The 111,328-nt window shown below is 43.5% G+C and overlaps 2 protein-coding genes, 1 long non-coding RNA gene and 2 pseudogenes across 8 annotated transcripts; 4 read left to right on the top strand and 1 right to left on the bottom strand.

The window, feature by feature from the left end:
* Positions 1-23,556: 23,556 nt before the first annotated feature.
* On the top strand, positions 23,557-38,580 carry LOC147826816 (meiosis-specific kinetochore protein pseudogene; annotated as a pseudogene).
* Positions 38,581-39,337: 757 nt separating this feature from the next.
* On the top strand, positions 39,338-42,424 carry LOC110344057 (proteasome assembly chaperone 2 pseudogene; annotated as a pseudogene).
* A 3,321-nt stretch (positions 42,425-45,745) lies between these two features.
* LOC147826815 (uncharacterized) lies at positions 45,746-56,548 on the top strand. The gene is made up of 3 exons (XR_015453500.1): positions 45,746-45,923; positions 47,360-47,590; positions 56,286-56,548. It is a non-coding gene; the product is annotated as an uncharacterized LOC147826815 (long non-coding RNA).
* Positions 56,549-56,944: 396 nt separating this feature from the next.
* Positions 56,945-81,343, top strand: Plat (plasminogen activator, tissue type). The gene is made up of 14 exons (XM_004855287.3): positions 56,945-57,621; positions 67,674-67,762; positions 68,584-68,626; positions 70,700-70,837; positions 71,139-71,249; positions 71,462-71,636; positions 72,263-72,354; positions 73,994-74,168; positions 74,775-74,860; positions 76,021-76,216; positions 76,329-76,465; positions 76,614-76,754; positions 78,157-78,323; positions 80,491-81,343. The coding sequence occupies exons 2-14, from the start codon at positions 67,694-67,696 to the stop codon at positions 80,647-80,649; spliced, it is 1,689 nt and encodes a 562-aa protein (XP_004855344.1). The 5' UTR covers positions 56,945-57,621; positions 67,674-67,693; the 3' UTR covers positions 80,650-81,343.
* Ap3m2 (adaptor related protein complex 3 subunit mu 2) lies at positions 69,814-104,454 on the bottom strand. Of its 6 annotated transcripts, none has more exons than XM_004855286.3 (10): positions 104,345-104,454; positions 102,527-102,869; positions 98,849-99,020; positions 95,067-95,204; positions 91,855-91,940; positions 91,467-91,600; positions 90,020-90,227; positions 89,588-89,732; positions 72,511-72,580; positions 69,814-69,883 (listed from the first exon to the last, which is right to left on the bottom strand). In XM_004855286.3, the coding sequence occupies exons 2-10, from the start codon at positions 102,797-102,799 to the stop codon at positions 69,829-69,831; spliced, it is 1,281 nt and encodes a 426-aa protein (XP_004855343.2). In that variant the 5' UTR covers positions 102,800-102,869; positions 104,345-104,454; the 3' UTR covers positions 69,814-69,828. The 6 variants fall into 6 exon arrangements, 3 of the variants coding, with proteins under 3 accessions (XP_004855343.2, XP_087073513.1, XP_004855341.1); XM_087217387.1 differs by lacking the exon at positions 104,345-104,454 and adding an exon at positions 103,772-103,959; XR_205687.4 differs by lacking the exons at positions 69,814-69,883; positions 72,511-72,580 and adding exons at positions 86,191-87,636; positions 88,129-88,448 and having other exon boundaries at positions 104,345-104,432.
* Between the last annotated feature and the right edge of the window lie 6,874 nt (positions 104,455-111,328).

Raw genomic sequence — 111,328 nt, 5'->3', positions numbered from 1 at the left:
GGCCTGATACTGTTAAGCTGTTCCCCTGTTAACCACAAGTAACTATTTGTCTCCAGAATAGCTTTGATCTGATGGGGAGTCAGTCCTGTCCTGTTCTAGTCTCTGTCCTAAAGTTAACTTTGCAGCTTCCTCTATTAGCATACCTATAGCTGCTACAAGGCAGGGTAGCCATCCAGCAGGCACTCCATCTAATTTTTTGAAAAGTATGCCATTGGGTGGGGTTCTTGTTCTAGCCTTTCTGTCAAGACCCCCAAAGCACTTCTTCTCTTTTCTGATACATAGATGAAGAAAGGTTTTCTTAAATGTGGTATTCTTAGTGCTGGAGCCTGAGTAAAGGCATGTTTTATTTTCCTAAAGACATTATCAGTCCCTTTGGTCCATTCCAGGGGCACAGACTCAGGGTCTTTTACAGCCTCATATAAAGGCTTTGCCATTAGTCCAAAATTAGGTAGTCAAAACCTACAAAAGCCAGCCATTCCCGGGAAATATAAAGCTGTTGTTTGGTAGTGGGAGGCCCAAGATCACACTTAGCCTGGTTCCAGTCCCTAGGCAGCTATTGTTCCCCAGGTGTAAGAACATATCCCAGATATTGAACTTTTTGGAGGGATATCTGAGCCTTTTCCTTGGCGACTTTATACCACTTCTTAGCAAGAAAGTTGAAAGTTTGTATAGTGTTATAGTTGGATAATTCCCAAGTTGGGCTGCAAACTAGAATATCATCTACATACTGTAGGATAGTTCCTCATTTAAGCTCTAGGTTCCTTAAGTCTTTCTCCCATGCCCAAACAAAAAGGTGAGGACTGTCACTAAACCCCTGTGGAGAACTGTTGAAATATATGGGTGTTTTTCTCTTGAAATGCGATTTTCCCATCTAAAGTCAAACAGAAACTGGGAGTCTGGAAGTAGGGGGATGGAAAAATGTGTCTTTTAAATCTAAGACTGGTAACCAATTTAGTGCCCACTGAAATTTGGGAGAAAATTGTACATGGATCTGCCACTAGAGGGTGGTTTGAGATGACAGCCTCCTTAATGAAGTGGAGGTCTTGTAATATCTGATGTTCTCCTGAGGGCTTTACTATAGGGAGAATGAGAGTATTGCAAGCAGACTGACAAGGCTGCAGAAGGTCATATTTGAGAAACTCATCTATTAGAAGCTGGAGGCCTTTACATGCCTCTTTTTTGATTAGATACTGCATTTAGTTAGAAAACCAGCTGGGGTCTTTTAATCTTATAACTACTGGCATTGCTGAATTTGCTCCACCAGGTATCCCATTATACCAATGGTGGTAAACCTATAACACCCGTGTCACAGTGGGCTGTTAGTATCACTGAAAGCTCTAAAAGGTTCACCATCACTGCATTGTACCATACAGGAGGATCCACCTGTTGGCTAATTTTATCAGGAGACCTAAGTGTAGTCCCAAAAGGTAAAATCCATTTTGGCCTCAGCCAGAATTTAAGAATTGCCTCCAATTTTGCTAGTAAATATCTTTGTAGCAAGGGAGTAGAACATTGTGGGACAATTAGAAACTCATGGTTAAACATTTGGCCTTCAAAGTGACACATCAGAGGAGGAGTAAAGAATCTCCAACTAGAGGTCCCCTCAAACCCAAGTATGGCCATAGACCTAGAGGAGGGGTTTCCAGAGAAGAAAGTCAAAAACTGAATGAAATAATTGAATTGGCTCATCCATGACATCCAGTGTTACCCAGGGTTCTTCACAGGAGATGGTGATGTCCTTGGACAGGGGCATTGTAGGTTCCCTTGGGCCTCTTCAAAGAGGAAAACTAGGGTTTGGCTGGCCTAGCCCCTCTCTGGGAGTGCCATGTGTCAGGCATATTGGCGGCTTCACATTCAGAGCATGGCCCAGGAGGAGGCTTGGTGCAATCTCATGCCCAGAGTCCAGTCTTCTTGTACTTGAAACAGGAACTCTTTCCTCAGTTGTCCTTGGGTTTTTCCCTTAGACAACCTAGGTAAGTTTGAAGCATTGCCAACTGTGACAGCTATAATCACAGCCTTTCTCTTTTAATCCCCTTCTAGGTCCCAATAGTTGAACACAGAAAAGGCTGTGTCCAGCAATTGGGCCATAGCTGTCTGTGATCTCATCTACAGTTTTTGTAATTTACTCCAAATATCTGGGGCTGATTGACAAATGAAGTAATGTCCCACTAGTGCTTCTCTCTTCCTGGAAGATGGATCTATATTAGTATATTTATGAAAGACTTCTACTAACCAGTTATGGAAGACAGCTGGATTCTCCTCTCCATCCTGTATGACTGCTCATCTTATCATAATTGACAGATTTTTTAAATGCACCTTTTCACCCCCATGGTAAGAGCAGCTAGCATATCAGACGTCATTCTTTTTTTTTTTCAGATATCATTTTTTAGTCCCTTGCTAGTATTATAGTTCCAGTTTTGTTCTGTTGAAGGGTGGTTTCCTTCACTTTTTGAAGCATATTGCTCATTTGCAAAGTCCCTAGCCTCTTGTAGGATTCTTTCTTTCATCTGTGGTATAGCAAGTGGCCAAGATGAATTGGACGTCTCCCCATGTTAAGTCAAAAGCAAGGATCAGCAGGGGATTTAGCTCAGTGGTTCCAGTGCCAGCCTCGAAAGCGCACGGTCCCAAGTTCAATCCCTGGTACCAAAAGCAAGGATCAAAGTTTGAAACCCACCTGCAAACTTACTAGGGTCCTCTTGATATGGAAAAGTTTTAGATAACTTAATAGATTGAATATTAAGGTAGTTGTAGAAGCAAAATAAGTAATGTGTTCTTTTAAGATTTGCTTTTCCCGTAACTCCTTGTTTAAGGTGAGGATTATCTGACTAACCCATAACTTCATTAACCTGACAAAGTTACCATGCCAGGGTGAATTTACAATGTATATGGCCTACCTTGTGCCTGTGACTTGTAAATAGGAACTGGAATTGTATTTACATATCAAAGACCACTAGGGATGAGATAATGGCTAAAAAGGATATAAAAAGGGAAATGCTGAACAAAGGGGGAGGGGGCGCGGATACTGACCATACTGGTTTCTGGCTTTCCCACCCACTCGAGAGAAGAAATTTTATTATTTTATCCAAATTCTGTGTCTCTGTGTATTTCTTTCCGAGATTTCTGCAACACTCTGACAGTTGGCCTCCTTGCTCTTTGCACTATGGCTGCAACTGAAAAAGAGACCTGAACTTGAGTATTCCTCTCTACTACTAGGACCTCTCTTATGGACAGGATAATTGGTGAATTGGAGGAGTAAAAATCAACACTTTAGGTTCAATCTGTGGGGCTTAAAGCTATCGTGGGTCCCCAGTGGGACTTAAGGCTACCTGAGGAGCATGATGAGGGGGCTGAAGGATGCTGAGTTCCTCTGGGACACTGGGCTCTGATAGAGTTCCTGTAACACTTGGAGGAGGTGGGTCTAATTTACTGACCTGGGTTAAAGAGGCCTCCCAGTGAGATTATTTTCATCAAATGGATCAGAGACCCAAACCCCCTGAGAGACACGTGGGGGTCCCAGGATAGAATCCTCCAGAGAATCTTTGTCTTCCTTAGGGGCCACTCTAAATATCATAGTTTCTGGGCTGAACATAAGGGATTTCACTCCACCTACTATGTTTTAAGCAGAAATACTGCAGCTGAAAAAGAGTCTCATAATTTAAAATCCCATCCCATACCCATCTCTCTCCATTTTCTAATTCATATTCAACCCAAATTGTATTGCAATAGTAGATAAGCTGTTCCTGTTTTAAATTGTCAAGATCAATTGACAATTTTCCCATTGATCAAGGATACTGCCTAGTCGCAAAGTTGATGGAATCTATGTGGCAAGGTCCAAGACGTTTCCCATGACTCGTCTTGGGGCCAAGAGAGAGGGTGCACTAGATCTTGGCTCCTTACAATTGATGGAGACCACCCTGAACAAGCTGCAAATTTATAAACTGGCTTCTCATGTTAAAAGACTGTGTCTGTCTACTAGCCCACATGCCTTGTCTGAAGAGCCACAGGTGGTATATAGGAAAGGAACAACTCCCCATGCCACTACTTATAGCAAAGGTCTCACTGATCCATGATGCTGTGATATCTTGGATGGCAAGACAATAGTGCAACCAAGGGCAGCATGACTCATTCATAAAACTTCTGTAACGGCAGAAATTAATCTATGGGGAAAATTCCCATTAATCTATGAGCTGTTCATACTAGAATGTCTCATTCCCTTGTTGCTAGGACCCTGCTTGCATCAGTGCTCTCCACTCCACTGTTTCCCTGAACACCTCTGGCCCCTTCAAGAAGCTGTGTGTTCAGTAAATAGTGACAAGCTTCAGGAGATAGTGTCTTAGCCTGATAAGGGCTCTGACCATCCTGGGACCCCCATTTATGCAGATCTTGTCTTGTCTTTTGTTATTCTGCCACCATACCCTTGGCCTGATTAGAGTCCAATATAGGATGGCATCCTGTACAGAAAGAGGAGACCCAATGTGAACCCCACAAAGCATCCCTTGTGAGACTTAAGCATTTACTAGCCAAATGTCTCTGAAACTAGAGTGACACTGGCATCTTCCATAGAAGCAAGCAAACATGATGGATTTTTCCCTATTGGGGACCATTAACTTATTAGGGAGAAGGGGATGGAACCAGTTGATGGCCCTTCCTAGTCCTGTGAAACTCCCACAAGGTCAGGCTGGAGTCCCATTCCCCCCTCCCTGTGCCACTCCCAGACTCCCTTAGCCACAGTTGAGCCACTTGATGGCTCTGCCTAAGCAGGGTGGAGCTATTGAGAAACAATATCTTTTGCATTTACCCTGACAGTAAACATTTTGGTACTTTGTTTAAGGCAGTAGAAATGGAAACTTTTTTTTTTTAAGAAGCCTTAAAAACTTTTGAAACTAAGGATGGCTCTGCTTTTGTATACTCACATTCACTTTAGTTACTCATTTGTTCTGCTCAAGATGTGAGGCATATGTTTCTAAATTACCTGCACTTTGTTAGAAGAAACAAGAAAGGGATCCAGCCTCAAACCAATATCAGCAAACTACTTCAGGAAATGAGTTTTAGGCTGGCTTTAGGTCCCAGAGGGAATTGAGTCAGCTAGAGCCAGCTGGCTGCCAAAGGTAGAAGCATAGAAGTGGGGTTTAACCACTTACCAGTCCAATTATTTAAATACAGGATGACCAAAATTGGATTTTTCCATTAATTTTTTCTTTTTTCTTTTTTGTCGGTACCGGGGATCGAACTCTGGTCCTTGTGCTTTCGAGGCAGGAGGCGGAACCACTGAGCTAAATCCCCAGCCCCCATTAATTTTTATAAGATAATATAACAAGAAATATAAAAATAACAACTTTATCAAATGTATTCAAAGCGACTGGGTGAAATGACACCTGCTCTAGTGACACTCGGGATAGTTAGTACCTAAACAAACTGCTTCCCCGAGTACAGACAAGGTTTCTCTTCCTGCTCGGGAAGACACTGTACTTGTTTAAATGCGGTGGTACCTCGGTTCACAAACATTTTTGTTTGCAAACATTTTGTCTCCCAAACAAGTGCTTAGCAAAATTTGCTTTGTTTGCAAACTCTGCATTGGAATGACAAACACGACTGTGGGCCTTCCTTCCTACACAAACACAAACCCGGATATCTTTTCCAAAATCGTGGAACAAATTAAATTTGTGAACCAAGGTACCACAGTAATTCAAGAGAAAAGAGGAAGGAAGCCTGCAAGTTCTCCGCAATCAGAGGCTTAGCTCCTATCTACAAGGGTGAGGTTTCATAAGGACAATTTGTAAAAAGAAAGGAAACACGCACGGTAAACAAAATAGTAGCAGTTGACCCAAAACAGCATCTAGCCACGTGGCAAGGCAGCATGGTGCTTGGACTAAAATGGACCAGGCTCATAGGTTATATGCATTGTAAATATGGTCTGTTGAAGGACTACTTTTCATTTAACAATGTCATTTAAAGCTCTAAACTTTGGGCCGGGGGTTTAGCTCAGTGGTTCCACGGCCTGCCTTGCAAGCGCAAGGACCCGAGTTTGATCTCCGCTACCAAAAAAAAATTAAGTTCTAAATTTTGATGGAATCTCATTTATCAATTTTTTTCTTTTATACACCATGTTTTTTGTATCCTAGGAAGTTCTTGCCTACCCTAAATTCATAAACATTTTCCCTTATAATTTCTTCGTAAAGTTTTATACTTTTAGGCTTTCATATTTAGGTTCATAGATCCTTTCAAGTTATTTTTATGTATGGAAATAAAGGGTTGAGGTTAATTTTTTATATATGGATACCAGGTGTTCTAGTTCCATTTGCTGAAAACACTATCTTTTCCTCTGATCTTGAATTGAGTTTATGTTCTATAAAATGTTAATGTTAAGTAATCTTTCAAAACTCAGTGGACCATATATGGGTGGTTCTATTTCTATACGTTTTTCCTTACACCAACACTGCCTTGATTACTGTAGCTTTAGAAGAAGCCTTAAAATTAGGTACTAAACGTCTTCCAACACTGTTTTTTTTTTTTTTTTTTTTTTTTTTGCTTTTCTAGGTCCTTTGTATTCCTACATAACTTTTAAATTTCAATATCCAATTCTTCACTTATAGCAAGTATACATAGACCTGAATATATATACCTTGTGTTTTCTTTTTTTTTTTTTTCAGTACCGGGGATCAAACTCGGGACCTTGTGCTTGCGCTTGTGAGGCAGGCGCTGGAACCACTGAGCTAAATCCCTGGCCCAACCTTGTGTTTTCTAATCCTGCTAAATTCAAACACAAGTTCTCAGAGCTCCTGGAGATTTCTTAGTATTTTCTCTGTAGATGATCATTTCATCTACATATAAATATTTTGCTTCTACCTTGCCAATCCTATTCTAATTGTGTCATTTTATTGCCAGACTATTTTGGTTTGGGCCTATGTTTCAAAGTTTAATAGACAGACGAAGAGTAAGCATATCTGCCCTTGTTCCCCACCTTAAGGAAAAAGCATTGTATCTTCTCCATTCATATAAGGCATTCTTTTTTTGTTTTTGTTTTTTTGTTTTTTTTGTTTTTTTGGTACCGGGGATCGAAATTGGGTCCTTGAGCTTGAGATGCAGGCAGGCGGTGGAACCACTGAGCTAAATCCCCAGCTCCATATAATGCATTCTTGCTGGAAGTATGGAGTACATGTCTTTAATCTGTTGAGAAGCTTCTGTTCTACTTCTAGTCTCCTGATAGCTTTTACCATGAACAGCTGTGCAATTTAGTCTGATATTTTTTCTCCAACTAGTGACAGGATCATATGGCTTTTTCCTTTCCTCTATTAAAATGATGACTTTTGGGGGTGGACCTTCCAATGCTGAACCAACACTGCCATCCCTATAATAAAACCACTTTCTACATACTGCCAGATCTGACTTCTAATAGTTTTTTTTTGTTAAACAAATTTCTATCTATGTTCATAATTTTTTCTTCTATTATCTTTATCCAGTTTTAGGGTTAGCACAATGTTGATTTCCTAAAATGAGGGGAGAAGTGTTCCTTCTTTTTTCTGTATTAAATGTTTGTTATAATTTATCAGTTAAAATGTATATGAGCCTGTTGTTGTCATATAGGTAGGTTTTCAAGCTAGGAATATACTTTCTTTAATAGGTGCTATTCAAATTTTATATTTCCTTCAGAGTTAGTTTCATTAATTTGTCTTTCAAGGTTCTTCTTAGAAGTTGTCAAATTTATTTCAAAACAGATTTTTGACATATGCTTTCTACATCCTTTTAAATTCTGTAAAATCTGTGCTAATGTCTCCTAGATCTTGATATTGTAATTTTTAAAATGTATAATTCATATTGTGTAATAGGAAGAAAAGGTCTAAAGGAGCAGGGGAAGTGGGAGGGGTAGGGGAAGGGAAAGAAGGGAAAAGAAAAAATATGAGAAAAGGAAAAAAATGGAAACAAAGTCTTTGTAAATAGGGAAAGGTGGAGGAGGTGTAGGGAGGGCAGGGGAAGGGGAAAAAAATAAGAACCAAGATACTCATGTAATGGTACAAGATCCCAATGATGAATGTAACTGTATTTTATACCTAAAATGTACCAATAAACTTAATGGGGGAAAAATAAATAAATAAATAAAATGGACCAGGCTCATTTCCATAAAGGGTAGCAAAAATACTCTGCAGACAACAGGGCATATCACTCGCAGAGTAAGTGCAGGTGAGAAAAATAAAGGAAAGGGGAGGTAAACTTAGGTCTATTGCAGCTGAAAAGAACCCATAAAGGCCAAACATTCCCTTTCCTCCTCCCACAGCATGGGAAAAGCAGCAGAGTTTTTAGTGCACCATGAGAACAGGTCCCTGAATTCTGGCCTAGGGGAGAGAGACAGGGAAAGAAAAAGAAAAATCCTTTGGGACACTTAATAAAGAAACAAAAAAATGTGCCCAAAGGGCCTCATCTGGTCTCCTGGCTGGCTAAGTCAAATAGTTACTGGGTTTTGGAGTGCTAGAATCTCCTTTGGGAGTTAGTTTCTAGGTAATTTCTGTCTCGAACAAAAAATTGAAGCAAACAAGCAAAACAGTGGTGAAGTTTCACATTTATTTGAGGTAAGAAAAATTAAACAGGTAGGTAAAATTTTAAATGAAGGTTAAGAGAGAAACTGGCTTTGCAGGGGAGTTGGGCTGAGTGAAATGGGAGGAAAAACAAAAATAGGAATATAGATTTTTAAAATAAAATTAAAGATAAAAGTTACACCCTAGAGCAGTGGTGGCAAACCTATGGCATGTGTGCTGAAGCAGGCTGTTTGTATCACTGAAAGCTCTAAAAGGTTTGCCATCACTGCCCTAGAGTGTAGGGTGGGCTAACATGAGGCAGCACATTAGCAAGCTCTTTATGTCACCCTGTCTCCTTTTTATTCATTCCACACATTGTGAATTCTCACAAGAAGTCCACATTCAGGGCTTTTGGAACTGTCCTGTGCATGTGTCCTGGGATTTTGTAATTAACAGGTCACATTTACTCCCTCAGCTGGCTTTGCCATTCCTTACCTTCTGCTTCACCGCCACCCCCATCCAGAGCTTGAGCCCAGTGACCTGCACACCTCCTACTAGGTCCCACCTCTTAAAAGTTTACCACTTCCAGATTCACCAGGCCAGGACCAAGGTTTTTCCAGACAGACCTTTGGGGGACATTTAAGATTCAAACTACAATATCTATTCCCAAGTAGACCCTGAGACAAAAGATGAGGCACTCAGTCTAAACGTGTTCATTTTTGTTTATTCATGTTTGTTCCTATCGAGGTTTTTTCCCCCTCTCTCACCATTTCCAGATCTCACACAACTTCTAACCTGAAGGTCTCTCTACGGCCTATCAACTTAGCTTTTAATATGTGAAACTTCTGTAAAAGTGGACTTTCCAATGGGAGGTTGCAGGAGATGGGAATTCATTGCCCAAAAATATGTCTCTTTAGCCTAAGGATTATTTTGAGAAACTGTGACCAAAATAGAAGCTCTGAAAATAAAGTAGAAGTTATCTTTTGTAAGGGAAATTTGCTTCATAAAGGAAATGTTCTTTTTGTAAGTGTTTTTCCTCTCTGTACCAGGAAGAGGATGACTAAATCACAAAAGACTGTTACCAATGGGGAAAGCATGTTCTTAAATCTACGCAACACAACTTATTCATGTTTACTATGCTTTCCTTGGTCACCTCCCCACAACTGCCCCCTTCCTTTTGTGTCAACTGGAGATGGTATCTCAGCCTAAATTCTAAACTACCTCTTCTCTCCACGTTTCCCATGTACCAGATGACAGTACACGTGTTGGGGCCGGGGATTTAGTTCAGTGGTTCCCTTGCCTGCCTCACAAGCTCAAGGTCCTGAGTTTGATCCCTGGTACCAAAAAAAAAGAAAGAAAAAGAAAAACAGTACACATGTTAATACATTCTGCAGTAATCTTTTGTTACAAAAAATTCATAAAGGGGCCGGGGATATAGCTCAGTTGGTGCTTTGCCTGCCTTGCAAGCACAAGGTTCTGCGTTCTATCCCCAGGTACTAGAAAAGAAAAACCTCATAAAGTATAGAGGGAAAAATACATTTCCTTCACTACACTCCTCTTTACCCTAGCACATATTTTCTAAGAATAGGATTTTCTTTTACATAACCACAATTCAATTATTAAAACCTGAGGACTTATAGTTGATAGAAAAATGTTACCTAATTCACAGTCCACATTTAGATTTTGTTGTACTGATAGTATCATTTATGGTTTTTTTTTTATTAGTCCAGTATCCAATTCAGGATAATGTATTGATTGCATTTATTTAACCATCATATCTCTTACTCTTTAATCTATGAAAACTCTTCTTTGTAAATGCTGTAAAAGGGGTTGCTTTGCCGGGGATTTAGCTCAGTGGTACTCCCACCAGCCACGCAAGTGCAAAATCCTGAGTTCAATCCGCGGTACAAAAAAAAAAATTATTGAGGATCCCAAAGGGGCTGCTTTGTCTTTCTTGACCTCTTGTTGATGAAGAAAATTAGCCTTTTGACACTAATTTCCCCAATTTATTATTTGTTCTCTGATATTGCCTTGGTTGTTTTCTCTTCTTTTTTTGCCATGCAAAAGTTTTAAACATTTATGATAACCAACTTTTATGGTTTCTACACTTTAATCCTGATTAGACAAGCCTTCTCTACTACAAAATAACAAATAAATTTCACTTAAGTTTTATCTTTGTACTTTTGTAGTTTCTTAATTCTTTTTCTTTCTTTTTTTTTTTTTTGGTACCTGGGATTGAACTCAGGAACTTGCACTTACTTGCAAGGCTGGTGACGGCACCACTGAGCTAAATCCCCAGCCTGTAGTTTCTTTTTTTCAGGTGTAATGAATGATTCATTTGGTATTTCTTTTTGTATAAAGAATGAGGAAAGGGTTCAGAACTATTACCCTACCCTTCAAGGAACTAGCTTATTGTTCTAGCCGTTTATTTAAAAATCCATCTTATTTCTTACTGCACTGAAATGTCACCATTACTATAAACTTCATTCTTACTTGTTTTAGATCTATATCTGAATTTCACTTTGTTTAATTCATCTTTTTTTTTTTCTCCAGGAAAACTACTTTAGTTGTTATAGCTTCATATTATGTTTTCCCACTCGGAAGAGGATACGTGATCTCGTTTAACCCTCAAAATAATTCAGGGAGAAAACTCTTTGTCCCATGATTGCAGGAGGAAATGGGAGACAAGTGCAACAGTGTGTCTCTGGCTGCAGGGACTGTAGTAGCTGAGCTGGCTCCGCACCAGCCCCTTCACTTCTCTCTAAGCCCTTTTTGAATGCGGCTTTCCAGTGGAGATTTGTAGGTTTCTCTGTGTTACCACGATCCAGAAGGGCTATGAGAACAATGGCGGGGCTTGCATTCATTGCTCTTAGATGGGCTCAGTTGCTAGAACTATTCCAGCTCTATGTGGTAGATACTCATGAAAAGCTGCATTATCCAATTTTTATAAAGTGAAGCCTATTCAGATGGGCCAGAGAAAGGAAGGAAGTCTTCACAAAAGGAAGGAAGTCTTCAAAAAAGTCCTAATAAGCAGAGTTCTTTTGCGGTTGTAAAATTTGCTCCTTTATTTATCTGTTTTGTGATTCAAATTAGGATTCGAATTGGGTCACTTAAAAAGACATGCCCAGGAAAAAAAAAAAAAAAAAAAAAAAGACATGCCCAGCCAGGAATGGTGGCACATGCCTGTAATTCTGGCACTTGGGAGGCTGAGGCAGGAGGATAGCCATGAGTTCAAGGCCAGCCTGAACTACACAGCGAGACCCTATTTAAGAAAAAAAAAAAAGGCATGCCCAACTGATTAGAGTCCAGTTGGATTGTGACAACTGTGTCTGAAAACCAGAGGTGTGTGAGAAAGGAACAATGGGATTGGACTCGAAGGTAAAGAACAAATCTGTCTTCCCTCTTTGCCCGCATTGGCACTGACAGCTGCCTAGTAAAAACTACCTGACAAGCAATGGTCTGCACACTCTAAGAAACCAATTCATCTGTCTTAGATGGGAAATTTGAAATTGCCTGCAGAAGAATTCAAAGACCACAACAGCTGTTTCCATTGGTCCTTGTCACTGTGAGCCTGTGATTTCTGCAGCAAGATCAGGAAGGTATTACTGCACTTCAGTGTTTCCTGATGCTGCAGAGCTAAGACTGAGCACATATCACTCCTTGCCCGATCTCATTGGACCTTTATGTATATGAAGGTTTTATATATAAGATCATTGCATCTTTAGAGATGTTACAGTATACACACCCTTCCCATTTTAATACTTTCAAAATGCAAAACAGTGTATCTCAAGGGACAGGAGTTCTGAGCAATAGAGAAACATACAACACAGAAAGCAAAAAGTTCTACAAAGGCACTCATAGAAATTAATGCTTGTAGGGCTGGGGATTTAGCTCAGTGGTTTTGGTGCCTGCCTCACAAGAGCAAGTTCCTGAGTTCGATCCCCAGTACAAAAAAAAAAAAAAAAAAAGAAATTAATGTTTCTGTAATTTTTTTTTTTACCTAGTGCTATATCTTGAAAATATATGTGTATCAATCCTTATTCTTTCTTTTTTTTTTTTTTTTTGGTACGGGGGATTGAACTCGGGTCCTTGCGCTTGCAAGGCAGGCGGTGGAACCACAGAGCTAAATCCCCAGCCCCAATCCTTATTCTTTCTAACAGCAGGCTCATATTCCATTGGATGGATGTACCATTCCTTTTTTTTTATTCATTAAGTTTATTGGTATATTTTAGGTATATATTATGATCACATTCATCGTTGGGAATTTGTACCTGTACATGATATATCTTGGTTCTTATTTTTTCCCCATTTCCCTTTTCTCCCTTCCACCCCCTCCACCTCTGCCTATTTACCAAAGCTTTGTTTCCATTTTTTTCCTTCTTTTTTGTATTTTTTTCTATCCCTTCTTTCCTTTCCCCCACCCCCCTTCCTACTCCCCCTTCCCCTTTGGACATTTTCTTCCTATTTCACATTATCTATTATACCTTTTGTTCCTCATTTACACTTGCAGTTTCTCACATTAGAGAAACTATTCTGTATTTACACATGTGTCCTATTTATTTCACTTTAGAGTATGGCCTCAATGTCCATCCATGTAGCTATAAATGTCTCTAGTTTATCATTTTTTATGGCTAAATAGTACTCCATTTTATAAAAAAAATTAACCACATCACCAGTTGATGGGCATTTGGGCTGTTTCCAAGATTTAGCTATTACAAACTATGCTGCTATAAACCATTTCTTTTTCTTTCTTTTTTTTTTTTTTGGTACAGGGGATTGAACTTGGGACCTTCCCCTTGAGAGGCAGGCAGCGGAACCACTGAGCTAAATCCCTGGCCCTATAAACGATTTCTTAATTAACCACTTCCCTGTTGATTGTTTCCAACTTTGGCAATTACAACAATTTCACAGTAAACATCCTTGTATTCTTATCTTTGCACACATGCCAAGAATCTCATTGAAATTCCTGGATGTAGACTAGCTTGTTCAAAAAGTATGCAAATATAAATATTTGCAATAGCTATTGCCAAATTACTATTCAAATTGTTTGTTTATGTTTTATTTATTTTTTCCAGATAAGAGCATCTGGGACTATTAAATTAAAAGCTGGCTTGATCCTTGATTTTATTGTGATCAAAGTGAGATGAAGCTATGAGCTCTGTGTTAGTCACCTTTGCGTTACAGTAATAAAATATCTAACATAATCTTAGAAGAGAAATTTTATTTTAGGTCATGTTTTGGTGCCAGCCCATGATCAGTTGGCTTTGGGCCTGTGGAGAGGCAATGCATGGCTATTTGCCTCATGGCTGGGAAGTAAGAGAAAAAGAGGAAGACATTGGGGTCAGATGATCCCCTTCAAGGCCACATCTCAGTTTCTGAAGACCTCCCACTGGGCCCCACCTCTGCAAGTTCCCACTACCTCCCAATAGTGCTAAGCCAGGGACTAAGCCTTTAACACGTGGACCCTTGGGTGACATTCCAGATGCAAACGATAGCGAGCTCCTAAAGACAGACTATTGCTCTTCTTTTATTTGGTTATGAAATGCAGGCCAAAGATGTCCAGATAAACCCACACTGCTCTCTACCTGCTCATGAGTTATAACTGCTTCTTCAGGCCCAAGTCACAAGGCTGCCTGGTTGCAGCTGACAGAGGGTCAGGAACTGCCCCTGAGCCTCTGTGGACATGCTCAGTATACAGACTGGAGGTGGTAGATGCCCTAATGTATTTTGTTGCTTTCATCAGAAGTTGTTGGCCCCTGATGCCATCTGATCACAGCCCTCTTACTTCTTTGGTGTATTGAGGGGAGGGCAGAGAGGTATTACTACCATGTAAAGAATAATAAAAAGTATGATTTTTTTTTTGGTACCAGGGATTGAACTCAGGACCTTCAGCTTGCGAGGCAGGTGGCAGCACCACTGAGCTAAATCCCCAGCCCTAAAGAAGTACGATTTTTGAGCAAAGTGCCTAAAATCCCCTTAAGCAGAACCCTCAGTGTAATCACACCAGCATTGCAGATGTGCCATCTGTCTATGGAAGGTCACATTAAGTCCTGGCATAGCTGGCCCAGGAACAAGAATGAATCGCAGCATCTATACCAACTGGGTTCCACTCAGAGGGGAAGAGATCATTTGTCCAAGATTTTTCCCGAGAGATTATGATCTCTGGACTAGTCTGTGAGGGAACCAATATCTGAGTCCAGATCTTTCTGTCCAATCTTATTGATTGAAAGCCTATCCCAGGAAGAGGACAATCTATTTAATACACAGTGTTGGGATTGCTGTGAGATAAAATGTAGAGCAAGGACACGTAAACAACAGACAGCTGAGGAATAAGGACTGAGAAACCAGACAGAGCAAGGATGGCTTTGTCAAAATATCAGAAAACCAATAGATAAAGGTCACCCCCCCAAGAAATACCTCAGACATGTGCAAACCAGAAGTACACGACCATGGTCTGTGTCCAACTTCATTTCCATTGTGGTTTTGACACCCTCCTCACCTTATGCTTTGGGCACCATGACACTTCCTCTAGAAACCTTGGGTGGTCAAAAACTCCCCTCCAAACAGATGGGCTGAGTCAGACAGCCCACTGAGCTTTGACTCCTGTCAATCACCACCTATAGATCTTCCCATAACCCAGGACTTTTTAGAGACCCAGTACCAGTCCCTATCACTATAAGCTCTTCTTACTGGCCTGCTCCCACTGTGGAGTCTACCTTCACCTCTTTCACTTATTCTTGTTACTCCTTTTTAAGTAAATCTTGTTACTTCTTTTGAGAGTCTTGCTCAATTCTTTTTTCAGAATACTAAGAACCTGGAAACAACTCCCTTGAGACGCCCCAATCAGATAACAACTGGACACTCACATGGAAAAGAATGAAGTTGAGCCTCTACTTCACACTACATATAAAAATTAACTAACAGTTAATCAAAGATGTAAATGTAAGTTAAAACTATACAACTCTTAGAAAAAAACCTGGGAGGAAAGCTTCAGTCTTAGATTTGTCTGTGATTTCTTAGGTACCAAAAACAGACAACAAAAGAAGATGTAATTAAATTGGAGAATATCAAAATTTTAAACTCTGTGTATCACAAAATATAATCAACACAGTAAAAAGGGAAGTATTCATATCCAGAATATATAAGGAACTCTTACAATTCAACAATAACCAACCACTCAAGTCAGGAATGGTAGCACTCTGGGAAGGCTGAGGCAGAAGGATCACAAATTTGAGCTCAGCCTGAGCAAAAAGATATTTCTCAAAAAAAGATATATAGGGCCAGGGATTTAGCTCAGTGGTTTCTCTGCCTGCTGGGCAAGCACAAGGACCTGAGTTCGATCCCTGGTACCAAAAAAAAAAAAAATATATATATATATATATATATATATATATATATATAAATGACTAAAAAAGCACATGAAAAAAGATTCACATCACTAATTATTAGGAAAATACAAATCAAAACTATAACGACATACAGCTGAGGGTCTTAGCAGGTTGCCCAGGCCAGCCTCTAACTTATGATCCCCTATTTCAGCCTCCCAAGTACCTGCGATTAGGATGTTGTTAGTGTTTCCATCTTAAGTGTCCTCAAAGGTTCATGTGTTAAAGGCTTACAATGCAGTGTGGTGCTCTTGGGAAGAGGGGAAACCATCAGGAACTGAAGTCTAGTGGGAAGCCTTCAGGTCATCGGGGTTTGCCCTTAAAGGGAACAGTGGGAACCCTTCCCATTCTTTCTCTTTCTGTTTCCTGGCTATGAGGTGAGAGAGTTTGCTCAGTCACGTGCTTCTACCATGATGTGCTACTCAGCACAGGCCCAAAGCAGCAGGATCAGTTGATCTGGAGTGAAATTCCTGAGACCATGAGCCAAAAAAAAGAAAACAAAAACTTTGTTATAGTAACGCAATGCTGAATAACACAGAAAATAAATATCAAGAGTGGGGTAGTTGTGTTACCTGTGATGATATGGAATTGGTTCGGAAGAAGGAGCTGGTTTCAGGATGAGTATAGAAAAGTTTGGAGGAGTGGACTAGAAACAGTTTAGCATTCTGTAAGCAGAGCTTAATAGGCAATTCTGGTGGGAACTCAGAAGACCAGAATGCTGATAGAAATGCAGATTGTAAGGACTCTACCAATGAGGTCTCAGATGCAAACAAGGATTCTATTGGCAACTGGAGTAGAGGCCATCCTTGTATAATGGCAAAGGATTTGGATGCACTTTGTGCCTGCTCTGAGCCTTTGTGGAAGGCTGAGCTTAAAGGTGATGGACTACTTTATCTGGCTGAAGAAATTTTAAGGCAGCACAGTATTTAGGCAGCACCATGGGGATTACTAGGTGATTTTAACTAAATTTACAATGAGATTCAAAAGCAAAGAACTGAGTGAAAAAAATTTGAAAAGTTCACAGGTTTGGAGAGAAAAGGAGCACATGTAAAAGGGATAATTGCTAAGGTGACAAGCACAACCAAAAAGTAACCACGTGGGCCAGGGATTTAGCTCAGTGGTTCCATCGCTTGCCTTGCAAGCGCAAGGACCCGAGTTCAATCCCTGGTGCAAAAAAAAAAAAGTAACCACATGCCAGATGCAGTGGTGCACACTTATAATCCCAGCTACTTAGGAGACTGAGGCAGGAGGCTTGAAGATTTAAAGCCAGCCTGGGTAACATAGTGAAACTCCCTCTCATAATAAAAAAATAAAAAGGATTGGGGATGTAGTTCAGTGGTAGAGCACTCCAGGATTCAACCTGCACTCCTGGACAAAAAAAAAAAAAAGAGGAAAAAAAGAAAAAGGAGGAGGAGGAGGGGAAGGGGGAGGGGGACGGAAGGGGAGGGGGACGGAAGGGGAGGGGGGATGGGGAAGGGGAGGGGGGAGGGGGGAGGGGGAAGCCAACTGCTTGCACCAGGACTATAGAAAAGATGCCTGGAGGGCATCTCAGGAATCAGCAAGACTTCACCCAAGGCAGCCCCAAAGCTGTAATAGTACAAATTTGTTTCAAAGACCTTCCAACAGCAGTCTTTTGAGAATAGAGTCCCAGAACATACTACAAGTTCAGGATTACCAAACCCAGCAAGGTGCTCAGCGGCCACTGCAGCTGCAATTCAAACAGGATAATGTGTATCTTCTGCTGGCAACAGACCTTAGCATTGTCCACATAGTGCTGGATTTGCAGGCATGAAAAATGTCTTGGAGTCAGAGAGGCTTCCACTGAGATTTCAAAAGAAAGCCTGGGGCCAGGCAATGTGTTGCAGTCAGAGTTTCTGTAAACAGAGCAGTGCATGAAGCTATGAGGGTGAAATCAGAGCAGTGGAGATCCCAGAAAGTCAGAGATGTCAGAAACATGAAACACCTGCCAAGGGAAGCTGTATGCCTCATGAAAACCTGCCCACAAGACCAGCCATGTGTGCTGCAACCAGCAAAGCCATGGGGCAGGCTGCCTGAGCTCTTGGCAGCCCGCATCCTGCTGCAGTATGCCCCAAAGGCATGGAGCACAAAGATTTGGACTTTTTGCCCTGCTGGGTTTTAGTCCTGTTTTAATCTGATCCCTTCTTACTATATGAACTGAGTGCATTTTGTATTGGGAGACATATCTGATCTTTGGGAACCAGGGGCACAATGCTAAATGAGGTGTGATCAGAAACTGAGGGAGACCCTGCCTTAGCCCCCTCAGAATACTGAGATTATAGGTGTGTACCACCATACCCACCTTCTAGATTAAGCATTTTAATGATGATTGCTTTAACATCTTTGCCAGATCATCCTAAAGTCTCTATCATCTCACTGCTGGCTTCTATTGATCATCTTTTTAAAATCAGTTTGAGATTTTCCCTGTTCTTGATATGAGGGTTGGTGTTTGTTTTGTTTTGTTTTAATGGCAGCAAAGTTTTATTAGAGGTAGGAAAAAAACAGGCTCTGCAGAGTGAGTTTGGGCCAAGTAAAAATAAGAAAAGAAGTAGTCTCCACAGCATGAGGGCAAGCCAACCATGCAAAAAGGAACACATGGCCTGAGGGCTGGTTCTTCACTGAAACCTGAATGAACATTTGTGGTGCCTTGAGACTCTAGATTTAATCTGAACCTTGTGTTTTAGCTTGCTTCCCCTGATATCATTCTGACAGGGAAGAGCAGGAGGAGGTCACAGCTTCATTAGTGCCAGGAAGGAGTGGAAGTTCATGTTCTCCACCCACCAATGTTGGTGTCCAAGTGCAGGGTCAGTCTCCACTGACACCTCTGGCTATAGGGGCACTCTGTTTTTCACTAGGCTTTTCTGACAGCCTCCAGCAGGGAGGCATGGAGCCTGTTTATATAGCCCGGGGAACATGAAGTCTAGGCTTTCCCCTTGGTCTTTGCTGGTGTAGGTGGTTGCCTTAGTCCGTTTTCTATTGCTATCAAAAAATCTCAGAGGCTGGGTAATTGATGAAGAATAGAAGTTCGCTTGGCTCATGGTTCTGAGGCCTGAGAAATCTAAGATGGTGGCACCAACATCTGCTTGGCATCTGCATTCCAGCTTGGTGTCCCTTCCTCTTTTTCCAAAGCTGCTGATACCATCTTGGGGGCCCCACTACATGACCTCATCTACTACTAATCATTCACCTTCTAACACCATTAACATGTGACTTTTGGGCTTAAACTTCTGACACAGGATGTTCTGGGGGACATGTTCAAACCACAGCAGGAAGTGTTCAACCAAAACTTTTTCCTGGGATGTTTGGCCAGAATAAAGTGACATTGTCTAAAAGTTCACTGTCAAGGTAGGCTGCCCCTCTTCTGGTCCTTTGCCTAGAGACAGCAAGGGATTATTTTTTTGTTTTGTTCTGTTTTCTGGTCTGTGCCCATTGGCATTTCCAGGTAGCTTCACTTCTTCACTCCAAGTCTGGGTTATGTGAAGCAAAAAGGAAACCCAAGGAGGGTCTGGGGATGTAGTTCAGTGGTGCTATACCTACCTGGCCAGCACAAGGTCCTGAGCTTGATTCCTGGTACCAAAAAAAAGAAAAGAAAAAAGAAAAGAAAACCTATGGAATGCACCACAGCACTATTACTAGATGTTGAGGCCTTGGCCAGTCTGTCTTTGCTATGGTCTGGACTGCCCCTCAAAGTCCTGTATGTTTAAGCCTTAGTTCCCAGCCTGTCACAGACACAAAAGCAATGGACAAAGTCACCATAAACTATAACCTCCAAAACTGTGAACCAAAATAAACCTTTCTGCTTTATAAGTTGATTATGCCAGATATTTTGTTATAGTAACAAAAAGCTGATTAACAGTCATATGTCCAACTTTTAGAGTCATCTATGTTTATTTAAAATGTCCAGGGTTTCTTATCTTTGTTATAGCAGTGCATCTACTCTCTTCCTGGAAGTAGTACAGTTGAAATAAAGGAGCTGAAGGACTGGGGATTTAGCTCAGTGGTTTCGCTGCCTGCTGTGTAAGCGCAAGGACCAGAGTTCAATCCCCGGGTACCAAAAAAAAAGGAGCTGAGTTACACCCTTTCCTCTATTTAACTGTGAATAGCACCCTATGGTTATTCCTGCTTCCATTATCCTAAGAGATAATAACATAACAAAAGCTTAGAGATCACCAAGCCCTACACCTCAGTGGGAGATTCAGTGGAGGCACTGAAAGCCAGAGCGATCTGGTCTTTAAATTCCAAAAGCCTGAGTTATTAGCCTCTTTTCCCTTTTTCCTATTGCTGCTGCTCCCTTCCCTATGATCTTCAATAAACACAGTTACACACTACTACACACTACTGGGAGTACGCTTGGCAATTCTTTCCTTCTCTTTCACAAGAACCTGGACTATTACTGGCCCATTCAACTGTAACAGAAGCAGAAATACCTATCCATTTTTGATACTGTTTAATACGTCTACCTGGGATGGGAAGGTAGGTAGGCAGATGATAGATAGATTGATAGATAGATGATAGATAGATATGGCTGGAAGTTGAACCCAGGGCCTCAAGCATGCTAGGCAAATGCTCTACCACTAAGTTTCACCCCTAAGCCATGAGATATATTTATAACAAGATTTGTAAAAAAAAATCATAAATAGCTTCTTCATCGGCAACATGAGGAATAGTTCTTATTTAAGTGTATGAAGGTTCTCCTAGGCATGATTTCGATATCATTTTATTTGGTAATTAAGACAGTACAGAAATTTGTAGAAAGTAGTTCTATTTGTTTGTGTAAAGATTATAAACATTACTAGTAGCTGGCTTAAACCTAATTTTTTCCTCTTGTTAATTTGAGGCAAACTTGGAATTAGTGCTTGTATAGAAAAGAGTTTATTTAGTTAACTTATGAGTAAGGTAGATAGCTAGGAAAGGTCCAAGATAGAGCTGGATAATCACCCATACTAATGGGGATTCTTTGGACCAAGAATGAACTTCTCAGGCAACATGGAATGCAGCTCTTTTCTCCTAAAGAGGGGTGCAGCCATCCCCTACTAAGTTCCTGAGTAAATAACCAGTTTCTTTCTAAGATCCCAGTTTACTGTAAACATTCATAGTGAACTGGGTTAGAGATCCTGGGCTCCAGTTGGTCTTTTTTTTTTTAACTTGACAGAACTACTTGTGATAGATGCCTACTAATTGTTAAGCAATTCCTGTGCCCTGCTTACCTATAAGTGACTCTAGATTGAGGGGCCTCTGTGGCCATCCACTCAGGACTCCTCCTGGAAATTCAGGACTCCTCCTGGAAATTCTAATCTCCTCCTTTGGCTTGCAACTTCATTCTTCAATATTTGGAAAACTGGGAACCTGGTACACATGGTAACACGTGTGTGTGTGTGTGTGTGTGTGTGTGTGTGTTAGGAATTAAACCTGGGGCCTTGCACACGCTAAGCATATACACCTCCAGCCCCTCCTGCTTTTTTCTTTTAATCCAGTGTAGGAGCCCAGAATTTGTCACCCCAAAATATGCCTTCTTGGCATAAGGATTATTTTGAGTGACTGCAACAGCAGGAGAAATTGTAAGTAGAAATTATTATTTTGTAAAGGACATTTACATCTATTTGGGAAATATCCATTTGTAAAAGTGCCTGTACCTGAACGAGTAGGATTGATATAGAAGAAATATAACTCACAAACTGCTAAATGTCAGATACTCCAAGTTCGTGTCCCCTAAAATCAAAGAATACATTCTAAAAACATTGGAGGTTAAGAATAGGAAAGGCTTGTGCTCACTTCAGCAGCACATATTCTAAAAAGAGAAGGAAAGGTTTATTGAGAGATGGCTCCTGAGAGACAAGGAGGGGTTCTGAAAGTGGGTGGCCACTGAGGCCCTTTGTCAGGGGAAATGTATACACCAAAGTCACAATGTGGGTACAAAGTGGGTCAAACTACAATCAACCAACAGGATCACAAGTATAGCTGCTCAGCTAGTATTGATTCAATAAGGAAGCGAGTCACATAGCAAAGGTACATGGAAAGAACAAAGGCATTTTGGGGAGGGGATGGATCTGGATGTTCTGATCACCTGGGCTAGGTGACCGATGTCTATCTGGACTTTACTGGACCAGTTGATACTGATCACAGTACAATCTCAAGTTACTGTTTATCCCTCAGGGAAGCATGTAGGCCTCGTCACTGCATCTTTATCTAAAGGCCTGGCCTTCAATGGATTCACCTCCAGCTACAGCTTTGGTGTGTTCTCCTCCTTGGCACCGACTTGAGGGCCTATCCCTGTCTGACTAATTATTAATTTCTGTCTAACTTAGATGGCTATAAAAGGATGACTCCAAACCTCTAGAAAGTCTTATCAACAGAGAAGGCTCTGACTTGATCTGCACAGTAGACCTTTCCCTTATGTGATGCACTTTCTCTGACCACCACCCCTCTGCTGGCCCCTGGCACCGTCTTTCTTTTTTTCACTTGATGATGGTATTCAAGTCTGAATTCAAAGAAACCTCTGAAATTTACTTATTTATCTGGATACCTCCTGGTGTACAGGTTACTAAATTTTTGTTCATTTTTCTGTTGCTAATCTGTCTTTTATTATGGAGATCTTAAAAACTCAGACAAAGTAGAGGGAAAATTACTTTTCCTCCCTGTAGGTCCAATAAAGAGGATGAGATAGCTGGGATTCCCCACTGGCTCTGGAATCTGTGCATGGGATTCTGGGGAAACTGGCAGCATTTGACTAAGGATAAGAATTCTTATCAAAGGGCTGGGGATTTAGCTCAGTGGTTCCACTGCCTGCTGCGCAAGTGCAAGGACCTGAGTTTGATCCCTGGTACCAAAAAAAAAAGAATTCTTATCAAAGTCAGGTGTCTTGGATCTCTGCCTGTAGAGCCCCATCAAGGGAGGAAGGTCAAATTTTTCCCTATCTCTCTCTTTCCAAATTCAGATCAACAAGAGAAAAACACTTTTAAGAACTCATTTTTGGGAGGCCGGGGATTTAGCTCAGTGGTTTCGCCTCCTGCTGCACAAGCACAAGGACCCAAGTTCAATCCCCAGTACCAAAAAAAAAAAAAGTAGGAGATTCTTAAAAAAAAAGAATTCATTTTTTTGGATTGTGCCTCTGTGTAAATTTGGTTTGAGGATAGCAATTGGCATCTTTCACTCCCAGGGACAGTTGATGCTTCTGCTTCTCTTGTTTTATATAGAGAGAGCTTGGCTTGGCTTTCCATCTCTCAGTGTGAATAGGTTATCAGGTGTGCATATGCAAGTGGCCAACCATCAGATATGGGGTGATATTGGTTGGGTCTAGAATGTCCCAAAAAACTCTTGTGTCAGAGCTGGGACTTTTGGGAAGTGATTTGCTCACACAGTCTCTGATCTCATCAATGGATTAATCCATTGATGGATCCATAATTTGATGGGCTACAGGAATACAGGAAGAAGATGGACACCTCAGAGGTGGGATCCAGTAGAAGGGAACATGCCTTGGGCTGGGGATTTAGCTCAGTGGTTCCGGCGCCTGCCTCGCAAGCACAAGGTCCGGAGTTCAATCCCTGGTACCAAAAAAAAAAAAAAAAGAAAGGGACATGCCTTTGGGGGCTATATCTTGTCCCCAGCCTCTCACCTTTCATCCCTCACTCCTGCCCCTTCTCACCATGCGGTGAGCAGTCTTCCTCCTCCACACCCTTCCTCTATGATGTTTCTGCCTCAGCAAGACAAAAGCAATGAAGCCAGGTAAGCATGAACTGAAACTTCTGAAACCATGAGCCAAAATAAACCTTTCCTCCTTAAATTGTTATTCTCAGGTATTTTGTCACAACCACAGAAATTCAACTAGCAAAGAAATGCCAAGAGTATGACTAGACTGAAATGTGAGCACACCCCGTTTATGTCTCTGATATAGGACTGGGGCCCTCACAGGGTCAAGAGACAAGGATTCTCAAGCCTTAATCCATGACCTTTATCCACTAAAGGTGAAGACATGTCTTTTTCCCTATCTTCTCTTGCTAACAATGTATGGGATGCACCCTGCCCTTATCCTCCCTTAGGGCAAGGACCAAGGGCATTCTATACAGCAGGGTGTAGTTTTGGAAAATGCCATACTCATGACCCAGTGGAAAATTATCAGGCCCCAACCCACCCTGGTGGCACCATAAAAGCTAATCCTGTTCTTTGTTAATAAGCCAGTCTAATCTTCTCCATAAGAGCTGCACCCCTTTCAGCTCTTTTCCTCAAACTGAGGTTCCCTCCCTATTCTCTCTTTTTATCTAGATTAAAGCTTTTGGGCCAAGGATTTAGCTCAGTGGTTACAGAGCCGGCTTCAAAAGCACAAGGTCCCAAGTTTGATCCCCGGTACAAAAAAAAAAAAAATTAGATTAAAGCTTTTGCCCATAAATTCCTGCTGTTGCCAGTTTTCATTTCCACTATCATTGAAGTAAGTTCCCATACACAGCCTGTATCAGCTTGCATTCTGCCCCATTGCCAGTTCCCAGTGGAGATGTCTAAATCTTTCTTTCAGCTGTCCACAAGAGTTCCTGTGGATCTGGAGAGGACTGTGTCTGGGCACCCTCTTTGGGACACCCCTTGGGTCTTGGGTTAAGACTCAAAAGATATTGAGTCACAAAATACTTATTGGTTTCGGTGGAGTTGCTTGATGGGGATACATTTGCTTTAAAAGTTTGGTTTAAATTTTTATTTAAATGAGATTTATAATGATTGATTTTTTTTTTTTTTTAAACTGGGGATTGAATCCAGGACCTTCTCACTGAGCTTCCAGCCCTCTTTTTATTTTTCATTTTGAGACAGGCTCTCACTGTCTCTGTCGCCCAGGCTGATCTTGAACTTGCAATTCTGCTGCCTCATTCTCACAGAATGCTGGGATTATAGGCCTGTGCCAACACACTCAGCTCTAGTAATCTTATATGTCCTGGTATAATGTTACCTATAAGTAATAAATCCAGTTATTATCTTAAAGTATTGTGTGTTGCAGGAATGACTGAATTTCTTGTCAATTTAATTGTAATGAACTTTCATTAAATCTTTAAATGTTGCCATTTAAAATCTTGTGTCATATGGACATAGGCAATTTTTTACACTAATGCTTTCCTAAAAGGTTTTTGCAAATAAGTATAATCTGAAAGTCTTTTGTCTTCAGCGAGATTCATGGAAATGACTCTGACAAGTACAAGTGTATGGTAAGTTTAGGATCATTCTTTTGGGCTCTGGTAAGAGCTTCTGGAACTCTGATGAAGAAATGAATGGGCTCTTAAAACTGCTAAGATCAAACAGAACAATAACTGATTCCATGGAACTAGTTGAATCACCTTGACAAGAATGATTGAAATTTTTATTATTGTTTGAAACACTGTTATTTATTTGATGTTTTGTTTGTCTAGATTTAAACCAACTTTTCTCTTTTTTTTCTTAAGCTAACTATAGCTCACAACAATCTAGTAAATTATGCCTTTGTAAATGGAACTAGAGCATTTATTTTTTCTCTCTACTCAATCCCATTTTCATGGCAATATTTACATAAATTCAATGGGAATCTGTTCCTTTTAAGAAGACAAAATTGGAAACATCATTTATACCACCAGGGGCTTGGTGGGGCCACATGTGAGAATGATATATATAGTTAGATACATGGCCCTGGGATTTAGCTCAGTGGTTCTGCTGCCTGCCTTGCAAGTGCAAGGTCCAGAGTTCAATCCCTGCCCCCTCCCCCCAAAAAAGAAAAAAGATACAACCTGATGATTTTAAGGAGCTGCTTTTAGTTTGTGGAATCAATAAAAACTCTTGTGATAACTAACCTTTGACCTGGCTTGAAAGCATAGCTAGACTTACAGATAAGTAAATAATATCTCTTTCTGGCATGCCCTGGGGATATCTTGAGAAACTAAAGAAGAGAAGGTTAGGGACTGAGGATGTAACTCAGTGGCAGAGCATATGATTAGCATGTGTGAGACCCTGGGTTCAATCCCCAGCACTAAAAATGGGGGTAGGGAGGAACCAACCCAAATCTACAGGTACTGTAAGTGAAATCTGCTAGTAAGTCCTTAGCTTAGCTTCTTCCCTGCCTGGAAAAGATTTTAAAAGTCTAAGCTAAGATTCCTCATAAAAACATTCAGCAAAGCAGACTTTAAAAGATCCTGTATGGTTTATAACTATTCTTGCTGCCTTTAAGCAAATAAGCAGGCCAAGTTTCAGTGAGACAAGATTAATTTTGAAAGATTATCTTTGATTATCTGGATTGTCTTTGGTAGAAATGGGGGTGACTCTAGGGAGAAAACTGTTTCCATAGAAAATTATAGTGCAACCTTTATTTAACTCAAGTCCTATTCATTTTCTTTGGAGTTTAGTTATTTACCTTCAAACTGGACTGAATCCTGAATCCTTCAGTTTTTTCACATATCTGATTATGACTCTAAATTAATGTTTTAAAATTTGTCCCCATTTTTCTGACTTGAAGTCACTAAGAACAGAGATGTTCCGTTTTCTTTTCTTTTTCTTTTTTTTGGTACTAGGGATCGAACTCAGGTCCTTGCGCTTGCGAGGCAGGCGACAGAACCACTGAGCTAAATCCCTGGCCCGAGATGTTCCTTTTTCTTAAGTTCTGTGAGCAGAAAGTGCATAGCTTGTTGGACGGTCTGGAAACATGCCCACACACCCTCTGTGTCTGTGGAAGTCCGCTGGACCACCCGATGACGTTACCAAGGACATTCAAACTTCAACAGACACCTCGAGCCCAATACCTAGACATCTTCTCAACTGGCTATGCACTGATTTCAGGAACTGGGTTTACAGTCAGCTCCAGCTATTACTTTTTGTTTCTCCTTGTTTCCTTAGAAACATCTCTTATTAAGCAACTGATTGCTCTGAAGTGAGCCTACTTTAGGGGGAAGCACACCTGCTGCACCATCTCCTGAAATGACAGGTAATTGTTGACCTTGACTAGTCCCCTAAAATCATATCTTGGGGTGGAATATTCTGGTCTCTTACACCAAAGTCCATAGAAAGCCAGGATATGCCATTCCTAATATGCCTCTTTAGTATAAGGATTGTTTTGAGAGACTGCCACAATATAAGCAGCTCTGAAAACAGGGCAGAAGTTATCATTTTGTAAGGAAAATTTTCATCTCTAAAGGAAAGCAACATTTGTGAGAATGTCTTCCTGGCATGGTTTCTATGCCCCTCTAAAGCTCATATTGACATCTAACTGACATTATGATGGCATTGGGAGGAGGAATCTTTAAGGGGTGCTTAGATCACAAATGGATTACTACTGTTATTGCAAGAGTGAGCATGTGATCTTGAAAAGGGCTTTGTTATGAAAGTTAGCCCTCAACTGCTTTTTTCTTTTGGTACCAGGATCAAACTCAGGATCTTGCATTTGCGAGGCAGGTGCTGGAACCCCTGAGCTAAATCCCTGGCCCTCAACTGCTTTTGATAGTGAGAGCTCTCTATCAGTAATAGTCTAGCCTCATCCCAGGCAAGTGCAAGAACAGAGTTTGTCTACACTAATCTAAATCTACTATCTCCTAGAGATAGAGATAACAAAATAAAACAAAGCAACCCTTAGCCCTATAATTATGAGCCTAGACCTTGCTATTTATGACAATCTAAGTTCTATGAAAAAATTGTATTTTAAAAATTGTTAGGGCTGTGGTGTAGCTCAGTGGTAAAGCACTCATTAGCACAAGCAAGGCCCAGGTTTGGTCCTCAGCACTACAAAGAAAAATATTTTTAAGTAAAAATAAAAATGCTTTTCAATATTCAATTTTCTAGAGGTGTGATAATAGTATCAATTGGAGTTCATCAAACTTACTTCAGATACACAGATGCTCAAGAACATATGAAAACAAGCTCCATATCATATGTTATCAGGAAAGCACTAATTAAAACAACAGTGGAAGGTCATGACATGCCTAATTGAATGGCCAAAATCCAAAACATGGACAACACCAAATGCTGGCCAGAATGTGGACCAACAAGACTTTTACTCACTGCTGGTAGAAATGAAGAATGGTACAACCACTTTAGAAGAGGCCTCGGCAGTTTCTCACAAAACTAAATATGCTCTTACCATATGATCCAACAATCACACTCTAGGGTACTTATGCAAAGGAGTTGAAAATGTTCATATAAAAACCTACTTTCTTTATATTTGCCCAAACTTGGAAGCAAATAAAGATGTCCTTCAGTTGGTGAATGAATAAATTGTATGTGGTACATGTAATGATGGAGACTTCTTCAACACTGTAAAGAAATGAGTAACAAATTCATTGTTTCATGTAAAGACATGAAAGAAACTTCAATATACATTACTAAGCAAGAGAAGCCAATCTGTAAAGGCTACATACTATACAATTCTAACTATGTGATATTCTGGAAAGGCAAATGAGGTTATGGGGTTGGAGCAATAAATAGGTGGAACACAGATATTGGAATGGTGGGTACATTTTTCCAAACCACACAATATACAGTAACTAGAGTGAACCTTAATGTACACCATAGACTTTGGGTGTAATCATTTGTAATTCAGGTTTATCAATTGCAACAAATGTGCCTCTCCTCTGTAGGAGTGCTGGTTAACAGGAAAGGCTGTGCATGTATGGTGCAGAAGGAATTCCCAGTGCCTTCCTCCAGTTTGCTTTGAATCTGAAACTGTTGTAAAAAATAAAGTCCATTAAATTTTTTTTTTTTTGGTACCGGCGATCGAACTCAGGTCCTTGCACTTGCGCAGCAGGTGGCGAAACCACTGAGCTAAATCCCTGGCCCCATTAAAATTTTTTAATTGTTGCTTTATCTACTTTTGGACTGTTCAGAGCAATAAAAACACATTTAGAATAAATTCATTGTACTAAAAAATTATTTACATTTAAACATTTCTATTAGTGTGTTTTGATTCAACTAATCATAGCTTTAATGATGAACAAGAGATTTGTAAGACAACAGGTTTTAAATCTTTCCTTTTCACTATGTTGCCATTAATTTTTTTGGGGGGGGTATCAGGGATCGAACTTGGGTCCTTGCGCTTGCGCAGCAGGCGGTGAGACCACTGAGCTAAATCCCCAGCCCTATGTGGCCATTAATATTAAGTAGCCTCTCTTTAGTCAAATGCTTCTCCTCATGTATTTTTAAACTTTTAAAATTATTAAATATTTTTCCTTCAGAATAGTCAAGAAAACAATATAACAGACAACCACACAGGCAGCATGAATGTCGGGATGGATGTTAATGTGCTACCATGTATGTTTCATTGGCATTTTCAAAGGACAGGGTACATTTTATTGTTTTATTATTATTTTCGTTTTGTTTTTGTGATAAGATCTTTGTTATGCTTGAGATCTAGACTGTACCCCCAAAACCTCATGTGTTCAGAGCTGGGCTTTGGGAAGTGATCGGATCTACTGATGAGCTTATAGCAAAACGCAATGTTAAGAGATCTGGTTGAAGAGATAGGTCACTGTGGATCTTCCAAGTTCCTCACTTCTCTCTGCTTCTTGGCTTCCGTGACATAAGCAGTTTTGCTTCACCATGCTGTTCTGCCTTAGAGCCAACCTGCCATAGACTGAGGCCACGAGGCAAAATAAACCTCTCCTTTATTAAGTTGTGGGTATCAGGTATCTTGTCCCAGTGACAAGAAAGTGACTAAGAAAGTCACCCCTAGGTAGCCCAGGTTGGCCTCAAACTCATGATCCTCCTTCTTCAGACACAAGAGTGCTGTACATTATACATTAATGGGACATAACTCTCACTATTTGCAAGCCTTGTCACCATGTATATCATTTCTACTTTCTTTCCTTCATCTGCAAACTCTTAAAAACCCAGGGGCCTGTTGGAAAAGATCCTTCTCTCTGGCCCACTTTTCAAAGCAGTTTCTAGGCAGACATATATATATTGCTGGTATCTGGGTATTTCTACAAGATCATGCAACATGAAATTGCTCTGAGTTCTTCTTAAATAAAACCTCATGGCAATGGATTCCTAACTAATTGCTTTATAGTCATGCATAACAATGGTTTTAGGAGTCAGATATTGCTATGGTTTAATCTTCAATGCTCCATGAAGGCCTGGGGCACCATGGGGAAGTGGTGGAACCTTTAGGAGATGAAGCCTAGTAGAAGGAGGTTGATCATTGGGCTGTACCCTTGAAAGGGTTATTAGGATCTCAGACTCTGCCTCTCTTTTCACCTCCTGGCTCCCGCATAGTGAAGAGGTCTTCATCACATGCCTCACCCCCACCCCGTGCTGGACCCCGCCCCGTACCAGGGATCGAACTCAGGACCTTGTGCTTGCAAGGCAGGCATGGTGCCACTGAGCTATATCCCCAGTCCATGGCTAGTACTTTTTTATTTGACATTTACTTTGAGTAATGTGAAAGCAAATACATAACATGCTTTTGCCATGGTGACTGTGATGTCACAGGCCCAAAGCAACAGGGCCAATAGACAACATAAACGTTTCCTTTTTGATTATCTTAGCTATTTTATCACAGTGACAGAAAGTTGACTAAAACAGATTATTTATTTATTTAGGCAGCACTGGACAGTGAACCCAGGGCCTTGTACATGCTAGATAAGCATTCTACCACTAAGCTACACTTCACCTCTTTTAATTTTATTTAGAGTCAGGGTCTCCCTAAGTTGCTTAAGCTAGACTAGAACTTATGATCCTCTTGAATCCCAAGTAGCTGGGATTAGAGGCCTGGGCCACTGCACCCGGCTTTTTTGTTTAATTTTAATGTAACCTTATAATACAAACAGAAAACTGTATAAGTCATAAGGGTACAGCTTGAGATCACCTAATCCATCTGGTACTTTATTAAATGATGGGGATGCTATAATCCAGTAATGGTCATAGAAAACTCTGGTTAGAGTCTAAGAACTTGTAGCATATGAATCTACCATATTTCCCCCAAAATAAGACCTAAACAGAAAATAAGTCCTACCATGATTTTTCAGAATACTCATAATATAAGCCCTATCCTAAATATAAGCCCCAGTTAAGATCATCAGCCAGATGGATGTATTTAGTAGTCTGTTGCAACACAAAATGGACGTATTGAATTATAAAATACTAATATTAATGCATATTTAAATATAAGTAAATAACATTACTTAAAATAAATGATAATATAAATTATAATTAAGTATTTGTAAATACCTAAGCAGGACCTTGGACAAGAGATAAAAGCCTATGTAAACAGATGAATTTGAGGGCTGGGGATTTAGCTCAGTGGTTCCACTACCTGCCTCAAAAGTGCAAGGACCTGAATTTGATCCCCAGTACCAAAAAAAAAAAAATAGATGAATTTGAGGCTTATTGCCAAATGACCATTTGGAGTCCAGATACAAAATGTGAATAACATGCACACTTGATAATGAATGGATGTGGTTGTGTCTAGTATGAATCTTCATAATTTAATACATTATGAGTTGTAATGAATGTACTTAATGCACTTGTGTGAAATAAACAATTTCTGAATTTCTGGTGCCTGCAATTTTTTGGTCACTTGTGTGTGGAACATCATTCTTAACTGTCATGACTCTTATTGCCACTCCTGTCCTGTAAGTCTTCAATTAACACTTGATTTAATAGAAACTTTGTGAACCCTAGCCTGCAAGAGATTGTGACTTGGGTGAAGAATTCATCAGTAAAATCACTGACAGCTGTGTTGCCAATGCACTAGGAGCAGGCTGCATGGACAAGAAGTGCTCATTTAAGGAGAGCTCTATTGCCAGACATGAAGATTGGGGCCAATAGTTCCACAGGAAATGGAGTAGCAAGATACTCAGGCTGGAATTTGGGTTTTGGAGAGTTATGAGAGTGTTTCAGAAGAAGATGACGTGACTATAGCTGAATGTAGATTTTTGCACATGAATAAATGTAGAATTTTGTGTATGAATAAATGTAAATTTTTGTACATAAATTTAAAAATCCCCTCAAAGTAAGCCCTACTGTGTCTTTTGGAGTGAAAATTAATATAAGACCCAGTCTTATTTTGGGGAAAATGTGATATAAGTGTTAGTTACTTGATATTTGTGAAAAATAAATTCATAGGCTCTGTTATGGTTTATATCTGGATGTTCCCCTCCCAAGTACTCATAGGTGGGGCTTTGGGGAGTGACTGGGTCATGGGTGTGGGATACTGGATTAGTCCACTGATTGATTTAGCATAGTTCTGGGTGTAGATGATGGATTTATTGAAGAGGAAAGACCTCCACTGGCTGTGGGTGGCACCAAACAATAGGCTCCTAGCCTGGGTGGAAGGAAAGGGAAAGAAAAAGAAACACTTGCCACTGCCATGTCACGAGCAACTTCTTCTGCCATTTTGTCCTACCATGCCACCCTGCCTTGGAGCCAGCCAACTACGGACTGAAACCTCTGCAAAACTGTGAGCCAAAATAAATATAAACCCTTCCTCCTTTAATTTATAGATGTTGGATATTTTATTCCAGTGGCAAGAAAGTAACTAAGATAGATTTTGGTGTTAGAGAAATGGGGTCATTGCTGTGATGATACCTGACCATGTGGATCAGAAGCCTTGGAACTGGCTAGTGGTAGGAGTTTGGAAAGGTTTGGAGATGCCAGCCAGAGAAGCAGCCCTAGAATGCTGTGAGCTGAGCTTGATGGAGATTCTGGTCAGAGCTCAGAAGACCAGAATTCTGAGAGTAATTTAGCCGGTGAAGACCAAGCTCAGGAGGTTTCAGTTGGGAATAAGAACTCCAATGGCAGTTGGACTCCAGGCCATGTGTGTTATGCTCTGGTAGAAAATTTGTCTGCATTTGGCTTGTATCCAGAGACTTTTCAGGAGACTGAGATTAAAGGTGGTGGACAAATGAATCTGGCAGAAGAAATTTCAAGGCAGTCTGGTGTTAAGGCAGTGGCATGGCTACTATTGGGGGTTTTTAACCTTGAGAAATAAGAAAAAACAGCCCAGAAGAATGATTGTAAAAGTTTAGAATCTTCCCAGAAGGGAAGCTCCATTAAAGTTAGAACAGAGAAGAACCTGGTTGCTGAAAAGATTAGCATTAATAAGTTAAGTACAGTAAAACCTTGGATGGTGAGAAACTTGTTCTGTGAGTGTTCCACAAGAAAAACAAACATTCCTAATAAATTTTAACTTGATAAATGAGCAATATCTTGCAATATGAGTAGTACATGACACCAAATGGCACATAATCACAACTGAGCCAATGGTTCCTCTCTTCTTTCTGTCTCTCTCGCTGTGGGATTATGAATGACTGTCTCTCAACAGCAAGAGCTTATGGAGGAGATCTCATCTGTAGAGGAGGAAGTGGGAAAGGTGGGGAATCCTTCACTTCAAATAAGATTAGGGAGATTGTAAAATGTGGGAAACAGTGCAAAATTTTGTAGAAAATCATCACTCAAATAAGACTGTAGCAGTGTGACAAATGAATCTGTTTAATGACAATACAATGTCACATTTTCCCCAAAATCTTCAAAAGGAGGCAAAAGCAAGGGGCATTGGATAGGTTCCTTGTTAAAGTTGCACAAAAAGAAAAAAAAAAGTTGCGCAAAAAGAAAGATTCCATTGAGCCAATAGATAGCAATGATTCCGTTAGTGATGGTCAGAGTTGTCCTACACAATAATCCTTCTCTCTCTTTTCTCCCCACACGGGCTGCATGAGTTTTCAAGAGCAAGTGCCAGTTAATTTTTTTATTTTTCTTTATATTTTGTATTATATCACAGTATTATAATCATTTTTTTTTTTTTTTTTTGGTACCGGAGATCGAACTCAGATCCTTCCGCTTGCAAGGCAGGCAGTGGAACCACTGAGCTAAATCCCCGGCCAATAATCATTTTTATATGAATATTTTGGGTTGTGGAATGACTCAACTGAGTTTCCATTTTCTTATGGGGAAATTTACTTTGATATACAAGTGCTTTGGATTATAAGTGTGTTTCCAGAATGAACTATGCTCATAAACTAGAGTTTCATTGTACTTTGGAACAGGACAATAGAAAAGATGGCCTGAGAGCATCACAAGAACCAGCAGGACTCCACCTTTTGCAAGCTCAAAACTACAAAGGTGAGAGACTGCTTTAAAAGAACCCCAGAGCACTTTGTACCAGAATGATGGCAGCCTAAGGAATTTGTTCCTAGGGATTGGGTTCATAGTGCTCAGCAATCCAGGTACTTGACCTCTACAGCCAAGAGAGAAGGAAGCTTGGCTACTACTCCAGCTGGTGGCAGACCCTGGTGTCATCCTCATGGTGCTGGTTTTAGGCGCATGTAGAATGAAAAGTTGTGGGGTCAGGAAGGCTTCTACTAGATTTTATTCTTTTTTTTTTTGGTACTCGGGATCAAACTCGGGACCTTGAGCTTGTGAGGCAGGCAGTGGAACCACTGAGCTAAATCCCCAGCCCTCTACTAGATTTTAGAAGAAGGCCTTGGGAGGCCAGGCAGTGTGCTCCTGAGAGGGCAGTATGTGAAGCTGTGAGTGTGAGTCCAAAATTACAGTACAGAGACTAGAATGTTGGAAAAGCCAAGAACATGGATTGTCTGAGGAAAGCTGAAAGGAGTGAGCAAAGCTGGCCAGAGAGAGGCCATGAGGATTACAACTACCAGCAGTGCTGGAGGGGCAGAGCCACCCAAGCCCTTTGGAGTTTACATTTCGCTACAAATTGCCTAGAAGGCTGTACATGGAACTACAGGACTTAATGTTTGCCCTGATGGAATGTGATCTTGCTTTGGTCTCATTTCTTTCTATCCCCCTATTTGTACCTTTTGGAATGGGAATGTTTGTCTTGTACGACAAGTTGGAAGAGTTTAATTTTGGAAGTGTTTCATTTTCTTTTCAGGGACTTGCAGGTAAGAGTTTTCCTTAAATCTCAGAGGAGAATTTGAACTTGGACGTCTCAGCAATGCTGAAACTGTTAGGACTTTGGCAGCTCTTACCAGTAGAGATAGACTAAATGCATTTTGCATAAATGTATGTGCATGAGTCTTTTGGGGGTCAGGAGCAGAATGTTAAGGCTTATATCTAGATGTCCCCCCAAAGGCTCATGCGCTCATAGGTAGAGATTTGGGGAGTGACTGAATCATGGGTGTGTGTTACTAGATTAATCCACTAATTGGTTTAACATAGTTCTGGGTGTGGAAGATGGATTTGCTGAAGAAGGAAGACCCACCTAGGGTGTGGGTGGCACCAAGTAATAACAGGTTTATAGCCTGGCTGGCATAAAAGGGAAAGAAGAAGGAAGGGAAGTTCTACAAACTGTGAGCTAAAATAAAGCTCTTCTCCTTTAATTTGTAGATGTCAAGTATTTTGTCCCAGCAACAAGAAAGTAACTAAGACAAGCTTTCAATCAGTCTAGACAACTTCGCAAGACCTTACCTCAAAATAGAAATAAAAAGGGCTGAAGTATAGCTAAGTGGTAGAGTATATTCCTAGCATATGTGAGGCCCTGGGTTTTATCCCCAATACTGAAAAAAAAAAAGCAAATTTCACCCTAGCAATTGCGTTCACATAATTGACCTAAACTAATACTAAACCATGAAGTTAACTTTTGACAATATTGTGGATAGCTCTAGATGAAATAAAAATGAGGTTAAAGGTAATTTTTCCTTTTTGATGATGAGTGGGAGGAGATTCAAACACACAGTAAAGGTACAAGAATGGTACAATGAAAATCCAAACACTCTCCACTCACATGAGACAATTAGTGACATTTTGCCATATCTGTGAACACTTTTTCCCTCTCAGACTCTTCTCTGTGTCTTTCAGATAGATAAATAAAAATTTTAGGTCTATATTTTCTTGTGTCACTTCAGATAAATTGTAGGCACTAGGAAAGATCATTCTAGTATGAGTCTTCTAAGCTAAGGACAAACTCCTACATGACTTCAGGTCCAGTATAAGACCTAGGAGGACCAATCATAAGTCCAGAGTAGCATCTGCTGAAGTTCAGGTCTGCAGCGTCCCCCAAGGCCCATGTTTTAAAAGCTTGGTCCTAGTGTGGCAGTGTTGGTATTGGAATCTGTAAGAGGTAGGGCCCAGTGAGAGCTCTTTAGGTCTTCGAGGTGTGCTCTTGAAGGGAACTGTGGGACCCAGACTCTCTTTTTCTTTCTTTAGAGCACCACGTGCTCCCTGCCAAAATGCTCCCTCACCACTGACCCACAGCAATAGCACCAACCAGCTGTGGACTGAAGCCTTCAAAGCTGAGGCAAAACAAGCCTTTTCCTTGTGTAAGCTGATTATTTCAGGTATTCGTTAATGGAAAGCTGAGTAAGCATTATGTACAACCCATACTCAAAATTTGTAAATAGTCCCCAGAAACATCTTTTTTTTGGCACTGGGGATCAAACTCAGGACCTTGTGCTGGCCAGGCAAGCACAGCACCACTGAGCTACATTCTCGGCCCCCAGAAACATCTTTTACACTTTTCACTGCTTTGCAATTGCTTCTTATATGTTCTTTGGGATGTGAACTTCTTTTTTTTTTCTTTTTTAAACGTATAATGATATTGATTTTTTGATGCAGTACATTTGTCTAGTAGAATGGTCCACAGATTTGATTTGCCTAAATTATCTAATTGGGTCTCTTAATACCTGTTATAGTTTATATCGAGATGTCCTCCCAAAGCCTCATGTGCTTCTAGGTAAGGCTTTTGGGAGACATTTAGATCATTCAGCAGTGGGTTAGTCCACTGATGAGTTCATGGCTGGGTGTGATGTTGGGAGGGGAAGCCTGGTTGGAGGAGGCAGTCCCTGGTGTGTGGCCTGGAAAGGTCTATCTCTTCCCTGCTCCTCCCTTGATTGCTCCCTCTGTGTCTCACCACTGTGCCAAGACCTCTTTCCCCTCTGCCATGACACTCTGCCTTGGACCAACCAACTGGGAACTGAAACCTCTACACACTGTGAGCCAAACAAAGCTTTCCTCCTTCGAGTTGTGAGTGTAGGATGTTGTGTATCAGCCACGAGAAAGTCACTAAGACAATACCACATACTTTTTTTCTATCCTCTGAATTTTTTGGAAACTGAAAATGAAGTTCACAGCCTTGATTAGACTTATATTAAGCATTCTGGACCAGAAATACGTCACTGGTGATATGGTGTATGTTTTGTTTCACCTGAAGAGAAACATACAATCTGGATGTCCCACTATTTGTAAGGCTAATTTGGATCATTTGATTAAAGTGGTGACCACCAGATCTCTCTATTAGGAAGGTACACTCCTTGTAATTCACAATTATTATGCAGATGATTCTTTGGTACCATGGGAATATTCTGTTCACCACAAAATTTCATGTTGATGATCCTTGGCTGAACAAGGAGTTGTAAATTGGTGACTGTACAAAAATGAATTTAATATTAGATTATTAGATAATAATCATACTTCACTATACTTTATCTTAAACTAACACAGATAAAGCATTTATTGCCAGAGAATTTCTAATTATGTGCTCATCAATAGATTAACTAGTAAAGAAAATGTGATATACATGCCTAGTGGAATATTGTTTAGCCAATGAAATCCTGTCATCTGCAACAAAAATGGATGGAAGTGGAGGTCATTATGTTAAGTGAAATAAAGCAGACACAGAAAGATGAATAGCAGTGTGAAACAAGGGAGATTAGATTTGATCAGTGAACACTGTACGCATGCATGGAAATATTATACTGAATTCCATTATTTTGTACAATTAATACTTGTTAATAAAAAAGAATTGTCTATTCTACTATTGATATACTATAAAATTCAGTTTACTGACCACAGCCACAAATCTTGAGTAGCAAGAAGGCATAAGAACAGCTATAAAATTTATAGGGAAAAGTGCAGTGTTTGGATTAAAAATAGACTACATTCTCTTGAGTACTGTACATTGTTATAAAAGTCTGTGTGGTTTAAAATCTGACAGAGGATTTAATAATTAATAAAAACAGTTAACAGAGCCCTTGCATACCACCCCCCCAGTGAAAAATCTGTAATTCATATGACGATTAATTTTATTGGCACTTATAGAGCGATGAGTCAGAACATGGTAAGCAGATGAAACAGTATTTTTGGATAAATCAAAGTGTAGCTGGTTTCTGTGTCTTCCCAGAAGCCCCTGCATTGCCTCACTCAGCACTCAGTTGAAAGATACAGGAGAGAAAAGTCTGCAAGAAAGTAATCCTTGAGAAGAGACCCAGAATGAGATTGCTCCACTGAGCGAGTCAGTGACTGATGACCTCCAGGTTGACAGTAGTTCATCAAATAGTGAGCTAGTATCAGGACCAAGTTTACAACATATTTCCAGTTCTCTTCTGAGCTATTCAGTCGCAGAGTCTTACACAGAATTCAACAGTGTTGAAGAAAATTTAAGTGGTTTTTCATCACCTGAACTGTTCAGAGGATCAAATTATTTGGATTAGGAGTGTCCCAAAATGACAGAACACGTGCAGGGCAAGAATTCTACTCTCCTGGACACCAGTAAAGCAGTGGCAATAGAGAAGGCACCAGAGTTTTCAAACCTCTCTGCAATTTTGGATAATGCAGATTGTGAGGTTTTACTTGCTAAGAAAATTTGCCCTTCAACCTCTGAAGAAACAAAAAAATTAGCCCAATTCAGTATAATATGCATGAAAATCCACTTTTACAACTTTAGGAGGAGGTTGAAAGTGAGTCATCAGGTTACTCGGCTACTGATGATGATTTGGATCATGTGAGCCAAAGAAGATAGCAAGAATGACAAGAAGTACAGAATGAAGACCTGATTCAGATGGGGAAGAAAATAGTAATGTAAATAGGTATTTGACTAGTCAAAATGCTACATGGGCTGGGGATTTAGCTCAGTGGTTCCCGCACTTGCCTTGCAAATCCAAGGTCCCCAGTTCGATCTCCGGTACAAAAAAAAAAAAAAGCTACAAAATGCTCATGTGTATCTGAGTGATCCAAGGCTAGAACTAGGTCTGAAAATGTTTTTCAGTTCTTGACATGGATGAAACTTATTGAACAGAATGTCAACACTGTGATGCAATACTGGAAATTGTTTGTAATGGACAACATGCTACAAGATGTTTAAAATACACTAAAAATGAAATACAAGAAAACATTCTATATGCATCAATAGTAATACTCAAAAATATATTTATCATGACACCTCACTATCTGAACGAAAAGCCTTCATAGCAGGACTTTATCATGTTAATCATTAGAATCTAGGATTTATGGAGAAGTGACATTTTAGTGTTGAGATTTTTAGAACAATAATGACACTCAAGAGCTTTGGCTTCTTTTAAAATTGCCTATGTTTTGATGACAAAAAGTCCTGCCAAGAAAGGAAAAAATACAACAGTTTGGCTGCTATTTGCTTATTTGTTGAAAGCTTTGTTTCAAACTGTCAAGCAATTTATACATTGTGTGAATACATGACAAATGATGAACAACTTGCATCATTTAGTGGTTGTTGAAGGTTTTGGCAATATGTGTCAAGTAAACCTTCTAAATATGGTATAAAAATATATCCCCCGGTAGATGGGAAGACACTTTATACCTTGAATTTAGAAATTTATCCTGGAACTCAGCCACCAAGTCTTTCTTCATGTAGTAATAAACCATATGACTTTGTGACAGAGTTGTTGCACCTATTTCAAGAAGTAACTGGGCTGGGGATTTAGCTCAGTTGTTCCAACATCTGTCCCCAAAGTGCAAGGACCTGAGTTCGATCCCCAGTGCCAAAAAAAAAAAAGTAACCCAAATGTCACATTGTTACCATGGGTTCAGGAGTTACCCATTGATGTTACATTTGCTAAAGGAACACCGGTTGACCAGCACAGGAACTATTTGCAAGAACAAAGCCAAGATACCTGAAAAAATGTTGCAAGTTCACAACAGAGAAATGTATAGTACAATCTTTGTATTTCAGAAAGACATAACATTGGGCTGCTATAGTGCAAAGAGAAAAAAACTAGTATTGATACTGTCAGCATTACACCATGATGATAAGACTGATAGTGAGGATGGGTGTGGTGGTTTACACTTCTGTAATCCCAATGCTCAAGAGGCTGAGACAGGAGGATCCTATAATTTCAAAGTCAACCTGTGTTACACAATGGGTTCCAGGCTAGCCTAAACTACTTTATGGCAAAGAAAAGGTAATATTGATACTGTCAATGTTACACCCTGATGATCAGATTGATAGGCTGGGCATGGTGGCTTACACCCCTGTAATCCCAGTGCTCAGGAAACTGAGACAGGAGGTTCCTATAATTTCAAGGTCAGCCTGTGCTATGTACATAGTAAATTCAAGACTAGCCTGGACTTGTGAAACCCTATCTCAAAACACACAAACAAATGAGCAAAGATTGGTAGCAAATCTTCAACCCAAATGAAGCCAGAAATGGTCACATTTTACAGTAAAATGAAAAGTAGAGTAGATGTTGTTGACAAGTTATGCAGCAACTGTGATGTCACTTAAAACACAAATCATTGGCCAATGGTTGTGTTTTCCTCGATCCTAATCATATCAGACACAAATAGTTTCATAGTTTGCAAAGAAAATAATAAGCACAAAATATCATGGAGAAACTTTCTTATTGGATTGGGACTGGAATTAATAAATGATCAATTATAACAGAGGAAGAGCAGTATGTATCTGCCCAAAGAACTCCTCAAAATTGTAGAGCAAGAACATATAAAGAACTTTAAAAAATCAGACCCCTCAAATATAAAGACCAAATTCAAAAATGGGCATCTGTAATGAGCAGACATTTCTCAGACAAAGAAGTAAAAGCAGCAAATAAACATATGACAAAATGTTCAACATCACTGGTCATTCCAGAGATGCAGATGAAAACAACACTGAGATTCCACCTCACCCCGGAAAGAATAGCTGCTATCAAGAAATCAATCAATAACAAATGCTGGCGGGGTTGTGGGGAGAAAGGAACCCTTCTCCATTGTTGGTGGGAGTGCAGACTGGTGCAACTGCTGTGGAAATCAGTATGGAGACACCTCAGAAAACTAGGATTAGAGGTCCCACTTGACCCAGCTATTCCTCTACTGGGTATCTTCCCAAAAGAATTAAAAGAATCATACTACAGTATACCCACGTCTGTAGCAGCCCAGTTTGTAATAGCTAAAGCTTGGAAACAGCCCAATTGCCCATCAACTGGAGATTGGATAAAGAAGATGTTATTTTTTATAAAATGGAGTACTACTCAGCCACAAAGAATGAGAAACTAGAGACATTTATAGCTAAATAGATGTACATTGAGGCCATACTCCTAAGTGAAATAAATAGGACACACGTGTAAATACAGAATAGTTTCTCTGATGTGAGAAACTGCAAGTGTAAATGAGGAACAAAATGTATAACTGATAATGTGAAATAAGAAGGAAAGGTCTAAAGGGGTAGGGGAAGTAGGAGAGGTAGGGGCAAGGAAAGAAGGGAAAGGAAAAAATATGAGAAAAGGAAAAAATGGTAACAAAGTCTTTGTAAATAGGGAAGGGTGGAGGGGTGAAGGGAGGGCAGAGGAATGAGGAAAAAATAAGAACCAAGATACATCATGTAAAGGTACAAGTTCCCAATGGTGAATCTAACTGTATTGTATACCTAAAATGTACCAATAAAATTAATGAAAACAAAAAAAGTGTAGTCCAGGGCAGAAACTAATTTATTTGAGTAGTCTGGTTACTCTGAACTCACCCTCTTCCTTTCCTAAGCCTAAAAAATAAACAATGTTTAACATTTCCCAAGCATCCATGATCAATCATTGAAGTGTAAAACACTGGGGATTTAGAAAAAGTGCTATCAAAAAATGGCAATCAAAATCATTGGGAAAGTTAGCAAAGACTGAAACTTATATCCTTTGCATAAAAAGTTAACCAAAACTAGGCAGGACCTCGCACCACATGCATCAGCTCAGAGGTGCAGTGGATTACAAGCTGGGGTGACCCCACCCTGACTCCCAGGCCCTAGTTCTCCTTAAACCTGCGCGACCTCCTCCCCACCGTGTTTGGTGCCCTGCTGGGAGTCTCTCCCCATCCTCTTGACGCCAGAAGTATTGGTTGGAGATGTTGGCCAGCTTGCGATAGATCTACTGTTTCTACACTGACCATATCTAACATTGGCTCCTTCTACACTGATGGATGGCCAATGGTTGGAAACAAACTGTATGCAACTGTAGGAGAAAAGTTAACTCAGGGTGAATGTAGAAGTATATTCATTGCCTTCAAGGAAGCCAGTGGCTGTTTGGTTAGGACCTGTTTTTATTAAGTATAAATCCAAGTCATTCTGTGAACATTTCCTTTCCTGGGTGAAGAGTTGTAGCTGTGCAGAGTGACTGCCCTCTCCAGCTGTCACTCATACACTGCAACATTCTACCGCTTCACAGTGCTCCCATCAGGTACCTCCTGACAATTTCAATACAAAAAAAGGGTTCAGAATAAAATAACAAGCAAGAAATGGATAAGGCTCCCTGCATTCTTGAAATAAATGATTCTGATTTTTGTATCAGTATTCTGGGAGGAGTTATCACAAAAATACTCTATAATGAAAGCTGTTCTTAACCAAAAAAAAAAAAGTCCCAAAGGCTGTTCTGCTGGAATTTGTTTCAGGAGGGAACAACTCTGCAGATGTGGGGGCTTATAGAGCACCGTATGAACAGCTCAGATTATCAAACCACCACGACCAGTGGGGACTTGGTAACACCTACCTTGCTGTGGAAAACAGCAGGTTTGGGCAGTTACTCTTGGTCAGGGTCTTCCCCCTGCACTTGTTTGATCTATTTTCAGTTTTATACTTTATGTCTTAAGACACTTATTACCAACTGTTAAATATCCTACTGTTAAATATCCTACATAAAGATCTGTATTATCCAAGAAGGTATTAGGAAATAGATATAGAAAATGTCAAAGAAAAATATTTTAAAAAGAAGTTAAAAAAGTTAACCAGAAGTGTATATCCAAAGCCTTATCAGTTTACAATCTCGTAACTAAGCAAACAACTCATGAAAAATGCCAAGGATAAAGTAATCTATGTTGCAAAATAGTAAGGGATTTATTAGTAGAAGAGAGAGATCAACTCCACCTAGAGATAGTTGTCTAAATGGAGTTGAGGTTAAACTTTAGCAATAAGAACATTTAGCAATAATAATTTTAGAGTTATTTTATGGGATTTTTTTTTTCCTGCTTGGGCCTGAACCCAGAATCTTGGATGTGCTAAGCATGAACTCTACCCCTGAGCTAAACTCACAGCCTGGTCAAGGTACTCTTAATAGAAAAGGAGGTATAATTCCTTTGAAATTGGGAGCATTCTTTGTTAATGAATAAAAATACAAAAAAACCCCACCCTCATAGACATAAGAGAAGGTACCAATTAAGTGGCCTAATTCCTATAATCAACCAGCACTTGTAACAACCTATGACTAATCTGTAACTAATCCATATATAAAGAAAATAACACATATAAATTAGAAATAAGAAAACCAGATTTCTTAGCATAGCTTTAATGCAAAAGGAGAATAAGAGAGCTTGGGGTATGGCTCAGTGTGGAGTACTTGCCCAGCATGCAGGAGGCCCCAGATTCTATCCCACCACTGAGATAAATGAAAAACCAAAGAAGTAGGATGATGGCCAGAAAAGGTGGATGGGGGCAGATGGGAAGGCCCTAGATTCTAAAGCTTATACATTCTCCCCGGGGGGAGCAGGGTGTTGATGAATGGTTGAAGCAAGGCAATGAGGTGGAGAAGGCATTGTTTAGAATTGATTGGGAGCGAGGCTCATTGTTTTGTTTTTCGTTGTTGGAGCTGAGAGGTTCAAGCCCAGGGCTTCACACATGCTAGGCTTGCATTCTGTTGCTAAGCGGCAACCTCACCCTGGGGACACCTCTGAGAAATAACTGAACTTCTGAGTCTATGATGTGTGCCAGACACAGTGCAGGGCTGTTTCCAGAGCCATTCTGCTAGGGAATGCTGTCGATGTCTGACAAAGAACAGGCTCAGAAAGCATGTGCCTCACCAAAGGCCACACCACTGGAGCTAAGATTCAAAGAAGCTGTGGTCATTCTGCAGCTGGCCTTTCCTCCACCCCAGGCAGGGACATGAAGAAAGCCTTGGCCAGGTGTGGAAGCCGAGCTGCTGTGGTGGAGAAGGGGCAGGGCTACAAGGGCCCCAGCTAGTGAGATTTCTGCTGTCCTTCCTGGGGCAGGGGTGCAGCAAGGGGATCTCAGAGTTTATATATTCCTGTCCCCCAACCCTTCTCTTGCCACCTTACTTGCTGGATGACCTTGGGGAAGTGTCCTTATTTTCAGCCTCAAAAGGCTTGGCCCAGGGATGGAGGAACTGGGCAGAGCATACACACAGCCCACTCGGGTAGAATCCAGGAGAGAGGTGTTTGACTCTTGCCCTCCAATGTGTTATTGGATGTTTTTCTATTCTCACTTCCTTCTTTACCTATCCCACTACTATTGCAGATAGCTAAGTTAGTTAAAATTATTATAAGGCAGCTACACAAAGCTGGGCCCTCAGCATAGAAAAACAATTGAGGCACATTCATTGGTTAACATTATAAAAAGAAAAGAGTTAACACTTCCCCTAGAGATGAATAGCACTGACTGATATTTTAAATGGATATCAATCTCCCTAGCCCATTACCTTTGCAGAAATTCCTTGTTTTCCCATTTGATTCCCATTTAATCAATATTACCTGGGTGACTGTACTTGTAATCGTATGGTTGGACATGGTTTTGTCCCACCTCGTGCCCACCTTGTAATTCTCCATTGTGTCTTATAGTTTTGTCTCACCTTGAACCCGCTTCTCCTTATGGTTTTACTCAACAGAACACCTTTGAAAAGCAAGGTGGGCAGGCAACCCATTTTCCAGTCCCCCTTCTGTCCCTCTTAGACAGAAGCTGTCTCTCAATAATTTTTTCCTACTCTTTTTTTTTTGGTACCAGGGATCGAACTCAGGACCTTGCGCTTGTGAGTCAGGCAGCAGATCCACTGAGCTAAATCCCTGGCCCATTTTTTCCTACTCTTAACCTCCGTTGTTCCTAGAATTCATTCTTTGATTTTAGAGAACACGAACTTGTGTTTCGGATATCTAGTAGGTTTGGGAGTCACATCTCTTCCCCTATATCACTACCCTGCCATCTATCCAACCACAGCTGGTGCTAGAGACAGGGATGAGCAGATGAGAGGGAGAGTTCAGATGAGGAAAAGACTGATAGATGCTAAATTTTTTTTAATTCAGATCATATAAAGAATATCACTTTAGATACCTAAGGAATAGAATTGGGGTTGGTGACCATTTCTGAGTACATTTGCCAAACTATGTCTCCAGTTTTTCCAAAATTTTAATATGCATGTGAATCACCTGGTGATTCTGATTGGTAGGTCAAAAAGCTGAGATTCTGTACTTCCTTCCCTCCTTCCTCCCTCCCTCCCTCCCTTCCCTTCCCTCCCTTCCCCTTCCTCTTCCTTCTTTCCTCTTTGGCAGGCCAGGGATGGAGCCAAGGGCCTCACACAAGGAAAGCACATGTCTGTCTGCTGAGCCGAAGACCAGCCAGGAGACAGCATTTCTGACAAGATCCCCCTTGGAGCCAGTGCTACCAGTGTAAAGCTTCATTTTGAGTAGCAGGGATCCAGATTTCTGAAAAAATTATTTCAGGACTTGATGTGGAGCAAATGTGAAGAACTAAGTAAAAGGCATTTATACAGATGATGTCATTTGATATTAATTATTTCATCCAACAAATATTTAATGAGAAGCCACCAAATGCCTAGCATGTATGACAGGAAAAAGAGAACTTGTTAGCTTTCAGAGAGTGGAATTGAAGAACCAAAACCTTCTGTAGCTAAGCAACCAAGTAAACCCTGCCCAGGGAGTAGATGAGCCCAGGCTGACTCCTCAGCAGGAATCTCTGGAATTTCTCACACTAATGACCTCACCCAGAGTAGCCACTGCCCCTCTCTGGGCTCCAGGTGGGCCTCAGCTGGGAAGAAAGACACAGGCAAACACTTCATGGCAAAGGGACCAGCTTCTCCCCAAGGGACCCCCATGAAGACACGTGAGTAAACTCTGCTTAACTAACAGTGGCTGCCCATATCCTTCTTCCTAGAGTCCCTCTGGGCACCACCCAGGATTAACTTTCCGTTACTTAACGTCCCACCCATTGAAGCATGTTCTAAACCCTTTCTGCAGAGGCAGAGCTGGGCAGCACTGTGGCACTGGCAACAACAAGGGAGAAAAAGGCTCCAAGTGTGGGCCTGACAGGATGATGTGAGTGGGGAGAGCAGGGCATCTGGCCCAGAGAAACCTAGGTTCAAATCTTCCTGAGCCTTCCACTCAGGGGAAGCAGTGAACATGGAGCAAGTGTGGTCACTGAGAACGGGGTTGGTAATACCAGTCTCACAGTACTTTGTGGGAATGAAAACAAGATCATCTACTCAGGTATCTGGAGGAAAGTCGGGAAAAAGTGGCTCCTCCACATGTGTGCCTCTTCCCCTTCACCTTAAGGGTCATTCCAAGCTGGCCTGCTTCCTTCTGTAGCCCGCCAGGGGTCCTTTTTCCCCAGTCTAGGTTGCACAGGTCAGTGGTGGCTGCCTACACCCTCATGTGGTGCCATTCTGCAGGGCTTTGCTCCAACCTGCGCCTCCCTGCTCAGCAATGTTCTCCCTCACCCAGCCTACCTGGCGAATTCATCCTTCTGTTAACTCAATGCCCCCTCCACAAGGCCTGTTCATTTTCACCCCAACCTTGGAAAGAGGGACCTGTCCCTCCTTTGAGCCACACCTTGCCAGGCCTTTACTCCTGTGCTGCATACTACACTGTAGTGTAGGAACTGGGAAATTGCAGCCACGGAACAAGCCTACCTCCTCTCTGCTTCAGTAGGTAAAGCTTTATCTGAGCATAGCCACACTCATGGGTCCACTTGTAGTTTAAATCTGCTTGCATGCCATCACAATGTGGTAGCTTTCTGTCGCTGTACAAGATAGCTGAGGGAAATCTTTATCAGGAGGAGAAGTTTACAATTCACAATTTCAGAGGTTTTAGTCTATGAGCACTTAGCCATATTGCCTTGGCCCTGTGATGAGGGAGGATTCATGTTGGGAGTGTGTGGCAGAGGCTGCTTACATTGTGGTGGCCAGGAAGCAAAAAAGTGAGGTAGGAAAGGGCCACATTCCCAACGTCCCTTTCAAGAGTGTACCCCACTAATTTCCTCCCACCAGGCCCTGCCCTTAAAGGTCCCCCACCCACCCACCCCCACTGGCTGGCAACCTAGAGTTTTAGCTTATGGGCCTTTGGGGGACATTTGTATCCAAACAATAGCAAATGGCAAGTGTCATGGTTGACTGACTGTGTCAACTTGACCAAGAGAAGCTGAACTAAATTGGCTCAGCAATTCCATATCTCAGGGAGTGGAAGACCCTCCCTAGGGCAGCTTGTCACCTGGATGGTATAATGGGGAAGTGAAGAAGGATGGATCTGCTTCTGTTTCTTCAGAGGAGCTCCAGTCTTCGCCTTCACCTTGGACATTATCTCCTGGCTCCCAGTGTACACTCTTCAGCTTCTGGTGTGGATCCTTCAGCCTTCTGTCGAAAACTCATCGGCCTCCTGATATAGACTTGCACAGGACACTGCAGTGAGCTCCAGGCCTTCAACTGGATCCTTCAGTCTCCTGTGTGCAGATGGACAGGCTACACTCTTCCTCATCTGACTCTGTGTGTGGCCATTGTAAGCCAATCTTGTAAATTCTTGCATATTTGTATATCTTGTGTTATATGTTTCTCTAGTAAATACTGACTGATACAGCAGGAATGTGTAGTTCTAACGGAGACTGTATAGACCATAAAGCTGAAGCACTTTGCATTTGGCTTTTTACCAAAAAATATGCTGACCACCTGTTCTAGTATATATTTGTGTCCCCTCAGGAGACACGAAAGCAGTGGGTGTGACTTGCCTTTGCTGCACCTGCCTGGCTCACAGTGAGACTCCAGGGGCTGGGGAGTGATAGATGCCATTAAGAGTGGCGTGTTCTTTACCCCGGGGTGGTGACCACTGCACAGCTTGAATTTAGAGGATGTGATCTGTTGAAGCCAAGTCTTCCTGGATCCCAGTATGCACACCAGAACGAAACAGTAAAAGACAGCAGCTTACTGGGCCATGAAAACTTGGGTCACATGCAAGAAATTCTCCTCCCAGCAACATGCTCCTGAGGGGATCCCGGACACCCTGGGCGCTGTAGTGCAGGCTGTGGACAGGGGACCAGGAAGCCTGGGGGTGGGTGAAACTGCTCTCATTTGAGGAAGAGTTACACAGACAAAATTTGATAGATGATTGAATCAGTTTGTCATGAAATGGCCTGGCATTAAACTGGCTGAGACTTTTTATAATGACTTTTGTAATTTTTTTTTTTTGGTACTGGGGATCAAATGCTTACAAGGCAGGCTACAGAACCACTGAGCTAAATCCCCAGCCCTGTAATGACTTTTGTAATGACTTCGTGGACAGTAAATAACCAAGCTCTCCTCTTCCTCCTTCTTCTTTTTCCTCTCCCTCTGCTCTTCCTCCTCCTCTTCTTCCTTCTTCTTTCATTTTTATTTTGAGACAGGATCTTGCTAAATTGCCCAGTCTGGGATCAAACTTGTGATTCTCCTGCTCAGCCTTCCAAAGTGGGCACAGAAGGCTCACATTCTGTGAGCCTTTCTTCAGCCAGACAGCATCCCTGACCCTGTAACCATATATAACTTTGATTTTCCTTAAGCAGTGTTTATTTCACAATGTTCTAGAGATAATCCTCAACCCAGTCCTAGTTCCACCATCTACTGGTTGAGTCCCTTAGGCTCCAGGGAAGGGGAAATGTCAAACAATAAATGGGATCAAGTGGAAACTAAGGCAGCTTCTAGTTCTATAATTCTGCAAATCTGATTTTTTTTTCCATTGGCTTTTGGAATATCAGATTCTTTCCCCTTTCACTGGAATAAGATACAAGGTCTCAGAGTAGAAGGCCTGGTATGTGTTCTTATAAGGTGGCATCCTGTGGCTATTACTGTCTTCCTAGCATCCCACTTGTGGATCTTAAATGTCCCCCAGAGGCTGATGTGTTGCCCCCTAGCCCCCAGGCTGGCACTACTGAGCAATGGTTTCACCTCTGGTAGGTGGAGCCCAGCAGGAAGTCATTAGGACATCGGAGCCATGCTGTCAAGGGGACCATGTTTCCCAGCCATTTCCTCTTTCTTTTTGTTTCTCTGGCTTAGCCTGTGAGGATTTCTATGCCATCATGCTCTCCTGCCATAAAGTGCCACCTCCCCACAGGCCTAAAACATCAGGGCCTCACCCCAACCCTAGCCCAAAGGCTGACAGCAGCTGATGGATTAAACCGTGGCTCTCCCAGTTAGCAGCTCTGTGACGTTGTCAGGCAAGTGCCTCCGCTCTCAGTCCCCCTGCTTCCTCATCTGTCAATGGGGACAATCATGGCACTGACTTACAGGACTGAATGTATGTGAGGAGCCCACACACAGAGAGAAATGGGAGGTGTGTCTGTTAGTATTCTCCAAGAGAGCCCAACCCTTCCTTTTAATAAAACTATGAAAATTGTTCTTTAAATTAAGTCAAGTCCAGAAAGCCAGTGGGTGAAATGTCTGAAACCTTGACAGCAGGCTGGCTGAGGGCATTTGTGGGTTCTGACTGGACACAGGACCCCAGAGGCAGCTGTCCCCCACGTCATCGTGTGACCCAGCCCGGCAGAGTCCCAGAAGTGTGTGTGTTTGCCAGTGGCGGTCACTCCCAGGAATGCAGCCTCACCCATGGACCTGATAACCCTGGGAAACAGCCCTGCTGCTCCCAGGCCCCTGAAATGCTGTCCTGGGCAGGCGTGCCAGTGCGTGCTCCTGTCCTCCAACATGCAGTGACGTCTCCTGTGGCAATGGAGGAAGTTCAGACCTTTGACAGAAACATGTTCTCCCTTCAGCCTGGGAGAGCTGTGACTTGAGCATACGAATAAACAACTGAGCTTGGCTTTTTGTCCAGTTCCCGGAAGGATAAGACCACTTCAGATGTATTCTTGTTTATTGGTTTATCTTAAATCGTTTATAGGAATTCCACACTCAGGCCCCCATCCTTGTTTGAGAGATGGGGAAGGGCTTCAGGGAAATGGTGCCATTTAGCCTCTTTAGCCCTTTGCTCCCTGGCCTGTTGGCCCTGCTTGGCACTGCCAGGTGGCCCATGGTGGCCCAGAAAGAGCCCTACAAAGCTGGTGGGCCAGTGGAGGGTGCAGAGCCAGTGTGCCTCCTTCCTAGCTCTGCTCCCCACTCTCCTGTCTGTGCTCTTCATGCAATAACTTCACAGGGAATTTTTTTACATATTTAGAGTGCTAGGGGTGGGACCTAGGGCCTCATACTTGCTAGGCAAGCACTGTACACTGAACTGCATCCCTGACCTGGGGATAATAATTGAGTATATGCTTGTATCTCAGTATCCCATACATTGTCATTGGATTCTCCAAGACCCCTGTGACATTAGATGGCATCTGGTTGCACCCCACTGTACATATGAAGAAACTGGAGCCAAGGGGTTAGGTGGCTTGCTCAGTGGCCCTGGACCTGAGGCATAGCGTGACTTTTGCATGTCTCACTGCTATTGCAGAAAGTCAGAGCTTTCCAGCAGATGAGTTCCAGATGTGGGCCTGCCTCCTCCTGCCCTCCCTGCAGTGGAGCCTGCCTTCCTCTGTTCTGACATCCTTACACTCAAACACAGGCAAGCAGGCCCTGCCACTGCCACCATGGGCTGAAGCACCTGCAGGAACCCTGGCCATGGAAGCTTGTGGCATCCTTGAGGGTAGGCAGTGTCAAGTGCATGGTGGAGACAGGCATGGGGGCAAAGTGCTGCCCGTGGTTGGTCCCCACAGTCCTACCCCAGGCCAAGATGCCATGGCTCCTGAGAACAGAGCTTCCTGTGCCTGCTTGGGGGTCCCGACTACAGGCATGGGGGCAAATATAGGACTCAGGGAAGGGGCCTGCTGGGAGAAACACCACTCGGAGTGTCAGGAACATTCTGCGAGGAAGCTGTGGAGAGCACAGGGTGCGTGAGGTCCAGGAAGCCACCTGGCCAATTGCCCTGCATGACAGGATTCCTCCCAGCCAGCATGCCACCTGTGTTTCCAATGTTGTGCAGGGTTGGTGGGGGTCAGGAGGGGCCAGGACAATTTTGGTCCTCGAATGTGTGGCCTCCTCCTTGGCCAGCTGGTATGGGCACTCTATGTGGCACCCACGAGGGCTGGCAGGAGGGGACTCCTCTGCTGCGTGGTGTTCTGGCTGGAGCTCAGGTTTTATTTTGGGTGAAATTTTTGGGTTCCTTCCTGTGGTAGTAGCAATCCAGGGCCCACAGGCTAGTTCCCTGACCTCTTTGGACCTCTGGTTCTTCTTCTGTGAATTGGGTCTGACTGTATGGCTTGGATCCTTCAGAAATGTCCCAAAGGATGTGTGTGCTGAAGGCTTGGTCCTCAGGGTTGTTCTGTAGGGACATGCTGGGTCCTTTAGGAGGTGGCCACAGCAGGAAGTCACTATTCTCTTTGCTCTTTTCTTCTGCTCATGAGGGGAGGGGGCTGGGGATTTAGCTCAGTGGTTCCAGCACCTGCCTCATGAGGGGAGGGGTGTGCTCTGTCATGTGCTTCTGCCTCCCTGTGCTGCTAAGCAGTCTCAAAGCCATGTGGTCACTCTATCTTGGACTGGAATTTCCAGTTGTGGGCCAAAGTAAACCTTTTCTCTTTATCAGTTAGTTATCTCTGGCATTTTGTCATAGTTATAGAAAGCTGACTAACTCCAAAACATCCTCTGTGTCTCTAGTAGGACATGACGTCTGAGGGACAGCTGTGGTAGTGTGCATGACAGAGGCTTGTAAAATGTCAGGCTCTAACAGTATAAAGTTCATTCCCAGCAGCCACCTGGAGCTACAGAGCTGGCTCCATGCAGGGAGTCTTTTGGTTCTTTGTTTAGAGTCTCCTCTCTGTTTTCTCCCCATATGGTCACTGAAACCCAGCCCTTGTTCAATGAGCCACAACCACCTGCTAGGCTTGTGAAGTAAACATGTATTTTTCGCTCCTCAGGAGGCTCTCTTGGGAACGGAGCCATGCTCAAGGATGTAGCCATCAGAAGGCAGAGTCCAGAGGCTCTGAGTCCCCAGGCCCTGAGGTGGAGCCCTAACTTGCAATTAGCAGCCAACCACACAGCTAGCCTCGGCTCCTTTACCCAGCCAGCACCTGTGCTTTGTCCTTCTCTAACTCTTAGTCTCTGCAGTCACCTGCTTTTAGTAGACTTTAACCATCACTAGTTCAGAGGCCATGAGCATGGCTCTGCGGATAATATCTCTGAAGAGTGGGTCATAAATAAAGGCAACAGTTGCCTAAGTTACCTTTCAGGTACCCAAAGGTTGTTTTCGTCAAATTCACTGATGCTTCATTTGGGCCTGCACAGGTGTCTGATAGGGACCTTTGGACCCCAGAAGTCTGAAAGCTCCACCCTTAGACCCTGCTAACCCATGTTTAACAAGGATTAAACAAGGATTAAACACAGGCATGGACCACTGAGTACTCCAAACAGCTCTTCCCATACCTCCAATCACAGCTTTTTATCCTGCAAATATCCCCACGGTTCAATCCATTCCTTCCAGTGGTTGGCACCCAGTGTGTCAGGCAGAGGGGCCTGGCCCAGGGAATCTGGCCTCTTGCTTTGGTGTATGAGGAATGAATTCCATCTTCCTTGCCAACTTGGAATACCTTTGCTTCCCCACAGCTGCCTCCTGCCCAGCTTTGTGGTGCCCAGCAGCCTTCCCAGCATCCCCTCCCAGACCTGGAACCCCCACTGCTCTTCATGGCACCCTGTCTCCATCCTGAAGTCCTCTGCCCTCAGCCAGCCTGGCCCAGCCCCTCTGGAAACTCTTCCACAGGTGGACACCAGGGCCCTCTCTGTGCTCTGTGCTGGGAGCCCCCACTCTTGTTCTGGTTTCTTCCTGTTTCAGAGCAGTTGCCTCTCAGATCTCCAACCACAGCCTCTCCCTCCATTTCACCCTCCCCCTGGTGGGGTACAAATCATCATGAAAATGTTTTATAACCCATGGACCCCACCCACCTCCAAGGGTCTCTTTACAAAGACTATTTTTTTTTGGTTCAGGGATCGAACTCAGGTCCGCTTGCAAGGCAGGTGGTGGAACTACTGAGCTAAATCCCCGGCCCTCCAAGGGTCTCTTTAGAGAGGGTGGATCTCGTGATGGTGGGAGCAGGCAGGAGCTGGCAGGTCTCTCTTCTACTTAGGGTTTAAAGCAGAAAATTCAGATCCACTAGAGGTCACTCAGTGCTCTGTCTTCTGGCGGCTTCCTTATTATTTTATTTGTATATTTATTTATTTTGGTGAGCTGGGGATGAAATTCACGGCCTCACGCATATAGGGCCAGTGCTGTACCACTGAGCTGCACCCCTGGTGCATTCATTTCCTTTCATTTCTAATAAAAGGTGTGGGCTGAGCCACTCCTGCTACATAGCGAGATAGGTCAAGGGACATTTGAGATGTCATCGATTCAGTCTGTGACTACAGTCAGACAGGAAGCCCTATGCCCCAGAGATAAAGGAAGGCTGGGGGAAAAAATGAGCTCTGGCTTATTCGGCTTGGTGTAAGTCTTTCCCAGGGGAAGCGTGTGCACATTATGAGGATGAGGTCAGAGCATCCCTGTAAACTCTGCTAAACAGCCCCAGGCAGAGAGGTGGGCCGAGGAAAGTGACTCTGACTCAGCCAGGAGCTGGAGGGGCATCTGTAACAGTGGTGGGACGGGCCCAGTGTAAACAGCAGTGTTCCTGCCACCCTACGTATACAGTCCGCACTCGGTGACCGGAACCACGCCAGAGCCACCAGGCATTAAGTGACCAACTCACTAACAACAGCCTCTCCCTACAGGGATCAGGGTGACCTCATCGAAGAGGTGAGGAAGGCTTTGGCAGATTTCTTCCTGGCACCTGCTTGGATGCACAAACACAGGACACCACAGTGTCATCACAGAGTCAGAAGTGACTAAGTCACCTGTATCCATTTGGGTTTTCTTATTGCAATTACCATCATTTTCAAACAGAAACAAGCAAGCAGAGAAAATGAAATGACCAGAAAGCCTTCAGGGAAAGAAGCCAAGTACTCCATGTGGGCTCTGGAGTCTGTGTGAGCCAGGGGACTAGCAGCCTAACACTGGCCCAGCAATTCCCACAGAAGCTCAGAAGTCTCTTCAGGTTTAAAACACAAGGATTAAAGCCTGGTATAGTGATGCACACCTGAATCCCAGCACTTGAGAAGCTGAGACAGGAGGATCTCTGTGAGTTCAGAGCCTGCCTGGCTACATAATGAATTCAAGTCCAGCCTGAACTACACAGTGAGACCTTGTGTCAAAAAATACATAAATAAAAACAAGGATTAGGCCTGGAGTGTAGCTCAGTGATACAGCACTTGGCTAGCATGCGCAAGACCCTAGGTTTAATCCACAGTACCTCAAAAACAAAATAGACAAATCAACTCGGATTATAACAGTTCATTTTTCCTATATGTATTAACCACAGACACCATTACAACTGTAGGATAATGTCAGAATAAGATATATTACCGTGGTGGTGAACCTATGACATGTGTGTTACTGTGTTTTCCTTTTAAGACAAAAGATGTTAATGTATGGGTTATTTTCTGTAAACTAAAACCTCTATTCAGGTTTAATTGCAGTGTTGACACTCTGCGATACAGAAGTGGGTTTTGGTTGCAGTTTGGCACTCATCTCTGAAAGGTTTGCCATCACTGGTATACAGTGTGCTTGGATATAAGTAGATGGTCTTACAAATCAATTAATCTCTGCAAAGTAGTTAACCTCTTATTAAATTACACATGCATAAATTAAATCTGTAGATATAATTCTGTCCTATCTTAAAGAGTCATACTTGCACTTTCAATTAATTTTTAACTAATAGATGTTTCTTAGAGAAGTTTTAGCTTTCTGAAAAGCTTGAGCAGGAAGCAGAGCTCCTGTGTGGCCTTCTCTTGCCCTCTTCCCCTCATGCTACCTTGTGCTGAGTGTGGTAAAACTATTGTTAAAGGAAAAATCTTGTCAGCTCTTATTTTTGCCCCCATGTGACCTTAGTGTTGCTTACAAGGCAGGTGGACACAATTTGAGGTGGACACTCTTTAAAATCCAAAGTAAGAGGCTGTCCCTTGCAGCAGGCTTTCCACCTGGGAAGAGATATAGGAAAGGGGCAAAGCAAATAAACAAACAAACAAACAAATAAATAAAAATAGACCCTTGTGTGCATGTACTTTACCACTGAGCAATGCCCCCAGCCATAAAAATTGCTCATGAGATGATTTACTGGGTCACTGCGGCGTGTCATTTGTCTGAAGTCATTTTCTTTCTCATGGTATTCTATGTGAGTCTTAACAGTCCTATGAGTTTCTTGCCCTCATCGGAAACACACGTGAATGCTAAGCCCAGGACAAATGGACTCACCCACAGTCAGACAACCAGTTCCCAAGGAGAAAGTAAACTTTCTGCTGTCCAGCCCTGGGCTCTGCACCAGCTGGGCCCAGGTGGACACAGGCCCATGTGCTCTACTGAGTCCTAAAGAATAGGAAGCCAAATGCTTTAGGACCAAGGAAAGGAAGTTCTGTTGAAGGTTCAGGAAACCAACCTAAAAAATGCAATTCCTTCCACCAAGGAACTGACTGAAAATGAGAGGCACTGGAGAAGAGTTGGAATGCATTCATGGGTAATCCCATTAGAAGTTATTAAGGAAAATCCCTTTTCTTATGACATGCTTCCTCCAACCTCTGTGCCCTTACACTGCCTTATCCCCAGAAGACCACTGGGCACTGTGGGGATCAGCAAATTTCTGTCATAGCAGACATGAGAAACAGCCCCCAGGAAGTCCAGGGTTTGAAAAATGTTATTTTTCAGTCTTTTTCCATATATGCACACAGTTATTGCATAGTTTATGTTACAGTTCATATACAAATTTGTTTTCCACTTCTTTGGGGAAAGGTAATTTTATGTTTGATTTTGACAAGTTTACATAATCAGGTTATCAGTCATCATAATGGCTATACAATATTGCACTGTACTGACATGTTATTTTTAAACTATTTCTGGACATCTAAGTTATTTTCAGCATTCAGATAGTCAAAACAGGTGTTTTAGACCCACCATTATTTTTATGAGAATTTAAAAAGTATGTTTCATTGGATTAAATATTTGAAGAATGACAGCTCTAAGTGAACAACCCAACTTTTAACTTTTACTGTCTTGTGGTCCAAAGCCACTCTGGCCTCTCCTCCTATCTGTGAGTTTTGCTGACATCACAGCACCTCTCATGCAGTGGCCTGTTGTCTCAGTGGGGTCCCTGTGTTCCCTTCCGCAGGCCCACATGACTGAGGTGACCTGAGACACACACTGCCTGGGGAGGCGCCCACTGCCAGGTGGGAAGTTTTCCTTCTAGGTTTGTGGTGCCCACTTTGTCTCCATGCTATCTGGGCAGAGGTTTTATTTCTTGAGAGCAGAGCTTTGAGGCAAGTTTCCCAGAATGTGATGTCACTACCACTGATTTTTATCTTTTTCTCCCTTCCTCTCCTCCCCTCCCCTCTCCTCCCCTCCGACCCAGCACTGAGTCCCTGACTAGAATCAAAGTCCCCATTGTTACCTTATCAGCCTCCGCACACCTCTTTCTTGAGCCTGCCAGAGGGAAAACAATCTTAAGATGGTGGGAACATAGGGTGTCAACAGGTGCTAACTGGGTACATTTCAGCAAAGCTCCGGGGGCGGGGGGGGGGGACCTGTTGGTGACCCCTGATCCCCATGAGCTGGACACCAATGGAGACTAATGGATGCCCCTTGTCAGGCCCCTGACAGCTTGCAGCAGCCTGTCTGATCCTTATGGGGCCAGCAGATAGAGAGTGCAGGCTCAGCACAGTTGAGAGCCTGTCTGAGGTCCCCGCTTACTGGTGCAGCCAGGCTCCACCCTAAGACTTTCCTTACATGGGTCAAAAGGTGTCAGCCTGTCCAGCAGGTGCCTTCCGCTTAAGAGCAAACTCCAGAAGCTGAGAAGTGGGCTGGGGGTTCCTGAGGGATCTTAGCTGTGAGGGGTGGGAGGGGATGCCCAGACCAGGCCTTTGCTTCAGGGAGGAGTGAAATAAACTTCCAGAGATCAGGGGTGGGAGAAACTGAGGCCTGAGGGTCCTAAGAAGCTGGCTCCAGGCTGGCCACTTTCCCCAGTGGATGGGCAGGCCAGCCTTTCCTTCCCTGCACTGCCCCACCACCCTGTGCCTACCCAGGGGCAGAAGACCCTGCCACCCTCAGCCTCCCCATTGGGTGTTTAGCCCTTGAACTACTGTCAGGACAGGATTGGAGCCTCCCTTCCTGAGAATCCCTTTCGGGTCTCTGAGTCCAGGTCAAAAGAAGATTCTTAAGGCCCCATCCAGCTCCCAGATTCCTGTGATTGGATGACATCAGGACTGTGAATAATCTGGCTGGCGCCAGGCCAAGCCAGCCAGCTTGCTTCCCGAGACACCCCCTCCGAAGGCGGCCCTGTCCACGGGGCTCCCTCCCTGCCAAGCCCGCCCACTGGGTCTTTAAGAGCAGCGGAGCAGCTAGAGCGGGGAGCTGAGAAGCTGCGGCTCTGAGCAGAGGTGTACCGTGTTGGTGAGTCGGGGTCTGTGCTTGCAGGCCGCCATCTCCTCTTCTCTCGTCAAAGATTTCAGGTAACTCGAGCCAAAGCAGGGACGACTTTGTCGCGGAGTCGTGGGGGACTGGCTGGGGAGTTCTTTCCGTATCTGCTGTCCCTCGGGTTGCTGAGGGGACCTGAGGGGCGTGGTGGCCAGGGAGGGTGGGGAGGAGGAAGCGACCTTGCGGTAGTCTCTGCTTGCAGATGCAGGGAGGTGAAAGGGACTGAAATTCCCCGCACACAATGGGACCCGACCGGGCAGTGCCGTGGTCGCAAGCTGAGCCCCTGTGTCTGGGGAGGGTGGGGCCCGCTGCGGCCTCCCCCAGAGACCCTGTGAAGGCGCTAAGGCTGGGATGCTGGGGGTCCCTCACCTCGGGGCCTGTTAACCAGTGGGAAGAGCTAGGAAAGAGCAGCCAGACTTTTAGCGGCCCATCTCGAGTCTGGGTAGACAACATCTCCGATGCCACTAGCCAGTTTGTTCCCAGCTTTCTTTCCAGTAGTGTTGATCAAGTGCTGTCCTTTTTAAGGGCTTTTCTATTACTGGGAAAAAATCCTTTTAATGTTAATCCTAACGGACTCTGTGGGAGCCCCAGCTGACCCTCTGGATTCTCACTGCTATTTTCTTTATTATTTTCTTTTTAACTTATAGGAAGGGAGGGAGGTGGGAAAACATGCTGAGCACCTAAGAAACTAATGAACTCAGGTGTAAAGAAGCCTGGTGGCAGTGATGTCTTTGGTGGCAGATTTGGAATAATATAGTGTAGTCTCCTGAGGCTGATGGATGACAGAGAAAAAGTGTGTGTGTGTGTTTGCAATCCTGAGAAGGAACCCTGCAAGGACAGCTGCAACTGGAGCTATGCCAAAGGTGACTTCCCAGCAGTCCTTGGCAGGGTTACCCTGGGTGCAGACCTTGCATCTCCAGAATCAGTGGTTGAGGTCAGCAGCACCCTGGGGCATGCATTCTTCCTGTCCTGCAAGAGCAGTCAGGCCAGGGCAGCTGCTGGGACCCTGTGAATACTGAGACATAAACAGCTCCTTCCTACCCATCAATTTACTCAACAGGAGGCCAGCTTGGATCTCTGGGTCTTGCCAAAGGCAATGACAGCTGCTCTGTCCCTAGCCTTCTTGTCCCCATCTGCGCTCCCCCAGAGAATCCCCATTATTTTGTGAAGCCTCTTAGTAGACTCCTGCCTGGGACAAGAGACATAGCCACAGCTCCCCAAGACAGGAATCTGTTCCACTTTTGCCAGGCTGCTGTGTTGATGAGCAGAACTCAGGACCGACATAGAATTCAAACCCATACCCCAAGCAGCCTGGGCATACTGCTGGTGGTGTGGCTTGAAATGACTGACCATCTACAGCTTCTTGGTCAGTGAGTAGCAAGACTACAGCACACTCAGAGCATTGTTCAGGGGAGGCCAGTTACCAATCTGCCAGCAGGAGTTTGTCAGTCAGAGCTTTCTGACAACTTCAGTCTGGAAAGACTGGCACCCCCTTAAAACTTCAGAGCTTCATGTGTGGGCAAACTGTGTTCAGCCCAATGGCTGAGGTGGCAATGGGTTTATGGCAATGGTAGTAGACTTAGCTCCACTCCAAACTCAAAACCTGTGGACTTCTCTGAGGTACCAAGTGCCTGGGAGTGAGGAAGATTTAGAGTTTTTAGTTGAAATGTTTAGTTGTCTTTTGATTACTTGGCATTGTTTATCTGCAGTCGAAGAATAAAATTTTCTGGGAGTAATTTTCAGCTCTGTTTCAGTAAAATTTTAGGATGGACACTGAGGGATGGCAATATTCTGTATGGCCTTTTGCTTTGTAAATACAGGAGGCAAGTCTGCGAGGGGAACAGGCTCCCTGTAACCCAGGACAAATCCCAGGTTTCAGGCCATAAACCTCATCCCAGGAAAAGAAGCTCACAGAACAGTGTGGTATGTCTCAGATCAAACCCAGTAAGAGTGAGGGTGACTTAGATTCATAATTAGAGCAGGAGCCAGGTGTGGTGGTGCACACCTGTAATAACAGCACTTGGGAGGCCAAGGCAGGAGGCTCTCAGTGAGTTCAAGGCCAGCCTGAACTACATATTGAGACCCTGTCTCAAAAAAGCAAAGAAAGAAAATTAGAGCTGGAGATAGACTTAGAGATCAGCTGCCTGGTCCTTCTCTAATCAAGCTGCATGCCTGCAGGAGGGGAAGAGGGACAAACAGACTCAGCTCTCTGTCATCTGCACAGTGGTACCATGGCCTGGGTCTGAGAGGCTGACTCTCAGCTGACAGGCCCTGTTTTCAGGTGCATAAGATGTCTACACCATGCTCCTGACGGTACATCTGAGGCTTTGTTATACTTGTTTGGGGAGAACCTAGAAGACCTGATCACACTTGGAGCCTTTGAATTATCATTGCTCACCCTGGATACGGTAGTGTAGACTTATAACTAGAGGTTAGGGAACCCACACCAGATGTAGAACTCTTAGGAATTCCAGACACCCTCCAACTCCCCCATCCATGAAAGCCAGGGTGGAGTATCCTGCCCTTTGCCCACTGAGAGTGCCCTACCCTGAGGAGGGAAGGGCTTCAGCTTCTATCACCAGGACACTCGTGCCCAGGCAATGCACCTATTCCAGGCCCAGGCGGGATCCTGGCAGGAGCACCCTTCATTGTTTGACAAATTCTTCCTTTTGCTCAATGAACAGCATATAGTTATTAATTCCAGAAAGCCCACCTGGTAGACCCCATTGGTCCACCTCATTACTTGTCCGTGAGGCCCAGGAGTGTACAGCCTTCATGTCCTTCTGTCACCAGAGCCTTTCTCCTGCACGGGTGGAACTCAGCTCCAAGTGTGACTGTAGAATGAGGGCATTGGTACCTTTGTGTACCAGGAAAGAGGAAGTTCACCTGAGCAAGGCTGGCTTGAGGTCTCGGTGGATAGTGAGGGGTCTGACAGGCACCTGGAAACAGCAGAGGTTTCTGGAAGGTCCAGGATGAAGGGCTGAGTGGGGAAGCTACCAGTGCCCAGTAGGCACAATCTAAGAGAAGAAACCGACTGGTCCACTCACTCACCCCTGCAGCAGTGTATGACGGTCAGAAAAAAGGAACATGTCCTATTCTGCCAGTTGTAGCAAAAGCCAGGCTCTGCTACCTGGGCTGCAGAGAAAGGAAGGGTTTGTATATTTGTCTCTTCTGGGAAGCTCCAGCATCCACAGCATAGCTCTGGCCTCTGGCCATCCTGTGCCCTACATCAATTGGGCCAGATCAGTAGCAACATCTGACCTCCTGGATGTCCCAGCTGCTAATCTCACCTCCTCCCGAATGTGTGGTGTAGACAGGCCAGGAAAAGCAAGTGAGAAAACATTTAGAATAGGGCTCAAGATACCACCTGCACTCAGGACACAGCAGCTCCTGTCCGTGCTGAGCTATGAATGAAATGGAGTGAAATTCTGGATTGGTTGGAGGGATCTGGCCCAGGTTGTTATGACGTGACCAGGTGAGCTCAAGAGGCCAGACTGGCGTTAACACCAGAATACAGTGCCCACACAGAGCCTTGCCAGCTTCAAGTTGCTTCGGGGAGACGCTGTGGCCCTTTGCAGAAGGGCATGGGCATAGTAAGCACAGCCAATACTCACTGTGTACCGCACAGGGAAAGTACCTTGCTTGACTGCCAGAATAAGGCAGCAAGGTAGGAGGAATTCGCCTGTCATGATGCCCAGGAAACTGAGGCTCAGGGAGGCAAGGTACCTACCCAGACTTGTCCAGAGATTGCAATCTGTGCATTCTGACAGGCTGCTTTGATATCAACTTTGAGCACATTAAGAATATCAGAAGAAGCTGGGCATGGTGGCATACACCTGTAATACCAGCCTCTGAGAGGCTGAGGCAGGAAGATTGCAAGTTAAGCCCAGCTCAGGCAATTTAGCAATTTAGCAAGAACTTGTCTAAATATAAAAAATTTAAAAAGGACTGTGGACGTAGCCTAGTGTGAAGGTCCTAGGTTTGATCCCCAGAAACTTCCTCCCCCCAGAAGAATATCAGAAGGCCTGGAGCTCCATGGTAGAGTGCATGCCACACATGTAAGGCCTTGGGTTCCATCCCTCGTACCAAGGGGAGAACAGAAATGAAAGAGAAAGAAAAAGAAAGAAAGAAAGAAAGAAAGAAAGAAAGAAAGGAAGGAAGGAAGGAAGGGAGGGAAAAAGTGTTAGTGTTTGTTTTTTTTTAAGAGCTATGTGTGGTGACACATATCTGTAATCTTAGCTAAGTGGGAGGCTGAGGCAGGAGGATTGCAAATTCAAGGCCAGCCTAGGCAATTTCGTGAAGACTCTGTCTCATAATAAAAATAAAAAGGAGTTTTAGTTAGTTCAGCAGTAGAGCTCTTACCAACCATGTGGAACAGTCTGGGTTCCATCCCCAGTACCAAAAAAAAAAAAAAAAGTCACAAGATAGTGTTGCGGAGATAGTAAGAAATAGAAAGAGCATTGGATTTTATAGAAGCACTCAGAATCCTGAGTTTGAGGCCCGATGCTACCTCCTGCAGGGAGTGTCACTTTGGTGAAGCTCAGGTCTGGCATCTGTACAAACCAGGGAACAACACCTAAGTGATAAGCCTCTGAGGGGCTGTGTAATTCAGTGCCAGGCCAGCACTGGGTGCTCTGGTACCTGAGGTGAGTGGTATTGGTCCATGCCCATGTCTCATACACTACGCATTACTTTCCCACAAGGCCGGTAAAATGCAGTAAATCCCTGTATGCTGTAATGAAAACTTCCGGTCATTATTTCCTGATTCAAGAGTGTGAGAGGCCTGGAGAACTGTCACATGATTGCATCTTGCCTTGCCCTATGGTGATGGCTGCTCCAGGGAGTGAAATGGAAATGAGGCCCGGGCATCTTCCCACCAGGACCTCTCTTGAGATTAACACTGGACTCCGGTTTTTTAGAGCCAGACCTTGGAGTATACATTTCTTTGCTTTAGTTGAGTTGGCTTTTGCACGTTGAACCTTGTTTTTCTTCAGAAGGATCTCAGTTTATGGAGAAAGGGCTCCTTTTATCTTTATCCTGGCAGGAAGAAGGAGAGACTGCTATTTCCTAGCCCCACAACCAACTCTTCATTTGTCACCTGGCAGAAGTGGAATGTGGAGAAGAGGACAACAAACATGTTGGGTGTGGGTCGTTGGGAAGCTAATTTCATCTCACTTGAGTAGCTTGTGCCTGTGTTTTGTGGGCGCTTTGGAAAGAATCCTGCACGGTGGGAGCCATGGAAGTGCAGGATTCTGTTCTATTCAGCTCACTGGACTTGGTCAAATTAGATCAAGAAGCCAACCTGCTCCTCCCTGCCCCTTGTGAAAGGGTCTTGTTTAAGAGAGAAGATGAGCAGTTTGGCTAAGGAGGATCACTTTGTGAAGGATTAAGAATTCCTGAGATGATGGCAGTTGGGATTCCAAGTGGGCAGGATCTGCCCATGTGGGGCCAGCTGGAGGGCAGATGCTGCTCTGACAAAAGTGAACTATGGTGCAGACTTCCGGCCTTTCCACGGCCCTACTCACTCCCAGAACCTCACCTCACCTCATCCACCCTTCCTTCCTTCCTTCCCTCCCTCCCTCCCTCCCTCCCTCCCCCCCTTCCCTCCCTCCCTCCCTCCTTCCTTCTTTCCCACCTCTTTTCTTCTCTCTCTCTTTTCATTTTAAGACAGGGTCTTGCTATGTCCCTAAGTAGCCGAGGCTGGGCTTGAACTTGCAACCCACCTCCTTCAGTCTCCCAGAGTGCTGAGACTATAGGTGTGCACCACCAGGCCTGGGTCTGCCTCACCTCTTGTTCTGTTCTAGAGACATCGTTGCTCTTGCTGGTCCTAGCCATTTTTCTAAGCTTGTTGCATCCATCTGGCTGTGGTAGGTGGAGGGGGTGGGGGAGTGTGCTCTTTCCCAGGCAGCTGGTCACAGAGATAGACTCTGTCTTATTCAGACTTCTCGAAAGCTTCTGCCAGGCAGTCGTAACCTAAGGCTCTCTTTTACCACAGACAAGTGCAGTGGCCCTTGCACACGATGCACAATACGAGAGCAGTCTCAGTTCCCTGTGGCCCTTCCCTGGCCATTTCCATCCTCATTCAGCTATTCATGTTTCTGCCCTCCTGCTGGCAAGAGTACAAGCTGTGTGCACCTAGAATCATAAAGATGGATTGGCTGATAACTGCATCTGTACAGTTCCTTTATTGAAAATCAGGAGCATCACATGTTCAAGCCCATCCTGAGCAACTTCAGGAGACCCTGTCTCAAAAAAAAAATTTAAAAAGAGCTGCAGTTGCAGCTCAGTGCAAAGGCCCTGGCTTCAGTCCCCAGTACCACAAAACAGACAGAGGGAGAGAGGGAGAGAGAGAGTGAGAGAGAGAGAAAGGGAGAGGGAGAGAACTGCATGTGGGAGAGTGTTCTAAAGTATTTGAATCCATATAGGAGTGTCACCACTCCCGAGGCATGCAATCCTGTCACTTGTTCTGACAATGTGTAGCAATCCTGCCCTCAGCAGATACTAGCTCCCTTGCATTTGCATCGCTGGGGCGGATTTTGATTCTAAATACAGATGCTTCCCATTTCCCCTTAGGTGAGTGACTTTATTTATCAGTTGCTTTCCTGACAGCAGAGTTCTAGGAGGGAAGTTGGAGAGGGAAGTGGTAGCACCGAGGCCAAGGAGGCTGAGGCCCCTGTGGCATCTGCCACCCTGGGTCGGTCCAACAGTCATGTTACTGCCACCCAGAATCAGTTACTGCCTGGTACCTGGCAGTGACTCCCTACCTCATCACCCTGCAGGAACGAATACCCTGTTTCTGGTGGTGCGATCGTCAGTTCTCCAAAACTGCACCTCTCACAGGAGGGCTGCTTGTACCAAAATCGCCCATGTCTTGTCACATGGCTCTTTCTCTCTACTCCACAACCATCATTTTTTGAGGTTATTCAGAGAATCCAGCAACATCCTTGTTGCTGTATCAGACAGGACTGCACACAGCTCTTCGGCAGGAAGGTTAGAGTTGCCCTGTGAGACAAACACACTTGCTGAAGCAGACAAGGCTGGCTGAGTATGGATGTACAGGTTAGGTACTGTACAGGGTGCCTGCTCACACACCCTTGGATCTAGGGTGTGCTTTATCTGCCAGACCATATGCTTTGTGTTTTTTTAATTTATAGAACCTGTCAATTTGCCAAGCCCTGAGTCTGCTTAACTGTACTCAGCAGAGACAGTGCCTCTTATAAAGCTGTAAAAATCTACTTTGTGTGCTAGTGTGGGCCAGCCAGGGCTGAGCTTTGGGGACTTGGAGACCGAAGGCCTTACATCTCTCTTTTCCTGTTGTACTCAGGGGTTCCAGTACAAGCCAGTCCTCCTCCCAGTTGGCCTCTCTGCCTCCCCCTCCCCTCCCCCCTCCCTCCCTCCCTCCCTCTTCCTTCCTTCCTTCCTTCTTCCCTTCTTCCTTCCTCTTTCTTGCTTTTCTATTCCTTAATAATACTAGGAAACTATTAAGTATAACAAAAGGAAGAGGATACAAGAGGAGAAAGTTGTGAGTCTTTGTGTTTATGAACTGAGTTTAGAAGGGCTTCTAACATTTAACCCGCGACCCCACCCACCTCCATGCTGATGTCTCCAAGGCTGTGACTCCACTTTAGTTGGGGAGTCTTGGCTCTGAGTGCCTGTTCTGATATTCACTTTGTTCTTTATCTAGGGCTATACTCTGCGCCCACACCTCCAGCAAAGACCAAACAAAGACACACTTTCCCCCTATGCTTCTCCTTTGTCTTTAGACTGTTTTTTCTGGGGCAGGATGACTCATTTCTGTGGTGCGCCCTCCAGCTGTGCAGTGTGAGAGCCTGGGCTGCTGGGCTGCAGGCCCAGGAGGTCAAAGGCTGAGGGAGATAAGGCCCAAGCTCCCACCCTCCCCAAGCACGGAGGGGACAGAAGAGGGGACCATGCTGAGTTCTGTGTCAGGTCTGTGGTTGTGGCAGGGCTGAACTTGGCACATCTGTGAGTCTGTACAGCAGCCTATCCTGCGGCCCCCCTGTGTCCCTGCCTGGCCCTACTTGCTGAGGAAGAGCCATTCCCTCAGGGAGGGCAGGGGTTGAGTGTGGCAAGACTTCGCTCTGCAGTCGCCCAGCATCTGCAGTCCTGCTCCATGTAGGTGGACCTGGAGTTCTCAGTGAAATAGTAACTTGGTGTCCAGAAAAAAGACTCGCAGGGTCCTGTGGGGTAGTGAATGGGTGGACTAGAAATGGGTGGTTTGACAGGCAAGATGGAAAAGAGGACTTCACTGTCCACTGATGTTCATTTACTCGTTTGTGTAATGAATTAATGCAGACTTCCTTCCAAAGTTCTGGGTAAGCAGAGCCCTCTCTGTTCCTGGCTGACCTAGGACTGGCTGCAAACAGAGAACCATGAGGGAGAAAAGGAAGAGTAAGTTTAAGATCTGTTTTAAAAGGTTATAAGTAAGGAGTAAAATTAAAAAGGGGGATTTAAGCAGAATTTTTGGAAAGGAGGAATTTGAGGAAAGCTGAGAAAGAGAAGATCTGGAAAATTTGCTGTGATCAGAAGATTCCACCATAAGGCTCCTGTTCTAGATGGCCTCCACCACCCACTTCCTTTCCTCTGGAACTACTTGAAGCCGGAGAGTTGGTGGCACAGCTGTCCCGAGTGAGAGAAGGCTCCAGAGTGCCCGGTGCCTCTGCCCAGGAGGAGGTCCTGGGCATGTGAAGGGAAAACGCGGGCCCAGAAGTGCCCTCTGTCCCCTTGCCAGGTGAAGGGTAGGGAGGGGGCCAGATCTTGGGTGTGTCCCAACTCCTGCTGGCCCCTGCTGGCCTCTCCCTCTCTTGGGCCTGTCACTGGCAGCCCAGAAAAATCAGCCGGGCAGAACCATCTCCCACCTCACCTACCCTTTCAGGTTGCATCCTGGCCCCGAGGGAACTTTTGGCCTTGTGAAGGGCCTGAGTGGCACTTCCAAAAGGAACACTCTTCACAGACACAGAGGGCAGATGGCCTGGAGCGGAGGCTGGGGGAAGGGTGAGAACCAGCTGTTGTGACTGAAGAGAAATGAGTCAGGGGAAGAAAGGATGCAAGTGAGAAGCCTGCAGACCACAGCCCAACACCCAATCAACAAACCTACTTTCAGCCACTGAGGGCAGGGTGGCTGGAAACTGGGAATGTGGGGGCCAGGAGGATCTGAGTCTTTGACCAAAAACCCGATGCTGCTTCTACTTTGGCAAATCTGCATTTTGCTGGCTCTGTCAGGACACATTCTGATGGGTCAGTGGGAGGGGGCTGGAGTGGAGGGAGTGAGCCTTTGTGGGAAAGGCAGCAACTCCGAAGTGGCCCCATCCGAGAAGAGTGTGAGCGGAGCAGGCTGAGAAGAGTGGCCAGTGATGGCCATGCCCACTGTGAAGTCCCTGAAGCGTTCTCTGAAAAATCAGGGGATGTCCAGCTGCATCTAGCCAACCCCAGGGTGGGAATTCCCTACCAGGAAACCAGGCCTGTGTCCCTGGGCTGCCAAAAAAGTGCCAGGGATAGTCTTGCCCTTCAGCTCACAGAAATCCTGGGCAAAATGATCGTCCAGCAGCCAAAGCACCCATCAGAAGAGTGGATAAGCGAGGCGAGGTCTACCCAGAAAGCAGACACCTTTCGCCACCCCACTTCAACATGGGGACTCCTCAGGGCACCATGCTCAGTGAAGTAACCAGGCCCAAAGTGCAAACACTGCAGGCACCCACTTGTGTTACATGTGCAAGCTGTCAGAGTCGCAGAGACTGGTAGGAGAAGGCGGTCACCAGGGCTGCAGAGGAAAGCTGTTCTCCAGTGGCTGCAGAAACCTGGCTCAGGATGGTGATGCCCTGGGATGGCTGGTGGTGACAGCTGCGTGACAACGTGCATGTCCTTAACTCCACTGCACTGCACACTCAAACATGAGTAAGGTAGTGCATTTATTCTGTGTGTTTTATTACAATAGAAATACATGTGCAAGTTTTAAAATCACCTTTCAGACCCTCTGGAGGATTTGGCTGTGAAAAGCTGCAGCCTGGAACTTGGATATACTCTTCGTCCTCCTCTCCACATGCTCACACTCTTTTTCCTCTTCTCACAGAGCTGAAGGACGCTGAGAAAATGAGAATGAGGCAAGAGCTCCTATGTGTGCTGCTGCTTTGTGGAGCCATCTCTACCCTGCCCAGCCAGGTGCCTGTCCCTCGCCCCTGTGGACCCTGAGGCGAGGCTGCCCCAGTGTGTCCTCCAAGCACCTGTGGTGGCCAGGTGTCCAACAGCAGAGATGTGAAGGGACAGAGACCTGCGTGGCCCAGAACACGCATATACACGCTCCCCTCTGGACAGTGTTGGGATTCAAGTCCCAGCAGCAGACCTGGATGTTTATTCTGACTGAGCAACAGATCTTACTCCCACTCCCCTCCCTCTGCTTTCTTTGGAGTTTTTTAAAATAATGTGTTTGCATTTAACCCATAAAACACTTATAAAAGGCACCCCAAGGACCTTGAGGCATGTGAGCCAGCAAGCTGCCCCTATGGGATACATGCTTCCTGGAACATCTGGCAATGGGACACCTTGTATGAGGGAAGGAGCAAGGCCTCTGCAGCAGGGCTGTAGAGAGGGGCAGCCTTCCTGTGGAGGACACAGGGAGCTACAATGGCACTATCCAGGGTAGTAGCCACTAATCACAGGCAGCTGTTTAAATCTAAATTAACTAAAATGGAACAAAATTTAAATTCAGTTGCTCACACTAGCCACATTTCAACCCCTCCTTGGGCACCTGGGATTAGTGGCTATTATATTGGAAGCACAGATAGGAAACATTTCCATCTTAGAAAATGTTTTCTGGACAGCGCTAGGATAGGAGGAGAGGAAGGGTTACAGATAAGGCAGGAAATGGCCATTGCCTCTGGGCCAGGAACCCCCTGGGGTCATCTGACCACCAGGTCAGGCAGATCTGTGGGAGGTCTTTTTGTGGCCTGTGCTGACCTCTGTCCTTCCTGGTCTCTTTGCAGAAAACCCACACCCGCTTCAGGAGAGGTGCCAGGTCCTACAGAGGTAAGAGGAAGCCGTGGTGAAGGGATAGAGATGGGAGGCCAGGGCAGGGGTTGGGGGCCAGAACACCAGGTGCCCTGGATGTGCCAAGAGCTCATGCCTCTGTGAAGGTGATCTTCCAGAGGGATCTGCAAAGGTGCCAGTCAGCTGCAGGCAGATAGCCAAGTTTTGGGAGGAGGAGCCAGGCCATTGGGGGTCCCAAAGCTGGTGGGAGCCTAGCACTCAGTGGCCCAGAGGGTTTGTTACACTGATGAGAAAACAAGGCCCCAAAAGACTGCACAACCTACCTAAGGCTGGACAGCTACCAGGCCCAGAACCACAATGGCTGCTGTCCAGGCCCTCTGGGTCCTTCAAGCTGCCAGGGCCACTCAGCCATTGTTAGCTGGCGTCTCTGTTTCCTTCTCTTCCCATTGGTAAAAATGAGGATAACTTGCCTGGACTATGTCACAGACAGAGTGTGGCAAAAATCCCTTCCTAAGGTCCACAGCTTCTATCCAAATTCCAAGGACAAAAATGCTCATGGCCCCTTAGTCTTGATTTGAAGTGCTCTAGGCCCCATTTCAACTTGGTTGGATCTGGAAGACATCAACCCCTTCTCTCTTCCCCACTTCCTGCAGTACTGGGGATTGAACCCAGGGCTTCCAAACTCCACATTCCCAGTCCCTTTAGTGTCTTCCTAAGTCACTAGATTGATTGCACATGCTGTGCTTGAACTTGGTGATCCTCCTGCTTCAGCCTTCCACAATGCTGCAATTACAGGCTTGTGCCACCATGCCTGGCCACAGCACTTTTAAAGTGGAATCTCCTCAAATGAGTCATCCTGGCTCATACTGGTTTCGCTGATGGAGAGCAGAGACTCCTGTCAGGGCAGCCTGGCCTCCGCAGGCCTTCAGAAGCAAGGGCATTGTCTCCAGGGAGCATATGTCACTGCCTACATTAGTTAAAGTAGATTTTAAAAATTGGCATTCTAGTTTGAAAATAGAGAAAGATAAAATATCCGCAGAACTACTTCAACTATTTTCATTTTATCAAAAATACTATAGGAAGCAGCACATTTTCTGTACATTTTTCAGACTAAAAGATCCATCTTCTCTCTTGGGGGCCAAAAGTTGCATTTCTATGTAATAATACTCATGTGAATAAACAATTCTAATAGGTATGTGTACTCTGATGGATTAAAATGAAAAGTTACAGGGGCTGGGGATTTAGCTCAGTGGTGCTGCTGCCTCCCTTGAAAGCACAAGGTCCCGAGCTCGATCTCTGGTACCAAAAAAAAAAAAAGAGAGAAAAAAAGAAAAGAAAAGTTGCAGTATCACTTAATGCATGTTTTGTTTTTTGTTTTTTGTTTTTTTTTTGGTACCTGGGATTGAACTTGGGACTTTGTGCTTGCAAGGCAGGCCCAGAACCACTAAGCTAAATCCCCAGCAATGCATGTATTTTGATTGATAAATGCTTTCAAAACAAGGGCTCACCAGAGGGAAAACAATAAAAGTGGTCTTTGGTGATAAAATGTTAGGTATCCATTCCTTTCCACTCGTATCCCTAAGGGACACACAACAGACTACAGCCATCCCTTGGTATCCACAGGGACCAGCTCTAGGACCCTGAGGCCCTCTGGTCCCCCAGATCCTTGAGTCCCTCTTACAAAATGACATAGCCCTGCATTCCCATAGCACCAATGCACATCTTCCCGTACACTTCTGTCACCTTTAGACTTCTGGTACAATGGAAATTCTTTAGTGCCATATAAATATAAATGATTGGGCCGAGGATTTAGCTCAGTGGTTCCACCGCTTGCCTCGCAAGCACAAGGACCTGAGTTTGATCCCCAGTACCAAAAAATAAAAATAAAAAAAATGTATAAATGATTGCTGTGCTATACCATGTAGGGAGTGCCAGGGTATGCCTGTACATGTTCAGCCGTCCAAGGCCCAGGTTAGTGGAACCCATGGATGCAGAAACAGCCACACAGAGAGTGGATTGCATGTCCAAAGCAAGAGAGATTTTTCTTAGTAGGCTGGGGTGAGAGTCTTTGCAAAATCACATTCTGACAAGGCCAACCTGTCTGTGTTGCAGTGACCTGCAGGGATGAGAAGACTCAGATGACTTACCAGCAGCACGAATCATGGCTGCGCCCCCTGCTCAGAGGCAACCGGGTAGAATTCTGCTGGTGTAATGGTGGCAGGCCACAGTGCCACTCGGTGCCTGTCAAGGGTATGTGCCCATGCCAGCCCAGGCTCCGGGGAGACCCCAGGCCTGCCCTGCTGTGGGCAGAGGGGAACAGGCACAGTGCATGGCAGGGAGACTGGGAGCTCAGAGCGAAGTCTTCCCTTGCCCAGCCTCAGTTTCCTCATGTGAACGGGGGAGAATAACAGTACATATGATATGGCTTGAGTTCATTTTGGGAACTGAGCAGAACAGGCTGGCATGCAGAGGGCACTCTGAAAACGGCAGCTCATGCTGTCCGTGCAGCAGCTCAGAAAGTGACCAGGGTTTCCTTGTCTTTGCCCGACAGGCTGCAGCGAGCCCAGGTGTTTCAACGGGGGAACCTGCCGGCAGGCCCTGTACTTCTCAGACTTTGTCTGCCAGTGCCCTGAAGGGTTTATGGGGAAACGCTGTGAAATAGGTGAGTTCAGAGGTGTGTAGGCACTGCACCCCTGAGCCCCAAATCAGCCTGGAAAGGAAAGGAAGCACGAGGTGATGGGGCCAGGCGAGGGCAGGGGACAAGGAAGGGCTGCTGGAGGCAGGGTTAGAGCCTGGGTGCTGCCTGAGGTGCTACAGAAGCCCTCTGAGCAGCAGGGGCCTCACACAGAGGGGCTGCACCCTTTTCTCCATCAGATGCCAGAGCCACATGCTACAAGGACCAGGGCATCTCCTACAGGGGCACGTGGAGCACAGCACAGAGCGGGGCTGAGTGTGTCAACTGGAACAGCAGCGTGCTGGCCCTGAAGCCCTACAGTGCTCGGAGGCCAGGCGCCATCAAGCTGGGCCTTGGGAACCACAACTACTGCAGGTGAGAGCTACCCTCCTGCCATCCTCTGGCCTCTAATGGGGAAAAGACCTGCAACCCATCAGTCAGGCTCTCTAGAGAAGCAAGCAGTGCAGCACGGACTGGCACTTGAGGCTGGTTCACAGCGTTGCTCTGCCTGAGGTCCATGTGCAGGGCAGCAGGTGTCAGAGTCTCAGGTGTGGAGCGTCACCTGCAGGCCCAGCTCTAGTGTCCACTGTGAAGGCCTAGGTGTCTAAGCCTGGGAACTGCCTTTCAGAGGTCCACCCATGTTACTGGGGATAATCTCACAAACATCGACTGATTGCAGATGCTAACTGCAGCCACAAAGCACCTTCCCAGCCACACCTGAATTAATGTTTTGCATTTACCTGGCACTGTGGCCTAGCCATGTGACACACGGGGCTGGCTCTGTTGCCCACCCCGATCACTTTGGCACTTATGTTCATTTCCTTAAACCACATTTAAACTTCACATAAAGACAACTAAGTCATATTTCTGCCAAACATGATACAGCTATCCACTACCCAACCCAAAATGCACCGTTTCCCTCAATGGGGTATGCAGAGTCCTGGTGTCTGAAAGGAAGCTTCAGTCTTAACCTTCCCTGACCTCCTTGGCTGATTTTGCAGAAACCCAGACAAAGACTCAAAGCCCTGGTGCTATGTCTTTAAGGCAGGAAAGTACACCTCAGAGTTCTGCAGCACGCCAGCCTGCTCCAAGGGTAAGTGACAGCCACACTCCTGCCCCTGTGGTTTCAGGAGAAGCATCGGGAGGACAGGGCTGACAGTCCTTCTAAAACCAAGGACAGGAAGGAGTAGGCTGGGAGGTGCTCATTATGGTTGCAGAGGGAGCCGTGTCAGTAGACTTAGATACTCACCCAGGTTGGCCTGTGCTTCTGTGTGACCTTGAGCTGACCTCTTCAGTCCCCTGACCTTCCGTCTCCTTACCTAGAGGAGAGAATGGGGCTAAATCAGTGGTTTCCAGTCCTTTTTGAGAATGAATGGATATTCTTTTTTGTATTAATAGGACTCTCTCAAAACTTTGAATGTGAAATAATTTCCCAGAATGAAAAATTACCAAGTTTAAAAAGGCACTATGAATTTGGTGGTGTGTTCACAAATGATTATGTCATTTATCATGACAGCATGAAAGATTTTTAAGTGCCACACACAAAAATAAGGTGGATTCAATCTGCAGGTCTACAGGTAATGCCAGTATACCTGTGAATGAATACGAAGACTCTTGACAATTCTAAAGCATCCTCCCCATCCCCAGTGATTTGGTCAAATTTGCAGTTACAGATTGAGATACTCTCACAGATCCTTTCTAATTATGGCATTTATATGGAGAGGTGTATCCTGTCAGTTTCAAATGGGACAAAAGAGGTAAGGATAAGGCAAATAGATGAAACCCGGTGGCACTCTAAGGCTCATACTGTCTCCAAGCCCAACAAGTGCTTCAGAGCACTGGCAGACCAAATCTAAGAAAGCAGGGCTTGCCAGCACAGCTCCTATCGAAGGCCATGCAACCATCAAGTACAAACAGGAAACTCCTAGTTACATTTAAAGCAGCTCCAAAAGCCCATGCTACAGTCGTGACCTGAATAGACAGCCCCGGGAACATCTTGCATACAGCACCCAGGAAGCCAAGTCAGCTGATGGAAGCTGGTACCTGACATGAAGTCTGTGTCAGCTTTGTGTCAATATAACACTTTCCCGTGATAGTCAACTTTTTTTTTTTTTTGTACCAGGGATCGAACTCAGGACCTTGCCCTTGCCAGGCAGGCGTGGTGCCACTGAGCTAAATCCCCAGCCCCAGTAGTCAACTTTTGAAACAGAGAAAAGGTGTATTGTGGCTCACAGTTTTAGGGGCTTAGCCTGTGATTAGTGAGGCGTATTGCTGTGCTCCTGTGGTGGCACACTGCAGCAGGAGCAAGTGGTAAAGCAGAACTACTCACTTCAATGCCAGCAGACAAGACAGAAAGGCAGAGCCGAGAGTATCCAGTCCCCTTCAAGGACACGCCCCCATTGACTAAAGACCTCCCATTCCCCTTCAAGGACATACCCCCAGTGAATTTACAGACCTCCCAATAGGCCCCACCTCCAGCAGTACAGAACTGGGGATCAGGCCTTTATCATATGGGTATTTGGGAGACACTTAAGATTCAAACTGTAGCAAAATTCACTTGCCATCTCTAGATAAAGTGCTTGAAGAGAAAAAAAGGGAAATTGGAGAGACCACAGCCTTCTCCACATGGGAGTGGCCACATTAATATTCCCAGCCAGGGAATGACTCAGACTCAGCTTGCCTCCTTCATCATTTGACTATCTTGTTTCAGCTGGAGATTTCTTTTGTTCCAGGAAAGAATGAGGACTGCTACTTTCGAAACGGGTCAGCATACCGTGGCACCCAGAGCCTTACCATGTCTGGTGCCTCCTGCCTCCCATGGGACTCTGTGATCCTGAGGGGCAGGGGTTACACTGCATGGAGGTTCAACTCCCAGGCTCTGGGCTTGGGCAGACACAATTATTGCCGGTAGGTAGCACAGGGTCAGAGGGGTCCAGGCCTTGGCAGAGGGAAGAGTGGGGTGTGAGACGGAGAGGATTTAATGCTGAAGGTTATGTGAAAAGTTCATCAGGCTCAGATGGAACTGTGGACATTACCTAGCCAGTGATGGCAAACCTTTTAGAGTTTTCAATGATAATAAACAGTTGGCTGTGGCATGCATGCCATAGGCTCACCACCACTGATCTAGGCGAACCTATTCTTCTAGGATAACACTTAGTTTTGAAAATCAAGATACCCCAGTGTTCCTGCCCTGATCCCTGGACACAGGTCCTGTCCCATCCCATCAGTCTCCTCTGTGCCTGTGACACTCTTACTGCAATGTGTTGTGCGAGTTTCTTCGCAGAACAGCTCCTAGCTCCTCCCAACATGCCTATGAGATGAAGGCATGTTTCTGACAGAAAAGCAAAGTCAAAGGGAAGTTTCTTTTCCTGTGCTTGGAGTTTGACTTAGGATCCCCCCTCCCAGCTCAGAGTGTGTGCCCTTGGTTCACCCAGCCTCGTCCAACCCTCCTGCAGCCTGTGACATGAGTGGAAATGGGCCTGCCTAATGGCCTTAAAATCCCTTCTCACCTAGGAACCCAGATGGGGATGCCAAGCCCTGGTGCCATGTGCTGAAGGACCGCAAGCTGACCTGGGAATACTGTGATCTGCCCCAGTGCTGTAAGAGTGGCCCCTGGGTACCTCTCTTTGCCTAGTCTCACTTCTGCACTGTTCCCTGAGCTGCCCCATTCAGACTGTGGAAATGCCGGGCTTCAGGGGCTGGGCCTTGGTGGGGAGAGGCCTCCGTAGCCACGCAATGGTGGGCAGAGATGCACTGAGCAAGGGCACAAGGGAAGGAGCCAGAAGAAGGCAAAGAGCACACCGATTTTCCTCTGAAGGTCCTCTCAGGGTGCCTCTCTGGAGAGGACTATAATGGATGTGAGGAGGGGAAGAGACCTTAGAGAAGAGGGTAATTTTGCCATTCTCCCGATCTCTGGAGAGATCAGGAAATGCACCCTCAGAAGTCATGAATGGCCTGCACAGGCTTCTTGGGCTCCAAGAGGCAAAGCTGGGACCTGTCCCATCTCTAATGATTGCACTTCCATATTTTCTGAAGAACCCACTTATCACAGGGGAGCTGGGTTACAATAAGGGATGAGAGACAGAATTTTCAAGTTGATAAGCTCTCAAAAAGTAAAACTTTAGTTTGGAAATTGCCTGAGAATAGATTTCTCAGTTCCTGTAACACAAAGATGAGCCAGGATGTTCCTGAAGGAATGCAAGGTCTAACTGGGAGAGGAAGACACGAACCCTCAGTTAACTCCCCACGTGGTCACAGTGGTGCGTCCTCAGGGAGCCACTCAGCAAGGTGGCTGGGCTGCTAAGGAAGCACCTCCTCCTTTGCAGAGGGGAAGTTTCTCCTGAGACTCACGAATGGGAAAGTTTGGGCAGATATAAAAGAAATATGCAGAGGTTCCTCAGAAGGAAGTTCGCAACACTTCATTATTTCTTGGCCAGGAGATGGCCACAGCAAAAACTTAGACTGAAGCAGAGCAAAAAGATTCTCAGGTTGGGAGTCAAATAAACCTGGGTTCTACTCCAGGTGCCACTGTGATCTTGGGTGACAATTTCTCAGCTTCCTTGACAGGTGGGCCAGGAGGGATAAAGGCAGTGTGTGACACATTACCTCACATGTGTGCCAGTGAACTAAACAAGTGAGAGCTGTTTCTGACAGTGTGGACACTGTCCTGTCATTCTGCATGAGCTGTGGAAGGGCAGTGGCCCATGGACAAAATTGCCCCAGCAGGGCAGGTCTGATTTCCCTGTGTTTTCTCCTCTAGCCACCTGTGGCCTTCGCCAGTACCAGCAGCCACAGTTCCGCATTAAAGGTGGACTCTACTCAGACATCGCCTCGCATCCCTGGCAGGCTGCCATCTTCATTGGGAACAAGAGGTTGCAGGAAGACAGGTTTCTGTGTGGGGGAGTGCTCATCAGTTCCTGCTGGGTCCTGTCAGCTGCCCACTGCTTCCTGGAAAGGTAGGGGCCAGGAAAGGCCGGCAGGGCTCTCTACTCTCTAAGGCCTTTCGGCCAGGCACACGGGAGTACATTTCATAGCCAAAATAGCATTCTAAAGCTGTTTCTCCGTTAGGTATTCCCCTCACCTCCTTAAGGTGGTCCTGGGCAGGACATACCGGGAGGTCCCTGGAGAAGAAGAGCAGAAATTTGAAGTAGAAAAATATATCCTCCATAAGGACTTTCATGAGGACACTTACGACAATGACATCGGTAAGACATTACTGTCCTCTGCCCAGTTCGCACTCCAGAACACACAGTGAACCCCACACATGTTCTCTCAATGACTATGTTCACCCTTGCTCCATTTCCTGAGAAGGGCTCCTCTCTGCATGCTCATCTCCATCCCTCTCCCTCCCAGCCCTGCTGCACCTGAGGTCAGACTCGCTGCACTGTGCCCAGGAGAGTGCCACAGTCCGCACAGCCTGTCTTCCTGCCGCCGACCTGCAGCTGCCCGACTGGACAGAGTGCGAGCTGTCTGGCTATGGCAAGCACGAGGCATGTAAGTGGAGGGAAGTCTCAGCATCCTGTCCATCTGCAGGGCACAGGGCATGTGGTGGTTGAGCAAATGGGGGAAAAGATGATGGTGAGTAAATATGGGTAAGGCCCCTGCCCCCCATGTGTGAGGAAAAGGCAAAAAGCTTGAATGGTGCAAGTGTTCTGAAGAGCTTAAACTCCAAGAAGGTTGTGTATAGTGGTGAAGGGTGTGGGTTTTGGATTCTGGAGCTGTGGAGGGCTGAGTTCAAATCCCTTATCTCTATCTTGCTTAGCTGTGGGCCCTTGGATGTGTTTGTTCATTAGTTTTCTGTTGATGTAACAAATACTTGGGATAAACCAGCTCTCACTGTTTTGGAGTTCTGGGTCTGTGGGCCTGTGGCAAGGTGGATCGTCATGTTGGGTGCTTGTAGCACAAGAGGCTGCTCATCTCGTGCCAGCCAGAAAATTAAGAGAATTCAGACCCCTGGTAGCACACCCTTGGCATCCCAGCACTCTGGGAGTTCAAGCCCAGTGTAGGCAACTTAGCAAGACCCTGTCTTCTCACAACAAAAAACAGATACAAAACTGGAAGTGTAACTTGTGCAAAGGGCCAGGGGTCAAGCCCCAGTACCACAAGGTGTGTGCGTGCCTCTGTGTGTGTATGTGTGCACGTGCATGTGGAGGGGGCCCAGGACCCCCATATTCTCTCAAGGGCACCCCCAGTGACCACCAGGCTGCACCTCCTCAAGGCTCTATCACCTCTCAGAAGCACCTCAGGCTGGGAGCCAAGCCTTCCACACTGAGTATTGGGGACCCTCAAGACCCAAACCATAGTACTAGAGCAGTGTTCTTGTTTTTGTTGGATGCAGGGTCTTGCTAACTTGCCCAGGCTGGCCTTGATCTGATGATCCTCCCATCTTAGCGAGTACCTAGGATTACAGGCACACACCACCACACCCAACTTGGCCATGAATTTTGTATTTTAAACTGCCCCAAGCCTGCTTCCACACTGCCAAGGTGGACACAGTTTGAACTTCTTGACTAGATGATAGGATCACATGAGATAACATTCTATTAAACTGGTGATCCTGCTACCCAAGAAACAGTAGGCATGTCTGGCTGCAACCTCTGTGGCTGAAGGCTGACACTGGCATTCAGTGAGTGCAGCCCAAGAGGCTGCTAAACAAGGTACGCAGGAGTCCTCTGCCAGGACAGTGTCAGCTGCACTGCCATCACAGAACCCACCGAACCCAGTAGAATCACTGTTTTTGCAGTCAAAACAATAAAATACTGGCAGTGTCCCAGGCTAACTCAACACATGCAAATGGTTGATAAACATTAGCTGTTATTGGAATTTTTGGTTTTCCCTTTCCAAAATGTTCCAAGTAACTTTCTGTACAACTGTGAGACATTTCCCTCTCTTTCAGCCTCTCCTTTCTATTCTGAGCAACTGAAGGAGGCTCATGTCAGACTGTACCCGTCCAGCCACTGCACATCACAACACCTGTTTAATAAAACTGTTACACACAACATGCTGTGTGCTGGAGACACTCGGAGTGGAGGGAACCAAGCAAACCTACACGATGCTTGCCAGGTAAGTGTGAGCATCCTTCCATGCTCTGTGCCTTCTTGGGATAAAACATTCCTCAGCCAATGGGCTCTTAACCAAGGAAAGGACTCAGGGCCCAAGTAGAATGATTTCATCTTGTTGAGGCCCTGGAAATTCCAGATGAGGGCATCAGAGAGTAAAGCAATTGGAGAAAGATCAAAGTTGCCCAAATTTAAGAAATATAAACTGCAGGAGGCCAGGGATTTAGCTCAGTGGTTTCGCCGCCTGCTGTGCAAGCACAAGGACCCGAGTTCAATCCCCAGTACCAAAAAAAAAAAGTAAACTGCAGGAAATTTCCCCAGTGTCTGCACAGGAAACTCCATCTGGCACAGGATTTCCTGTGAGCCAGGCAATTGAAGTGATAGGTGAAGCAACATACCTTAAAAATAACTTCTGCAGCTTCTAGAGAACTGGAGTTTGCTCCATGGTAGGACCAAGAGAAAAGCAACTTGCTGGGAAGCAGGATGTAGATTCTTCTGAGAAATGAGTTTTAAAAACTCATATTCAGCCCTTATACCCCAGGAAGAAAACTATCCAGGTTCTCTGTACTGGGATCCTTATCAGAGTTTGCACTTGTATTTCAGAATTAACAAGATAGGCACAGGGTCTGATGCACCTGCTGGCACTAAGGCCTGAGCATGGCTGAGGCACTCCTACTGCTCACACTTGAGTGCCTGAGGCATGTCAGGCCCTCCTTTAGGGCTGCGGCAGTGAGGTACAGAGAGTTTCCTGCCTAAGACGCTTTGTGGGCTTTGCTGGTGTAAGGTAGTATCAGCGATTTCCCCTTGGTTCCTTAACAGTACTCGGTCTCTCTGTGTACGGTTTCTTCAGAAACCTCAACTGTACCACCTAGTCACAGTCAAAACGAAGTTGTACACAAAGTGAAACCTCAAACTGTCTGCATGCTTAAAAGTTAAAAACAAAACCAAAAACATCATTTTGATTTAATATGACAAAAACAGCTAATAGTTACCAAGAGTTTTCCTGTCGTTCATTGTTCTCAGCACTTTTCATTCATCCTCCCAAATCCAGGAGGATTTCCTACCTCAGGAAGTAGACAGTATTATCTGTGTTTCCAGTTAGGAAACTGGAGCTCAGCTGGTGTCTTAGTTACTTTTTCCCATTGCTGAGACAAAATACCCAACACCGAAAGTTAAAGAAGGAAAGGTTTATTTGGCTTATAGTTTGTAGAGGTTTCAGTCCCGCCAGCTGGCTGGCTCCAAGGCAGGGTGGCGTGGTAGAGAGGCATCATAGAGGAGAAACAGTTCATGGCAGGCAGAAGACAGCAAGCGACAAGGTACAAGAGACCAGAAATCCTCTTTCTGTCCTTTATATCTTAGGCTATCCACCCTTAGGGCAGGTAGCGCTCACACCCAGGGTGGGGCACCCTTAATCCTACCCAGGACTGTGCCAAACCAATTAGTGGACTAATTTAGTAATTGCACACCCTTGATCCCAGCCTCATACACTCTAGATCCAGCCAGTTCTGAAAAGCCCTATGAGTGCATGAGGCTTTTTGGAGGAAATCTAGACACAAGCCATAACAGTTGGCAAGTGGTAAAGTCAATTATCCTATCAGTGCTGAGGCTGGAACCTAGGGTATTGTACATACTAGTACATGCTAGACAAGTGCTCTACCACTGAGCTACCCAGCCCTGAGCCATTGTCTCAATTAGACACTACCAGATCCTTTAGAGCAGTGGTGGTGAACCTATGGCATGCATGTTATTGTGTTTTCCTTTTAAAACAAAAGATGTTAATGTATGAGTTGTTTTTTCTAAAAACCTCAGGATTCAGGTTTAATTGCAATGTTGGCACTTTGTGATAAATAGGTGTGATAATAGGTTTTGGGTTGCAATTTGGCACTTGGTCTCTAAAAGCCACCATCATGGCTCTAGGGATTAGGATAGCAGGGATAGGGCAAGGGATTTAGCTCAGTGGTTCTGCCGCTTGCCTCTCTGCCTCGCAAGCAAGCGCAAGGTCCTGAGTTTGATCCCCAGTACCAAAAAAAAAAAAAAAAAGATAGCAGGGATAAAATCTTCCCTCTCTTAACTATGTATTTTGAAGAATACAACCTTAACACTGCAAACAGTAACACTAATGTTCTCTTATTGTGCTGTTTTCAGGCAGTTAACCTGTTGTGTCTTTGCAGGGTGACTCAGGAGGGCCCTTGGTATGCATGAAGGATAAGCGCATGACTCTGGTTGGCATCATCAGCTGGGGCATCGGCTGTGGGCAGAAGGATGTTCCGGGTGTATATACCAAGGTCACTAACTACCTCACGTGGATTCAAGACAATATGCAGCCATGACCAAGAACACCCCATTCCTGAACTCCAAGGAGATCCTGCCTTCCTCCTCTTTAAGAAGACGCTGCAAACACAATGTGCTTCTTTATGCCAGTTTCTCAACAACCCACCACCCCATGCAGCGGGGAGAATCAATAGGCAAGAACAAAGTATATCTTTTCTTTGGAAGGTTTTAGGGGTTGAGGTCTGCCTTGAGAATGTATTGTGTCAGGTGAGAAAACAGGTAAATAAATGCCAATCTTTGCCAGGTTCTGCAGGCAGAGCTCGGGAGCTGAGACCTCAGAGGAATGCAGATCTCAACAGTAAGAAATAAGCAGACCCTTCAGGACAGGAAGATTGACTTAGAACTAGAATGTGTATTTATGGTTACAGGAGAGCCTGTAACAGGTACAGGAGGCCTTCAAACAAAATTGGCTGGCTGGCCAGATCATGTTCCCCAAACCACCTTGGAATCAAGTATTTTCCTTCCCCTTTCCACTCCACAGCTCTAGAGAGGTATTCCTTATATGTACATTAGAAATCTTTTTTCTTTATAGAATTTATAAAATGGGAGAATTATATCATTTTAATAATTAATGAGCTAGGCTTTAGCATATTTATATTGATCCATTTTAGATTTTACTTTCTGTTGCCACGACTTTGTATTATACTGTACTTAAATAATAAATTCAGATATATTTTTCACATTGTTCTCAAATCAGAGTGGAATAGTTTTGTTACACAGTACCCATAACTGACTTTCTCTTGGTATTTACATTCACATTTTCACATTTGAAATATCTCCTTTCAACATGTGTGAAATACCTGCTGCCTACAAAGAAATATGCCAGGTTGTCTGGACAGTCAGAGCTGGGGAGAAAGGAAAGCTTGGTGTGACAAGAGCACAGGGCATTGGCAAGAAAAGCAAGATGGGATGGATGTGGCCACAATGTGGCAGACACTGACTGGAATTCACTTGGAGTATAACAAGGGAGTCTTAAGGAAAACAGACTTACGGAGGGTGGTCATAACTGGTCAAGATGCAGATGGCAAGTGCAGGAAAGGCAATCCCAGCACAGAGTTCACTGATGGACATGCAGAGCACTGGAGGCCAGAGATGGGGAGGACTAGGGAGGAGTGAGCAGCAGCTTGTAGTGAACTTCACAGAGGACTGTGGCTTGGAATTCAGATTATGGGGCCTCTGAATGCCCAACCCAGTTTGGACCTAACTCTGCAGCCGCAGGGAATGGACGAGGGTCGAGCTGAGCTGCCTCTAGGAGATCGGCCCCACAGTGACAGGTGAGCAGGCAGGTCTGAGGCCCTCTGGCCAGTAACCACAGCATAAAGTAAAAGCCTGCCTCACCATGGCCTTGCTAACACAGCAACCTCTCAATTCCTTGTTCAGACTAGAAGCTGTTATCTGGCCTTTTCCCCCATTCTTCTTTGCTTTTCTGCTCATTAGAAAAATAAACTCCCAGACCAGTCCACATATGTTTGTTACTTATGCACTGCTGCCTTGCTGCCTCCTGCTTCTTATACTTTCTTCCCACCCATGAGAAGCTACCCATGTCTCTCACAGCTATTGTCTGCATTTCTATCAGTGAAATGCTGGTTCTAAAAATAGATCTGATGATGCAGTGCTTGCCACTGGGCATGTGGTGAGGTGTTTTTTTTGGTACTGGGGATAGAATTCGGGTCTTTGTGCTTGCGAGACAGGTGGCGGAACCACTGAGCTAAATCCCTGGCCCCCAAGTGCTGAGTTTTAAAGAGAAGAAGAAAGTGCTTTATCTTGTGAGAAGCTGTCAGCTGTCAGAACTGTCCCGCTAGAGGTTCTTGGAAGAGAAGTACTTAAACTCACAAAAGAAATTCTCTAATCCCCAGAAGCTTGATGGGGGCTGGGGCTAGGGGCGAAAGGCAGAGGCGTCCCTGAAATGCTTAAGTCCTTAGGCCCCTTAAATCAGTGCAGGTCCCAGACTAGCACCATACAGTTCCCGATTTCACACTACTTGCCTACAAGTTCTAAGATTTTATTTTAGATAGGTGTTCATCTCAGCTGTTTCCAAAAAAAACACTGCAGGAGGACAGCAGTGACCAAGAATCACTGACTTTTCATCTCAGGCCCAACGCAGCACCCACCCCCACCCCACCCCCATGACAACTTTTTTTTAGACAGTGGCTTATGAAATGAATCAGAGTGGTAAGGCCTCCTGGGGAGGAAATTCAAAGTCAAAAGGCCCTAGCATTCCTCTGAGTAGAACCCTGGAAACTGCAGAGCAGATGAAGCCAACTGCTCACAAGAGGCCACCAACTGACTTACAGGCAGAGTCTCAGCCCAGAAGACAGTCATTTCAATTATAAATATATCAAAGAGCAACACACTACCCAGTGTAGGCCAGAACATTCAGACAAAACGTTTGGAACTTGCCAGGGGAGGGGAATGGATGTAAGAGGAAATTAAATGTTATTTCCTCATCATCCCTGGTTGATTAATAAAACAAATGGATGCCAACTGACCCGAGAACAAGAAAGAAAGATTCCCCGGTCATTGTACAATTGGTTTTAAGGGTAAAGACATAGCAGGACACAAACCGATAAAACTTCTACAGCTCCACTCACACCTCTTTCTCAAAACATGTCATAAACTTTTGGATCCACATTTAACTTCAAGAGCCAAAGACCTACCTAATCCCCAGTATTTAGGATCTTGGAGGAAGTGTGGATTTCAAATGAAACAGGCTTTTAAAAATTCTAACAATTACAAACATTAGTATGGATGGCAACAAGTCACCATCTACTGGCAACAGAGGAAAACACAAGCATGCAAGAAAATTTCCTGTCCCAACACAATTCCACCAAAACATCAGACCAAGAGCAGGTACAGAAGTCAGCCCGAATCATTGGGGGAGAGTCCCAAGATCCTCAGTGGATGCCTGAAACCACAGCTAGTGACCAACTCCATGCACATTGTTTCTTTCCTGTATAATTTATAAATTAGGCTCATTAAGAGAGTAATAATAACTAACAATAAGATAGAACAATTATAATAGTGTACTGTTTACACAGGGGAAACAATTGAAGCAATAGGCACAAAGACTTTTAAATTGCACAGAAAATAATAGCAAGAATCAACAAATGGGACATCAAATTCGTTTCTGCATAGCAAGGGAATCAAAAGAGTGAAACACAGCCTCTGAATGGGAGAAAATCCTTCCCAGCTACTCCTCCAACAGAGGATTAATATGTAGAATATACAGTATTAAAAAACAACATCAAAAAATAAAATGACTCAATCAATAAATTGGCAAAATAATTGAACAGACACTTCTTAAAAGTACAAATGGTCAACAAGTATATTTTTAAAATGTTCAACATCTTTAGTCATTAGGGAAATGCAAATCAAACTAAATTGAGAGTCCATCTCACTCCAGTCAAAATAACTGCCATCAAGAATGCAAAAAACGCCAGGGATTTAGCTCAGCGGCACTGAACCTGCCTTACAAGCATAAGGTCTGGAGTTCGATCCCCAGTACCAAAAAAACAAAACAAAACAACAACAACAACAAACAGTAAATGCTGGCGAGGATGCAGGGAAAAGGAACTCTTCTATACTGCTGGTGGGAATGTAGATTAGTACATCCACCATGGAAACAAGATGAAAGTTCCTCAAAAAGCGAGAACTATCATTTGGTTAGCTATACCATTCCTTGGTATATGCCTGAGAGAATTAAAGTTAGTGTACCACAGGGATACCTGCATACTGCACTGAAGCACAATACACAACAGCCAAGCCCTGGAACCAGCCTAGGTGCCCATCAATAGATGGATAAAGAAAATGTAGTGTACATCCACAATGAAATACTATTCAGTATAAAATAGGTTGAAATTTTGTCATTTGCAGAAATATGGATGAATCTGGAGATCATCATGTTGAGCAAATAAGCCTAACTCACAAATATCATGTTCTCCCTAATAAATAGAATCTAAAAAAGATGACAAGGTAGGTATACTAGATAAGAGGTAGGTATTACTAGATAAGGGGGAGGAAGACAAGGGCCAGTAATAGGGGGCATGAATATGATCAACACACAATATACACTTAGAAGTCCCACTCCAACAAGGGTAATGAGATCATTAATACGTTCATGTTCAAATCTGCCGTAAGGAAATCCCGTAATCTGTATAACCAAAGTGCACCAATAAAAGTGTGGCCAAAACACATTACGTACTTTTATATAAAAGTTATGTGAATGTGGTCTCTCCCCCTCTCACATCCCCACCTGGAGTAAATGGCTGGGTGCCACTTGTTTTAGGGGTTCCCTTGCCAAAGTCCCTGTACAGGCTTAAGCCTTGCTGGTGCAACATGCTGCTAGCAGATGCCACACTTCCCATCCACAAAGTTGATGTTCATCTTAACTAGGTGATTTTAACACACCATGGCTGTAACTGTTGCAGCTTGAGGTACAAGAGCAAAACTAGTACAACTATAATCCCAGCATTTGGGAGGCGAGGCGGGAGGATTGCCACAAGTTTGAGGCCAGCCTGGGCTACACAGTGAGTTCAAGGCCAGCCTGAACTGTATAGCAAGATCTTGTCTCCAAAAAATAATAAAAAAAAATTCAGAGAAGTTCCACTTTTACAGTAGATATTAGCAACCTCAGGTTACAATTTTTTTCTACATTAAGTAGAAAACTCAGTTTTCCTTAAAAGTCTTCTATTTGGTATATCCAAATGGCCAGCATCACTATTCTTGTGGTTTGAGCCACTATTAAGCAAAAGAAGGGTTACCTGAATACATACACCATGAGAGTGTAACCCCTAAGTGATCACGAGGCAGGCAGTTTACAGTACAGTTACACTGGACAAGGCGATGATTCACATCCAGGGAAGGGATGGTACAGGACAAAGTGGGGTGAGACTGGGTAGGACACAGCAGGGCAGTGAGAGGGTTCATCAAGCTACTCAGATTGGTGCACAATTTAAAAACATGGATGCTTATTTTTGGAATTCTCCATTTAATATTTCAGACCTTGCGCAACTGAAAAGCAAAATAGGTAAGAGGGGGATGGGCTACTGTACTACAGAATGGCTAAACGAAAGAGAAGCTGAGTATTAATAAACACTAAGTACTTGGGGTTAGTAAAAAGTGGCTAGAAAAAAATCGGTACAGATGCAGAAGACCAGTGTGTACATTACAGACTCCCAACCCTTATCTTCCAGGAAACCTCTACCACAGTAAAGACACCTGTCTAATGCCCCGCAGCCCTGCTTTGTGCCTAAATTAGTCAACTTGAGGAGCATGTTAGAAGAGAGAAAGCACCAGAATAAACACTGGCAACTCCCATGATCTTGTCTTTTCTGCCCTAGAGAATAATAATTTGGTTGATCTCAACCTTAGTTGCCACAACCTTAAAAATGACAACACCAATATCACCTATTTTTCAGAGCTGGCTAGAGTATCAAATTATGTGTGGACTTGAGTCTTCTGAATAAATTCCTTGCTGATTCTACTGAGGAAGGCATGGCGTAGAATCACTGTGCTAGTAACAAAACACATAGGCTACAGAACACTGGAAAAACTCAACTTTATTACTTTCAAGCTACTCTAGTACATGTTAAGCACACACGGAACTGAATAGCTGTGAGATGCCTTGCATGACTCATGCCGACCGAAGCACTGGAGGGTGGCAGGTGTGACACTTGTCGGCCACATCCATGTGTAGCACTTCACACATGCTTTGCCTACACTTTACTTTCTCTTAGTATACCCTATAAAACAGGATGAGTTGCCCTAGAGGAAATAAAACAGCTGTACTTATAAACCTGAAAGTATTCAGGAACCAAGATTAGCTGTATCCCGTGACCTAAGAAACCTTATAAAGTCCTTCAGATCCCACAGGAGAAGTGCTTTCTGGAGTCCCCAGGTAGAGACACTTCCCCACCAAGGAGGTCTATGTGTGCTATGGTAATCCAGGGAAAATTCTGGAGTGATGGAGTACGAGACACATCTGGCTGTACACAGCACAATTTATCCCAGAGGAAAACCACAAAGCAATATCACTCTGCAGCTTAAATAATTCCTGGAAGCAGCAGCAAGATAAAACTGGTCAAAACAAACAAACAAACAAAACAACTCAAGTATTTGAAAATGGGACTTCAGAGACCTACATTTTGGAGAACACAGGTCTTCCTTTTTCTCCATGCACAATATAGAGCACAGTATCATTCCCTAAGCTACAACTCAAAAATAATAAAACCCCCAAACCTGCCTTCTATCTAGATACTAAAGTGGGTAATTAATATATGGGAGCAGAATAAAAATTAGCCATTCGGAAAGCCTTAAGTAGTTCTCAAGTTGCCATGTTCTTACATTGATTTGGTGACACACCATCAACATGGCCTGTCTTCTTACAGCATTAATTTTATTCAAAGATTTAAGGAAATTGTCTTAAAAGTGGACTGTAGACAGTTACTATTAATAGATATAGAGGAGAGTACCAAACACAAGACAGAGGAAATAACTTTACCATGCAGCTTTAGTGATCTATCACACCCTTACTAGTGAGTAGTCTTTTTATTCAGGGCTACTGATGGAGAAGCTTCAGGAAGGAAGGCTGAGGACCCATTAGCAGCCCAGCAGGGGTACCTGTGAACAGGGGTCACTGGGCTACAGCTGTGCACCCCCTTCCCGGGGAATGAGCTGCCATCTCCATTCCAGTGCTATGACTCATAAAATCTGGCTGCACTGAAACTCTTCTACTGTTTAGGAAGTTCTGAAGAAGGATCAAGTAACCAGAAAAGGCTGGTGCATTCTGTAGAGTGATGTGAGTAAAACTTTTTTGGCAAAAAAGTAGATCATCTTCTCACAGAAGATGACAGACCAAGTATTAAAGGCAAGCAACAGTTAGAACCTGAAAGCCAGTCCAATATCATCATAGTCTTCAAGGGAAAATGATTCTACTGGGGTTTCCATGTCAAGAGTGGACTTGGATTTAAGAAGGCTCCAATTCATTTCTAGAAGTACAAAGGATTTTTATATTAGAGCAGAGGGATCAGAAAGAAACCAACTCAACTCTACTCTTCCCAAACCTCCTTACATAGTTGATCACTTTTCTTTGCCCATCTTCCTCACAACTCTTCTTTAATATGATTTCCCCTTTCTTCTTCTTCATAGGACACACACACACACACACACACACACACACACACACACACACACACACACAAAGCGCCAAAGCCTGCTAAGCAAGCACTTTACCACAGAGCACAACCTCAGCCTCACAGATCCATCTTAGCTGGGATTTCGTCAACATTCATTTTCCACCTAATCTCTTCCTTTCCTTTCCTTCTTATTTATCTTTCTACCTTAAAAAAATCAATAAAGTAATCTTTCACTGACTTTAGATAATTAAAGCCAAGGAAGCAACAAATGCTGATCTTTTTCTACAATAACCACATTAAGAGTAGTTAACTATGAGGTCAGTATCACCATCTTTCATCACACACCTCCTTGAGAATTGAGCTGGTGCTGATGTTTTGGTTCTGTCCCAATCTCCCTGGCAACCTTTTCTCTCTTGATTAGTTCCATGGCACTCAAGGCTAAGGACAAAAGGGAGCTGGTGAGCCCTGGGGGAGACTGACCTAAGAGACAGGCTGATATTTTTTACTTTTAGACAAGTAAGAAACGAAAAAGTGTTCATGATTTTTCCTTCTACAAAACTCCCTTCAGGTTCGAACTTGGAATTTCCCAGCTTTGGTCATGTATTTTATGCCCTTAAAGGGTTTGTATTTTTCTCCATACATATCCAGACGATTCACTTTGAGTCCTGGAAAGGAGAGAGGAAGGAAAAATAAAACATGGGCTTTATTCAAAGTAAGTATGCAGCACTACCACTCACGTTCATGTCAATTCAGAGTTCAGCACACATAAATTTTTATTAACAATGAACTACTTCTGTGAAACTGGCAGATTCTTCACTCTGAGTACATATACTGACAATAAAAAGCTGCTTCACAAAAACCTACCCTAGGAGAAGACCTCTTCCTAAAGTGGAAAGGGCAGAAAATTATATGCAGACTGAAATGACAGGAAGGAAAAAGTAGGACCACTGTCTGTTCTTCTCACATTACTGGATAGTAAATAAATTAATGATAACAAAATTAATGAATTAACAATAAGATAAATTATACCAAAATAAAGAGAAACGATGAACTGATCAATGAATGCTAAATATTTTCACTGTAATGAGCAAAAAATTGATACTGTATAGTTTTACAATTTATTAAATGCTTTAAGATAAAAAAGAACTTATAACTTAACTGAATTCTAATCACTTAAATTAGACAAAGTCTTTTAGTAAAAAAAAAAATGGGAACATCATAAAAACTTAAAGTAATTTCCTTTCTATCTCATGGGGTTGTTCTAATGCTTAAATATTCAAACACATGAAAAGAGCTTAAAAGAGTGCCTGGGGTCAATCCCTGGTACCAAACAAACAAAAAAGAGTGCCTGGGACATAATAAATGCCCAGTAAATGGCAAGTTATTGTTATATCAGGCTAAGGCTGGACAGGCCCAGTGGTTCCACAGTGATACTAAATGCAAACACAAAAACCTTCTGTAATTGGGAAAAGGAATGAAAATGATTCTTTTCTATTACTAGCTAAGGACACAGAAGCATTCATATATTGAAAACTTTGGGAACCCCAAATCAGCAACTGTAAGATGACTGAACAACAGCCCATGAAATGCTGTGGCCCACCAATATTGCTTCCTTCTTGCCTGTGTCTCAGACACTTGGGTCAACTTCTGAGTAAACACCCTAAACCTCCCCCAGAAATATGGTAGAAAAGATTTTCCTTATACACATAAGTAGGGAGCCACGGAAGGCTTCCTGATGCCCATGCCTTACCAGAGAAAGCCACTTCCACTCCCTGCAGAGCCACCTGAGCCGTGGGTCACTTACCAGAAATGGCCAGCTGCTGGATCTTAAACTGCAGGTTAATTGTGGGGTTTTCATCTGGTTTGGAAGCTCCAGCCTGCAGACTCATAGTCCCTTTCAAACTTGGAAGCTTTTGAGGATTAATTTTTCCTACATCCCAAGACAGCATCTTCAAAGAAAATTTTAAAAAGAAGTGGTCTTTACAATAAAATAATGAAGTACAATGGAACCCTTCATTGGAGGTGGCTGAGCTCTAACCATAGGGCTTTTGTTCATAGAATCATAAGCTGCCTCTGGGGTGTTTTTCAATAGAGAGTCCTATTTATCACCATAGTTACTATATCTCAAAGAAGAAAACATTATCTCTGATTAATCTTGCCTTCTAACAAGGTCTGAAGTCTGCGTGGGAGTACCTGCAGAGCTCCTTGTGCAATTCAAAATGCGCAATTCTCTTACCTTTGTCACTGGGTCAAATGTGTGTGTCCCCTGGGATGGAGTGAGGCTCATATTCAGGACCCCTCTGGGCATCTGGCTGAGGATGATCACTCCCTCTATGGTCTTCCCCATCGTCTGCTTGGGTCCCACTGTTATTTCAAAGCGTCCAAGTGAACTACTGTCCCGGAAACTGATATTATGTTTCACATACACTGGAATTGCAACCAGACTGGAAAGGAGAGACAAAGGGTCCATTTCATTAATGTACTGGAAAAATGCCATTATTTCCTCCTTTTACGTTATGTGTTTTTTTTTTTTTCAGCTTTTTTCCCCCTCACCTATGTCCTTATTTCTTACTTTAAAAATACAGAAAAAAAAATAGCAATCATCATTCTTTTGAAAAACTAAGATGCTGTCTAGTTAATAAACTTAGTCTTCTGATGACTGAAAAATATAAACAAAAGAGCATACCAACACTACTATGAGAAAGGAATAATAAGCAAAAAGTGGAGTCACTATGTTTCTATGCTTTAATTTGTGACATATGACCAATCTTTATTTGTACTGGGAAGAGTAACACTCATACCTCAGAACTTTTCATAATTTCTTGAGGGTGCTTTTATTTGACTTCATGTGAACCTCAAAAAATCCTAAGAGGTAGACTGTCATGATTTGAAAGGACAGGGAATAGAGAAGTGACAGAATAACCCTAAAGTAATAATAGTTCCTAATATTTACTGAGTACATCCGGTGTACCCGTCACTATGCTAAATGCCTTTAGCCTGTAATACTTATCTTATGTAACCTTCCTAGTAAGTACGAAGCACGTAATGACTGAAGTCTTTATACTTAACTGAGATTCTGTACCCTGCCTAAGGCCATATACTGTAAGTACTGTCCTCAAGGTGGAGTTTAAATCCTGACAAGTCTGATTCCAGGGCCTTTGACCTCAAGCACCCAATATTTCCCTAAATGACTGATTCTAAATCACACAGGAAGGTACTGTCAGCTCTGAGGTCTCTAGATCTCAGTGCACACCTTCAGCACAATACTGCTTCTTAAACCCTTTCCACTCCAAACTGAAGAGAATATTTGGGGCCAAAAAGCACTGCATTGTTTACTGTTTCACAGCATGATTTAGTGCATTTTGGGGGCCAGAGGATTGAATATAGGTGTGTTCAGTTTCTAATGTGAGAGAAGAAAATGTTCTTGTTTGGACACAAAACAACAAAGTTAACTGCAGCAAACAATGAGCCCTTTGTGTTAAGCACTACTTATCCTCTCATGCCTAATCCTCATAAAAAGGTATTTTTATTATTTTCAGACAAAATACAAGAGCAGGGAAGCAACTCACCCGAGACAACACGGTTAATAACTACCAGGGCTGGAACTGGAACCCAGGTAACCCTAGAGCCCAACTTTTAATCACTACTGACACAGATTCTATCTGAGTACGAGAGCTGCTTACTTCTGGGCACTGACATGGTAGGAAAGAAGGCGAAAGTTCCCGTCAGGAGGGATGAAGGAGAGGATCCGCTCAGACTCCCAGCGCTTGAAACGAACGCAAGGATGGAAGCTGACATCGTCCAGCAGCCTAGGGTTCTGCATTGACCAGGCAGGAAAGCAAGAAGCTGGATCAAACACTATGCTTCTTTTGGAAAAGTAATTTAGATGCTGTTTTTACTAAAACACATGCATGCACACATAGAAATTCAGTAGTTACAAAAAATTCAAACCTGATACAAGCTTGGAGGCGTCCCTAATTATTTCTTCTTATTCTATTCATTCTTACCACTCATCTTTCCAGAAACGTTTAATTTCCCATCTCAAGAACTCAAGTTCTGTCCAGAACTTACCATGAAGGAAAGCGTGAGGTCTGGCATCCCGGTCAGCTTGACACAGGCATCAATCACACCCTGGATTTCAGCAGTGATTGTGGAGCCTGAGGCAGGAAGAAGACAAAGAGATCATTGACCACTCCTGTGATCTGATCTTCCCAAGTAGCTTCCTCCCTTCCTCCTCATTCTTTTCCTTCCGTTTCCTTCCCTGCATCCTTTTCTCCTTTCCTTCTGTTTCACCTTCCAATTCACTTATCCAATACATTTGTGTGTCCTTCCAAAGCTTTACCAACTGCATATCAAGTGTGAGATGCTATGATGGAGTAATGGGTGTGGAGATGAATGAGAGCAGTTTTCAATCTACTAACAGAATCACACAGAGCATCGTTATCTTTTTTTTTTTTGTATTAAATTCTTTTATTGGTACATTGTAGGTATACAACACAATGACATTTCTCATTGGGAATTGTACCTTTACATAATGCAACTTGGTTCTTATTTTTTCTCCATTCCTAGCCCTCCCTTCACGCCCTCCACCCTTCCCTATTTACAAAGACTTTATTTCCATTTTTTCCATTTCTCAGCATTTTTCCTTTCCCTTCTTTCCTTTCCCCTACCCCTCCCACTACCCCTACCCCTTTGGACCTTTTCTTTCTATTTTACATTATCGATTATTCATTCTAATCATTGGTACATTTTAGGTATACAATATAATGACATTCATCATTGGAAATTTGCACCTTTACATAGTCTCTCTTGGTTCTTATTTTTCACCCTTGCCCAGCCCTCCCTTCAACCCCTCCAGTCCTCCCTATTTACAAAGATTTTGTTCCTATTTTTCCATTTTCTCATATTAATCCCATTCCCTTCTATCCTTTCCCCTAGCCCTCCCACTTCCTTCCCCTTTGCCCCTTTTCTTCCTATTTCACATTACCTATTATACATTTAGTCCTTATTTACACTTTCAGTTTCTCACACCAGAGAAACTATTCAGCATTTACACGTCTGTCCTATTTATTTCACTTAAGAGTATCGCCTCAATGTGCATCCACTTAGCTATGTCTCTAATTTCTCATTTTTTATGGCTGAGTAGTACTCCATTTTATAAAAAAACCACATTTTCTTTATCCAGTCTCCAGTTGATGGGCATTTGGGCTGTTTCCAAGTTTTAGCTATTACAAACTGGAGCATCATTATCTTAACCAATGGTCCAGAGAATCCCTTATCAGCCAATGCTTCCCTAAAGTCACAATGGCTCTGCTCCAAGTCTGTCCTGCAGCCCCTCACTGCACCACTTGGCACTGCTGACCACTCATCCTTTCCAAAATCTCTCTAACCCATTTTCCCAAGTCCCTTCCCTTGATGTCTTTTCCAGGTTTCTTTCCACAACCCTTAATGTGAGTGCTTTTCTAGCATTTTGGACAACTTTTCTTTGGCATTCTCCTTAGGCTGCTGTACCTACTTCCCACAGCTTCCATTTTTATTTATAGCCAGCGATTTCCCATTCCACTTTCAAGTTCAACCTTGCCCCTGAAAAACAGAAATCCTACTGGGGTGCTTCAAACTTCACATGCCAAAAAGCGAATTCATAATCTTACTCCTTGGACCAGCTCCTACTTTCCATATTCTTATGGTGATATCATCTAATTTGCTGCTTCAGCCAGAAGCACAGATCTATCTTTGACTACCTCTCAGTCCCCACATCCTGTCCATTACCGATTCTCTCTAGGACTTGTATCTATATGCATTCGCTCCACTTTATCCTGACTCCCATTATCAACACCTGCATTTCATTCCTGTTCCTCAGCTATAGCCTCTGAACCACCCTGCTGCCTCTGGTCTGCCACTGCCTCTGGTCTGCCACTGCCTCAGGCCACTATTTACGATGAGCCAGACTGAGTGCTGGAAATGACAAGCCTGATCAAGTCACTCTCCAGTTGAAGATGCGTGAATGCTCCCAACTACCCTTCTTAAAATACCAGGCGCCTCTGATCTGGCCATCAATTTTAAAAACTTTTCCACTGTTGTAAAATAGTAAACTATAAACATCTTACAGTTCAGTGAGGTTTTTAAACATGTACACATCTATGTAAACACCACTTACATCAAGATACGAAAGCATTTCTTTACCCTAGTATGTTCCCTAATGTCCATCCCTGGTAATGGCATCCCCAAAACCCTATCCTCAAGTACCTTAAATTGTGCCTATTTTCAAACTTCAGATAAAAGTAATCACACTGTGTACAATTTTATGCATCTGATTTTTCTGCTCAATATTCATTGAAATTCATTTATGTTGTGCAGTGTATCCATAGTTCATTATTTTTCACTACTGCATAGTGTTTCATTGTCTGAGCATATCAAAATTTACTTATCTTTTCTATATTGTTGGTGGATATCTGCTTATCTCCCATTGAACTAATATGAAAAGCTGCATTACTGCCTTAACTGTAAGATTTCATCACTTACTTTTCTCTTTTTATACTTCTCAATCTAATCACACTGATCTACTATATTTCCCCTGAATATTTTGGGGACTACTGTACCCATCAGTGTGACTGTCCCAAATAAATCCAGGTCTTAAATACTTCTATTCACTCCACTGTGAAGCACACACATGATCAACTGTGTACACTTTGCTTAGGACAGAGGATACCTCCTCTATTTGCTACCTTTTACCTTCTTTTCTGCTTCCCTAGACCTTACTCAAGCTTCCTACTGTCCCTGACTGTGTCTTATTCATCACCAGTGCCCATGAGCCAGTACTGGTATACAGGGCAACAAGTTTCCAATTAATGTGTTGTGTGGGTAAGTTCACTAATGTGAATCTTCTGTGAATTTCTAAACTCTAAGACGTCTAGTCATATTTACTTAATTCCGAATAGACAGAAAAGAGGTTCCCTGAATCTTAGTAATTATAACTTTAGTTCTGTAATCAGAATTGAGAGTCAAATACTTTTAACAAGGAAATCTAATCAACAAGATATGAGTTTGTTACTTCCCTTTTCTAGTCAAGAGGATGAAAGGTATAAAAAAAGGTAAAAGTGTGAGTCAAACACTGATCTGCATCTTAATATCAGAATTCCGTTCCTCTAATGCAGCATGGCACCTGACACGGTAGGCACTAAGCTACAATGAATGATCCTGTAGTGGGTGTCAGAGACCAACAAGGGTAATGTGAAAGGGACACTGCATTTTCCTATCTCTGGAAGAAGCTTAGGAAGACCTACCTGATTTATCAATAATGGCATCAATCTCTTCAATCACATCAAAATAGGCCTCATTGTTGGTGTACTTCACGCCAGTCCGCCGCCAAGGGACCACTGACAGCTGCCCAGTTGGAAGCTGATTGCCCACATTGGTACTTCCTAAGAAAATGGGTACCATTCCTTTTAGAATGAAATTAGCACTTTAAAGCCAATTCAATTCTAATAACCAGAGAAGATTTCCCTAGAAGTTGCCATGTGCTCACCATTCCTCTGCTATCACACAGAGCAGTATTTTCCCAACTTTAATATAGGGCAACTTAGTCTATTTTAAAAACTTACTGTCACCATCTGGTCTGCCTCAAGCAGAATAAAGACTTTTAAAAGTTACCTGAGAAACAGATACCATATTTTGATTTTGAAAGTAATGTGAACTTATTGTCTCAAATATCACAATAGCTTGCAGCTTAAATAACGTATTGGCTTTCAGGAGGGTTAGTAATCTACATATTGATATAACACTTTCATGGATAAAAAATGTATTCTAGTTTGGGAGAGGTTCTTAGGCACAGTAATGGTGGGTATTAAGATGTATACATCAACAGGACCTGGCTCATACCAATACTGAAGTTTAGGGAAAGAATACAGATTATATCCTTCTGTAGGGACAGGGGTCTGTAGATGAGAAAATAAAATAGGGTCTTCTAGTTAATCCTGAATAGGAGTTTAAAACAAACTTTACTAGAAAGATTCTCCTGGGAGGCAAGTCAAAGACAGGGGTGGAAAAAGAAAAAAAAAGTCAGATAAAGAAAGGCACCAAATGGCCTTGGGACTTGCACCAAGAGATCAGAAAAAGAGCTGACAGGCAGGACACAGAGAGAAGCCAGGGGCACAAATGATAAGCCAACCCCACCTCCAACAGAATACAGGGGAGGCAAAAGGGGGGTTGACTAACTTTAAGGCCATATGTACTCACACCTATGCACTGACATACATACTTATATATGGGTGTATTCATTCTAGGGTCATTATAGAGTACAACAGATACTACTAACTCTAAGCTAATCATAATAAGGCACCCCACTGCCAGCTAGCCACCTACCCCAAAGACAAGGCCTTAAAAGGTAGGTCAAGGACAAGTAAACAAACAGATGAAAAGATGCTGCATGTAGACTACTGGAAGAAATGATGTTAGAGATGCCTGGAAGCCAATCCAGTTATGATGAATTCCGGGGGTGGGGGTCCACTCACTCCCCTATAAAAGCAGCTGGGGACAAAGGGCCCACAGGTCCTCCATCCTTCTGGAGCCCCTACCCTGATTCTATTATCAGAGTAGGTATCCATCTTCTCCTCTCTCCCCTTTCCTTTTCTTCTTTACAAATAGAGTGTCTTCCTTTTATTAAACTTTGTCCCTCTAATTTTTCACTGGGGCTGAGTTTATGATCCTGGTGGGCTGCTTGGACAGCAGAGCAGCGCTGCTTGTCTCCCAGATGCAACACTTCCCTGTCTTTAGGGTTACAGATCAACTCCTTAAACTTTTTCTCTCACAAGCATCAAAAGTATTTAATTCAAAGTTTTATACTGAAATAATAACTATAACTTAAATTCTATTTTCTCTTTCTACTGACTGGGTCTTTTTACTCTAAAGAAATACTAACCATATATTTTTTTTAGCATGTTTATAAAACACTTCAGTTATTCATAAGGAGTTTGCAGATACTTTTTTCTAGATTTAAGTGAGATACAGGCTTAAATAACGTCATAATATCCATAAAGTGACTCAGCCACAAATCTTTTAAGGCTTAAAATGAACTCAGAATATTGTAAAATACACCAAATTTGTTACTGGGACAATACAGTATTTTTTTTTAATTATCAAAACTTCTTAATATATCCTGTATCTGTAGGATACATGTTTTTCTTTACTCTCTCTTTAAAAAATTATTTGCAAAACTTTCTTGGCTGTTATAGCATGGTCACTCTATGAATTTTTGTCTTGTGTACAACATGATCTTAGTATGTCATGATGGCAGATCCTTCTAACTCCTTTGCAATTTTTTTCAAATTTTACTTTTGAAAGTTTATTTTTCCATTAGTTGACTTGTCAAATTCCATGAAACACACAAGACCCAAAATGTTAAAACCTTAACAAAATAATGATTAATTTGAGAAATTCAAAATATTTAAAATATAACTAAATAAAACACCATGAACAATGTTAAACAACAGATTATGAGCCTGTATCTGCAATGCAGTATTTAAAAATATATAAAAACTCTAATAAACTATCATAAAGATTGGAATATATCCTTAAATGAATGCTTTTATGTCAGTATGAAACAAGAAAAACATTTCAACTACCAAAAATAATGGGCAAAGGACATGAAAAAGTAATTCACAACAGAGAGAATGATCAATAAACATTTGAACAGGTTTTGATCTCTGTAGTAACAAAAACAATGTGTAGATAACAAGATCAACAAACTATCAAATTGCCAAAATTTCTAAAAGTTAGTAACAATAGGGTTGACTAAAATGGACAGAAACTGCTACTGAAAGCATAAATTGGGATTATTTTCTGGAGGGGAACCTGGCACAATGCATAACAGTCCCTAAAATGTACATATTCCCTGACTCAGTATTTCCATATCTGGTACTGAAAAGAAATCCTGCTAGATGTACACAGAGATTGAAATGCGGTGGAGTGCCCCTGCATCCCCAGTGCTCCAGAGGCTGAGGCAGGAGGGCTGAAAATTTGAACCCAACTTGGGAGACCTAGCAAGACCCTGTCTCAAAATAAACAATAAAAAGGGGTGGAGATATAGTGTGGTGGTAGTGCACTCTTGGGTTCAATCCTCAGTACCACAACATAAATAAAATAATAATAACGTTCCTAGCTGGGCACAATGTAGTGTCTATAGTTGCAGGTACTCAGGAGGCTGAAGCAGGATTGCAAATTCAAAGCTAGACTGGGTAATTCAACCAGACCTTGTCTCAAAATAAGAATGTTAATCTCTTGTTATTTAAAACAGCAAAAAAGCATCATCATAAACATGAAATGAGTAAATAACTTTGTAGTTTTTAATGTGGAAACTACAAAGGCATTGAAAGTGATACAGAATATAATATGTTCATAAAATATAAATTTAAAAATATATAACAGTTCTGTCTTAAAACATTCTATCTGTCTACCTTTTATCTATCTAGAAAAGATAAGAAATATACACAGCAGCATGTTCAGAGTATGGGGTTAACACATTCTCGCCGGCCTGACCCCAGTGGTAGACGCAGACTTCCCATCAGGCAGTGGGACAGTGTCAAGGGCCACGCCGTGGGAGTCAGCCATGTACCATCAGTATTCAGAGGTACTTGGCAATGAGACAATGAATGCAGCCCCATTGTGAATGTGTTATAAGATTTTCATGTTCTTTTGTATTTTTCTGTATAATAATCACATCTTTGGTAATCAGAAATAATTTGTTACAAGAATACTTTTTTGTGGAAAAAAAAAAGTAAAGAAGATGACTTCCCTTTTGGTTGTGCTGAAGATGGAACCCACAGCCTCACACATTCTAGCCAAGCCCTCTATCACTGAGCTGCGCCCCAGCCCATGAACACTTTATCTTGTCACTGAAAACAGGGTATGTTCTACATAAAATATACATGTAATTTATGATGAGACTCAGAGACCATAAAAAGCAAAATTAAACATGTAACTCAAGATTCCCAATCACTCAACATGATGCATACACCCGATGAAGCCAAACAGCGGAGGCAGCAGCCTTGGGTGGTCCCCCGCGCCATACCTGTTATGGTATTGACAACCGTCCGAAGGATAGTGGGAGGCTTTATCAGTTCTTTGAGGATGTTTGACTCAGTAGCCAAAGGAAATCCATTGTCAAGCATTTCTTCCAGTACCTCATACACTACAACGACATTGTCTTTGATCATTGGCTCTGAACACACTCCAAAATAATCCTGAGATGAAGACATAAAAAATATTTATTACTCAGAGCCTGTAAAAAAATAAAAGTATGTTCCTACCGAGTAAGGGTCTAGCCCTATATTTACTTGGTATTTTTGGGTCATTCCCTTAGAGCGAGGGAACAGAGCAGACAGGCTCTCCTGGGCAGCCTGGCTTATGGTACCAGTGTCATGCATCATTAGGAGATTCTTCCAGGAGCAGGAGGAAGCAATTGACCTCTTTAGTTAGTTTCTTCAACTTGATAAAATATACAGCACACAAAATTGAAGTGAAGGGAGCTTTTTTTTTTTTTGGTACCAGGGATTGAACTTGGGACCTTGCGCTTGTGAGGCAGGTGGCAGAACCACTGAGGTAAATCCCTGGCCCCTACAGCACCCAAAATTAAATCTAGATTATTTGTGTTTAGGAACAAGAATTTAAAAGAATTACACAAAATTATAATGCTAGATGTGACACAGTGCTGTTTCTTAACACTTGTGCAGTAAGAGTTGAGGGAAAATGAAATGAGGTGGGTGAGCCAGCAAGGCAGAAAACCACTCATCTTCCTTCATGCTAGGATTCTAAGAACGCTTTGTCCTTTCTCCATAGAGGCTAACCTGGCTGAGAATAATGGCGCATGCCTGGAGTCCTAGCACTTGGGAGGTTGAGACAGGAGGATCGCTTAAGCTCAGGAGTTTTGAGGCCAGCATGAGCAACAGAGATGAGCATGGGCAATCCCTGAGGATGGGCAACTCCATCTCAAATTTAAAAAAACAAAAAGGATAAACTTAAATACTGAATTATCTGGGTTTGGGAAAAGCACTGGATGCTACAATCACAAGACCTGGATTACAATCTCAATTGTCACTTACTGGATTAAGGCATGTTAATATGGGCCTTGACTTCTTTAATCCAGATGACATCATTTGGATGCCCAGGGAAGTTGTAAGGACTGAGGATGACTGATTAAACGAAGAAGTGTGTGAGTGTTCAGCATACCCTAAAACACTGTGTGAAATGGAATGGATGCTGACCTAGGAGGAAACATCTGTCATTCGTACATCCTTCTAGGAATCTCAGTTCTATGCATTATAGTGTCTCTGAGAGGGTCATGCAACCCTTCTTGAATTCATCCAATGAAGCGAAATTACCCCTCCTGAGAAAGCTCATCCTTCTCATGGAGAGCTCTGGCCATTAAGAAGTTCTTTCTTTTGCTAAACTGAAATCTGCCTCCTAGCTGCCTTCTAGAGCAATTTTACACATTAGCCCTGTCATTATCTAAAATAAACTTTCACTTTTTTTTCCTCTTCAGAGACAAACTCCCTCTGTTCACACTGTGGTATAGTTTTCAGATTATGTTATCATTTTGTAATTTCTTTGACATACAAATTGAAAAGACTCTACTAGATGTGATCTAAATTATATCAGATGTCAAATACCAGTGAAATTCTAATACCCAAATAAATCACTTAGGAGTTAGGAATATATTCCTAAAACAAAAAATGAGGATTGAGGTGGGTGTCACCATATTTTCTTCTCAAGAGTGATTTTAAAAAATAAACTAGCCAGGGATTTAGTTCAGTGGCACCATGCCTGCCTTGCAAGTGCAAGGTAATGAGTTCGATCCCTGGTACCAAAAAATAAAAATAAAATATACAAAACATTTCATTAGATTGTACAAACCAGACATAACATGACAGAGCATCTGAAAAGGAGTCTTGCAATACGACAAGATGTTATCGCAAAACTTCTTGCAATTCTTTGAGTCCTTTTCATCACATTATAGTGCTACAAAAATAATGGTGCTAGAGAGGCTGAACATTAAAAAAGGCATTTAAATCAGAATTGGGCGCTTATTTTTTAAGAACTGCTTCAAAAACGAAAAGGTCTGAAGCCCCACTCTTCCAAATTAGCAAATGCATTGTTTCCCCAAGTTCCGTTATAGTTTCAATTGGATAGAACAATTCTCCTGTCTGCCTATCCTGAAGTTATGTAACAGTGGTACCACCAGATGAAGCAGCTGTCGCATTTCACCAGTGACACTGCTGATGTGGAAATCATAAACAGTAAGTGTTAAGAGTGGTTCAAAAGCATAGGTTCTTCTATTTCTACTTCCATCACATGAGGCCTGTAACCCTTCGGTTTTTGTTTGCTTGGTTTATATAACACTAAGGATCGCCCCAGGGTCTCACTCATGCTAGGCAGCACTCTAGCACGGAGCTAAATGCCCTGCTTGAATCTGTACTGTGTAAAGGAGCTACTGCACTACATGAAAATTAGAATTGCAGAGTACTACTACTATCGAAGTATTTGTAGGAACACAGCATATAAAAGTTTAATTCTCTTGGGGAAAAAAGCAGCACTAGACATGTGACACAGAGATGACTGTAAATGAAAGGACTTCTTGAGTTGCTTTTACATTTTTATAATGTCTGCATCCTTATTTTTTTCTCCAATTCCACAATTCCCACACACGTGATTAACTCCAGACCTCACACGACACAGAAGTTAAACCAAAGGGCCCTTGCTTCTAAGTTATGCAAATAACCACAGCAGAAGTTGTGTAATTCTACTGGAGGGGATCTACAGTCAGAGGCTGGGCAGTCTAAAATCCTGTGATATGATTGGTGATCTCGTAAATAACTTACCTGCCCTCTAACCCATTCTCCCAACATCTTCAAGTACAATGAAAACTGTACCTCACAAAATATGTCATGATTCTTAGAGGTACAGAATATTTCCCAATCTTAAATTTGTAACAAAAGCACATCACTAGCACTCACATGCTATGGATAACCACCCTAAACCAAAGATGAAGTATGGGTTCATACTTGCCAGGGACAGTTAAAATAAACATTACTTGGCTTTTTATACTTTCTAAAACTATACATCTGTTACTTTTTGATGGAACTGAGAGCAACATTAAAAATGGTTAGCACAGGAGCCGGGGATTTAGCTCAGTGGTTCCACCACCTGCCTAGAAAGTGCAAGGTCCCGAGTTTGATTCCCGGTACCAAAAAAACAAACCAAAAAAATGGTTAGCATCAAGTCTAATCTGTGAGAACTAAAAATACTGTATGATTTACACAGTCAAACCAAATACGGTGGGTTTACCATGCAAAAGACTCAAAAGTATCCATTTTGTCATCTTGGATATAGTCAGTTCAATAAAGAAATAAGAGACGGAAGTGGTGGTGCGTGCCTGTAATCCTACTACTCTGGGAGGTCGAAGCAAGACAATCACAGATTCAAGCCCACAGCCTGGATGATGTAATAAAATCCTGTCTGAAAAAAAGGAAAAGGTTTGGGGCTATTGCTGGGTGCAAAGACTCCAGGTTTAAGCCCTAGTTCAAAAATAAAAAATAAATAAAAGAAAGAAAGAATTTTAGATGGGAGAGGAAGTAAGCAATATCAAAGTTTGGATTTCTTAAACACTGCCTTAACTGAGATTGAATACAATGGCAACAGGACTACACAGATACTTCAGTTTGCACACATGAACCACCCCACATTCACAAACCTGAAACGTGTCCACTACTCGGTGAAGGAACTCAATGACAAACAGAGGTGGGACCTCTGTTTGGATCACAGCCACAAAAAAGATCTTATGGCGGTAAACACTCAAGAGGTAGTGGTGAGGGGTAGGAATAACTGGAGGCACATTTTCTGCCTCAGTGGCTCTCTCCTGAGCCTCAAAAAAGTAATCACAAACAGAACGGCTGACAACACTCTTCCAGTGTTTCTCCAGGAAAATGTCTCCAGAGGAGTTGATGAGGAAGAGACTGTGGATCATGGTGGAGACTACCAGGGGAGACGAAGGCCTTTCCAGTCTGAAAGCCCTTGGATTCACCAAAGCTTCACCTCTAAAAACAAAAGAAGTTACATTCAGTTCCAACCAATTAAAACACCATCTTCATCTTATCCAGCATTCCCAGACTTTTCCATCTTTCAAGATCAGGCTCAACTCTTTCTCTACTGCATCTGAAATATCTTTCCCTCAAATTCCTAAGTGTAGTTAGCAGCCATTTCATTGTCATTCAACCATATACTTCCAGCTCTTTTTTGTTTTTTGGTGCATATGCTACATTTCCAGCACCGATTCCCAGTTATCTTTACTACTGCCTCAATTATATCCATTTAAAATAATACTTAATCTTTGGACATCTATTTTCTCTTCAACTACACTGGAAGCTCCTTGGAGAAAAGGACCATGTGTCCTTGTGCTTTTTGTTGCTAAATGCACAGTACCTCCTTGCAAACAGGAGGGGTGGAAGGCTTCAAAGAATACTGATGACTTTGACATTGTTCTGGCAACAACTCACATACGCAAGAAATTCTATTGGAGCCACTAGGAACTGGGAGTGTAAATCAATGGTAGAGAGCCAGACCATGTGTGATGATCATGGACTCAGTCCCCAGCACCGCCCCCCCAATAATTAATGTATCCAACCACCAGCCAAATGGGGCCAATGAGCACTTGAATGGATGGAACTGAGACGTGTGTTATTAGATACTTTTTTTTGTATGAAAAAAAAGAATTTAAGATATTTTATCAATGACTTACTACTGACTTATTTTGGATATATTAACTAATACAAAACATTTAAATTAAATTGTTTTATTACTTTAACAGTTACTAGAAAATAGAAAATTACGTATGTGGTTTGCTTTCTATTTTTATTGGCCGGAGTTGGCTCACGGAATGGAAAGCTGCCATCGCATCTTTATTCAATCAGACTTCATTCTCTGAGCACTTGTTACTCACAGGGCTCTTCCTTGGGGGCCTCTTTACAAAAATCCCCCTGGGGGACCTCTCAGGTCCTCAGGCAGCAGCAGTGCCGGGGCCGAGATAGACTTCAGTTGTGGCCCTACCACCAAAGGGCTGCGACCTGGCCCAGGGGGTCACGCTGGAGAGCCTGCTGTACCCAGAGCCCCCAGCGAGCTATGTTCCAGCCGGCTTCGGCTGGATGGCGGAGGGAGGTGGAGGGCAGCACCGCGACGGAGGAGAAGTCCTTGAAGGTCTCAGACCGCGGGGCCCTTCTGGGGCCCGGTGGGCAGCGGTAGCTTTAGGAGACTAGCACTTTCGGGCCAGGAAAGGGGAAGGCCCCTGGGCCCGGCCTTCGGGCACCCAGCGTCGCCATGGCAACCTCGGAAAACCCACCCCCACCCCAGGCCGGGAGACACCTCCCCAGCCGCTCCGCGCTCCGACCGCTTCCCCGGAGCCAGCGCCAGCGTTACTCCGCGCCCCCCCCCCCCCGCACCCCGGGCCCTAGCGCGCTCAGGCTCCCACCGCACCACCGACCAGGGACCCCGGGACTCAGATCACAGCTCGCCTCACCCGGCCTCGCGCAGCGCCCACAGCCCGGCTGCGCGGATAGCGCCGCCCCCACCCTCCCGGCGGGCACAGACACCCACACCCGCTCCGCAATGATTGGCCCGCCTCCGGCCTCGCGCCGCACAGCTGCTGATTGAGCAGCAGTGAACCGCTCCTTCTCTGATTGGTCGCTCTTTGTGGCTTGCCCGGTTCTTGGGCTCCAGCCTCTGATTGGCCCTTGTTGAGGGTCTGCTAACCTCCGATTGGTGCAACTCTGGGCTCCGAGCTCTGATTGGAAAGTGACGGCAGTTGCGGCCGACTGGGTTACAGTCATCCAATCACAAAGGGCCCAGCCTTTGCGGCCGCACCTGGAGTAGATGCGGAGATGGATGTGCTGGGGAAGGGAAGAGGCGTTTCCACGCACATTGGCTGGGAAGACAAATGACAAGTAACTCTAATAGTGTGACAAGCGAGGAGCACATGCAAGGGACTGAGGGGAACAAGCTGGGGACGGGACTGACCCGGAGCCTGGGAGACCCTTCTAAACTACAGCCTGAGCGAGAGGGAGAGTTCCTGAAATGGAGAGGTGGAAGGATAGAGAACAGAGTACACTGGGAAAGCTGGGGAGAGGAGAGAGGGCAATGCAGCTGAGCCAGGATAAGAGGAAGACTACAAGGAGATGGGGCTAGGAAGGCCAGAGGAACCAGGTGGCTGCGTAATCGTTGTGAATACTCATAAAATATTATCTTCTGCACACTGTATGTTCATCTCATATTTGTTTTTAGAAGATGGGGTCTCTCTATGTAGTCCACGATGGTCTGGAACTCCTGGCCCCAAGTACCCTGTCTCGGCCTTGAAAGTAGCTGGAACAGCAGCTGCACACCTCCTGTGCCCAGCATCACCCTACTGTTCAGCACTTGGATACATAGCAGCAGCAAGCAAAAGACAAACATCCCTGTCCTCATGGAGCTTAACTCCTAGTGGGGATAGACAGGTAATAATAAACATAATAAGGAAAAGTATGATGTTAGAAGGTGATAAGCACAATGAGAAAAAAAATCTAAAAGGGAGACCAAGAGTGTCAAGGGATTGGAGGGCAAGTTACACTTTTGAAAAGGGGACTGAGGGCCTGGGGATGTAGCTCAGGGTTAGAGGTCTGTGTAGCATATGTAAGGCTCTGGGTTCCATCCCCAGCATTGCAAGAACAGAATGGAATGGGAACATGAATGGGAACCAGGAGCCGGGAATAGGAATAGGACAGGAGAGTAAATGTCACTGAGAAAAGACATTAGGTGGAGACTTGTAGGAGGTGAGGGAGTGAGCTACAAGGGGATCTGGGGAAGTTTATTCCATAAAGGGAAGAGGCAATGCAGAGGCCTTAGGGCCTGAGTGTGCTGGTGAGTCTCAGGAACCTTAATGGTGATGGTGTGGCTGGAGCAGAATGAACAAGGGAAAAGTAGGAGGTGAAGTCACAGGGTGGGGGCCTGGTAAGACTCTGCAAAGACCTTGGCTTGTAGGGTTTGAAAGGGAAAGCCAATGGAGGGTCTTAGCAAAGGAATGATGACCCCAGATTTCTCATTCTGCTGGGCCGAGAAGGGACTGCGGGGTGGAAGGAGACCAGTTAGGAGGCTGCTTCGGTAATCTGGGTAAGAGGAAGTGGAACCAGGAGTAGAGTGTGGCTGTGGAGATGATAAGGACGAGTGAGACTATGTGTATAGTCTGAAGGAGGAACCAGCTGGATTTGCTGCTGGAGGAGCTGTGAGGAGTGAGGACAAGAGAGCAGCAGAGGAATCCTGGGCCCAAACATGTGCAAGGAGAGTCCCATCCACGGAGATTAGAAAGACTGTGTGTGGAGCAAGGAAAATTCAGAGTATAGTTTCGGACACATTAGGGTTAATGTATCAGCCCCAGTGGCTGTTCTGTGGAGATGTCATCAAATCTGCTGGATGTTTGAGGTTAGGGCTCAGAAAAGGGGTGAGCTAGAGAGGTTAATGTGGGTGTTTTCAGTATATGGGTGTTTAAAGCTATGAGACCAGTTGAGCTGACCAAAGGAGTGACAGAGAGAAGAGGACCAGAGCCCAGGCCACTCCAGATGTGAGTTCATGGAGGAGAGGAGTGCTAGGTCCATTTCAACCCCCCACATACTCCAAAGTGAATATACATATCCCCTCTGTGCAGATCAGAAAACTGCAGTGGTTGCTTCATGACTTGCCAGAGTCGAGTAGATGGTAAGTAGCAGGGCTTGAGCTCAAGTACTCTGGGAGACTTTGGCCGTCTGGCTCAGAAGTCACACCTCCTTCTCTTACAAACCCGCAAGCAGAGTGAAATATGAAGCAGAGTGACATGCTTTCCGATTTCCATGTTCAGAAGACTGTGTGTGGGTCGGCTTGGAGCAGGCCAGGTTCAGGGGCTGGAGGTCATCAGACTTGCAACAGTTCAAAGCTGCTGATAGTCAGAACCAGATGGAGGGACTGGAGAGAAGTGGGAAGGTTGCAGAGACTTTCTGCTGCAGGTGAAGGATAAGGATGGGAGATTAATTGAAGGTGAGTAGGGAGGAAGAGTGAGGTTGCTGACTGGGCAACAGAGTGAATGGAAGTGTCATTAGTTGAGGTAGAGCTCATTAGAAGAGGCCCCTTGGGATGGCATAAAATCAGTCATAGCAATGCCTAGGGATGTGTGCAAAGCTGACATACAAAATTTGTTGAATTGAATCTAATATAGGATTTGGGAGCATATATAGCACAGTCCCATGATTTTAAGAGGCCACAGGAAATCATCAACAAATCATCTATTTTATGCATAAAAATCTCTAAGGAAAGATTTTTTAAAAGTTGCCCCTGATAAACCATTTTAGTGTTCTTTTTGTTTTTGTTTGTATGTTTCATTCTAGTGTTTAGCAGCTCTTGTGGCTGAGAAATTTTCCTGCCATAAAAAGCTAATCACAGGGCCGGGGATTTAGCTCAGTGGTACCACCACCTGCCTCACAAGCGCAAGGTCCTGAGTTTAATCCCTGGTGCCCCCCCACCCCAAAAGCTAATCACAGCTATCGGGGTTCACTGGGAAAGATTTATTTGTTTTATATATGTATACAGATATATAAATGTGTTTCTATATTATATAATGCCATAAATTTATATAATATATAATTGTTAATGTAATAAGAAATTTATACAACATATATGTCTATTATATGTATATAATGTTTATATAAATATATATTTTTAAAGTTTTTCTTTTTTTTTTTGATGCTGGAGATCGAATATAGGGTCTGGTGCATGTGCTCCATCAGAGCCACAACCCCAGCCTGTTTTTGGTCTGAGATAAAAGAGGTCTCATTCACCAATAAAGACAACTTTTAGGGCTCTGCAGTGACCTTAATACACTTCTCGGGCTTTGCTGCTTTTTCCTCCTCTCCGTGTGTGCTCTCCTTGCATGCACTCCATCACTTAGCTACAACCCCAGCCTGGATTCCTCCCTCACTCTTCCTATTTGTGGAAATTCCTTTCAGCTCTCAAGGCCATATGATTCCTCCTCCATGAAGTACATCCCAATTTTTTTTTTTTTTTTTTGGTACCGGGGATCGAACTCAGGTCCTTGTACTTGCGTATCAGGCACTGAAACCACTGAGCTAAATCCCCGGCCCTACATACCAATCTTGATGCCTCCACATTGGAAGTACTTTCTTGGTGATCAAATAACATTACTCAGCCTTCCATGTGACCTCTAATGCTTTTGACATGCTACCACGCCTTCATGTTTGTGTCTGAGTACCATAGCCTACACTGATATTGATGCAGTGCTTATGGTCTCCTGGCCCAGACAAAGCATGCACCCTCAAAGAGTATACAGTGAAACAGGGAGGGGTGCTTTACAGAAAAGACCAGTTCCCTTTAAGACAGCAATCCCTAATCTTTTTGACACCAGGTTCCAGTTTCATGGAAGATAATTTTTCCATGGACCAGGGACAGGGGATGGCTTTAGGATGACTTGAGAACTTTATATTTATTGTGTGCTCTATTTCTACTACTATTACATTGTAATATAAAATGAAATCATTATACAACTCATAATTCAGAATCAGTGGGAGCCCAGAGCTTGTTTCCTGCTATTAGCTGTTCTCATCTTGGCGTAATGGGAGACACTGACACCTGAAGTGTGGTGTTTATATCCAGTCTACTATACAATCTTGTTTTGGTTTCTGTCATTGCAGAAGAACCTGCTTCACAAAGATAGGAAATGAAAGCAGAATTTTTGTGGCAATCTCAGGATATTTTGCCTTGATTTTAATCCAGAATGTATGGAGATTGGAAGTTGTCTCAAGCATACTTTTAAGGTCACCATCATTTGTGATCTTAAGCACCTGATCCTTTTCTAGCACAAAAAAAAGGAGATTTACCTGGCTTATTCACAAATGGGTCAAGGATCTGTTCCTTCCCCTATCAGGGGTCTTTTGTGGTTGGAAAGTAATGGTCAAATTCTTTTGAAAGCTGAGATAGGTGATCATGCACCAGCTGGAAGAACGAAGGCTCTGGCTGTCTCTTTCAAAATCTCTGCTAGTGTTCAAAACATGTCAAAAGTCTCAATATATTCACTCATCACCCCCATAATTACGGTTTGGCTTTGAATCCATCCTCTTTATCTGCCTACTTGAACACAGTGGTCATTCTTCCCTGAAGTGGCAGATTAAGTCTGTTCAGCAGGTTGAATTTGTCACGTAAGTAATCATGTTGTGCAGCTGATACTGTGTCATTAAAATGACCTGCCAATGGTGACTGTTCTTCTAAAAGAAATCTCTTGAATGGCTCTCATAAGGCAAAAACTTTGGCCAGTGATCTACCTTTAGAAAGCTATCTCACTTCTGAGTATAGAAGATGTGTGCGCTCTATGTCTGTCTTCTCACAGAGCTGTGCAGATGTGAGTTAAGGGCATGTACAGTACTTTAATGTGATTGATAATTTTAATAACATTCTTCAAAATTTCATTAAGTTCAGGTGCTATTTTTCAGCTAGCCAGAATTTCTCTATGGATGACGCAGTGCATATACTTACATTCAGAAGTGACCTCTTTGGCCTGAGTAGTGAAGCCAGAAAGCAGACCAGTCATAGCATCTGTTCCATCTGTGCATATACCAAACACAGAATGACCAATTCTGTTTCTGTGATATGCAGTCATTCCAAGTCTTAAATTGTTGGCAACAAAAGTGCACACAACATATCCTCATGCACATCCTCCTGAAAAATAAATTGCATAAAAACATTGTTGTCTTGTCACCATTAGTAGACTTGTCAACCTGGATTTCATACCACAGTGACTTTAGTTCTAACAATTGTGCCTAAATACCCTCTGCTATTTAATCAGTTCATCTAGTTACGGTGCTAGCTGAAAGAGGAACATGTGCCATCTTTTGAACTGCAAGCTGTCCTAAATGTTCATAACAAATGTCCTTGTCACCAGGTAGGATCAACTCTTCACAAATAGTAAAAGCCTTCTTAGCTTTACCAATGCAGTTAGGCACTAAGAATAATGCTTTCGGTACAGACACATTTGATGAAGTGGTGGCCTTTAATAAGTGCTCCTGTTCTTTGTGTTCATGATTTTTTTTCTTTTGAAAAACTCCATATGCTAGTCTTTTAATATGGGGTGCTTGACTTCCATGTGGTCGAACAGTTTTGAAGTTTTCACAGTGTAATGATTAACTGTGATATGTCAGCGTGATTTGAGTACGAACCACCTAGCAGATTAACAGATTTTGAGTGTGCCTGTGGATGATGTCAGTCTGAGAGAAGACTCACTCCGATGTGGGTAGGACCAACCAATAGCCCTTGTAGCTTAGACAGGATAAAAAAAGAAGGAAGTGTTGGCTTGTTTTAAGAGGAGCTGTGGTTTTCACCATTGCCTTTGGACATTGTTCTCCTCCTTTGGGCTTCTAGAGCAGACTCTTCAGCCTTCCAATGCAGACTCATTGACCTTCTGACACAGTCTTGCACCAGTGACTGCAGTGAGCTTTGGGGCCTTTGACCTTCATCTGCTCCTGAATCCCCTGGCTTTCCTGTGTATAGGTGGCCATTTTACATTCTTTCATCTCTCATTCAGCAGACAGCCATAGTACAGCCAAGTACAGACAGCCAAGTTGATCCTATAAGCCTACCTCATAAATCTCTCATATAATCATACATATATTTTATACTGAATCTGTTCCTCTAGAAAACTACCAGATACATGGCTTCATTGAGTAGCTGATCATCACATATTATACAAAGCAGGCTTGGAGAATGTGAACCACTTTTTACAATAAACCTGTAATTTTAATAGGACTCTTGGTATTTTCTTTTAAATGCAGCTTTACTTTCATTGGCAGTCTTGGTATTTTCTACTTTCTTACTATTGGATCTTTCCCCCTTTTCAAAGGAGCTCTCCAGTGGTATTTATTTTTTTACTCATTTTGGCTAGAGTTAGCTTGTGAGCTCGTCTAAATCTGTGACTAAGACAAGTACACAAAGCACAAAAAAGGAATGGATGGAAGTGGTAAATGAAAGGCAGGTTATGTGTGAACTAAAATAAGTTATATTCTGACTTTAAGTCTGCCATAAGATGCAGCTGTGCAATTGAAGTACATCAACTGACAACTCACCTTAAAATCTGTCACCAGATACAGCTTAATTGTCACTTGTCCCTTACTGATAGGGTTTTGATATGAGTCTATAAAGAAGTGATTCATTATGGTCCCTGTACAGTCAAACCTCTCCCATGATTCTAATAGGGAAATTTGTAGTTATGAATCCACACATGAAAAGAGTAGAGTGATTCCAAATAAATAACCTAATGATGCATCTCAAGGTCCCAGAGAAGCAAGAACAATCCAAATCTGAGACAAATAGAAGAAAAGAAATTATAAATATCAAAGCAAAAATTAATTAAATTGGGACTAAAATTCCAAGGATCAATGAATCAAAGAGTTGGTCCTTTGAAAGAATGGGGAGGAGTTCCGAGGAAGGGGGTACACAGGAG

The sequence above is a fragment of the Heterocephalus glaber genome, unplaced genomic scaffold (genome assembly GCF_053883595.1).
Source record: "Heterocephalus glaber isolate CG9 unplaced genomic scaffold, H.glaber_assembly_v1.0 deba00001461, whole genome shotgun sequence".
In the NCBI taxonomy this organism is placed as follows: domain Eukaryota; kingdom Metazoa; phylum Chordata; class Mammalia; order Rodentia; family Bathyergidae; genus Heterocephalus; species Heterocephalus glaber.
Note: the sequence above shows the minus strand (reverse complement) of the source record. Positions and strands in the feature narration are given on the sequence as shown.

What these genes read in the sequence shown, in the direction of transcription:
- Plat (XM_004855287.3), top strand. Translation starts at nt 67,694, where the DNA reads ATGAGAATGAGGCAAGAGCTCCTATGTGTGCTGCTGCTTTGTGGAGCC. An exon ending in GGGAACCACAACTACTGCAG is followed by an intron (nt 71,637 to 72,262) that starts GTGAGAGCTACC and finishes CTGATTTTGCAG; the next exon opens with AAACCCAGACAAAGACTCAA. An exon ending in ACCTACACGATGCTTGCCAG is followed by an intron (nt 78,324 to 80,490) that starts GTAAGTGTGAGC and finishes GTGTCTTTGCAG; the next exon opens with GGTGACTCAGGAGGGCCCTT.
- Ap3m2 (XM_004855286.3), bottom strand. Translation starts at nt 102,799, where the DNA reads ATGATCCACAGTCTCTTCCTCATCAACTCCTCTGGAGACATTTTCCTG. An exon ending in TGCCATTATTGATAAATCAG is followed by an intron (nt 91,941 to 95,066) that starts GTAGGTCTTCCT and finishes TTCCTGCCTCAG; the next exon opens with GCTCCACAATCACTGCTGAA. An exon ending in CCAGCAGCTGGCCATTTCTG is followed by an intron (nt 72,581 to 89,587) that starts GTAAGTGACCCA and finishes TCTCTCCTCTAG; the next exon opens with GTAAGGAGACGGAAGGTCAG.